This window comes from Melospiza georgiana, chromosome 7, assembly GCF_028018845.1.
Source record: "Melospiza georgiana isolate bMelGeo1 chromosome 7, bMelGeo1.pri, whole genome shotgun sequence".
NCBI classification, from domain to species: Eukaryota; Metazoa; Chordata; class Aves; order Passeriformes; family Passerellidae; genus Melospiza; species Melospiza georgiana.
The window spans coordinates 36,689,332-36,833,510 of record NC_080436.1 but is presented as its reverse complement, the minus strand read 5'-3'; the positions used below and the strand labels follow the sequence as shown (position 1 = coordinate 36,833,510).

At 40.0% G+C, this 144,179-nt stretch overlaps 2 protein-coding genes across 2 annotated transcripts in view; both read right to left on the bottom strand.

Moving 5' to 3' along the window:
• Window positions 1–38,908, bottom strand: part of ARHGAP15 (Rho GTPase activating protein 15) — a 302,799-nt gene extending 263,891 nt beyond the window's left edge. The window contains exons 1-4 of the mRNA XM_058028007.1: window positions 38,729–38,908; window positions 8,777–8,851; window positions 5,636–5,697; window positions 4,197–4,284 (exon numbers count right to left, since the gene is read on the bottom strand). Coding sequence (XP_057883990.1) covers window positions 4,197–4,284; window positions 5,636–5,697; window positions 8,777–8,851; window positions 38,729–38,893 — 390 coding nt within the window. The 5' untranslated portion in view covers window positions 38,894–38,908. The remainder of the gene's footprint in view (window positions 1–4,196; window positions 4,285–5,635; window positions 5,698–8,776; window positions 8,852–38,728) is intronic.
• Window positions 38,909–70,591: 31,683 nt separating this feature from the next.
• Window positions 70,592–128,002, bottom strand: KYNU (kynureninase). Its single transcript, XM_058028131.1, has 14 exons — window positions 127,976–128,002; window positions 123,414–123,603; window positions 118,077–118,197; window positions 111,596–111,678; window positions 105,913–105,974; window positions 104,511–104,582; window positions 102,915–102,989; window positions 101,448–101,594; window positions 95,067–95,165; window positions 94,230–94,303; window positions 77,514–77,566; window positions 75,977–76,062; window positions 72,066–72,296; window positions 70,592–70,916 (listed from the first exon to the last, which is right to left on the bottom strand). Exons 2-14 carry the CDS (start codon window positions 123,580–123,582, stop codon window positions 70,764–70,766), a joined length of 1,425 nt encoding a protein of 474 aa, XP_057884114.1. The 5' UTR covers window positions 123,583–123,603; window positions 127,976–128,002; the 3' UTR covers window positions 70,592–70,763.
• Between the last annotated feature and the right edge of the window lie 16,177 nt (window positions 128,003–144,179).

Sequence of the window (144,179 nt, the reverse complement as noted above, 5' to 3'; positions counted from 1 at the left end):
AGCAGAAGAAAAGTACAAGCATATGCATCTCCCTCTCCAGAAAGGATGGGATGCAGGCTTGCGGTGTGGGAAAGATGAACAGCCTCCTGCTATGTGCAATAATGATTTGAGTCAGTCTCTTTCTCTGGGGGGAATAAATATGAATTGAGCAACCTGGTCTAGTGGAAGGTTTCCCTCCCCACAGCAGGGAAGTGGAACAAAATGATCTTTAGAGTCCCTTCCAACCCAAACTCTGTGACTCTATGAAAACTTATCCTTTGGAGAATTTATCAGTTCTGACCACAATGTGTCTATAAACTCATGAGTATGGCATAAAATGTGAAGCTTCTGATGAAAACTCCATGCTAAATCATTCACAGAATGACCAGGTTGGAAGAGACCTTCAAGGTCATCCAGTCCAACCCAGCCCCAACTGAACCCTGGCACCCAGTGCCACATCCAGGCTTTGTTAAACACACCCAGGGATGGGGACTCCACCACCTCTTCCAGCAGCCATTCCAGAACTTTATCACTCTTTCAATAAAAAAACTTTTTCCTAATATCCAGCATGCATTTCTCTTGGTGCAGCTTGAGGCCGTGTGCTCTGGCTCTGTCAGTTTTGGAGACAGAGCCCAGCCCCAGCTGAGCACAGGCACCTTTCAGGAGCTGTAGAGTGATAAGGTCACCCCTGAGTCTCCTTTTCTCCAGGCTGAGCACTCCCAGCTCCCTTTTCCCACTGAGCCTGAAACCACCCATCACTGTTCTGCTGCACACCTGGGGAGCACCCGCTGAAACCCATCAGAGCTCCAGGAAATGTACAAAAAATGTACATTAATTTGGCCTAAAAATTTCCCTGCTACAGAGCTGGCTTCCCAGGTTATGCAACACCCAGAGACCCTGGGAGAGAGCAAGTTAAGGTGACTGGGAAGCCTGGGCTCTGCACGTCGTCCTTGCTTTGTGCTCTGCAGTCAGAGCAATTATGTTATATCAATGTTGTTGCAGGGGGTTATGCTGTAAATTGATACAAGTGTCTGCTAAGATGAAATCTTCCTAAACATGAATATGGATTTCAGCAGCATTTTCACTCACTAAATTACTTTGCAGATGGGCTAATAACCTGAGGTTAAAATAACCTCTGTTGAATAAACTATCTGAGGGAATAAACTGACTACATTTTCTTGGTCAGAAAGACCAACTGATGATAGAATTAAATGCTGTTAAGGAAGAATGGAGCTGTGATTCATTTAGATCACAGTGTCCTTAATTTAAAATAAAGAGCTAGTCAAATTCCTAAGAATGGTTAAACAAAAAACAAACAAACAAAAGAAAAGTGTAATAAAGCCAGGACCGCAAAAAAAATATCAAGGCAGCAGCAAAAGCTAATGATTTAGCTACATGGGATGCAAACTTGCATTTTCAGTAGTATTTGTAAACAATCTCATTTTCTGAATCTCTCCTCTGTGTGCTTTAATTGCTGTGCTCTATTACTTCCAATAGCTCCAGATTTTGTCACCAACTTCACCAGAAAGCAAAGCAATGGATCCCAGTCCTCTCCATGCAAAGCAACAGCAAAGTTGCCACAGTGAGTCCTGCACTCAGAGTTGTACCCAGGAACAGCAAAACCTTTTCAATAATGCCAGTTCTTTGATTAAAACATTACTAAAGATTTAGACAAATAGAATTTTAGATCACCTCTAAATGCTATTTAGTCCCATTGTCGTGAAAAGAGGTATTAGAGGTGCTCTCATTTCTCTCTCTCCTGCTGCCTTTGTTTTGTGGAATATCATTCCTCTTTTAATGATGCTGTCTTAGTCTAAATTTTTGCTCCAAGTACAGTATTTAATAATTAATAATTAATGAATTAATATCTTTAGAACACAAAGGAACTTTAATCTTTTTGTTAAGTCACATCATTTTCCTGCTAACAATAAAAATGCTTTGTTATATTTCATACTATTGTGGATGAACATAGCTTCTCTTACATTATTTAATTAATGGCTGAGTTACCCTTTTTCCAAAGTAAACAAAACCTAGAAAAATAAAATCAGTGAACAAATGGCTTCTAATGAATCCTCTTTTTTTTTGTATTAGTCCCTTTCCAGTATTAAAATTATATCTGGTTAAGTGGTTTACAAAGGAAATAAGCAGCACTGCATTTACTTTATCAGATGAGATAAGCACGGCAGTTTAGCTTTTTTTGACATGCAAAATTTGAGTTCAGGAAATTGAGTTACAAGATCATGAACACTGACAGCTCCTGTTGTTTTCAAGCTTTACCTAATTTGTTTATTTACTGCTGCATTTAAGTTTTATGCAACAGACAGAAAATGTAACTTTAACAGATTTTTCTCACGTAGTGAACATTGAGTTCATAGCCCCAGTGTTCAAATCTAGCATGGAATAAAACAAAAAAAAACCAACATTTTTTGCCCTCCCCAGAATGAGGAAAAAACAGGTTCAATATGTTTGTGTTCTTCCTAACACAGGAGATTTTATTTCACTGATAAAATGAACATCAGTGGTGACTGAGGCTTCAGGGAAAGGGACTGACCTCTCAGAAGGTCCCGTTTCATAACCCACCATCCCATTTTTAGTTAAATCATTTGAGATCTGGGCCAAAAGCCCCATTCTCCACGCAGGTCTAGTTTAGTATCCAAATCCCTAAAGAGCTAATAGGGATTTTAACGATGTTGAGGAGTCTTGGAGCTCAATCAAGCCTCCTGTGTGTTAAATTTCCACCAGTTCATTTATCTCCTGAAATTTGGGTATGGACTTGCAAAGAGAGGTAAGAGGTAGCAGAGAGAGGTGCAAGACACTTAGTAAATTATAAGAATAGTTCTAATAAGTTCACCTTAGACATTTTTCTTTTTCCTAATAATATAACAGTCAACTTTAAGGAAAACAGGTGATTCTGAAAAAAAAATAAAATAAGCATTTCTTTTTTCATTTGGCTGCAGAGAAGTTGTATTTTCCAGCTGGACTAGCACAAACACGAGCAGAAAGTGCCAGATTTCACCCTTCATGTATTTGCATTGTTTCATATCTTAGTTCTGGGGTTCTTTTTCTACAAAGCCCAAAAAACGCGAGGCATGAAAAGGTGCTCTTCACGGCTGATTTTATGACAGGTGGCATTGATAGATCTAGGATTTCTAGAAGAATGGTCTGCATCACCTGCCACAGGAAAAATAACTTATTGTTTGTGACTCCTGCCACAGAGAGCACCTTTGCGGCCGCCCATCAAGCCGACGAGATTTGGCAGGTTCGACCAGGCCTTGAGAGCCTTTCACAACAGGGCTTTGTCAAACCCGTCCCTTCGCTGCCCACGGTGTCACAGAGCCACCACATTTCCCTTCTGCTGCCCACGCTGAGGTCTGGCTGTGCCCAGCACCGAGGGGACGCCACTGCTCGCGCAGCGGAGCCGCCACGCGTCCCCGCATGGAGATCAGTGGCCTTTCCTTGGGGCACAATAAAAAGGTACTGCAAATTTCACTTTGTAGTAACTACAGGCTACAGAAATTGCATTAGCTGCATTAGATGGAGTCGTAGAAATATTCAGGGAGGTTAGCGGGATATGGTGGATGTCACATTTATACCGCGATAAAAAATCACTTTGCTAACTTATAATGTTTTCTGCTTTGGTAACACCCTATATTAAGGTGCCGCTTATAAATAATTTATTATTATTTATTAATGTATAAACCACTTTATAGGATGGTAGATAACAACTTAAATTCATGTATTAAAGATGCACATGCATGGTTTAATACAATTTACGCCTCACAATATCCTTTGCAACAGATTCTCATCGCATCATCTGTTCAGCATTTATTACTAATGCATTTTATAACATACTTTATAATACATTATTTGAGGAAGTAGCTGCATTTAGTGATCATTTTCATAAATAAGAATAAAGCATTTATAAGTGGCACCTTAATTTAAAGTGTTACCTTCACATTACTGGGTAGTCACTCACCATTTGTCTCACTTTGCAATTACTCTCGAAATGCACCTCTTAATAAAGGACATGCTGTGTCCTATTTCTTCACACACACTACATCTGATTAAGAGTTTATCAAGGCATTTTTCCTTCAGCTGCTTTCAAACCTTTGAAGTCGCCAGCTCAGTCTAAATTTGTCTTCTGTAAACACCAAACTTTTCAACACTGAAATAATAGTTGCCAGGAGACTGAGGATATTGGATGGTTGATTACCTACCAGGTTGGCCATGGCCGGCTGCTTGGACTCTTTGTAGAATTCCATTTTCCGAGCAGTAAGGACAATCCAGGAGGTGGACCAATTTTTCCTTACAAAGAATATTAAAAAAAAAAAAAAAAAACCAAAAAAACAAGGAGAAAGAAAAAAAAAAGAAAAGAAATCTGTGAGGCATTTCAAGCAGGAGGTAAAATCTTAATTATTAAAACATAATACATATTAATATATATATATATGTCAGAAACAAAAATGGTCTAAAGTCAACATTGTCGACAAACTTCCATCAACATTGATGGTATTGCACCACCCTAATTATACCCAAAATGTAACCTATCAAAGCTTGAAGGGCTTCTTTCTCCTCATTCACATTTTGAGGCCCATTTGTGTTTCTTTTTTGCCATGGTGTCAAATGAATACAGTGGGATTATTCACACATGCTCAGAGTTCACAAGAAGAGGACTCTGAAATAGCTGGTGCCCTTCTGGTACCTAATACTTAAAATAAAACTGAGAAGGAAAAATGTTGATCTGACTACACAGAGCTCAGTAACAGGTCTATTTTGAAAGGTCCCCAAATGCTGTCTCCTTTCCCCAAATTAAAAGTTTACATGAGTGCAAGGAAGATAAGAGAAATATCTCAGTAAGGTTTGAGTAACCATTAAATATCAGGAGTTCATGGTACAGCTCTAGAGAACTGACAAACTGCTGGGGCTAGGGAGAAGTGAAAATACACATGGACATGTGAAAGAATGACACTTGATACAGAAAAATATAATATTCAACTCAGAGGAAAATGCTATGATATATGTCATCTATAACAGGTTTCCAACCACTACGTAATCATAAATCTGATCTGATAAAAAGCTATTTTTAGAGCAACAGCTCAAGTTTAACTTTTGAATTCAGGGATCATAACATCTGATATTTACAGGAAAGCTCATAAACCCACTATTGATCTGCCTCACATGGTAAATATAAGTTGCCTATTGGTAAGCACCACTTCAGACCTTCATTATTTTTTCTCTATTTTTTCTTTCCATTTAAAATGAGGTCTTGTATGTGCACAGAGGTGTAAGTGGTCAATCGTACTATGTGCAGATTTAAACAAACTTTCTTATGAGTTGGACAGGCTGGATGAATATGGATTGCCAAGGAACTCAATGGTAATATACCTTGGAATATATCTTAAATCCAGCACCAATTTATACCAAATGACCCCAGTTATGGATAGAATGAGGCATCCAGAGCTTCTCCGGGCAATGTGTGCCAGAGCCTCACCTCCCTCACAGGCAAGAATTTCTTCCTAATATCCCATCTCACCCTGCTCTCTGTCAATTTGAAGCCATTCCCCCTTGTCCTGTCATTCCAGGCCCCTGTCCAAAGTCCCTCTCCAGCTCTCTTGGATCCCCTGATCCAAGGCTCTGTCACACTCCTGTGTTATACCTTAATTTCTTGCCACCATCTGCTATTTTTGCTTTTAGAAGATATCCTTCCTTCGCCACTACCTGCAAGAAAAGAGAAAAGAAGGTCATAACCATATTATTTATTGAGCTGAATAAAACCACTTATTTGTGTGGGAGATCTTACCGCTAATTATTAGTTTATTCAACTACTACCCAAAATTAACCATAATAAAAACACAATAAAGTTTTATTTTACTTTATTTTATTCTGTTTATTTAGAATAAATTTATGTAAGTGTGGGCAAAGTTTCTAGCTAACAATAAAAGAGAATTTTAAATGCATTGCAGGTAAATTATGGTAAAATATCATTTTATATATTCTGTTTCATTACAGCACACTGAGGATTCTATATGGGAATGTGACACTTGATTTTCAGGTTCCAAAACTGTGCTTGAGTTTTGGTGTATTAGAAGCAAGACCTAGGCTTGCTCATTTGTTGTTTTTATTTTTTCATTTCATTTTGTGCTCCTACACCTCTCTGAACACCTTCCTTAAGCCAGACCCCCCCCTTGCAGACCCTTGCCTCTCTGATCAGCTGAAATAACCCATTTTACAGCTGGATAGGGGTTATTCTTGTCTATGTAAATTTATATTTAAAATATAAATTTAAAAGCTAAACCCAAACAAAGCAAGATGACTGTTTTTCAGCCAAACCCAATGACCTTCCATCTCATCAGGTCTCATCAACTAAGGATGTCTCAACTGTGTCAGTAATGGGAAAAAGAAACAAAATTGTGATTAAGAGTGAGTCTGGTTTTGCTTTCAAACACTACTGAGCCAGTGCCCAACTTGGATATTAGAAACTCCACATGGCCTTTGTAGTAAATTGCATCACAAGGCAATTTCATAACAATTCCAATAGAATTTTGCTGTCTGCAAAGCCATTAAATAGCAATAAAACATGCTTTAAGAGGCGATATAAGGATTTTAAAATCAAACAGGTCTGTTATTTTTGACTGTACAAAACAGCATTATTTTAACAGTGTAGTATGTTTCACCTGTTTCACCATTTCCTCAGATTTTGGCTGTGGTTGATATACAACCTGGAATGACACGTATACTGTGCAAATATCAGTTTGTACCTATGGAAAGGCCTGTGGGGCCATGGACAGTGATTTAAGTGACATTCTCAAGCGGGTACAGGAGGATCAGTGTGAGCTTCATCTGTAATTTGTACTTATCTCATGTAAATTCCTGTCATGCATGTCATTACCACAGAAAACCCAGAGAGGAAGTGTGCAGGGATTATCGTGCAGAGTTATGTCACTATTTATCTAGTGATGGATGGGTGAACTAGCAGAGCTAAAATAAGGTTTAATCCCCATCTCCACCTACTTATTCATATTTAACCCCCCTCCTCCCCTTACTTTACATTTTTGTTATTTTTCTTCCCCTTTTAATGCTTCTTTTTTGTGCTATCAAACTTCTGGTCATTGGCCAGGGCCAGAGATGCCAAACATCACATGAGAAAAGTTATTCTTTTTAATATTTCTATCCATCTGGAAACACAAACTGGGAGGACCATTGGCTGGCCATTCAAGCTGTTGACTGCTCCTCTGAATCAGAACCCAAATCTCATGTTTTCAAAGTTTACCAACCACTTTCCCAAACTGCTATCTTAACCAATCCAGGACTAAAGGAAAATATAATTTTTCAACACCAGATCTGAACCACCTTTTTTGTCAATCTTGGGAAGTTAAAAACTGGGTGTGCTTACGGATGAAAATCCTGCTGCTCAGCCATATTTTCCTTATAATTGTCTTCAGCCAGGATATCAAATCCACTAACAAATATTTGGTGTATAAAATATCCTGACTTAAATTACATAGCTCAAATCCACCATTTGCTATAAATTAAATGGCTCAAAACTAAACAGTAAAAAAGCTACAAGAACTGCAGTTAATATGAGCCCTCTCAGCGCTAAGAAAACTCATTTCACACACATTGCTTTAATTGAATTAGTACAGGTGCTGTACTTAAAATTAGCATGGCCTCCTCTAATTGATAACGTGCAGTTTTCTCTGTAATTAATATCAAGGGCATGCATGGAATTATGAAAAACTAACCTAAAGTCAAAGAAAAATATATCTAGAATGACCCCAATATTTTTATAATTTTTATTTGGGGTGCTGCATTCCCCTTGTTTAACATCTGTTAATATCCCCTTTTCTATGCTGCTTTTTTTCAAGAAAACACTTCTAGGACAGCTCAGGATCAACCTGCAATACTTCTGCAAATGGATGATATTGGATTGAAAAGAATTCCAAATATATCCTAATGATACATTCTGTTTCTGTCTCAATAAATATCATCATCTTTTGTTAAGCTGCTGCCCTTCCTGCACCTTTTCAACATGTGAAGGCTGATAAAATGACCCAAAATGCCCTGAAGAATTAGCACAGAAATAGGAAAATGGAATAATTTTGTGGAGTTGTGTTGATTTGTTTTCAAATTGTCTTTAGAAGAATAGTAAGATGAGAGTACATAGTGTAAATATTAGAGTTTCTAAATAAGAAATAAAAAGATTGTCATGGCTAATATTGCTAGAAACTGTAAGGAAACATAATTATCACAGCATCACATACAGGCTTTATAATTTTCTTGAGTAGAATTCAAACCATCTGAACGTACCTAATCCTGAAAAGTTTAAGTAACAGTACTGCCGATACCAAAATTTCTTTAATTAATCTCTATTTGCATATTCATTTTATTTTAGCAGAAAAACATCTGTTTCTCATTCCCCCTAGATTCTTCTAATGTCAAGAATTTATTGTTTTTAATTTCATTATAATATTTCTTATACAAACGAATAATAATATTAAAACACCTTAATAAGAGCAAAGGGAGAACAAAGACTTCATCACATTCCTTTATGCCAAATATTAGCACAGATGAAACCTCAGTCAAGTACGACAGAATTAAGAGCAAAGTCAAGCCATGTAAATGACTTTGCACCTTCTAAAATTATTCTTTTTATTGATTAATCAAAGTCCCTCACGTTCCTTAACATCTTGAGGCATCCAAATCCTCACTTATTCGCTCTTTAGTAAAGCAAGGGCAACATTTACATTATCAATAAACAACCAGAGTGATTTATCAGCTCCACAGAGCAATTCCCTACCGTGGATTCCTGGTTGCTGATGATGTCTGCAATTGTCAAGTTGTGTTGGGAAAGATTTCTTCTGTGACGGTTTATCTGAAAAAGAAGAAGAAGTATTTGCATTCAGACAGGATTCAGACACATGCAGGTAAAGGTGGACCAACACATTTAATTACAGGGCACACACAGTGTGCATTGGGTGGAGATCTGGGGTTTCTTTCTGGTGTTCCTCTGAGCCCTGGGTATTTAAAATGTACTGCTGATATACTCTGGTATAAAAATCTGATATAAATGTGTTTCTTTGTGGAGTCACATTGGCAAATTTACCTTAAAATTAATAAACTGATAATAATAACCTAAATTATGGGGGTTTTTTTCCTCATTAGGAACCTCAAAAATTATTTAACTGCTTAGATGCTCTTAAACCCATTTTAGAGAAACAGGAAAGCTGCTGATTGTAACTTCAAGGCCACAAAAATCAAACTAATGATGAAACCAGAAAACAATTGGGCACAAGCACAAAAAAATCCAGCAAGTTTAAACTGCTTTAAAGGCTGTTTCTAAAGTCTCCACGACTGAAAGGTTACAGCAATATTGGACTCTGACTTGACAATTGCTCCCAAATACTGAGTCCTTGATTTCCTCCAATTCTCCCTTTTCTTTGAGGAACACAATGTAATCAACTGTGACTTAATTCTGAAAAATTATTGCTTTATACCAGAAACTATTAAAACAAAATAAAAGTTACTTCACAAATCAAGCATTTGGCAGAGCATTTTACTTCCTTGAAAATCTGCAACAAAGAACAGATCCCTCAAAAGTGTGTGCAAGTATATGTGCATGTATATATATATACACACACACAAAACTTTTACTGTTTAAATCCAGTATCAATCAAAAAATATATAATTATGAGCTGAGGTCCTGTAAAATTTAGTGATTATTTCCTCTTTTAGCTCAAGTCACAAAGCAAACAGCAAAATATAATCTCAACTAGTTTCCACTGTATTCATCATAATGCATTCTCTTTTCCCCTATTAAAAGAGAGTTAACCAAAAGTCATAATGTATTCTGTTTATATTCAAGTGTCTGAATATAGAAAATGTTCTTAATTAATCCAGAGGGCCAGGCTCAGAAAACAGTTAAACATATTATGATCCCATATTTTTTCTCCACACATTGCTTTCATGTTTATTTGTAAGCACTAAGGTTTTTAAGCCTTGAAATCTATATCCTAGATATTGCTCTACTCTCCTAGTCAGAGCTAATGAGCTTAATGAATTACCAGTTCTAAATTTAATACAAACATTTCAAAGAAAGAGATAAAACATCCTTCACAATTCAAAAGTTTCTCTGACCTATTTATGAAGAATATCACTTAACAATTTCATTAAGGGTGAGTAACAGCTGGTGACATGGCTGTGTCCTAAAGTGTTTTTCTCTCTTAATATTCTGCATCTTAAGCAATCGAGCTTTCATAAGAAATACTTTAGTTAGTGGCAGTCCCTCCTTTGGGGAGAAAAAAAATGTCAGACCACATTTTCTGTATTTTGCAATCTTGTTTTCAGGAGTGTCATGTTCCTGTTTTATTAGCATGTAGGGTAAACAAGAATGATTTGCTGATGCTATTGAGAGAACTTCTAAGATTACAGTCCTTCTATTTAGATTTTGGATGGAGCTTAATATTAATGCAGGCAGAGGCATGTATATAAATTCAAAATAAATTAATTCCATTTATCTTTTTCTTTATCTTTACTGTTAGACAGCTCTGAAGGTTCTATAGTGCCTGAGACATATAGCTAAACTATTCAGGTCTAGATCACAGGAACTCTTTCCAACCCAGATCCCCCCCACATCCCTAATTATTCCTTAACACACAACAGAGCGCACTGCCCAGCTATGGCTTCTCAAATATATTCTCCACTCATCCAAATTAAATAACAAGGCACACCACCACCCCACAGTGCCTGCTTCAGCATTCAGCTGCTCTCCCCAGGAGCCCCACGTGGCTGCTGGGGGCCCTGAGTGCAGTTTTGTGAAGTGTGGAGCACCGAGCCGAGCTCTCGGCCGCGCTCCGGCTCGGCGATCAGAGCATTTGCAAAAGAAACGCTCGCGTTTGATACTCGCTGCAAAAAAGGATTTATCCAGAGCCCTAAATCCATCCGCAACAGAGGGAAGAAATGAGTAAAAAGTCCCATTTTTGTAGGCCTAGTAAATCATTGGGGTGGTATAATTAAAGGACATCATTCAAGACTTCTAGGAAATACGAAGCAACTAAGGAAAATAAAATTCCAGGTGTGGATGGTACTATGTCCTTTAAGAAACCTCTTTGTGTATGCAAAGAAGAAATGTTAGGGAAAACTGCATGAAGGCAAGGAAAAGAGTAAACCTCTTACACAATTATTTAATTGATACTTTGCAAAAAAGGTGTTTCTTTTTGGTAGCCCACTAATGGGCAATCTCATGCAAAGAAAGCCCTGAAGCTCCAAAGTCTGAACATAGTTACAATTATACAATCAAAATCCACAATTATGTAAGCCAAGATCCAGCTCTTCTGGAAAAAGACTCCAAATATTTTGCTCACAAGTGGAATTAATGGAAACTTTAATAAATTTCTTATTGTTTTCTACCAATCTTTTGGTTTAGAAATAGAACTTCAAAGAAAATTAATCAAAACAACTTGAAAGAAAGAAACAGTATCATCACAGGAACTATATTATTTTAGACTGATTTGAAAAAATTCCAGCAGGGCTGATAGAAATTTGGTCTTAAATATATTTTACAAACACCAGTGAATGGGTCAGTTACATCACTTCCCTTAAGATAAATCCAGCTGAAAGTTAAAATGTTCTCAGCAGAACCTGGGTGACGGCAGTCAAGACGGCCATGTTTCAATATACTCACAATTTTCAAAGAAGTACCAAAATATTCAAAGGGAGGTGTAGGCTCTGTTATTTTCATTCTTTCATTCAGCTTTTAATAGATGGACCACAAAGGAGAGAGGTTTAGATTTTTTTTTTCCCTCCATAGCTCCATTTAATTACCCTAATAAACTCAAGGAAAACCTAAATAATATCTGTCACAAGTCCTCTACCTCACCTCCCAGGGCACGATGAAAGGCAGAGATTTAGAGGAGAAGTTCGTGAGATCCCTTTTTGGGAAAGGCAGCTTATCAGCAGTTTTCTGATTTGATGAACATTCTTCAGTCAGCAACAATGTCACCTGCAGCACTAAAAATCCACTCTGCGAGCGCTTCCAAGTCTGTGGGCAAGTCTGGTTTTGTTAAATTCAGCCTGAGCTGCCCCCCCTTCCCTTAGCTAAAGGGGATCCATCTCCTACCAGAGTTATTTCAGCATCCAAGCACTAATCCGTCATCATCCTCCCCACAAAGGCAAAGCCTCCTCTCCGTGTGCCTGGTACCCCGGTGTGAAGGGACAACCATCTGACAGCTGCTGTTTGAGCAGGGAGGTAAAACACAGGAACCTGATGTTTCATTTAATTTCTCCCTGTGTTCCCGTTTGTTCTTTCAATTCTCCCTCTTTTTTCTGGGGATTCATCATGGCTAAGTCAGCACTACTCTCTTCACACAGTGTGGCATTGATTTAAAAAGGATCTTGGAGGATCCATTTGTTTTTTATTTCCCATTACAGGCATATTTCTAACCTAATTCATCTCGTCTACGAGAAGCAGCAGACTTCTTTTTGATTTCCACCAAACCTAACAAAACCAACCAGCATTACTCAAAATGCTGCTCCAGTGCAAAGCACAGACAATTAATTATTTCCTGAAATGTCATTCTGAATTCACTTGTATCCCTAAGTAATTAAGATAATTGTATGACCTTTCTAGGTGGCTTTCAAGATTGTCAAGTAAGTTATTCACCACAGATTATTTATCCACAAACACCACCTACAAGTAGCATGGGAAAAACCATGGTTTTCTCAAACAAGCAGCACCTGGTCCAACAGAGCTCAGCTTTGGATGGGAAACTGGCATCTACCTGCTGTTTTCTCCATCATTTACAGTATTGCTCTGCCAAGGAGATGGTTCTCATGGAGGGTTTGATAGATTTCTACCAAAACCCTTTCAAATGCTGTTCATGCTCTGACCTTTCTTTTCAGGGCTCTAGCTGTTGTTTTGTTTCATCCTGCCGACACTGCAACCATGTATGTGGAGATTCCTTTATAAATAACCAAAAAAAGAGAGAAATCCCCTACTGTTGAGCCCTACTGCTGCCTGATGCTCTGCTCTGGACCCCATCCAGCAAAGCACTCTGCAGTGGCCTTAAGTGTTTTTCTGGATCAGGGCCAGAACACTCCATTCTTTACAGGATCAAACTTACTGGTGGCAGCTTGAAAGTTTTGCAATAAAAGTACAAACTGGTCACATAAACTTTTGCGGAAACCATTCCCTGAACAGAGAAGGAGGGGTGACACCTGATTTAGTGGTGTCTGTGGTCATTTCGCTCCCAGTCACTCCCAAACTGCAGTGACAGCTCATAATCGCTTAGATAAAGGAACTTAACAGAAATGTATTGTAGCATTTCTTAATGGCCACATCCCTTGAAAGACACCTATGGAATGGCAATGGCAAGGAGAATCCTGTAACATTTCACTCACTGCCATGCTCAAAGTGACTTGTCTTCAAGATCCAATCTTAGGCAGTATGGCAGGTCCATCGTTATCTACAGAAATTATTTGGAAAGAGCTGAGCTATGATATGATTTCATGTCAGCTGTGAAAGGCACTGAGGAAATCCCACAGGCCTCCCCACTCAGAGATGCCCCTTTGTCATTTTCAAGGGCATTTAATGACACAAAAATTAGGAAAGCCTTCAAAGTGACAGAGGGCAGGGTTAGATTATAGGTCAGGAAGAAATCCTTCCCTCACCCAAGGATGGTGAGGCCCTGGCACAAGGTGCCCAGAGAAGCTGTGGCTGCCCCATCTCTGCAAGCATCCAAGATGGGGCTTGGCGCAACCCGGGAGAGTGGAAGGTGTCCCTGCCCATGGCAGGGGGTGGCACTGGATGGCATATAAGCCACACATTATTCTATGACTCTATTCATTTCAGTTCAGCAGATAAGGAATTTTTCACCATTTTCAAGAAGCAGAGGATGCCAAGAAACAGCAGTAACTCTCCCATTTTCCCCCACACACTGATGCAGATGCTCCCAGTGCATTTGAGCTGTGCCATCTCTCAGCAGAGGACCCCTTCCAACCCTGGGGAAAGCTCCATGTCCCAGTGGGCTCCCTGTCCACAGCCACTGGCACTCCTGCCTTGCTCTGGAGCCCTCCTAACACCATCCTCCTGAAGATCACATTAGAACCATTGGTTTATGTTTTCTTTTCCCCCTTCCTTGTCTCAAAGAGGTTTCTTCAGGAAAAAAGGTAATGAGACTAAAGGCAGTATAACATGGTATTAGGTCTCCATGCCTTTTTTGCAAGGCTTTCAGGAGAGAGAGACACAAAATACAGTTTCAGTCCCCCACCAGCCCAGATTTGCTCCTCACCCTCCATCCCCAGGCTCCTAAAAACTCATTACTGCGCAGGTGACTGAATGCCTTGCTCAGGAACAGGAACTTGCACGGATGGAGCTTTTGTGTGCTGGCTACAGACCAGATAATCTCTCCATGCATCATTTAATAGGAAAACCACTTCACGGTCCTCACAGGCCTACGTTACATATGACATACCCTCAGCAGAGTCTGCAGCCTGGAATCAGCAGGGGGAAGAGGAAAAGCAGCAAGCAGGGCTGCGCTGCCTTCGCCCTGCGCGCCTCCCTTTGAGCACACTGCCCTCTACACTCAGCTCACTTCTCCAGAGCCTCTGAAAATAATGATAATGGCTTTGCTTCCCTTGACCTCTTGCTCCCTTATAAATCAGAATCCGATAGACCTTTCCCACAGTGCAGGGGTCCTCCTTTGTATCCGAGCCTGTGAAGGTGGGTATTTTTTATCAAGGCAATATAACCACGTGGGCGTGCTGCTCCCTGGCTTCAGGACTCGCTGTAGACAAGCACCACGGTGCCTCTGCTGGGGGAGGATCTCCATTTATCTTCATTCATGAAAGAAGAGCAAAATAATTACTCGGATCCTAGTTTAAATTTCAGCCCAGTGTTAAGATGAGCTCATTCACTGTGATCAGAGGATCATTAATCACAAGTTTGATTACAAAACAGAGCCTGTTTGAAACTATGTCGCCTTCTTTCCCCAAATTATTGGAGGGGTGTTTTAAATTTGAGGTATCCAGTTTGGGCTAATATTTTCAGTCCAAGAATTGGCTTTCCCTGGTACTTTTCTCCATTAATGGCTTGCTGTTTCCCAGGAGCAGATTTTTCCCTAGAGTGGGAGCCCTTTTGTTCCTCTCTAGTCACTCAAATGGCCTTTGAAATTTGTCCAATTGATCCTTGCTTTGAGGGAGTCCCAGCTGATGCAGTTGGCTTCATTTTTAGCATTTTCAGGAGTAGGAGAAGTGCCAAAAGCCGATGTAGAAGAAGAGACAGCTACAAAAGGTTCTTACCACCCATATGTGTTCAAGAAATCCTAGGGCTGCTCTGAATTTGACTGTGGGTCACTCGGATTCGTGTACCTGGGGATCCAACCATCACAAAGGAACCAACAGCTGTGCTGCCTCTAATCCGCAGGATTTCCAGCTGGAAATCAAACTGGAACCCGGTCTCTAAGCTTCAATATGCTTTAATTGCATTAAATAAAATCCTCATCGATTCCAGCAAAGAACATTAAAAGTGGGACTTCTGATATATTTCTATTTTGCCTTTTCTGTTACAGCCTGTAATATGCAACAAAATGCAGCAAGGTACACACTGTGACAGCATTCATCCAGCCATACATAAAAAGGTATATTATGAAATCTAATGTATTGATAAATGTCCTATTCTGATTTTTCTATTCATCACAGAGCCATTACTTTTGGTTCACTCTGATATTTTAATATATTTATCTAAACTATTGCAGCTGATTTGGTAAAATTACAGATGAGTAGTGCAGCAATGGTAGAGAAAATATGGAGTAAAAACAACAGGAATAAAAATGCAATAACCATCAGAGCTTCACTGTTCTTTGCCTCTGACATCTGTGTCTGCAAAACTGCTCTTTGATGTTATGGCTCTAAAAGGTAAAAATCAAAGTTAATACAGACATAGAGTAATGATAGATTATCTTTTCATGTCCCCTCGGGATCTTAGAAAAATAAAGACAATAAATGTGAGAACTCAGCTGTGACAGCAAACTGTGTCAGCAACTATGACCTGAAATTGCACCCCAGAACTGTAGTCTCAGGGTAAAAGGAAAGCAAAAAAAAAATATCATTAAAACTTACTAAGTAAATGTGCAAAAACATCTACAAGAATTGCCTTTACAAAATCACATCCAGCACATACACTACGATGAAAATGCTCTGAAAAGCTCTCTCCTGAAAGGACTGTCTTACAGAAAAGCGTAATTAACATTGATGTCACACTCCTGCAAGTCATCCATTGCTGCTTGCCATATAAATACCCTTGTAGAAAATAATATTAATATTCCTAGACAAATGCTCACTCCTCTCTAGTGGACCCACCCTAGCACATCGCTTTATCCTGCCTACCTAATTCCTTCTCTCAGATTTAAACAAGGCAAAAACTCACCTTATGCTACTGCAGAAGCAATTTTTATTTTTGAAGGTTAATCCAACTCAGCAGGATTTAGGGATGGCACTTTTGCTTGGTCGTAGGCATGTTGGCTCAGGCCAGACAGCTGTTTGGACATTCTCCACTGGGAATCTTGCCCTCAACACCCACAGTTGATGCACATACATGGTCTACTGGCTGCCTACTTCCATGCCCATCTGTTCAGATGGCATGGTGCCCACTCACAAGTTCGCTGGATCCTTGCCCTTAGTGTGTAGATGCCAGGCAATGATGGGCTTAGATGGGCAGCCTGCAAAATACTGAAAGTGATCATTTTTTTCCTCTAGGAAGTCCTTCCTCTGCAATAGCACTGAAGCATGGGCACCACATGCTACCCTACACTTAATAACACCTGTGGACATATATGTGCCAGGAATGGAAAGGGAGGGGGGGACGTGCTTGGGGGGGGGGTGAAATATAAAGTGGAATGATACAAAAAATTTGCAAGGATTCCTGTGTAGGAATAGACTCTCCATTGCCCATGGCAGTGGAGGGACACTCAGGGTAACTGGGAACAAAGTGGCTCAAGCATCAGAGCAGCACAGCCTTGGCCACACTGGCCAGAACACAACCTGGTTTACCCTGATTCCCACTTCTGGTACCCAATTTCCCTTACACCTACCTTGATTACTGCACACCATTCACTATACATTCAAAGTGTATAAAAATCAAAACCAAATCACACCAAAACCAGTGTGATCTAAACCCAGACCTGTCTAAACTTCAACACACATTCCATATACACCACACAGCACAAAATATTCCATGGGAAGCCATGGCACCAGTGAAGGTAGATAGGAAATAAGTAATTTTAACAAAAGTCCATTTTAACTTGCCTCATTGCCCTTTAAAACAGTAACTGAGAAAACTGTACTTGGTAACAAAAGATAATTTCAGATAATTTAGTAGATAAGGAAAGTTTCTCTTTTTTTCCCCCAAGTCCAAAAATCAACCTCATTAGCTATATTAGGACAAAGCAGCAAATTAAATTATTGTTTTCTTCCCTAGTTCAATTAACAGCAAATCAACATACAGCAATAATTTTATTGCTCGAAATAAGCTACTTAAAAAATTAATACTTTGCTTACTATTCCAAAAATATATATTTTATTTACATTTTAATTGAAATTATTTGAACTTTGTGCCTGTAAATCCCAAGGCATCCACAGACCATCCATTCTTTAGTTGTTCTTCATACATTGTGTGGGAGTCTTTAGAAAAGTCAGAGAGACTCTGCTCTTTGATTAGATGAACTAAACCTTTAGAAGAAGGAGGGAGGAGGAAATCAAAGAGTGAGCAGAGAGCATTTCCAGTGTAGTCTTTCAGGAATCCTTCTTCCTACCAACACTGTGGTGACCAAACTATCAGTCTTACAAACATGCATGGCAAAATTAAGAAACTGAATTGCAAATACCCATGAAACACATGGACAAAATTATTGATTAAGTTGATAAAATTATTCCAACAAGTGGTCATTTTTCTCTTTTTTTCTTCCCCTTTCCCCTCTCTGAGTGCACCCCAACAAAACTCCAACAATTTCGGGCGCGTGCGATCAGGCTGGAAAGAGAGATAAATCCACAAGGCTGGATCCGCAGCCTGGCTCAGGGCTCTCGTGGAGTCAGCAGTGTGCTGTGCTTGGAGGCACATTTAAGCTGTGTCTAACTTAGTGTTTACTCTGGGGTGACTGGATTTGAGCGCGCTGTCCCTGCCCCAGAGAACTGCTTGCTGTGCGGAGACATCAGTCTTGCCTTTGAGCATGCTCTGCCGAGCCGCTCATGTGTGGCTGCCTGATCTGTTTGGGTCTGGACATATTGTCAAATCCTCGTGTCCAAGTTCCACGGGAGCGGTGCCGAAAAAGTCCTGGCTCCAGAGTGAAAATCAGATTTATACAGAACGCAAGCCAAAATAGTCGCTATGAACGTCCAGTGACAAAAATCAAAGAATCGGAATAAAAAGTGACTGACTCTCTCTGACTCTCGAGCTCAGTTCAACTTCTTTAATCTGAAGGGAAAAGAAACCACCAAGACCACCTCCTTTCTAGTTTTCAGGCTCTTGATTTCCAGGCAAAGCAGAGGTGAAACGCTGCCTTTTACAATGGAAAGTCCTTTGTTTTCCTCAGTGCAGAAATTCTCACAAAGAACCTTTTTGTGTGACTGAAAGGAGTATCTTCTAACACAGGTCATGGCTGACAACCCCATAGCTAAATCTTATTAAAAACTGTTCAGAGACCAAAATTAGAGACTGTAATACAGAACCACTTGGATACCTGTCAGATTGATAATATCTAGATGACCATCTAACTTGCCACCTGCTCTCCCTTTCCTTTGCACTAATAACCTGAATAAGCTTGTGAATACTTTTTCCCCAGTCCTGTTGGCTCATATTAGTCTTTCATAACATCAAGACCTGCAATCTCTTAAAAGAGTCAGTTTTGCTTATTAGCATTGTTCAGAGGAGCAAATTACAGATTGCAGCACAAGAAAGAATGAAGCAAAGTTTTCAAATAGATTTTTCCCAGGTGCCATTATAAACATTAACACGAAAGAAAGAGTAATCAAGATAATAACTGATCTACTTCAAGTAGCTTTTTAAGCAAATGACTAATTTTGCAAAGGTCAATTAGCAGGATGACTCCTTCCTATTAGATTTGACACCGCAATATTCAGCTAGGAAAAGAATGAAAATATTTTAAAGCCAAACTTTTCTCCCCTCTTCCTTGGAGATTTCTCAGTTTTATATTTAATCACAATCTTGCAGCAAACCAGGTAGGACAGCAGTGATTGCTAGTGCTGCTACCCAGCTCAGGGATTCTCCACTTACAATTTGCCTTCATTTCACACAAAATTAATATCCTAGCATTTTTACCACAACCTGCTGACACAGTAAAACTATGATAATGTAAAGGTTAGGGCTTGGTTGGGGGTTTTTCAAATACCAAAGTTAGTTCTTCAAATTTGTATCAGACTTCGGGATTCATGATGAGATTCTTTGTTATGCTCATTCCAAAAAAATAAAAAATAAAAAAAGTGCAATCTATTTTGTTTTGGCAAAATTAGAACTACAATTGCAAAACTCTATTCTTCATATTGCTTAAGTGCTATTTCATGATTTGACCTTCAGAGACATAGAAAGATTTCAAAAAAATCTATTCCCCAAGTTGGGCCATGTCCTGAAGAGAACACTGGGGACAGGGAATATTCCTGATCCAAGCAAACTGAACCTCCTGGTATTACTCCTGTGCCATCACACTGACAGCAAACCACATAATGCTAACACAGCAGATAAAGAAAGAAAGAAAGAAATGGAATTATCCTGTTTGAAACTTCTGAAGTGTCTAGACAGACCGAAAATTGCCCCTGATTTGATTTTCCTAATTCTGTTCTGATAGGAAAAGTCACCTATTTTTCAATTCAGCAATACAAAGATCATCCACTACCATCCAAGATGTGGGCAGTGTATAAAGGCAGCATTTACCCCAGAGAAATAATTTACCCTATTAAAAACCCCAAAATTACACATCAGTATAATTCATTTAAAAACCCCAAACAGCCAACCAGCAACTCAAGAAAACAAATGAACCAAACATTGTTAGAAGCTTTAGTGGCACACAAAAACAGGACTTAAACTGCATATTTCAGTGCATATGTTGTACATACCACACTCTCAGCAAAGTCACAAATATACATTATGTAATGAAAGGGAAAAGGTTTTGATTTATCACTTCTGTGCTTGGTTTCTTTCTCTTCCAGCCCCAGCTCAACAAAGGCTTTCAAACAGCACCTGCCACCAGATCGCTTTGCTTTTCCACCCCACGACATGGATGAGGAATCAAGATGGCACCACTTATGAAAATGTTTATATAAATATTTTATCCAAACTGTGCTGGACTTAGCATATGCTATTTCTCTCTGATATCTCCCTGGAAGGGACACAGTTCTTGGTTGAAGGCATGAAAACACGATGAATTTACCAATTCTCTTGGTAGTTTCCCACCAGTCTTTTGCAAAATGTGCTGTAATTCTCATTTTATTTTGGGGGGGTTCCAACTTCCTGACATTTCATCTTGTATACCCATTTCCCACTACATTAAAGAACTCTGGTGCCCAATGTTGTCCCATAATGTAGGAAAGAGAGAAATAATTTGCCTTTCAATTTCTTTCAATAATTTAAACATGCAGAGGTCTGTAGGTCCTTCATTGTCAAGAAAATTTTCCTAACCTCACTTTTTTTTTTTCTTTGCCTCTTCCTCACATAATCTTAATTATTTTAGAATCACTATTCTGATTTTCTACTCATCAATGCCACTGAGAGATATGAGCATTTGCCATACCCCTGCTTCATTTTCACTCACAATGGTCAGCTCAAACTTCTTGACCCCAAAACGCCCACAAAAGCTACATTTTACAGCAAAATATCAGAACACAGTTCCTAATTCTGGGCGCAGCAGGGCCTGTTTCTCATATATGCATACTTTTGGATAAATTAAAATGCACTTTCAGACATTAAGCCATCCAGATCACTCTCCACGATTGCCTTTACCCAGACCTATTTGCCACTCCATCAATCTTTGCTTTATTTTCAAATGTTATTAGAACTGTTCTATTTACTTCCATATCATGGATAAAAAGAGTGATTAGTGTCAAGCTTAATACTAGTCCCTGGAGAACAACTCTGAAAATTCACCCAGTTGATGATGATTCCCCAGGGACTACTTTCCAAAACGTGTAAATTAATCAGTTCTTAATCCATTTAATGTGTGCTTCACTGATACAGCACATAACTAATATTTAATCAGAATGTCACGTACTATTAAGTCGAGTGACTTAAAAACTTTCACCGCACAAGTATGGCTCCTTTTCCAACCAGACTTACATCAAAAATTAATCCATTTGGTTGCATTTTTAAAATTTGTTATTTGTTCACTTATTATGATTGACACCAATGATATTCCCATTTTTTAAATGAACCCTGGAACACTTTTCCATTAATTGACCCAATACTCTTATAGGATAATTTCACTGTAAAATTTTCCAAGTCATGCCATTTTCCCTTTCTGAACACTGGCATAATGATTGCCCCTTTTTTAAAACTTTGTAATTTCCATGACAACTAAATATTTGCAATTTAAATGAACAGACACAGACCACCTCAGAAAAATCCACAAGGTTGTAGTAAGACATTTATTTAGGTTTCCTAAATTTTGCCAGATATTGCTAATTTCCACTGAAATTAACATTCAACAGGCTTTCAGTCATTAATAGGACAGAAAGTTCATCATCACTTTCTCATAATCAAGCCATGTGATTTTAGGAAAACACCAAACAAACCACAAATTCAAAACCCCACAAATATTTACTCATTTTTCTGTTCTTTTCTGCATCACTGTAATAAGCCTCATCATCTTAGCAGTGAGCCTGTAACAGCACAGACATAAGCTCTTAAAAATAGAGATAAAACAAGTATGTTGAAATTATTCCTGGGCACAGAGTTCAGAACTTAAAGAATCTGGAAATCTTCAGGACACAGAGAATGCCTCCCTTTAGTACAGCACTGCAGGGCTTGCAGGATTCCCCTCAGGGTACAACATCTGGAGCGAAGTTGGTGGTAGGGAAGGTTTTATACACATTTTAACATTTAGCTGCTTTCCACTGTGTAAAGGACCTGTCTTTGCCTGTAACAAGTGCCATCACAAAAAAACCAGTCAATTAGCCAACACACCTCACTTTGTCACTGTCTAGATTCAGTGACTATAGATTTATAAACTGCTGAATGCGCAGTACACCTGATTGACAGAACAAAACTATCTGGACTCTACTGCAAAATCGACTTCATTATTTAGCATGTGGAAGGTGCCTTTTATACAATCACCTCTTTTTCTGTCAGGAAAGTTGCTAAATCAAAAATGGGATATTTTCTCTCACTTATACAGGTGCACATACAAGCAGGAAGGCAGAAGCAGGCTGGTGCACTGTGACATGCTGATTTTTTAAACACCTTGCAGGTTTAAGCATGTGTGTGGTTACAGTGGAGCATAAGGGAAGATAAATCCACCTAAATTATAATTCCTTCAGTCATTTATTACACATTGCCATAGAAACGAATTCACAAACTATTTTCCATGTGGCTCTAAAAGTATCAAAATTAATCTTAAAATGTTCTACTATCAGTATACAAAGGGCCATTCACTTCCCAGCTCAAATATCCAAAATACTGTAAATGGAGTCTGACCTAAATAAATGCTACTCCAGACCTGAAGATCATCAGATCCATTACACAAAGCCATTCAGGCACAGAGAGAGTGGTGGTTGCAAATGTTCAGATAAATTAGCATAAAGGCACATGTATCTCTAATAGGTTAATAAGTACAACCAGTGGGAAGTGAAAATGGTTGTTTGCCTATAGACTACTGTGAGAGTTCATCATTTATGGGGGAAACACACACAGAAACGTGCAACAGTGATTTTTCTTCCCCCCCACAAAACGCCATTATTTTAACAATTATCAAAAGATTAGGAGGTAGCCAAATGGTTTGGACGGAATTTTCTTGAAATGGTTTGGATCTGCTTTGCAAGGGATATTTTTGTGAGTCCAACACCCCCTGTTTTGTAGGTCACACGGACATCCACAGACGGCCAATACTGAAGGCGCTTGTCCTTCAGCCTTCTGCCTCACCACATGATCGAGCATCCATATACCTTACAACCATACACCCTGTCGAGTGTTATTCTCTTACATATCACAATTTACCTCGCTTCCTCCACTCAAACATGCAACCAAGCTGAGCAACAAGCTGCTTCAGCTGCCATGTCATTTCAGTTTTTACACATCTTCTCTTTTTTATGTGTGCTCTACATCTCCGTGATGTCTCATCTCCCCGTTCCACTGCCATAGGCTACGAGTCAGGAACAAAGCTCAGGCTCAATGTCAAACAGAGTGAAAATGGGAAAATATCATAGAAGGGAAAATTAATGGGCACAAACACAGCTCTGAAACTTCCATCCTTGTGGGCTTTGCTACGTCCCATCATTTCTTGGCAAAATATGAAAGAGAAGGGAGCAATGGTATTTCTACAGGAAATGCCTCAGAAAGATATTTAGCTAAGGAAAATACAAAATGGAAGAGTTATGCTTGCACATTAAAAAGTAAATAATCTTGTAAATGTGCAATGAGACCCTTTAATTTGAAAAAAACCTATTTATTTCCACTCTGCACCATTTTCCTGCTGTCCCTCCTTCCTTGCCTGACCACGGTGGTTTACCGAGGTTCATGTTTCCAAAAATGCCTCAGCAATAAAGAGTCCCAAGTCTGACACACAGGAACAGACCCTGAGGCTGGAATCATGGCTCCTCTGCATGAACTGAGGTCTTGCTCTCATTTCAAACAGGGAAATTTCAAGGTGAAACACACACAAAATCTCTCCTGTCAACAGGTTCGTTAGTTATGTCTTTAAAACAAAATTGGTGCCTTTCAACTTTTCTCATTGTTTTTGTTTTAGTTTTTTTTTTTCTGTAATAAAGAATTTGGGTTTCAGAGAAATTATGATGTTTGCAACCCACATCATAAAAAATCAAAATTAACCACACAACCCCCAAATCCCAGTACTTTAAAAATGGTTGATCCTACCCACATGGATATGGCTAGCAAATTCCATTGTTTGGAATCAAGGTCTTGGAGACCATTAGACATTTGGTGACTGTGAAATCTAATTAATGACCTAAGACTTTTTAAAAAGTAAAAATCCCAGGGTACAATAATGCAAAGGAAAAATGGGATGCTTCAGTTTTATTCTTAAATTGTAGAATTATCTTGCTCCAGGAAATATAGTATTGTTTAGAAACCTCTATCTCTCATCCCCAAATGTGGTTTTTTTGTTTTTTTAATAGCACTCCTCTTTTTGTTAGCAGCCAAAATCAAACACAAGCATAAATGCTAGTATGTCAAATATTAACATTGGTATTTATTTGGATCCAGGTACTTGATTTATCAGCTAAATTATTTATTCAAGAGGTAACACTATACTTCATGTAACCCTATTTCATATTATGTGAATATATTAAACCCTACCTGAATATATTATGTGCAATCCTAATAAACCTTTCCACTTTTCAATTTCAGTCCTTCATTTTTTCACTGTTTGAAACATAGAATTTATTTTTTGTACTAACATGCTAAAACTGAGCTTACTGCAACCTGTATACATACTTTTTAATATCTTTCAGATGAGCAAACCAGAGCAAAAAAATAAAATTTCTTTTCTTTTTGGGTGGGGGGGTGAATTCATTCATGATGCATTTTCAGTCTGTTTATTAAGTAATCATATCTGGGTACAAGTGTCAACACAATTTACGTTTTGAATAATGTGAAGCAGATAACCTCAATTAACAAGTAATTAGAGTCATTTTCCTATTAAGCAGTTTCCCTAATTGTTTTTGAAACCTGGAACTAAAATTGTAATAAATAATAAGCGGCCAAAACATGTCCCTGCATTAGTTTAATCCAGGCTCTTCCAGTGGAGCCTGGGAAAAAAAAGCAGCAGAAATAAGAGCTGATTCCTCATGAAATATTGAGAGAAGGGGGAAATATTTTGTAGCTGTGGACTCTTCATAGAGTACTCTTCTGGTTTTTTTTTGTGTTTTGTTTTTTTAATTGATATTATTTCCTTTCCCTCTCTTTTTTCACCCCCATGATTTCATATATGAACTTTTAATATATGAGATATTTGACTTAATCATTGCTGTGGATTGACTAGAGCTCATCAGGGAAAAGCCATCCCCCAGTGAACACAGAGGGTGTGATCTCAGCTGAACTACATTTACTGTAATACAAACTAATTTGATCCCTTACATTCTACCTTGTCAGCACACCATGCCTCTCTTTATGTAAAATAATAAATATTAATCTGTTTTTCAACACAAATAGAACAATTTGTGTGTTTGCTGCTGTTCATAAAAAACAAAGTCCTTCACATGAATATCAGTCTTTAAATAGATACTTGTCATATCTGAAGTACAATAAATGAGCTAAGAGAACATAAAAATTTCACATATATTTCTCTGCTCACACTGCACGTTCTCATGGAAAACAGCTAGGTTGCACTCTGTCTGCCACATCCAAAAATGGGGGGAAATAATTTTCTAGCTGAAAACAAGAAAAGATCCAGCAGCTGCTCCTCACCCAGAGCCAAAACAAACAAGTGAACTAAAAACTAACAGAAAAGCTACACAAAAAATCCCAGGAAAAAAGAAAAATAAAAGGAAAATCAGAAAGGAAAAGGGAAAAGAGCAAGTGCAATAATATGGGGCTGCCCCATTCCTGGACGTGTCCAAGACCAGGTTGGATGGAGCTCTGAGCAGCCTGGTCTGGTGGAAGGTGTCCCTGCCCATGGCATGGAACTGGATGAGCTTTATGGTCCCTCCCCACCCAAACCATTCCCTGGTTTTATGATTCCATTCTCTTCACCCACAAACTCCAGCCCAAGCCAGAGCCTCCAGACCTGCAGTAATATTTATCACAATTTCAGCTGCTAGGAGATACCACTTCCACCTGAAGGAGAGGAAAGAGATGGAATTCTTACAGGCCATGAAGGAACCGAGCTACTCAAAAAGGCTCTTGGCACATTTCTAACCAGACTTCACCCTCCACCCCACAAACACTTGGCTGTTGGCTTGAAGTCTACAGGAAATTTTGCCAGCCTTGGAAGAGTGCAAGATTTCTATTTACTTCATTTTTTACAAAATTTCAATAAAGCAGCAAATCAAAACCAGACTGCTCAAAATAAAAATTAAAAACCCTAGGAAGACAGCCTGAGAAATTCCAGGAAAAACTGGCAGCTACAGAAGGACATGATCTGTCCAGAAGGAATACAAACATTTAAATAACTTGCTGGAAATTACACTTTGTGAAAAATACCATTGATTCCTTTCAAGTCATTTTATTAAAAGGTCTATTAATGCTTGGCTTGCACTTTGTGGCCATGAGAGATGTTGGAGCAAAGAGCTATCAAAGGTGGCTATCAAAGTTGGGTTTTTTCCATTTAACTTTCTCTAACTATTAAGCTGCTCATTTTGTGGAGACAATCATTAGTGTCTTTAATGTGAAACAAAGCTTCTGGATAAGAGCTGCTAGCTGAAGATCAATATGAAAGATATCATTTCAGTTACAGCTTTAATAACTGTAACAATAGGGAGCCTGGCATTGCAGGCTTTATGCATTAATGTAATTTAGAATCTACCAGGTACAAATCTTATCAAACATTAGCAGTGGCTGCATTGGGATTTTCTAGGTAAGAAAACTGTGGGATAAATGGGAAGTATTTGAAAGGTAAACTTTCATGTAATCAGGCTCATCTGCCGTAAAAACATGAAAGAATTTACATGAAGAAAGTGAAATAAATAAACCAAAACAGAGTCTGGGAAAAGGATGGACATTTTTAAGGAGATAGTGGTTCATGTGCTCAGAGTGCACTAGAATGTCTCTGTTGTTTAAACCACAAAACTGGAATTTCAGCCAAATTCAGTGCAACTAAAGGTTTTATGCAAACCATCATACACAGAAAAACAAACCTACCTGGATGTGCAGCCAGCTGAACCCCAAAACTGATGAGAAACTTTCTTCCCTGGCTGCCAACAAAGCACCAGCACTAAAAACCAGGAGCAGAACCCTTCCTCCAACCACAATTCACAGCTCCACCCAGCAAATTTACATTTCCCACCCCATTTGTTCCCACCCACCTGTTTCCAAATCCCTCTGCTCCCACCTGTTCCATACTTTTCACAATGGGCCCAGTTGCCTCAACCTTTTCCAGATTTTGAGATTTGCATGGTGGTGTCAACTGCTGCATTCTTCTGCAGCAGTTTATCTACAACAACATTATTTCTTTTCCCAGCTCTCCAATTTCTTGATTAAAATAAAATTTAAAAAGCTAAATACAAAACTCTCCCCACATCCAAAGGGGGAAAAATCAGGAGAAAGAAAAGAAAATCAGGCCTGAGAATGTTAAACCACACATTTTGGATCTTCCCTGAAAAGTTATTCCTAAAACCTGATGCAACCAACTGGCAGTTCTTTATAAACAATTTGTTAAACTTGTGTCCAAATGTCTTCAGGTTTTAGTGCTTACAGGTGGCTACTTTAGATTTACACTTTAATTTTGAGAAAGATCTAAACTGGGAACACTGAATTTTCAGTTTATCATTTGCTGATAAAAAATGGAAAGCTCAAAGTTAAAGTAGCCAACTACTGGAAAGAGTTGGCACCTGGCATTTTAATTTTTAAACATTGGGGGGTTTTGTGTAATGAGGTTATAAAGTAAGAGTCTGACTTCAGGACCACAATCAAGAAGAATGAGCTCTTAAGGATGACAGAATCACTGATGGGAAGCTCAGTTGGTCCAAATTCCAGGTTTGGTCCAAATAAATAAACAAAAGTTTGGATGCTTGTCTGGGTTTTCTACCTGCCTTGGGGCTAGAGATGTCATGAGAACAGATTCTCTCATCACAGCTGCAGCACTTCCAGTCCTGGCCATGGATGAAATTTCCAGGAGAACAATCTTTCTTACAGAGCTCTGGGCCAGGGGAGGGAAGGAAGGGAAAATAGGATGGGGATTTCGCAGTCTTTCAAATCTGATTCCAAAACTGAGGTAAGATTCAGAGATGAGAAAGGAAAACACATTTTTTACTCTACTTGGGTCTTGGCTGTAGTCTTCAATGCCACATTCTACTGCAACTGGCAGAGTGTGTGGCAGCTCAGAGAGTCAATAATCACACAAAGAAAGGTGCAACTGCTTCTAAAGTTTGGGCATATTCAGTACTGTCCTAAAATAACAAACATGACAAAGTTGCATTGGTCTATGACATGTAAGTAAAAAAAAAATATTGTTTGTTTTTTTTTTTAATAGGCTGTATATTGAGAAATTAAACCCCTTCTTCCTCTCAAGGTGTTGGGTTCTGGGCCCTTTGAAGGGCGAGGTTCCAATCCAGCTGCGTGTCTATGCAGGCACACCCTCAACTAGAAAATCATGGGTGATAAAGATGTATTTCCATTAAGGCCATGAATCACACCGAACAGGAAATCAAACAGAAAATAAAATATTGCCATGTTAACATGACAGGATCAGATGCTGGAGAAAAAAAATAAAAATAAAGGTTGACTTCAAAGAAAATTTCATGTGATTTAGGGCAGGAGAATTCTGCTGTCAACTATTTGTCTAAGAATAGGCACATTGCCTAACAAGGACACTCTTGTCTGTTTTAAAACCCCTTCTCATTGCATTAAACAACATTTATTAAGCTTGTGCATACACAGTGCAATAGCACATGTATTTAGGGTATGCACAAAGTAATTTGATCCCCATTTCATCTCATTGGTACTGCAAATGTTTCACTGCAGTAATAAAACAGACCAAAAAAAAAAACAAAACAAAAAAAACCCCTGGTTCTTTACCTCTCCTGTCATGTTGCATTGGGTCACTCGGTGCCACATGGTGTGATATCATGTAGCTCAATGCAAGGAGACACATGTCCCTTCTCATTGGAAATTTAAAGAAATGGAGCTTACTTTTCCCCTGTGGGAAGCTATGCAGGTCAGGTGCCCAAGACTAGCTATGGGAAGTTTGATATAATCTCAGTTTCAGTACCTACATATTTCAAATCTGACGGCATTTTTGAAAGGAAATGTGTTAGATGCCACAATTCAGCTGTAACACAGTATTTAATAAAGATAGCGTAAAAGGAATGTAATTCCACAGCTTATGTTCCCTGTCACGGTGTGCACTGACACAGATTTCCAGAGAGACTCCTTTAAACAACACTTTTTAAGCATACTTTTTGAAATGTACAGCACAGAACACAAAGGCCCTCAGAGAAACCTAACGCCGCTGAAAGCACAGGGGTATAGAATCAAGGGAAGAGAACTGATTAATGATGAAGCCAAAATAAGGCTTTTTTGGATGAAAAATAGTGAAACAGTTAAGCACAGAGAATATAGATAAGGAAAATGTACAGGACCCGGGGCCAAGTTCTCCTCTCAGTTACACTAGCATAATTGTGGAATAATTCTGTTTTAATTAATAGAGTTAATATGATGAGAATGGAATTATCTACATAAAGAGCATGATTGAAACATTACGGTTGAACCAGCTTTGAGGCAGCCTCTTTAATGTGTGGAAAAGAAATATACATTCTCCACAGTCCCACTTTACAGGTAGAGAAACAGAAAAAAGTACTAAAAAATCCCTTTGGCAAGCAAACATCCAGGCTGGGACCAGGGAAACATGACAAATTCCAGTCCAGCTCCTTCTCCACTTGGTTGCAATGAATAAATACAACTGAAGGCTATCTTGGAAGCCAAGTGAAATATTATGTGTATAAAATTATCTTGCTAACATCGTGGCATATTGCTGTCTCACTCCTGAATCAAAAAGATTCAACTTTTTAGTGTGTTGGTCTGTTTGGCATCATGATGGCAACTTCAGTGTCATTAATGTGTCTGTATTTGGATGCCATTTCTTACAGGATAAAACAGTCAAAAAGTTAGAAACTTGTGGAGCAGAATCAGCAGAGATTTTATGAAATAAATTTTTCCTAATGGTAAAAACCAGAAAGATATATGGTGTTGACTCTGAAATTATGGTAATACAAAAGCACTGGGATCACTGTAATTTGAATCAGATGTTAAGGTGGAGAAAATAATATTATTTGGAGGGTTGATTCAAGCCTCATGTCCAAGTTTTCTTAGTCTGCTGCACCGCCTTACCAGGACAGCTCAAAGACTACGCTGCAGACTTTTGGAGAAAGCAAGTTTTGAGCTGCAAACTCCTGATTCAACTCCATGATGGTTCTTTGGGTTTTAGCAAGATAAGGTGAAGGAGAAGAACATTCAGAGTTCCTAGAGTTCACCTCATTTCACCATTTTCGCACATTTCTGAGGGAAAGAATGAAGGAGGGTGTCTCTTTCTCCTTTTTCCTTCTAAGTTCCTGTTGGTTCCACAGCCCCAGTTATCAGTGAGAAATGAGAGCCTCTGTGCCTGCACTCTGCTCTTCAGCAAGACATTTCATTTCATATGATGTGGACTAAAACTGGTATTAGCATGAATTTCCACTGCTCTTCTATAGATGACAATAAAATCAATAGTTACTAATCCACAAACTCCCATTTACACCTTGTCTTTCCTGTGTTCTCTGAAGAACTACCAACACTACCATAGAAGATATTTTTTGAGTGTTTCTCTGCCTACTTTCCTATCGGTGTCTCAGTGTTAACAAATGAGAGTGGGGGTGAGAGAGTGGCCAAACATCTTAAAGGGTGATTTCGGGGTTCCTGGTGCTGCCCCAAGCTCTCACAAGGTCCTGCCCTGAGCAGTGACACCCCAAAGCCCCAGATCCTTGACAAGAACCAGCGCTGCCCCCTCATGTCTCCACAGCTCCCGCCAGCATCAGACACTAAAAGGGCTGTTAAGAGATTAAAAGAAAATATGAAACAAAAGAAGTCAAGCATGGGTTTTAGATGGTAAATTAAATAATATTTTCATAACCAAGTGTTCATTATTTCACCCCTCAAGACATACATTACAACAGAGAGAAGTGTCTTATTTGAAAAGAAAAAAAAACTCTTTAATTTTTTTACCCTTTTTTAGATGTCCTATCAGCTTAAAAATAGTTTTATATGTATCTACACCAAGCTTTCTATGAAACTCAAAGGGATTTGTAGACTTTGAGGAATGCATTGATCTCCTCATAAACCACCCAAATTGTAGAAAACTCTATTAATGATAAAGAAAATGTTGGATTTGCTCACTAGATGTTAGGAAAACAACGGGGATGGGGTGGGGGGGGGGTATTCATAAAGAGGAATGCAAAACTTCTTAACAGAGCATTCAGCTAGGAGGGTATTTTAATATTGAACATCCTTCCAAATAATTCAATTTTCAAGTGGCAGATCATGGGAACGCTAGTGTTTTAGAGACAGCTGCTCCTCTAGCTAGCATCTCCCCAGTTTTTAAAGGAAAATATGTATCTAAAAAGGAGAAGGGGAAGGAAAGGGGCGTTTGGCGCGGGGCTGAGGGTCCGCGGCATCAGCTGCTCCAGCTGCCATCCCTGGTGCTGCTCTGCCCCCTGGTGCTGCCGCGGCCGCAGAGCATCCCCCGCCGAGCATCCCCCGCTGTCACTTCTCACTTCTCCGCCAAGTTCAAGGTCAGTGCCTAGCTATTTTCGGCTCATCTCTTCTTGATCCATGCAGAGAAATGACAAGGTAACGTGATTTGGGGTCAGCTGTATTACAGGAACCGTTACATAAACGGAGAAAGTGGAAATCAATCCCGGCTGACAGTGTCTTCGGGATAATCAGCGCTCACTCCATGCCGCTGTCAGCTCTCCTGCATCAAACACCATGTTACTTCTGTCACATCTCCTTAACAAAGCCAGAGTCTCACTTTTGGCAAAGTAAATAAATATTTCACTCGGGCTTGCGTTTAATTCATTGTTTAGAGAACTTTAACACTTTGGACTTGCAAGGAGTCCCCATTTGGAGGAGAAAAGACAGCTTACCCTGTCAGGTCCATTACTGCCTGCAAAGGGCGCTGGCAAAGATACAGTGGACTCTTATGAAACACCCCATTCCTCGTGTTTTGTGCTTGGTTCCTTTGAGCAGACGATTGTCCTCCAAATCTCCGTCACCGAGCGGACCTCGCCTCCCCAAAGTGCTCCACCTAACCCACGGTCACCCCATCCCCGTCACAGCCCTTTCCCCCTAACGTCCTAGGACACCTCCCCTCAATTTGTCCGATTATTATTGCTCGATGTGAACCATTTCCTGCCCTGAGCAGACATCTTCCCCCAGCGCGGAATTATGAACATATCATTTCACAAGATGCGGGCGCGTTAGCCGCGTCTCGGTGGCGGCACATGGTGCGGCGGCGTGGGGGGAGAGCAGCCCCTCCATCCCACCCACCTTGTGCTCCCATGGAACCGCCGAGCCCGCCGAGGAACAATTTGCCATAATATTAGTTGTCAGTAAATTCAACGACGGAGCTCCTAAAGCTATAAAATGGATTAGAAGCAATTTAAAAAAGAATTAACAAACTAGAGTAAGAGTATACTGTCAACAAACAAATGCTTCATCATAGCACTGTAATTTGGAATTTTAATTACCCCTCTGCTTCTGTAACAAAACAATGTCTGAACTGGCAGCCATTTGAATCTCTCACAGGTCATTGAGCATTCTAGTTAATTACTCTATGAATAGCCTGTTTTTCTCCCCTCTGGAAACACGTTTCTAATGGCAGTCAAGGTCTGACAAATGTGTCATCTACATAATTAGCTAGGAAGCAACACAAAACATTAAACATGCTTTGTGCCGACAACTATCAAAACATTTCATTTGTTGTCAATTATTCATTACTTTGTAGGTTCTGAAGGGGTTGTTATTATGAAAATAAGTCCAGATGCTAACAAGGTTAGAGTTTTTTATTCAAATTAGTAATCAGAGGACTAACTTTAAAAAATGTGTCTTGTGTACGTTTATGGCAGCGTTCAATCAGCACTAAATTATAAACGAATTTAGCTAAGTTCAAGTGAAAATAGCCATGGCAGAGCACATACACTAATTTGTGGAGTTGCAGCTCTCTTTGAAGTTTTAGGATCTAAGCTGAAGTAGCAAACTTTCAGAACCTTTGGCAAGACTAATTTGTGCTTGGTAAATAGAGTAAAGATTTTCACAGCGTGAGATAATGTAAGATTGCAAAAAAAAAAAAAAAAAAAAAAAAAAAGGAAAAAAATGGAGGTTTTTGAACCTTTTTTCTACCCTTCTGTCACACTGAGTAAAAGTCAAAATCAGCAATTCTGACCCCTATAATATCTTGTCTGAACTTCGGTTTGGCTTAACAAGGAAGCCAAACCAGTTACATTCACCACTCCCTTAATAGAGCTGAAATGAATTTATCCTTGCTTTCAAGAAGAAATAGGTGCTGGTTATTTCCTTTCTCTATGATCTCATTATGATGCTGCCTGTCAAGCTACACAGCTGAAATTGTACAGTGAAACTGTGGGGAGGAGAAATAAATGGGGAGTTGAACAATAAAATTAACTTCTTCCTTTTTAGCCAGGATTATTTCAGCTGAAGCGCTATGATGTAAATATACAATAAAGAACAACTTCTCACAGGGCATATTTAAGAAAATATAAATGAAAAAAAATATTATTCACAAAAGCAGGAGGTTTGTTTTGGACATTAAAACACACCTGCACACAAAATATTGGTCCTGTAAAAGAGTTGGGAGGCAAACCTGAGAAAAATCACTTATTAAAGGTAAGCTGAGCCCTAAAATAGGCTCATGCATTAATATTCCACATTCAGCTTTTAAGTCAGAGGACTTTATGGTATGGGGAACATACATGAGCTCAGAGGGGCACATTGTGCAGGCTGAGGGCCTCTGCCCAGGGCCAGAGCAGCTCCTCAGGTAGGGAAAAAGGGACACGGGCTCTGAAATGGGTGAAAAACTGGAGCCAAGGGCTGAAGGAGGCAGTCTGTGAGCACCACGCTCAGCAGAGAGCAGATCTGCGTTTCCAAAGCACAAAACCAGTCTGAGCACAGTAAGGGGACATATGACACACTTCATTTCTCGTTTTCCTGCCCTGGGAAGGAGAATGACTAACGTTACTAAACAGACTCGTTTTCTTTTAGCAATATTCATGCTCAGGAAGTGAAACTGGACTGTGTTTGTGGACACACGGCTTTCACACCTGCCCTGAAATACTCGGTGCAAATAAGGTATAGGCTTGCTTTTATTAACAATTACCACCCTTGCCATGGGAAGCTCATATTTTTTCCTGTATCTGTCCCTGTGCTATTACATGATTTGTGTACACCTTGAAGGGAACACAGCATTTTTCTTTTATTGAGACAAATGTGGCTGCATCTGTAACAGACCAGTGTACGACGACAAAATTTGCAGAGAATAAACCCTGGGCAGTCTCTATTAGATCACAGTAAAGAGAATATTTTTTCAAAACTACATCAGGACAAGGTTTTTTGCTTTTAGAAATATTTTGTCAAGATTTTCTATTTCCTCCAAGAAAAAAAGTAAACTGGGGGAAGAAAAAAAAAGAGCTATCCTCAAAAACTTTCCCTAAATCAACTACACTATAAAAGAAGCTCTGATGATCTTGCAGAGATTGAAATAATCCCTTTTTGAGCTAAAACTACCCATAGCAATGAAACTGAAAATACTCTAAAAGGGGGCTGGAGACTGTCTTGCAATTAACATTAAACAGATAACATATTTACGAGGAAGTCAAAATATTTTGGAAGCCGATAATCCTGTAAGCCTTAACGTGGTATAAAAACAACAAATAAATGCAAAGTGTTACTGTTACACATGCCTGCCTGATCAATGGTTTTCACATATTGATCTATAAATGGAGTTGACAGTCTGTGTTGGCTGCACATTTTCCAAGCAGCTCTATTTTTGTACAAAACCAATACGGGCAATTACCTTTGTTTGAGATGCCAAGTCTTATCAATTCAATGTGATTTAGTGTCATTTTAATTAAATATCAGGATCTACTTCAGGACAATCTATACAAACAAAGCCTCAAACTTGACTATAAGCTTGATTTGAAGTAAACATGTACAAGCCCTGCAATTTCAAAATATGGCTCAAAAACTCTGCTAAACAGAAGGTTTATATTTTTAGCAAATTTATTTCTGTCTTTTTGGCTAGCCATAACTTTGGCAAGTGTTCTATGATCACAGGAGTAAGAAACAAAAGAAGATTGCTTCCCATTTCTCTGATAATGTATTAGGGAGATAAATAAACCTTCCAGTTTGTTTAACCTAATCAGAGAAAGCCCTAATACATTAACATTTTGGAATGTCTAAATAGGTTCTAATTCTTAATATAGGCACCAATAAAAAAGACATTTCATTGTTTGAAGTTGTTCTGAATGAAGCAAAATGCACTTCCCTGGGGTTTAACAGATGAAAATAGCAAATATTCATTTACATTGCTAGTTCAGACAATACCATTAAGCCCAGAAAGAGCCCTCACTTGCCACAGCCTGTGTCCAGCTTCGTGATTTGTGCTCTTCAGACTCTACATTAATATCAATTTCAACCTTTGCACAAAGCTCAGGCATTTCCATTGAAATAAATAACATAAACCCCCAGTAAGATCTTGCTTGTTTCGCTCCTGCCTCCCCCATTTGCATCTGCACCGCTATAAAATGCACACGTGCATGTGGCCCTGCTGATGTATGATGCACATCCTTCCCTGTCACCCTACAGGAAATAATCTGTTCACCTTCAAAAGTGTAGCCCCAGGTGTGTTCAGAAGCACCACAGCACATGCTTCAGACTGCAGCAAATCCCTCAGAGAAAATCAGGCATTCTTCTCCTCCATAAATCACCACTCATCTCTCTACCGTTGTGCCTGGCTTACGCCCTTTATTGTCCAGAGTGGGCATTTCCTCTTTCCAAATAACTTTTAGAAATCTATATTTCTATTGATTGCTCAAAATGTGCCAGAGGCTGATTGCCTTAATCCACTAAAGTCAGTAGGTTTTGCATAAGTTGAGTAAAAAGGATTTGACCCATTTATTAATAGAACAGAGTGTATTGCACACACCAAGCATGGACAGCAAAAGGGTGGAGTGGAATCCTTTATTCTGCTGCTTCCAGTTTTCCAAAAGAAAAATCTCTGCAATCATATGACAAAAAATACTCAGTCAATGTAAAATAGAAAATAAACATAATCAATGGATGCCTCATGGATTATATCCATCATCAAAACAGAGGCAGACCGTGAAAACAGAAAATTTCCAAGCAGAAAGATGAGGATAAATCCTTTTTTTCTTCAAGCACAAAATAATTAGCTTTGATTAATATTCTGGTAATATGTGTCTTTTAGCAGGGATTTGTGTGCCTCCAAATGCAGAAGTGAAGACTGTGCAGAAAATTGCAACGGGAGGAGAGACTTGATTTTTTAAAAAATATTATTAAATTTATATAAATACATATATGTGCCTGTGTCAGCTGGACACAGCTTTTTCAAGACACTTGGAAGGACAGGAGATATTGCCCTGCATTACTTTCCCCCAAATCCTTCCCAAGTCACATGCCCAGATATGTCAGCACACGGCTGATACTCACAATTGCTATTTCACTGCTCCTTTAACTCGCTGCGTTTCAAGCCCACAGTTGAAAGCATTTGGATCCTTGGGAATTTTTGCTTTTACTTTGGGCGTTAGCAAACAACTTTAAGAGGCTTATTTAAGTAAATACGCCCAAACACTTTCAGCCTGTCAATATCTAGTCAGAAAATTCTGCATGGCAAAAAGAGATGAAAAGAATTGAAACAGAAAGGAAATTAGTAGCATGGCAAGCTTTCAATCTATTATGTCGGAGCCAAGTTTGCTTGGTAAAATGACATATACTCGGTAAAATTCCGCTTTTATGTAATTAGCTGCTAAACAAATGCAACACAAAGCAACTTTCCAGCTCCCAGCCAATGAACATATATTGCACCTGGTGTGGTTGTTGGGATACAGCAGTGAATATTTATGTCTAATTTAACTTTTTAGAGCCCTTGCTCTGTAACAGTCCAGCATACTATCCCCCAAACTAAAGTTATGTAACAAGGTAATATCAACAATGAGAAACTGCATGATAAAATCCTGCCCAAAAGTGAAAAATGCTAATTTTGTCTCATTTAGCAGCTGGATACAGAAATGCTCATTAGTTTTAAGAGGGTTAATCCTTTTAACTTTTGCATATTGATATGCCAATTATGCCTAATTGTACAAGAGGCATCAGTCAAGGTAATAGTGCATAAACACATGAAAGTTATTAAGTACATCCCAACATGTAATAAAGTAGGTGTTAATTGGTAGCTGAGTTCTGCAGGCTATTGAGGTGGATAATTCATTGAGAGATGGATCACTTGTAATTTCTCTACATAATTCCTTTTGCAGTCTCATGCTGTGATGTTTTCATGCTTGTCAAAAACAACTGCAGCCTAGTGCCTTTTGTTAAACACAGCCAATAAAATGTTAGGCACCATTAAATATACTTAACTTTTAAACTTTTTCAAAGGTACAGTTCTTCCTGGTGTTACATTACAGTATTCCCAGTGAATTATTATAAGCAGTGCTCCAAGTTTTTGGTGGAGGAGCACTGCAAGTCAGATAAAAGGAGGAAACATATGCAGTGTGTCTGAGGCAAAGAATATAATTTAAATAAATGGTAAATTAGTATCTTATCAGCTGCTAAGATCTAAACAGATTTTTCACTGTAGAAATATAAGGAGAAATGAGTTAAGTTACACCAGAGAAATTTATCACTAGAATAACATATTTCTAAATAAGTCTAAATTCTGAGGTTTAATTTTGAGTAAAAAGGAAATACTGAAGGTCTTGTGGCTTTCCTCCATTTAATAAGTTTGTCAAAAAGCTGAATATTTTATAGGAATCCATTACATCAACAGCAAAAAATTATGGTTGGCATAGTTGTGAGAAGTGGCTGAGATCTGGGACTCTGTCCCCAGCTAGCAGAGTTTTCCCCCTCATTTGCATTCTCTGAGAACAAAATGGATCTGGAGTCCAAAAAAGTGGCTAACATTGCATAAATAATTTTGTAACATCATATGGCCTCAGCTGCAAGTTGCCACCATTATGGAAGAAAATTAACCAGGGGAGACTCATACCAATCAGTTTGCTTAGCAGCTCACAAGGAGTACAGGGGCAGGGATGCAACTGGCAATAGAGTTCATCACTAACTATTTAATTAAAAAAAAAATGCTAATGGATAAAAGAACAACTCAACTCCTTTGACTCTGTTTACTACTGAAATAACAGCATACGTTCAGTGTCTGATTTTTGTACAATTCATTCAGTCTTAGAGCAAGACTTTTTTTGTTACAAAGTTGTTTGCGGAGTTTGAATTTTCCATTTGTTTTCTTCTGTCTCCTTTTGAAGTTTGCCTTTTGAGAAACTGTGATATGTATCTGAAACTGGAAGTGCTATTCTCTGCTTACTTAAGCCTTACTTAAGTGCTGTTAAAACTGAGAGTTGAAATGCTGAGTAGATGTTATGATCATGGCCACCAAAGCCAAATTCTGTATTTCATGAAGGAAAATTGTTATTCCAATGCCTAGAGGTACTCCTAAAAATGTATTAGTGACTTGAAATCCCTCCTTTCAAAGGATGATAATGGAACAAGTGTCTTAACAAGCATAAAATAAATCTGTAGATTTTTAAAAAACGTAGAGTCAGAAAATATTAGGAGTGTTTTACTTACGGGCTCGGCGACTTTCACATTCTCAGAGAGAATCATAGATTTGCTTTGGCTCAGCCTGTCGTGGTGAGTGTTGGAATTTTTGATCCTCATTTGAACAGCCCCTGTGCTATGGTGGGAAGGATTAGGCTTTTCAGAGCCTGTATCAGAAGTTGAAGACCTTTCCATGGTTGCTGGGTTGACCTGAAGAATGCGAAATAAGAGCATTAATCTAGGGACTCCTCATACAAAAACGTATCAATGCCAGGTCTGTGTCACTGCAGTCAGGAGAAGAAGCTGAGTAGTCTTGCTGGCAAGATCTTGATCATCTTTGAACACCAGGATAACTATCAGATGTGTCAGCCGGCAGTTTTATTATTGTCCTTATCACCCTTATCCCATCCAAACTGCCTTGGAAGAGTTAGTTTATGTAAAAGATTATCCTTATCTCAAAAGCCATTCTCCTCCATGGTGTAATCTCCCTGCAAGCCTCTGCCACGTCCAGCTGGCAGCCACTCCACTTTGTCTTTGGCCCTGCTCACACGACGCATTTTAAATCTTGCAAAGGGAAAGGACAGGCTGTGAAGCCAATTAACATATCTTACCTCCACAGTCCCACACGGGCCAGCCACAAGTGCATCTCAGGGCCACACTGAAACCCTGCAGTGTCCTGCAGCTGATAAAATAGCCCTTAATTTTCAAAATCCTACCAGCAGCATGGATGAGATTTTTCTTTCTCTGTCCATTTTTAAAATCTGAAATTGAGAAATGGCTGAGCTCTCAAACCCTTGGATGGGGAGTGGACCTAGAGTGATCACAGTGCTGCTGTTCAACCTCCCATTTTAGTGTTAGAACAACTCAACTAACTCCCTTCTAGCTATTCAAAACATTTTTTGGAGGCAGAAGTTGCTTTATATTTCCTGTGGAAAACACCAAGGCAGCGATGTACAACACTTGCTCTGTTTTCCTCCCCCCTTGCTCACCCTCGTAGTACTACATGTAGCTCGTGGGTGCAGCAATCTACTGAGAGTCACAAAAAACTGGCTCTTTATATTGCTGTGTAACCACACGAGAAAATGTGTAAGGAAGAGACACTACACAAGCTGGAAAAAGCTGGTTTCCCAACTATGGAGCCAGGGAAATGGAAATCCATTTAAGTGCAGTTATAGTATAAACTGTAGAAGAATCAGCGTTTTCCAAACGGGTTGGAGAGCATGGCTATTTCTAGCAACATCCTGGCAACTTCTGAAGGCTCTGAAAGATTAAATTCCTTGATTTCAAGAAAGCCCATTATTGTGAAGATGTCAGAGCAGAGAACACATTGTCCAGGTGTGAAGGTGGGAGGGGGAGATGGGGAGCTCTGCTGCACATCTCTGGGCAGGATCACAGTCTGGGCAGGTGGGAGGACACAGCTCCCACAGCTTCAGCCTCTCAGCATCGATAAAACCAATTCTCACAGGAAATTGCCCTAAATGTAGAGGATGATGACAACAGGTCATGCAGTCAGAATGGCTGAGGGTGGAAGAGACCTTGATAGGTCATCTGGGCCAACCTGATCAAGTAGGAGCACCTAGAAGTGATTGGTCCACATCCAGAAGGCTTTTCATGGAACCCCAGATTTTTGGGGAGATTGGATTACATATTTTCAACTCCCCTGGCATGGGCTGGGACCTTCAGGGGAATTTCTATGCATTCGTGATAGCACTCTCGGCAAGAGAAAGGAGTAAGTGCTTTAATATTAGCCCATTACTCACTCAACATGATAGAAACACTGAATTTAATAAAATTAAAATTAAAAAACAGATTAAAATTAAAAAACAGACTAAAATTAAAATTAAAATTAAAATTAAGAAAACAATGAATTTAATCAAAATTTAAAAATCCATACCAAAAACAAAGCTAGTGCCCATTGGCTGTTTCCTGCATTGACTCAGTTACTCAAGGATCCCCAGAGAAGTTGAATCTCAGGTTACAGAAATTAGATTAAAGCTGTTCCATGTCACTTAGGAGCATGCCTGCCTATGACTGCTGCAGAGCTGGTGTATTGCACTTGGGAGAAGTCTTTCCATGAATCTTTGGTGGGCAGCACTGTGTGTTCTCCCTCCCCAAGACACTTCTCACCACCCTTCAGAGCAGTCAGCACCCAAATCCGTGTCACAGGGATACTTTGCCATTTTGGCAGTAAGGACTGCAGCAGCTCCAAGCAGGAAATTATTTTTTCTCTCCTCCTAAACTTGGAGAGTCAAACCATTTTGTATTTCATGTTGGTATCAAATCAAAATTGCTTCTCAACAGATTTTCAGTAGGCTCCAGGCTGGAGAGCGGATCAGACTCGAGAGACGAGAGCAGTGCTGGCTCTGTCACGGATCCAATGTTTGGCTGGAGCACATTGCTCAGATTTTCTTCTGAAATCTCCCACCTATAAAGCTCTGACATATCCCTCCTCGGGAGCATTATGAGTTTTAATTAGGTAGTCTCTGCCTGGTGTTGTCAGTACACGACGTGCCATAAGAAAGTTCAATAGTGTGACGAAGTCATGCCCTGGATCACAAGTAGGAGCACTGTAAATGGCAGAGCTGTGAAGACTTCTGAAACTCTTGGTTCTAATCTCATTGAACCTTGCTTAATTTTCCTGAAATTTGAGCTAATTTGCATACATCAGACTATTACAAGGAGGCTTTCCAAGATACTAAAATTACAGGAACTACTATAACAGCAAACAACAACAAAAGCCAAAATGGGGCATTTCCACCATCAGATTTGTCTTAGTGTAAAACACAGTGAGATCCTGCAGAATATGAAGGAGGTCTGCATAACATGGAAGAAAGGTACAAAATTTTTGCCCTTAGGGTTTTCAGGTAGGAATCCTTTGCTGTCCAAGCTCCAGGCAGGCTCCTGACAGCGTTACCAGCCCTACGTGCCAGTAGATGGCACCCTGAATATGAGCTCCACAAATGCAACAGCACCACATTTGCATTTGCAAAGAGGATTTGGTAATCCTCACACTCTGCCCTGCCTCTATTGTTTGTTTGCTTATTTTTGTTCTAACTTTTTTTTTTTTTAAATAACAGAGGGGCAGACCATCAGGAAACAGATAAAATATTGTCAGAAAACATAAAAAGGATCCTATCTTCTGCATTTATGAGTTGGTGCTTCCAAATTGTTATTAGAAGCATCAGGGCCAAGTTTGGACCTGTTTTGCAGGGGAATTTGTTTCACTTCCTGTGGAAGGCAGAGCTGCCAAGCCCCATGCAACTGCTTGTGTGGCACTCCACGTCCATTATATAATTATCTAATTTGCCTTTTGGCAAACAGTTAGCATCTGGATATAAATTTCAGTTTTGAAACCTCCTATGGTTGATTTGCTAGAGAAAGGCATTAAACCAAGACAGAATTTCCCCTCCTCTCCACCTTGCTGTTTGGACGTAGAGTAAAGGGGCAGGATTAGCTTTGAGACGCTAACCTAAGAGAAGGGAAACAAGGGTACACACTCAAAATTCCTCTCGGAAATACCTAGTTTGGGGTGCTGTGGAACAGAAGAGGCAGGTTGGAAAAGGGTGAGGAATAGTCAGGGGCAAGAAAAATCCTTGACGTGAGGATGGATATGGATGGATGGATGGATGGATGGATGGATGGATGGATGGATGGATGGATGGATGGATGCATGGATGGATGGATGGATGGATGGATGATGCAGAAATTAAAGGCTGATTCATAGAGTGGGGAAATGAGGTTACAGTAGGTATGGTATGAGGAAGGAGAAATTTAATTTCTGCAAAGTGAGTGAATCACTTACTTATGGGGTAAGAAACACCACTGAGCTGAAGGAACATAATCCCCTTTTTGGCTGTGGCAGCAAAACCAATTCAGTCCTACACACCCAGTCACTTTCAGAGATATTTCAGGAGGCCAGGAGCCTTCTTTGAAGGAAAAAGTGGTTCATCCTTTAATAAAATTTGCAGCCTCAGTGGGCCAGCTCCTGCAAAGACTTTTCCCACAGATGGGTCCATGTGTTTGCAGTGCTCCAGGAGGATGTAAGTCTGCTCCAGCAAGTAGCATAGCAACCTCGTAGTGCAGCAGATTGAGTTAAGCCAGAGCTCAGGCACCAGCTACAGGGGAGAGCTGGCTGGTAAACATTCAAGTGGCATTTGACAGTTCCTAAAGAGTTTAAAACTCCAATTTCTAAATGTACAGCTGACTTTCAAACACATGGTGTGGAAATAATGAGGGTTGTAGAGGTGAAAAACAGAAAGGTTATTGCTGATGCAAATCCACAGGCAGAAAAGCCATCCCACTTCTGAGAATCCAGCCCAGGTTTAGAGAATTGTACAGCAAATGGTGAAGATCAGATCTCCTCCTTACCCACAAAGTGTTGGGAATTGCCAAAACTATTCACCAGAAGATTTTCTGTAATGTTTAATTTAAAAGTAGAGCTTTCACAGAATCATGATGTTTGATAACAGTGAAAATATGTCAATTATTTTGGTTTGATGGGAAAAAATTATTATCTGTCTTTTTGAAAAGAGAAAGGAGATGACAAAGCAAAGAAAAATGAAAGCAACTCCTTCTGTTACTACTTAGAGTTTCTATCAAAAAAGCAAAAATGCACTTTTTAGCTTTTTGAAAAAATGAAATAGCGAATTGCTCTTATCCCTACCATTCTTACATCTTCTGTACCTGAACTATGGTTTCTGTCTCAGAATGACAGTCTGTAAGTACTGCCCTCCTACAGCACCTCATGGACCTAGAATGAGCTTCATATTGAATTTATCAGTATTATAATCCATTTTGCACATGCTGCTTTGTCCAAACAGTGATCCTAAAATGAGTGAACTGATTGGCATTAGCCAAGAACTTAATTTCCTGAGTTTTGCTGCAGTACTGGTAAAGTCAGTATGCAGATTTTCTACAAAGCAGAGAATTAATTCTTCAAGGAACAAGAAGATAGCAGTATTTCCAAAATTTGGCTTGAGCTATGCTACATTTCCTGCAGGTACACACAGTAGAAGGCAGAATGCAAATGTTAATAATCAGCATCTTGTACAAGTTGTGGCTGCCCCATCTCTGGCAGTGTCCAAGGCCAGGTTGGATGGGGCTTGGAGCAACCTGGGACAGTGGAAGGTGTCCCTGCCCATGGCAGATGGTTGGAACAAAATGGTCTTTAAAGTCTCTTCCAACACACATCATTCTAGGTTTCTATGATTAAACAGTGGTAACATGCACTCTTCTCCAAAAAAGGGGGAAAAAACCCAACTATTTAATAGCACTCATATTTGTTATCTATTATATTTTTCAGTATTTCTAAATAAGCTTATAAGCTTTTAATTTCTCCCACGTTTTCTCCTTATGACTTGCACCACTGTCAAGTCAGAAGCTTAATGAGCACGAAAGTTCTCGACACAGCAGAGTGCAAACACTGCAAAATTGAGGAGCATCTTGTTGCATTGACTAATTTAGGTACTTTGCTCAAGAACACGTAGTACTTGAGGAGCATGGACAAAACCCAATGCAACAATATCACACAAGGATAAAAATCAGCACTAGGTTCACCCTCACAGCAGACCTGTGAGCCTGCAAAACCGCAAAAATGGAAGCAGAAGTTGCAGTTAACAACTGAAATAAACAAGAGAACGCCAGACACGGGGTGAGTTGGAGCACTCCTGTTTAGGAGAATGTGTCAGTGTGTCTGTGAAAGTGCTTATCACCAAAATCAACACACCCATGTACATAGTGCTGCTGTTAGGCTCTGCCTTGGCTACACTGCAGAGGCACAGATCAGGGCAGCAAGTGCTTCAACACACACAGTGATGGAAAATAAAGGTGCACAAATGAAAAAAAAAAAAAGCCTACATGTAAAGAGAGAGGACAGCCAGTAAATTGCTCCATAATTTGTTGGGTTTTTAAAATTATTCCTATCTGCACTTTGCTGTGTCTATTTTATTTCAGCCATGCCCACGGTGCTGCTCTCGGCGCTGACACATCACACCCCTGTGCCCAGGGCAGGGACACGGGCAGGAAAGGCTGCTGAGGGATGGGTGCAGTGTCCTGGGCTGGTGCCCAGCAGTGTCCTGAAGCCAGTTTATCTGAGTACTGGAAAGCAGAGAAACCCATTGGGCTGAAAATACAAAGCAGATATAGCCTTCCTATGCATTTTCATTTGCAAAAATAGTATCAGGTACTTAGGAAGCAGGATTGATATCTTATCAATCATCACTCCTACATTTAATCAAAGCACGAGATCTGTTATGACTCAAAATCACCACTGCCTGGTTCTTTACTCCACTTTTGTCTCCTTATATCACATAGACAATAAACCAGAATTTAGTGCCAGCTTCAGCCTGCTGTAAAATGTTAAGTGTCCTAAACTCAGCAGCTCAGTTTCCCTTATCACCCAAAACTGCAATCTCCTCTCTAAGTTAATCCGCCCTACAAAAACCATGTTCATCAACATTAATTATCACACCTTCTTTTAACTTTTTACCCTGTTGCAGCCATATTAGAGTTTTGCTGGTGTCTCAAAACAGACAACACACAGCAAGGATCATGGAGCTCCTCTAAAAGCTGGATTTCTAATTTCTCTTTTCTAGTCCAGTACTTGTGGACTTTCTGCAAATAAAAGCAGAAATGGCCCACTCCAATTTATATATACAGTCACTCATCTCTCTGCTGTGGTCAAAGAGAAGAGCAAATCATCTTTTATGCTTTGTTTGGAGCCATATCTCACTGTCCAGCATTTCTCTGTCACCATGTGTGGCATAAGCTGCCTGAACCATTATTCACAATTTTTTATGCTCTGAGGTATATCATTCAGTCTCTATGAAGGATGCCCCTAAAGGCAAATTTCTCCACACAGCTTGACCCAAATCATAGAATCAGAGAATAATTGAGCTTGGAAAATGCCTGCAACATCATCTGTTGACAGGTCCATCACTAAACCATGTCCTGAAGCATCACATATCCATGTTTTTGAACACTTCTGGGCACTGTGATTCCACCACTTTCCTAGGCAGCCTGTTCCAATGCTTGATCACCCTTTTAGTGAAGAAATTTTCCCTAAAATCCAATATAAACCTCCACTGACAAAACTTGAAGCCATTTCCTCTTGTCCTATCACTTAGCAGGCCATCTAAGTAGTAACTCAATACAAGAGTAAAGTATTAAACAAATCTTTAGGCTGAAAAACCTTTGTGAGATTATCTGCGAGATTTTAACGTGATCCTTGGCGTGATGACAATTTCAACCTCACTGATTTATTCTCTTATATTAAGAGAGGGCTACATTTTACAACTCTTGGTCAGCAACTATGTAATTCTCACAACAGAAATCTCATGTACCAACCTAATATCCAGTAGGAGCAAAATGTGTTTTCATATAACATAATTTCTTTCTGGTTTGTGCAATAGAGAAAAGGTGGTTCCAGGCAGGTCTTACAGGTCTGATTGTGATTTTGAGCTGAGGCTGGTGGAATTACAGCTGAGCAACAGCAACATTAAGCACCCCTGAGGAGGGGAGACAAATAATTCACTGCATGATGGATCAGGCAAGGAAATGCACTTTGTAACAAGAGGGAAGGGCACAGACTTGCCCCATTGTACAGAAGCAATGGTTTTGTTTACTTTTGGGTCTAAGAACATAAAGTTTGGTTTTCTGATGACTCAGTTCCTAAGAATTAAAATATTGGAGCGTGGTAATTCATTTTTCATTCCTGAGGGTTTTCCACACATATTAGGGATATGTTATTCTCTACTTACAGCAGGTCACAGACCCACATAAATACAGTTTGCACCCCACAACACTTTACAGACTTGTACATTGGTGCTTCAGTATTCCCTGTCCAGTGGCAGACGGGCTAAAACTATGAGTGGCTTATTGATGTGAAGATTGACTGCGGCCTTTTTCTGTTTTTTTTCAACAAGTAATAGCACACTACAAAAAAAAAAAAAAAAAAAGTAATTACAAAAGGCTTATATCAAGTCCCACTTTCTAGCAAGTGGCAGGAAAATATCTTATCCAAATATATTCAATGGAAATATTGTTAATCTTTACAAATTTTTTGCTTGATTTTTCTCCAGGATTGAATGGAGAGAAACACAAAGAGAGAAAATCTGTGTGCCTCTTCTGGACTGGCAATGGTTATCAATGAAGGGCCTAAAGACCTCCTTTGTGTTATTCAGGAATTTCATAGATGATAACCCCAGAGTCTGTCCCCTTCTATAGATGTACATTCTAACCCTTCCATACAAGGGTTTTTAAACCCTTAAAAAGAGCAGGAAAACAAAGAAAAACAGGGAAAATCTGCTTGGTCTCTATAGGGCAGAGACCTGCTCCCTCTGGAAATGCTTTCCAATCTGGCTGGAAATGTTCTGAGAATCAGGAAGAGAGGAGAATGGGACAGTTACTATTCCAAAGCTGTGTGGACACAATGACAAACCCTTCACATCCACATGTTATGACTCCAGATCCAACAACTCTAATCCTGTTTAGCTCCATGACCTGCTCTCTGCAGGTCTTCCCTGCTTAAATAAAACTTGCTTGGAAATGTCACTGAGATATTATTGAAAACATCAAAACCACATTAAATAGTGTAAGAGAAAGTCATCAAGTGATTTCATATGGTCATGGCTCCTCTTGCATCACTTAGTTTCCTAATTATGATACATGGGAAAGTCTCAGCAAAGGTAGCAGTTGTTTCAAAAGTTCTTCTGTCCCAATATATCATATGGGATAGCATAATGGAGTCTATTTTCACCATTCCCATGTCAATTCACTATCTCAGCTCCCAGTGGAGCCTGAAGCTAAAAGTATCCTTTGTGTACAGTTTGGCCTGCATATGTTCTGGGAACAGTTGTCCATAGTAGAAATTCAGTTGAATATGTAAAAGAACATGCCTGAGGAAAAAAAAAAAAAGCTACTTCTAGGTCTTCCTGCTGGCAGCACCTTTCATTTCTTTCTGGATTGCTTCTGATCCAGGACACCTGCCTCTATTTTCTGTGCTGTGCAAGCTAGACTACTGTGACTGTGTTCACAGGGGTCCCAGGATGAGGGAAGAGATGAGGATCTGACTCCATGTTTCAGAAGGCTTGATTCATTATTTTATGATATGTATTATATTAAATCTATACTAAAAGAATAGAAGAAAAGATTTCATCAGAAGGCTGGCTCAGAATAGAAAAAGAGAGAATGATAACAAAGGTTCCTGTCTCAGACAGTCTGAGCCAGCTGACTGTGATTGGCCATTGATTAGAAACAACCACATGAGACCAATCACAGATGCACCTGTTGCATTCCACAACAGCAGATAACCATTGTTTACATTTTGTTCCTGAGGCTTCTCAGCTTCTCAGGAGGAAAAATCCTAAGGAAAGGATTTTTCATAAAAGATGTCTGTGACAGTCTACAATCCTTCTGATGGAGAATATTGGTTCTATAAATTAACTATTAAAAGCCAATCTGTGAGTATCACAGCACTTCCAAGGCTTCCAGTGGCCCTGAACAGCAGGACTGGAATGGTTTGGACATTTGACCAATGGCATTAAGTAATCTACAGCAGCATAAAATTTAGTGACAATTTATAATTCATGCATTTAATTGGTTTAACACTAAATATGACCTAATAAGTGCTAGAGGAGAATGCTTGCTTATTCCTGACCTGTCCTATCATAAGGAGAACAAAATTTCCTTCTACCTCCTTCCTTTATTCTAAGGTTTTATTTACTGCAGATAAGTTCAGAGTAGAGCCATGGCTTTGCAAACACCTCAAGACTGACCAGTCTAAACTCATTTCACACCTGCACCTGATGCTTGTTCATGGCAACTTTTTAGTTTAAAGCTGTCTAATTCAGAATTTAAAAAAAAAAAAAAATCAATGTTTTCTCTAGGAAGATCACATAAGAATCACAAATTTTCCCCGGTGCTTGAAAGAAATCTGTTCCTATAGCCTAAATGTTCAGAAAAGTGTTGTTACTTTTAATGTTGCCAGATCTGGAGTGATGAGATACTATGGGAAAGGTTATTCTTGCAGTATTTACAGATACAAGCAGAAGCAGAAGTGACAGAAATTTCAAAGTAAGGCTGCTTGAAATACTTCCAGCTCAATTTTGCAGAACTTCTCCTCACAGAGATTTGGATATTCATCCAAGCTTTCCATGCTTACCTGAACTAGACATGTGGTGATGGTAATTTTGGAACAGCCCAAAGTCTCTGGAGAAGTCGAAGAGTTTGTACCACAAGACAAACTGATGTATTAGAAAAATATTTTTTAAACACCTGCAAGCTTGCTGCAAATAGCCAAAGAAACAAACTTCCTGTGAGTTCTAAATTTCAGAGCTTTGCCACCTGAGATTTTTGGCTTAATTTGACAGGGGCGGGACTGTCCCGAGGCCTGCTTGGGTAGGGTGTGACAGCCCTTTGTGCCCTCCCCACAGCTCCACTGGATGATTCATTGGGAGGAAGCATTTCACCTTCACCACTGAGTGAAATTACACACAAATTTTATCTCACTCTACCTCTAAATCACTTGGGCACTGCTGAACACGTGGAGCAGTTGTAAGTCATGGCTCACTGTCACAGACATCTTTTATGAAAAATCCTTTCCTTAGGATTTTTCCTCCTGAGAAGCTGATAGGCCTCAGGAACAAAATGCAAACAATGGTTATCTGCTGCTGTGGGATGCAACAGGTGCATCTGTGATTGCTCTCATGTGGTTGTTTCTAATTAATGGCCAATCACAGTCAGCTGGCTTGGACTCTCTGTCCGAGACAGAAGCTTTTATTATCTTTCTTGATGATTCTATTCTTAGCTTAGCCAGCCTTCTGATGAAACCTTTTCTTCTATTATTTTAGTATAGTTTTAATGTAATATATATAATAAAATAATAAATCAAGCCTTCTGAAACATGGAGTCAGATCCTCATCTCTTCCCTCATCCTGAGACCCCTGTGGACACGGTCACACCTCACTTTGCCCTCCAGCCCTCAGGTCCTGCAGCAGCACCATCCCCTTCACCAGACAAAATGCCTTCTTGAGTTCTGTAAAGCCTTTGGTGAAGCAGCAGCAGCAGTTTTAACCTCTTGGAGTATCTGAGAGCTCCTCAGCTTAGCAGCTTCAATGCACATTTGCTATGTCCTAATCCTTTTTGCAGTTCCATATACCCATCATCCCACAGAAGACATCTGTCAAACTAAGATACTGAGATTTTGAATATCAAGGCCTTTAAATCTTCTCAGACTTTAAAAATAAATTAAAAAATGAAATTATTTCTCTTTTTATTTAAAACTTACAATATTTTTTTTTTGTCTGACCCTGCCTGCCTCAATAGTTCTAAGAGAGGAGGCTTGTCCTTTACCAGGCAGAGAGATGCCCTCCCTCCCACTCCCCCGTGATGTTTGACTTCCTGTGCTGTGTACATGAAGCAGTGCCTCCCACCCTCTCCCCATCTCCCTATACCATCTATATCTGCAGCAGTTTCTGCGCTGTGATCCTGCAGCTGTTCCCTTGCTTCTTCTCACTGCTCCCACTTCCCATCTGAGGGAGGGAAAAAAAAAATCCTCCAGACACTTTTAATCTGTTCCCACACTCCGAGCCCACGTTCGGAGCAGAGCTCCTGGTGCTGCACTTCCAGAGAGGCTGCTGTGAAATGCAGCAGAGACGGCACCTACAGCTCTGGGAGAAAACTTGTGAGCTGCGGCAGGAACCAGGAGGGGAAATTCTTTGTGGTTTGCTTTGAGCAAGCCCCTCTTCTGCATTTCGTGGGGCCCCCAGTTTGCTTTCTTGTGCAGCAGGAGTGTGTGCCCCAGCAGGCAGCAAAGAGGAGACAAAGGCCCTTGTTCTGTGTGATAACATCTGATAGCACATTGTGCAGCTGAGGTGGCTGCACAGGGAAATACCAAGGGTGCTGAGCTCTCAAAAAAGTCAGTTTCACAGACTCATGTAATGGTTTGTGTAGCAAAGGACCTTAAAAATCATCTATTTCCATGATTGCTTTGATGACACAAGTAGTTTGAGCATATGTTCTGTTAATTATATTTAATTATTTTTTTTTTTTTGCTGCAAATGAAATTCTTTAGCAAGTTTCAGACAAAAGACTTCTGAACTAGTTAATGTTTCCTTCACACAAAATAATAGTTTTAAGCAATTAAACTGTTGGCCTGAAAAGACAAACTCTGTCATTTTAGTTTTCTTTAAATTCTGATCCTCAGGAGAACCTAAACACCACTTTCACAACTGTCTGAATATAGATGACCTCATCTACTGTGAGCATGACTGACTGATTTTCCAAAAAAGACACCCTTAGGTAGGAAAGAAAAGGGGACCAGAAAACTTTATCTCACTGAGGTGGTTCCGAGTGATTCCAGGAAATCTTGTACACATTTTCTGCAGGCCAGGAGGCTGCAGCCACCTGTGTCCCAGCACAGATGTGCCCCACACAGCCACAGTGAATGCCAATGGCAGCAGGAGCACAGCAGAGCCACCTGCAAGCACCAGCACTCACAGTGAGACAGGCACAGCCATTCATCCGTCCCCAGCACTGCTCAGGGCAAAAATGCTCAATGACTGTTACATTTTCCACTGGGTTTATGAGGTAGCATCCTCAAACCCCTTTTTGGATGGAATAACTGCACTCAAATGAATTTTTCAGTCCTGTGCACCTGAATTAAAATGTCCTTATACTGCATCAACATTGTTCCCTAAATACCTGAATTTTGGTGCAGGGCACAACTCCAATAAGAAATACCTTCATTTAACTTCTTTCATTCTTTTATTCCATACAATTTTCACTCCACATCTCAATAGATTCCCTCTTTTCAGCTACCCCCACTCTGAGAAAGGTTTAACAAAACACCCAAACTTCAGAAGAAAATGAAAACGAGAAAGGAAGTTGTCAAATTCAAACTCTGTGCAGCAATTCTGAATGTCTCAGGTGTCTGTGACTGCAACCTACTCAAGCAGGAGCTAATGCTGGACTGTGCAAAGGAAATTCAAGAATGGGTTGAAGACATCATTCCCTGTGAGGTTCTGCTGAAGCTCAGGGCACTCCTTGACTTTTCCAGGGTTTAGGATTAGTGAAGGAGGAGGAACTGACATGATTTCCCTTGGCCTGATTCTGCTTTCTTGGCACTCCAAGAGCAGATGGATTTATGGTGGACGGATTAATGCTAAATGGCTTAATTCTAAATCTAAAAATCATCACAAGAATTTGATTTCTCGCTACTATACTTTGTTGGCTTTTTTTTTTCCCAATAAATTAACCAAGAATGCAATGTACTGCTGATAATGGAAGCAATAATCTCTCTGGATCAAACCTCAGCACTACTCAGCCCAACACACAAATGGCAGCACGTGCCAGAACTCTGAGACATGGCAAGGCTGATGTGACACCCTCCCAGGTGAAAAATACTGATTAATTCATAGCAAAACTATTTGATGGAAATGCATTTTTTGAGAGAGAAACGCATTTTTGAGGGGGCTTGTGTTGGTGTTTGCTGTGGGTGTCCATGGTGTGGCCATGGGCCCTCGTGTGATGTGTCTGGGTTTGGTTCTGAGTCCCATCTGCAGCAGAGATACCAAAAAGCAGAGAGGAGACCCACCAGCCATGGAGGGCACAGAGCCCTCTCAGAACCCCAGAGCTTCGACTGCTCTCACAAAACATCTCTGTCATTTCCTTCCTCACCCCAAAAGGAAGAGTTTGTAACATCCTGAGCAGCAAATAAACAAGTTCAGGTGCCAGGGCAGTGTCCTGCCCAAGAGCACTTTCGGTAACTGCTATCTGATTCAGCACCAAATACAGAAGAGGTTTTGCTCAGGGTGTGGCAGAAAAAGAAATCCAAAACAAAGAACAAGCACCTATTCACAGCATGTCTCTTAGCTCCAAGCCATGTTCACTTCTGTTTTCCCTTCCTCCTCATCTCAGGTTGCAGGTGCACTGAAAACTGATGGATGCTTTGTAGAAGGAATCATAAGTCCCTTTAGGTTCATCTGCTGTGCCTGCTTAGTGTATCAGGCATAAGGGTTGGGAGAAATATTCATGAAAACCACAATAGAAACCCACAATACCCAGCTAAACTGCAGGTGAATGCTTTAATATGCTGTCAATCTTCAATGGCAGGAAGAGTTACATGGATCTTAAACAACCTACCACAACCATAGCACCATCAAACTCAGTGAATTTATTGAAGAAATGCTCCAGTAAACACCTGAATTAATGCAACACACACAGTAGCTTAGCGGGTAATTTGGAGAATATAAATATCTATTTAAACCTCTGTTACCTTTCCTACTTAATTCTGAAAACATTTTTTTCTCATAAGTAAGTTGAGTGAAAATATAGAAAAATTAAGATAAAAAGGTCAAAATTTTTCGGCATATATGAATTTTGGTTCCTAGTTTCTGCAAACAGGATTTATTTTACGTGTGCCAGATGTCAACAATTTCAGATTACTTTAATATAAACCAATAATGCCCTGAAAATCTTCTCCAGCATGGCCTGGCTGCTTCCACTGACAGCTCTTGCACGGGCTAGATTTGCCCCATTGTCAGTTTGAAACATCTGAACATCTGTGCCCAGAAAATTATTTCCTAACCTTTTTAATGAAAATCCAAGTGTTTTCCTTTTGCTCCTGTCTCAGCCAGCCTGGAAGCTTGCAACCCAGGGAGCTTCAAGTTGTGTCAAAGATGATGCAAGACTGTGACACTCACTGTTTAGGTAAAAAATAGCTCTGCATTGAGGAAGTCCCAGTGTAAATGAGGAGCTAGAAGGGCTTGTTTTGTAGTGAGTCTCCAAAACAACCTTTTTATAGTAATTCTCAAAGCAGAGAGGACTGACAGAGGCATGCTGAGGGCGTGAAGGCACCATCCCAACACCCAGCACAGCAAGGAAACCATCCCTGTCCTTCAGGGGATGCTGAGGGTGAAATTCAGATTCACTGCTTGAAGCAGACCCACCTTAAGGGAAGGTTTCTGAGCAGGTAACGCCAAAACCTCCTCGCCCAGCCCAGGACCCCGAATTCTGAAGGCAGCAAGGCATTCAGCCCACCCTGACCCCCAGAGGTCATGGCACCAGTTTGATGGTGACAAAACCCACCACAGAATGGAAGAGGGGCAGTTTTGGGCAGGTTGTGTAGCCAGGTGGGGAAATCTGCTGCAGTGCTCTGAATGGCACTTGAACTACCGTGGAAAATCTGGGCCAAAATTGTATCCAATCTGCCTTCTTCCAGATTTATATTAGCCAAAAAAAAATGAAATCAGGAAAACAATCTGCATATAACGGGATCCATCAGCACCAATTTCTGCCTTTGTGGCACTGAGAAACAGGTTTCATGCATCCATGTGGAGCTCTTAGGAGCTAAGTGGAATGTAGAGACTTTGGCTGGAGCTCAGGTGATGCTTTATTTGGTTTTTAAAAGAGATCAGCCCAAACAGCACCAATAAAGAATTAAGACACATTCTGTAGAACTGCTGTGTTTTGGGTTAAAAGTTAGGAACACACTTAAGTACATCAAGAGATGGTTTTTAGCCCCACACAGGCTTTAACAGCTCATTAAATGGTTAACAGCTCATTAAATGGTTAACAACTCACCCTGATTGAACAGCACAGAGCTATCTAACAAAAAAAAAAAACCAAGAAAAATAAGCAAGTATCAGAATTACACAGAGTGAGCAGTAAAAAACACTAAGACTCTGCCTATAGGCCACTATCCTGGATGTGATTGAGTAAAACACACCCCAATACAGCAGTTTCATGGCTCAAAGCCTGGTGGGAGAGACCCAAGCTTTGGGCAGCACAGCCAAAGCCATTCTCACTGCAGCACTGGAGCTCACAAAAGGAAATCCATCCCACTGCATGGGATGCTGCCTCTTGAACCCTGTCCTGAAGCTCAGTGCTGCAAAGGAATTATTTATGGGACCAGAAACAGACAGAGAAACCCAAACCAGAGCTGTTGGAATTCTCCAGCACCATGTTGGAGGTTGTAGAGTTTTGCCACCAGGAGGAAAATTCAAGCATGCCTCTGTCACCATTTTATTTTCTGTTTCCTGTTCCACTCCAGGTAGGGAGGAACATACCCAAGGCCAGGTTACAGCCCCCTTGGCACTGCCATGAGTGTCATGCACTCTAACTTGGTTGCAAGAAGATGGAGAATCTCTTCCAAACCAGGATATCTTTGTGTCAAGGCAAAAAGAAGTTTCTAAAACAAATGCTGTCAAAAACCCAACATTTTTTGTTTTGCTTTGGTTTTTTTTTTTTGTAATTCAATAATAGTGTATAGCAGGAGCTTTAAAATACAGAGTGCTTCTGCTGTTCACTCTCTTTGGGAAAGGAAATGAACAAATGTACATCACAGATGCAATTGGATGGAGAGGTAAACTGATCAAGACACACTGCTTTAAAATGAATTTGGACACAAAGAGGTAAGTTGCAGAGAAAAGGAGAAAATAAAGACATAAAACTCTGAGAATTCAAGCTACTTCACCAAATCTCACAGCTCTTTGGAAAATGCATTTTAAATTACTCTAAGAGTCTGCAGCAGAAACATAAAAATCACGACAAACACAGCCCAGGAAGAGAACATATTCTTTTTATACAATTTCCCTGTCTGTGCTGATTTGTGTATGCAGGCAGGACAGCTTTTTTTTTTTTTTTTCTCCAAAAAGTACAGAAAATATGAAATGTGATCTTCCAACATTACACTAAAATCTGTCTCCAATTAGCATGCACAATTCCAAAATGAGCTCTGAGCCACGTGTGATATCTTTCAACTCTTGACCCATATTTCCAAAAAAACCCCAAGTTGCCTGTGTGGAGAAGGCAATCAGTCACAAACAGGAGCACAAGCCACAAAGATTGCACAAGCTATGTGCTACTGGGATAAAAAACCTTCAGCACAAAACAAGCCTTGCTAATTCTGGCTCTCCTTTATGCGGCCCACAATCAAAGTGCTTTATTGTGTTATTTGAGCATCTTCCTGAATTACTATTTCTTTGCAAAGCTTTGCAGGCCAAAAAGTTGTTTGCCTACCAACAGCAATGCAAAGGTGTCTTTGCTGAGGGAAAACTTTGAGGTCAGGACATACAACCCTTTTCTGAAGGGTTTTTCATCTGAAGGATGAATTGGTCTGGGATTAAACAGCCCATGCAGGAAACACACAGCCACGACATCTCCACTGAACAGCTCCATCATCAACTGCCCATAGAGAAACCCAGGATATTTTATGTAAAATGTCCTTTATGCCCCATGTTCTTTTCCTACCTGACAAATAATAGAGTGGTATCAAACTTCTTGATATTGAGTAGGGCAAGAAATCCCTCTATCAACATCTTCAGGCTCTAGAAATACCAAAACAACTACATACCACCCCTTAGCACTGACTTTTTCAGTATCCATGGCTCCTGATCACATCCCTCATGGTCACCAGCACAGGAGCCAGGTAATCAAACCATGCTAAACTGCACTCAGGAAGTGCAAATGCTGGGAAAAGTGATCTAATCTCATTTCCCAGCCAGTGACGCAAACTTTTCTACATTTTTGGGGAGAGCTAGGTAGTTCCAGCCAGGATATGAGAAGGAGTTAGTGGTTTGGGGTACTAGACAAGGTCAGGTAATATTGCCTCTTGCACAGAATGCAACAGATTTGCTAAACTCTGAGCACTGATTGAAAACATCATTTCACATCTGTATCCTCTACACTTTTCTCATTGCTTTCAAATCCACAAAGGCATGTAGAAATAAAGCAGTTGTGCAATTAAACCAACCTGATTCGAGTGCCTACGAAACGCTCCTAGCTATGATTATTTTAAAAAAATCTCAGCAACAGGTTTCCCAAAGTGCACTGAGATGGATCAGAGGCTCCTTACCTGCAGCCTCAGGGACGTTGTCATCTCATCTCAAGCCGCCATCAACGAGCAACAGCTTTGACTATTTCAAAAGAACGGAAAAGATCGAGGTCACATGTCGAGAGACAGCCCTTGAGTTAGTCCTACAGCCCGTACTGGGTGAAAAATAGCAGGGAAAAAGTAAAGTAAAACCACTTCCTGCAAGAGCAGAAGTGCACCATCTCACCCGTGAGTGCCTTACATCTAGAGGTTAGGGTAAAATTCTTCTGGATTGGAGGAAAAAAAAAAGATGGTTTGAAGTATGAAAATAAAGTCAAGCGGTTTCTCTGTGAAAAGTGCAGCAAACAGGGAAGGTTAGCTTTTGCAAAAGGTAAAGATGAGGTTTAAAGGGAAATGCTGAAAGGAATTACGATTCTAAGCCTTAACACAACTTCCCTTTTCTTGCCTTCAATGAAACCCTTTGAGTACTGAAATAAATAGCTTGCAACAAATCTGCTTTGCTATTTTGAAAAATAGCTTTAGTAAGCAGGACACTTACTGTACTGTTAGTTAGATTAATAAAGTAGCAAATTCTGGACAATCAGAGACTTTGCTTCTAAAAAAAGCCCTGGCAGAGGTCAGGCAGGCAAACACTTCTGTTTGTTTGGTTTTCTGCTTTAAGACTTCTCCACGGAGCTGCCCATGGAGAAGCAGGGGCACATACAGCTGCTGCCCTGCGTCACTTCCCGCAGCATCCCACACCCCCATGGTCCCTCCCAGGCAGGGGAACCCAGAGCAGCACCAGATCCAGGCACAGCTCTGGGCCTCTGGGAACGCCCCTTCCTTGTAAATGCCTCCATCAGCATCTGCCACGTGTTGGTTTTTGTGGGTTTTTTTTCTTTCAGCAAGGAGCAATCATATATTTCTGGTATTTCTAGGTCATGCTGCGAACTGGAGCGGTGGGGATTCCCATGCAGGGCAGTGTGACCATGGTCACAGGGGTCCCAGGATGAGGGAAGACATGAGGATCTGACTCCATGTTTCAGAAGGCTTGATTTATTACTTTATGATATATATTATATTAAAACTATACTAAAATAATAGAAGAAAAGGCTTCATCAGAAGGCTGGCTAAGCTAAGAACAGAAAAAGAAAGAATGATAACAAAGGCTTGTGGCTCTGACAGAGAGCCTGGGCTAGCTGGGCTGTGATTGGCCATTAATTAGAAACAACCACATGAGACCAATCACAGATGCACCTGTTGCATTCCACAGCAGCAGATAATCATTGTTTACACTTTGTTCCTGAGGCCAGTGATTATGTAGCTTATGTAGCTTTTATTATTATTATTATTATTCTTTTAGTAACTTCTAAAAGATCCATTTCAAGGCCAAAGATGCAGTTATGCCAAAGGGCACACAAAGCCAGAACCAAGACTCTCCTTGTTTCCAAATGCAGCCTATGTATGCCAAGAGGCAGCACACAAGGACAAGCAGGAGAGGGAGCTGAACAGCTCAACAGCTGCTCTTCACTGTTCCTCATTTCTTTGGAGGCCGTGCATTTCAGGGAGGTATCTTGAAATTGAACTTTTGCAATAAAAATGTGAATGATGTCTCTGAATCGTGATGAGGGGTTCCTCCCAGGTTTGAGGAGGTGAGAGAGCAGTACAGTATTTTTTGTAAACTAACCATTTCTAGTAACCATTTCAGCAGCACTAATTAACTGCTAACTCTTTTAAAAGCAGTATATATACTATATATATATATACTATATATATATATATAGATATATTCTATCTATCTATCTATCTATCTATCTATCTATCTATCTATCTATCTATCTATCTATCTATCTATCTATCTACCTATCTATCTATCTGCCTATCTATCTATCTCTCTACCAACTGATTTTGTCATATTAAATAAATTTTAATTAAAACATCTATTGTAGCAGTGGGTCTCAAATTTTCCTCAAATAAAATCCCTGAAAGCATTTTTGCAGTCACAAAGTGTTTGTGAGCGGTGTGGACAATAGAACTTAACCACTAAAATATGAAAAGCCATGATCAAACCTGTAAAATGCTGCAGCAGAAGGTGCCCACGTTACCTGGTGCAAACCCTAGATGACTGGGGACATGACATTTTCCATGAAAACATCTTTCACCGCACACCTAACATTTCACTCGAGTCGCAGACTGCGTCTGAGCTCCTTCACATCCATTTGACAGTATGTCAGCAGTGACAAAATTCTATAAAAGGGTGGCAGCTTTGCATACAGCTCAAACTTATGCAGCACAAGCTTCCTGTGTGATCTCTGAAAGGCTGAAAATACTTTAGATGTGCAAAAAAAAAAAAAAAAAGAAAAAAAAAGAAAAAAAAAAGCCGGTTTAACGAAATCTAAGCGCTCGTTTAATCTAAGTAAAACTAAGCAGGAAACAGAATCTGCACAGACACTACCTGGAGCAGATTGCTGTGCAATAGGTTGGCCCCTGTGTTTGCTGTGCAAGTTGGAGCATCATTTCTGAGGCGCTGATTTCTTGTCCCTGTCTCAGTGGCTGATGGCGTCACTGCCTCTGAGACGTGTCACCAGGCTGGGGAGCATCCAGATTGCCTCATCTCATACCTAGAGAATCAAAGCTAAAAAAGCTGTCTTAAAAAAATCACTGTTGGCTGGAGGTGCTGAATGCCCAGCAAATGCCATAAATTCTGTTATAATAAATTCAAGAGGTATCATGAGCTTCCTCAGGTGCATAAGCAGATATTCCAAGACATTCTGGACCAGCAGTCTCCTGAGGGGGAAAGAAAACTTGACTTTTTCTGTTGTTTTTGCCTAGTTCAGCCTTTACTCCCTGTTGTGATGACTGGCAGGCAGCCTGGTGTCTGGCTTGTAGAGCAGATACCCAGCAGCAAAACTAATTCAGTGCTTAAATCAAGCCATAACAGACAATACAAACCTGACAGCACACAGGCACAGGCTGGAAGGACAGTGGTGCATCCACTGCCTTGCTGCAGAAGAAAATAATTTTTCATTAATAAAAATGCCTAAAGCGCCAAAACTTTTTAATTCACTGGGAAAAACCCCAGGAAGCCAGAAGAGTCAGTGATGACCATGGAATCATGGACTGGTTTGGTTTGGAAGGGCCCTTAAAGATCATCCAGTTCCAACCTCTTGCCATGGGCAGGGATACCTTCCACTAAACCAGGTTGCTCCAAGCCCCATCCAACCTGGTCTTGGACAGTTAAAAAATAATGATTTTTTTTCCCCCACGTGTTTCACCAGGGAAATGTAATTTTTTCACAATTTTAGAACATTTCAAAATGAGCAAATATAGGGGTTTTTTTTCTGCATGGCCAGTAACTCATATTCTTGCTCATAGTAATCATTTTCTCAGAATGCTGATGTCCATTCAGCAGCCATTATTTTTTTATTTTTTTTTTGTCACAAGAGCCTTGAATATTTAATCTCAGCAAAAATGTTTCTGGAAGCTCATTCTGATGTGTCAAGAAGTCCATGCTTGTGGCTGTGTAACAACTCAACAGCTCATAGCCCAAGTGAGCATCACCCTCTAAAATCACCTGTTTGGGCAGTAAATACTCATTGTGCAGGAGCCTGAATGTAATAAATTTATAGAAATAAATATATATAAATAAATATAAATATATAGAAATAGCTGAATTCACACAACTCTCTCAACCACAATGTGAATTATAAACATTCTGCTACCAACTTCCAAACCCTTTTACTCTGAGCTGCATTTTTCCCCCCAAACAATCCATTTCCCTTAGCACATTCTTCAAAGTGCAAGAGATGTTTTAACAAAGTGGTCACAGGTGGTGGGGAATAGATCTTTAGAGATTCTCCAGCACTTTTATGTTGGCTCTATGGAAGGAACATATGTGCTGTGACTTGAGGTCTAAAACCCAGAACATTCACATTTCAGCAGAAAAATGATCTCACATTAAATCACTTAATAGTTGAGCCACTGAAGTTTGGACAACAGATAGACTGTAGAAAGCAGCAGAGAAGTTTAGGATAGAGCTCTCTGAACATTTACTCCTAATAAACTTCATTTTGCCTTAAAATGATGTCTGGATGTAGGAATATTCATAGCTGAGAAAATAACATATATTTTTTTTTATTTAACCTAATTATTCTTCAAGCTTAGTTATTGCTATATTTCATTGTTAAAGAAAAAAAAATAGGGCACTAAAGTTAACAAAAAACTACTGGGTAAGAAAGTTCTATAAAAATCCAAAATAGTATTTTTCTCTCTCTTTCCCAGGTGTTTTTACAGATCTTGCCATTTATTTTAAAAGCCAGCCTTGCCTAGGGCTATATTTAATAACTTAGAAAAGCCACTCCAATCCATTGTATAGCCATACTGTACTAAAAAAAGAGACAAAACCCCAGCATATGTTGATGCATTATGTAAAGACTTTCCTTGACAGGATTTAGTTACATGCAAGCTTGAAATGCAGTGTAAATGTATTTTCTGGAGTGCTAAAAGTACTACAATACCAAACTGCCAAAAAAGGTGGTTTTACACACTTCATCACACAATAAGGAACCTTAAAAGAAAAGAGTTGTGCTCTCAGGGAGGCAATATCTTGATCTATGAGCCCGTGATCAAGTCAGAGCTACAAAAACAATGTTTTTGTCAATGTTTTTGTGGTGAAGGAAGAGTCTGGAAGGAATATGTCAGTCCTTAGCACAAAAATGATGCTCAGCCAGTGTTGCTTCTACCTCTGTTAAAGGAGTTTGAGTTAGTTGGTGAATAGTTTCCAGTGGAGAAAGTCCCAAATCCTGTAAAATCCCATGCTAAGGAGGAACAGAGAACAAAGATAAGATGGTCTGAGATGTTTTCTCCTTCTGCTTCAGCCTTTGAGGAAAATCAGTCTCATGTCTACAGGATCGAAGTCCCCATTCACAATAAATAAATAAACAAAGCAAAAGCAAGCAGCCAGAAAAGCTATTCACAAAAAACAATGTGTGCCCATCAAATCTAGTGGAAATAGGAACTGCTGAAGTATTCTCCTGTCTCTTGCTCTATCCAAGTGGCAGCTCTGCTCTCAGCCATGCTGCCATCCCAGAGCACATGAGAACTGTCCAGGCACTGGTGCCAGGAAAAAGAAAACAACAAATGCAAGGGAGAGTCAGTTGCAGGATGTCAAACTCCTCTGCAGACAGATGAATGTCCTCTCTCGTGTCCAGAAGCTTTCAGGGGAGACTGTGCTGCTTGGAATGGACTGGGAAGCATCAAATAAATCAGTTTATCAAAGACTTGAAGCAGTTAGTTGAATTAATTAATTCCGTATGTCAGTTCCAATCCCTTCCTGTGATTTTATTTGCTCATGTAACATACAGATCCTTGTAGTTTGTGTGCATGGCTCTACCCCTTTGCCCTTTTCCTCAGCTCCCTCCTTCTGGCAGGCAATTGCTGTATTCTCACAGGATCTGGGAGATGTCAGGAAATCAGGTTATTGGTGAATGGGGGTATCCAGATCTGAGGAAGAAAAAAGAAAAAAAAAAAAACAGAAAATAAGAAGGGCACATTCAGAGCAACTCATAGCCACCAAGCTGAGCATTAGATATGTTTGGCTGTTTGCACTTCTTGGAAGGCTTAGTCACAGCAGCCACCTACAGAAAATAAGAATGTCCTTACTCAGAGCATTTCAACATGTCCGTGGAAATAGAGTGAATTTCAGCTTGCTCCAAGCACACAAAAATAGAAAACTGATAGCCCTCATTCTATAGCTCTTGAGCTTGTTCCAGTTTTTCAGTTCCTTTTAATTCTATAGTCTGTGGTCTCTCAACTCAGAGACTTCCTTTTCCCTTGTTTCTCAAGGCCGTGTTGTCCTCTTTGCTCTGGCCCATACCTGTAATATTGGGTTTTTGGAACACTTTATATTTTGTTAATCTGCCAAGACTGATATAAACTGTCCTAAATCAGGTACCCAGCGCTGTCTTACCCTGAGATGCAGTCACCTCCTTAGGTTTTCATGGAAGAATCACCTCCAGGCTACAGCAGAAGGAGCCTGGAGCTATGTTTTGCAACATCTCCACTTTTGCATGAGGTGTGTGTGTGGGGGATGTTTAGCAAAATTATTGCAATGCTAATTTCTTCTCAGCCAGAATTGGACCTTCTGAGCTGTGAGAAATGTTCATCCAGACCCATTTTTTCCATAAGTCCAGGCAAACCCTGAGACAGGACAAAGTGTATCATCAGCAGTTCCAAAGAACAGTGATATTTAGAGCTAGGTAATACTTTTAGAAGTATTTAGGATGTAGGAAAGAGTGAGAGAAGGAGTTTCTGCTGCAGCCTCTAGGTTTTTATAAAAGCTTAATTAATTAAAAACCCATCAGTCCACCTCCCCACCTGTGTTATCAACTCACCTTTATTTCAAGCTCCAGTTACTGGGACCCTCCTAAATCTTCTGAGCAAAAAAACCCATTAAACATTAGGCCTGTTGGGAAAAAAATACTCTCCATGAGGCTTTTTAATCCTGGTTTATTCTTCCCTTGTAACAGGGTCTGCAAAACCAACTTGCACTCATTACTTATTTCTTCACAGAGCCAAGAGTTCTTTTTGATAACCTTTAACAGCGACAGTCGAAGGAGGCACCAGCCCCTCTCCCCCTGTGCATAAGCTTGCAAATCTAAAATAGGGCCTTAATGAAAAGAAATTTAAATATTACAACTCCACAGTATATGTCATTATGATATATTGAATGCAAAGCAGCTGTTCCTGACAGATTTGGCATATAACAGGGGTAAAGTAATTTTACACAAATCATTATGTTCATTATTTTAAATTAATAGATTAAAATTAGTCAGCGATGTTTTGTAAGGCCATCTTACCCGCAGAGCCCTTTATCCTTAAATTCTAAGAGGGTTTTTTTTTTGTTTCTCCTCAATATTCTGTACAGAGAGGACATAAATGCCCTGATCACTTGCAGCATAAGCCCCTAAATTCATGGCTCTTGAGCCTTTTCCAATATAAGCATCTGAAGAAAAGGTACTTAAGGGAAATAGAAAATGACATCATTTTTTTCCTGATCTTTTGAAGAATGATTTTTTTTTTCCCCATCCTACAGGAACAGATTCTGGACTAATTTTTCCTACCAAAGGCTTTAAAGTCTAAAATTCATCAAACATCATGTCCTCAGAGACAATGTCATCCAAGTTCAAAGGATCTACAGCCCAGCAAAGCTGATGTCTTATTTCAGAGCTAACGCCTTTGTTTTCACTGAATGTTTGATTTCATCAAATTAAACCATGTCTTACACTTCCCATAAATGTGGAAAAAAAAGAATTAAAGACAGAACCAACTGATTCTCTGGAGAAGAACATACATATACATACACATACATGTACATATAATGTGGGATATCATATATCCCATTCATTTGGGATGTTTTTCTAATATTTTTTGGGATAGACCTGTTATATATATCAGATTTTTCATATGCTTTTGAAGAGACTTTGAATTGAAAATAGTAGCCTTCCAAGACATTTGTTTTAATGATCATCATTATAATTAAGAGCATGCTTTTCATAACTAAGTATAAAAAGAATTTTTTTCAAGTCAAGTCTGGGTCTGATTACTGATGGAAAAATTTCAAGATCTTTTGTTGAGAAGCATTTCAATATTCATTCAGAAAAATGTCAGAAGATCAGACTTCAACAAAGAACTTTGGTGATTCATACTTCTTCTGGTATTTTATCACTTCAGCTTTAATATCCAGTTAAAGAGAGAAAGTTTGAATAAAATAAGAATACTAATGAAAATCAAGCAGTCATAAGCTACATCATCTTCCACAGAACTTGGGATATTTCAAAAATTGACACGTAGCTTTATCCTTCATCCACATCTGATACAAAGCAATGCAGGATCTTTCATTTAGTAGATACATTTGAAAAGTTGAGGATAACCTCTCAAAATTCAGTGTACTTGTCACTGCTGTATTAATGTAGAAGAAATTTATCTTTTCTAATCCAAATTCTTTCAAAATCAAATAAAACTTAAATGTTGTAATGGGGTTTATAAAGTCATTAAATTAATCTGGTACTGTGCTGTATTGAAACTGGAAGTCAAACAAAAATCAGGGAAATCGTTGAGTGGTGGACTTGGCAGCAGCAGGTCTAAGGTTGGACTCAGTGACCTTAAAGTATTTCCAATATAATTGACTCTATGATTCTATAATAAGTGGGATTTTCACATCAGTTTAAAAATAAGAAAAAAGCCCCACACTTTCAGGGTCAATGAAGAGAACTCAGAAGCAGGTGAATATGTTCTTTCACTCACAATTCTTCTAAATGAGAACTTCACGGTTTTTCTCTTTAAGTAGAAGCAGTACAGAAAAGTCCAGAAGCATCTTTAAAAAGGAAAGTTCATGGATTACCCAGTTGTGAGGTGTTTTCCACAGAAGAAGGCAAGAATTGGCAGCATCTATTGCCTCATGGCCACAATGGTTTAAATTACATACCACACAAAACAACATCTGAGCATTTTGCACAAACCTTCAGCTAAGATGTTGCGACTGCTTCCATGTCTTGTCTGAAGAATGAATATTTCTGAATATTGCCTTTAATCTCCCAGGTGAAAATTAAAATAACACACTCATTAAGAAGAAACAGGGTGTTGTGTGCTTGACACACCTTGGTGAATAAAACAGAAAATACAGGCAAAATAATTACAAGCATGTTCCTGCTGGCATTCATTGATGACATTTAGAAACCCCCAGTCCTTAATGCCTTGTGCTCAGGTATCAAAGGGAACTTTGCAGATGTTCCATCCCAAGTACCTTTGGAGCAGCCACCCCACCCCAGGCTTTCAAAACTGAGGCACCAGGAACGTCCTTGGAGTAGAAAAGTTACAGGTTGAACTCAAGAGGTTGGATTTGGCCCCAGCTGCCAAAATTATGTGGCAACCCCCACCCCAGCACACTTCATGCATATCTTCAAATTCCTGCCTTGCTCAGGGATGGTACAACTGCCACTCACTTTTATTTCAGATGAAGGGGTCTCGGCGCTGTTTGCCCCCACGCTCATTTCAGAAGCCTGGATAAATCTTCCCCCACGTGGGAATCATTTTGAACATATTGAATAATGATTTTTCTATGTCTCTGCCACTTTGATGTAGCCTCTGAGGAGGAAGAACTATCCTGGATAGACCATTTGGTCATGTTTTAACAATTTGAGGATCACTTCAAAATTCGTCAGTAAAATGTAAGGTAAAAAAAAAAATAAAAAAGAACACCAGAATTAAGTTCAGTTGATGAGGTCCCACCCCCCGAAATTATAATGTAGAAACTTTTTGAACATATACTTTAAATTCACAATTCGTTTCTAATCTTAAAGCTGTATTTTATCATTTGATTAATTGCTTAAAACTGTACACAAAGATAAAGGGAACTTTGAAATTCATACCTTGGAGTATTAACATGTACTCAGGACTAGATGTAAAATGTCAGAGAGAAGAAAGATCTAATGAACTCTTTATTGGTGAAATACAGTATTGCAGCTGCCCAGAATTTTAAAAGGTTTGTAGCCAGCTCCAAAGCCAAATAACTACAGAAGTTTACTTACAGTAGGACTCTCATTCAGCATTTCCAATCTCTTCTTCCAGGGTTCTTTTAACATTAATAAAATGTCCAGAGAAAATATAATAAAAGAAAAAAAGTGCAACCGCAGAAGAATTTTTCTGTCTAGAAAATTACACTACCATAAGTTTTCCTTTTCCCTGATGTCTTCTCTGCCATAATAATGGTTTCAGGATTTAAATCCTTTGCTGCTATTGTGACTTCAAAGCCTTAAAACTGCAATTGAATGAAGTAGTTCATCTGTCATTATTCAAATATGAAGCAATTATGATGAAATAAAGATAGAATTCCATTGAGAAATACCCCAATCAATTCTCACTTATATTTAACTAGAAACATAAAACGATGCTTAGAAGAGTAAGTTTAGGAAATAAAAACTCGGGATATAAAAAGTATGAATTACTGATCTATAACTTACTCATTTCTGAATAAGCTGTCTAAATATATTTCACAAATATTGACAAAAGTTTAAGCTTACGATGCAAAACTCTCTCTCAGCTGGTCTCAGAGAGTGAGCAGCTTTTCAGAAATATATTTGCACCAGCTTCAGGGCCCAGGGGTTCAGATGGGAACCTGCAGAGGTTTTGGGGGGTCTCTGGGCAGGTCAGCTCCCTGTGAAGTGTATTTTATACACACTTTTTATAGGAAATAACACACCTACCTCACCATGGCTTCAGTATAACAGTGAACATGGCAGTGTGAGTGGTTGGACTCTATGATCTTGGAGTTCTTTTAAAACCTCAGCAATTCTGTGACTCAGGGAAAGGTATTAAAATAAAATATTGATGTGGCTGCTTTGATGTCGACACATCCTGTCAGGCCCCTCTGTGGATTTAGCCCTAAAATGTTTCTTTTCACTTTTTGATCCCAGCCAAAGCCCATTCCTACCCCAAAGGCTGGAATTTCACAGGGAATTCCCAGTGTACCCAGTACTGTTTGGGAATATCTAACACAGGTTAAAATGTTAATTATTTTGGTTTAGTATCTTCCATCATTTCTTGCATCTTTTTTACTTCGTCCACCAATGTATAATAATTTGCTGGTAAAATGAAATCAAGGTGGGTTCTGTCACTGTCAGACAAGGAATTTTTGGGATTTAAGCTCTTCAAAGGAGTCACATCCTTCCCACTCTCTGTAATGCCACAAGCTCAGATGAAAACATTATTATTTCATGCCCTTTCCTTCCCTCAGACTATATTGTTCTTTTGGAAGACAAAGGCATCCTTTGCTGCTTGTGAAGGGAGACTTTGCCTTGGCTTTGGTGTTCCCATGGCAGAACAGGGTTAAAAATGCACAGATGGATCCCATAGTATTTCTTCCTCATATTTTCAATAGTTGCAGTGAGCTTAAGAGTTCTGTGCATTTTTAAATGTTGTTTATGGTGCTGAAAAAGATCACACACAACCAGGGATCTGCATACTCACATTTGCCTTCATTTTGTAGGTATTTTCTCCCTCTACCTGGGTATCAATTTTCTGTCATCTACAGATCCTCATGTCCTGCAGTTCAATTTGAAAAATGTAATTTCTTCAGACAATCCAAGAATGAAGTGTTATCACAATTAGAAAGCCGTGGTACTTAGTATTGAATTTTAAATCAGAGATGTAACTAGCAAGAAGCATTCGGGGTATACACAATTAATTATTTCACACATAATTGTTCCTGATATTACTCTAACTGTGATAACTTAAAGCATTTGAAAAAGCAGACTGCAATATTCTCCTTCTTTTTTTTTTTTTTTTCACAGAAGCTCTTTCCCTTGATATTCTTTTGCTAAATAATATGTAAAATACTGACACCTAATGTTAACTTCTAGTATTATTCATTTTGCAAAACTTATACTTCAGGTAGGGAAAGACCATGTGAAACTGATGCTTATGCTGCAATTTTGTTTCAGTAAAATGAGTAAACTGCAATATAGGCTTCCCTCACTTTTTGGAAATAATTTTCTGAATTTATTTATATATATATATATATGCCTATAAATGCAAGGAGCTTTCAGTTTTATTATCACAAGTCACAAGTAAAAAAGAGATAATAATTCAAAATAGTTGAAATAAGTGAGTTTTGATGCACTGTATTTAATTAAATCTATCAAATGGAACACAAATACATATCTGTAAAGTCAATATTTGTACCTGTAGCCTGAAATCATACTAAAAGACAAAATGTTATCAAATATTTTTTATTATTCTGTTAGTCTTTGAAAACTGAACTGCATATATTCAGTACTTACCTACTATGTGATTCACTTTCCTCTGAAACACAAGAAGTTATTTTCACAGTGTGAATCAAAGGCAGATCTCAAACTTCTCAAAAATCAGTTTATCTCCCCAGAACTGCTAAGACAGCTTGTCCAGACCTGAGGTCTAGATGCTGTTCAGAAAGAGATTTGGGGATTCTTAGTCCATTGGGGTTTGAGCTGATATTAGAATAAGGTATTTTACAATATTATCTACATCCATATCTGAATTTAATTTGCCTAACTGTATAGGGAAGATGGAAGAGTGAGCTGGCATTTGCACACAAGTGCTGCAAAGGCACTGACACTGAGTTCAACCCCTTTTCAACACTGTGGACCTGCACATTTTTATATTCAGTGCTTTTTGCATCAACTGTCACTTTATGGAAAATGGCCCTTCTCTGAGATCAGTTAAAGTAGCTGAGCTGCAGGTGCAGGACAAAAATAACCCCTCAAAAACACAAATACCTGGGCTGCAGCATGATCCAGCTCAGCTGAACCGAGGAGAAATTACGTCAGTGCAATCAAAACCTCTTGAGTGAGACAAAGCTTTCCAACTGATTAAAACTCCTGTGCTATTCTTTAGAACAATATTCTGGTTAAAGGAGCTCTTCTTTCTCTTCACAAGCACTAAAAATACCAACAGATGCTTTCCCCTGCTTTCTTTCAGCTTTCCCCTGCATATTACAACCAATAAAATAGGCATCAGTGCAGCAAGGGGTTTAGCACTACACATCTTTGGGGAATTTTAGAGAACAGGTTGGTGCTGTGAAGGCCCTTGGGTTTCCTTATGTTGCAGGAGATGCTCTAAGGGTGTGAAAGTTTCAACCAGCAAAAGTAAGTGTGAGCAAAACTCAGTTTCTCTAGAGACTAGAGATCTAGAGAACCCCTCAGTCTCCCCTGAATCCTTCACTTCACTTGGTGAGTAGAATACTTACCAAGTGAATTACCAAGTAGAATTCACCAAGAATTACCAAGTAGAATTCTCTAGAGATTTTTGAATTACCAAGTCGAATTCTCTAGAGACTAGAGATCTAGAGAACACCTTACTGTCCCCAGAATCCTTCCTAACTCTTGAAGTAGAATAAAAAGTACCAGAGAATGAGAGCAGTTTGGGTTGGAATGGACCTTTTAAAGGGTCCCCTTGCCATGGCAGGGACACCCAGGCTGCTCAGAGCCCCGTCCAGCCTGGCCTTGAATGTTTCCAGGGATGCACCCACCACCTCTCTGTTCCAGTGTAAAAAAATGCTGTCTTATCTCTATCCTTAATCCACCCTCCTCCAGTTTAAAACCATCCCCCTTGTTCCACCACACCAGTTTGTCCCTGTCTTTATTATAGGCTCCCTTCACATATTCCAAGCACTACTGGATGTAATTTTGTGAGTGTTTCATACCAAAAATGAGACACATTGAACATCATCAGAGAGGAAGTTTCAGCTGATTCTTGGAAAACGCCGCATGAATAGCTGCAGACTTTAGGGCTTAATTGCCAATTATGCCTAGGTGTTATTTATGCCTTAAAACAACTTTGGATAAAGAGTTGCTGAAATGTAAGCAGTTTCTCTACGCTGCTCTTGCCTGCCTGGTGCAAATCTCTGTAAAAATTCGGGCCACACGGTGAGCTAACAATGAGATGTTTTGCTGCTGCTTAAAGAGCTCAGGGTTCATTTTGCCTAATCCCAACTAAGCCTCACTAAAGCTGCAGGGAGTGCTCCTACAGCCCTTCACGCTCCCTTACACGGGTCTACAACTCCACTCAGCTTCCTCCAGCTCCTCCTCTCCAACAGGACTACCTAGAAAAGATAAAATGGTTTGTTTTGGACAACTGTATCACACCAAAGAAGGTATCTGCAATGGAAATTCGTTCTTCAATTAAATCATTCATTCAAGCAAAATTTCAAAATATTTGGCCCTTTGAAAAACTCGGTGTGCAGCAGTCAGGAGTTTTGAAACAATTGTTCAACTTTTACTTTTCAAATATACCCTGTGCTTTAAATAGAATTACTAAATTAAAAATGTAAATTGGACTGTATCTTTTAACAGTTGGTGATTTGTCTATTTTCCACATTTTATTATGCATAATTTTTATAATAAAGAAGGGATTTTTTTTCATCCCTGTTCTAGTTGATAGCAATTTTTCCATGCTTCTCAAGGCTAATGTAATAAAACTATATAAAATGTTTAAGAAGAGCCCCATTAAAATATACAAAGCATACTAATTCATGAAGTCAAAGTCAAAGCAGAGTTGAAATATGAGCTTTAATAAAACTATGTCTGTTGTAAATAACTATTCAAGCACAGTCATTTTTTTGCAAATTGCACGGGATATAGCTCGGTCTACTCGAAGCAAAGAATCACTCAGCAGGATAAATGCATCTTAGTCAGAAATAGATTAAAAGGTACAGCTGAGCCATCAATAAGAACCAGATAGCACAGTATTATTTGCTGTTTGTTTTGAAGATGTAATTGCAGATCCCAGGATTTCAATAAATCTGTGCACATCAAGGAAGGAATTGTAGAGAGGAACTGGGGCAATGCGAAGAGCGTTTGGTTCCCGCATGTCACACTGCAAAACAGAGAGGGAACTTTCAGTAAATTCAGGTCACTTCTTGTCTATCTGTCAGGCTCTATTTTTTAAATGCCACAACTTGTCTTCAAGGAAGAATGACTGGACTGACAAGGAAGCACATGTAAAACCTTTGGGATGTTTAAGGAGCTACAGTGAGGAGCATGATTGTGAAAAATTTAGTAAGAAGAGTAGTTTAGCCTAAAAAATTATGCACACCTCAGGATGGGCAGGACTTCAGCAGTGCCATTGAGGGCTCCAAACCAACTATGTAGCCCCAAAATTCACTTTAATGCCTGTAGCAACCCAGAGTTGAAGAGGCACAGAGGTGACAAAAAAAAGAGCACAAAACCCCCCATTCCAGTGTGTGAGTGTCTTGTTCTAAAGATACAAGTAATGGTGAGGCATTGCAGTATTTTTTCTTCCCCTCACTGTGATTTGAACATGTTCCTGAATATAATAATCTCTTATATTTGAAAAATATCACTGCATTGCAAAGACAAGCCAACAGTGTGAGGCCCCATGCCCTGCTAAAAGCAGGAGTTCCTGGAATTCCCTGGCAGCACCAAGGCAGCAGCATACATAACCTAAAAGAGGTGCCCTTGGGGAGACAGGTGACCAGCAGAAATAAAACTGATATCTCATTTATATGGCATTATGCTATCAACCTCACCTCCCAGCACATCTAAATCACCCAATGCACGGCCTTAAATTTCACTTTTATTCTTTTGGAGCAGTGCTCGATGGTAACTGCGCCATTACAAGGAGGTGGCTCCTTTTTCTGAGTGCTAAAACACATCTCACAGGGAAATGGCAGCTTTTCCATTGCTCCATCTCTATGTCTCACAAAGCTTCATGTAAATCTGTTGTGCCTCCCATCCTAATGCACCCATGATACAGCTCTAACTCCAGCAGTGACTCCAGAACTACTGGAAATAGGTCAATAGTGAAAGGGCAATACAGCAACAAATAATACAACAAATAATTTATAAAATAACTCTATGTATTGACTGCTTGCACAAGTAAAAATTGAAATTGTAAGAAATCATCATCAGTCCTAGTGGGTTTTTGCCTTATATGACACTACATTTGAATAAAAGCAAATTAATAGTTTGTTACTTGTAAAGAAGATGAGTTTGATTTACTTACAGCCACTCCTCTCTTCTCCAGCTCGTTAAACACAGATTTGATTGGAAGGGAAAACGATAGAGTGAGCTGGCATCCTCTCTCCTCAATCTGAGATGGTGTGAGTATTCTTACAAAGGGCTTCTCTGGATTTGTTTTGTCCTCACTGTAGTAATGCTTTATCAGGTATTCCAGGTAACCAGTGAGTAGAACAGATTTCCTCCTCAATGCTTTCATTGTAGTTTGGCTAAAAACCTGTGATGATTTGGAATCATGAGAATGAGAATGTGTTGCTGGAGAAAATGAAAAGGAAATAAAGATTTCTCTATACATTATCACTGGAATCAAGGGGTAACGCCAGAGAGACATTTCACATAAACATGCCAGCATTGGGCTTTGGAAAACACAGGATATGTTATGCTTTAGATAATGACAGATATTTGTACCTACTGTTTAGAAGTTTCATAAGCATCTGTGTCAGCAGAAATAACCTGCACACAAAGCCAGTTTGCTCAGAGAGCATTCCTCTGCATGTCTAAAGAGAATCTATAAATCCTCCATAGGTGCAACAGTGCAGAATGAAACTCAAAATCACATGAAAGTCTTCCCTGGCATGTGCCTTTAATACCCACCTTCCCACTCTCTACAGCTCCCTGAAAGGAGGGTGTAGCCAGGTGGGGTTTGGTCTCCTCTCCCAGGAAACAACTGATGGGAAATGAGGGAGCAGCCTCAAGTGGCACCAGGAGAGGCTTAGTTTGGATATTAGGAAGAATTTCTTAACCAAAAGGTTGGTCAAGCCCTGGGACAGGCTGTCCATGGTAGGAATCACTGTCCCTGGAAGTGTTCCAAACCACGGAGGTGTGGCACTTGAGGACCTGGTTTGGTGGTGAGGCTGGCAGTGCTGCTTTAATGGTTGTACACAATGATCTTGGAGGTCTTTTCCAAACTGAATTATTCTAATTACAAAATTCAAGAGCCAAGACTGAAGCATCATGACTGGTGTAGAAATTCTTGTCTGTGAAAGCACAAAATGTGTACTAAAATTGACTTCATATACATGTATACAAAAATTGACTTTTGAGTTAAAGTCCTGTGCAGGCTCGCTCTCTCTAGTCCACATGAAGAAAAAAAACAAAAACCCAAATTCACTGAATTCTTTTTCAATAGCTCTGTGCTCCTGCACAGCTACAAGAACCAGTGAGTTTCAGGCCCTCAAAATATCATGAGATATGCAAAAAATGACTGCTTGAAAACGACAGTGCTGTTTGGCCACACAAACAAGACCAATGTGTTAGTGGAGTTTGGGAGCAGAAGGTGAGACAGCTTCTGCTTTTGCACTGGAAAGGCTTCATCACAGGGAATGATGGAAATGCAACCCCAGAAACAATTTAGCCCTGCCTTCCTCAAACCTCCCTTTCCTTCTCCCCACGGAATTAGCTGCAGGGGAAAATGACAAGGATACAAACATGAAAGTCCCCAACAGCCACTTCAAATCACACCCTGGCACGCCAGTGCTTGTGGACAGCTCTCTGTTCACAGACTGCAGCTGCAAATCAGAGGCAAGGCAGTGCCCTGGATGAAAATCCATGATCTTCACTCTCAAGAAATCACTGTTCCACACTAGAGAAGTAACAATTTTAAGATTACTTTTATCATAACCTGGAAAAGCATAAAGAGAGGAACCTGACGAATCCTACTCAAAATACACCAAATTCCAGCAACGCCCGGAAATCATTGTTTTGTAGAACATCCCAAATCCCACTCCCTGATGCTATCACAGCCACTAGATGCTGCACAAAACCAAGAACCCCTGCATTTTGTGCTCGTGAAATGGAATGTGGATGCTGTAAGACAGACTTTGCAAGGGAATAAATGTGACAGGGACCAGAGCCACCAGCAGTCAGCAGGTCAACAAAAATCTAGAGGTGCTTCCCTGTCCACCCAGGCAGGCAGAGCCGACACAGGACTGTTCAGTGCATCACTAGAGGGAAAACAGACCTGCCTCCTGTTCCTCCAGGATTTGCAGGAGTATGAGGGATGGATCTCCTTAGGCTGCATGCAAAAATCTGCTTCCACAGGGTTTATGCAAGGAATACTTGGTCTCCTGGGTGAAATTTTTTGAAAAAGGTCTTTAAAATGTGTCTGTAGAGCGCTCCCCTTTTTTCCATAAAAGGCAGCAGCCAGTGCCATAACAGTCACTTTAAGCATTATTGAGGAATAACATCCATTAACACTTGCAGTTTTCATTGTTTCCATTGGAAACACTGCCTTCTGCTTAATGTGTCCCAGTGAAGGTGGCATGCAATTTCACCAGCCATCTCTTGCCAGACATGAAAACTACTTTGTTTCCCACTGTATCAGAGCAATTAGCACTGGGAAATCCTGGCTGTGCCAAAAGGTAATGTGGGCAGGGGAAGGGGAGGCAGTGGAAACTGCTCAGCCCTCATTGTTCCAGGCTCCCTGCAGTGGGCTAAATGACACCAGCCCACACAAACCCGAGCACTCACAATCTGGGTCATGGCAGAACAGCTTTCAGCTTCTCTCCAAGGTCACATAAAGTTTAAAACAATATAGTGGATGTTTAAGGACTAAAAACAAAAAACAAAAAAAATAAAAATTGTCAGGCGGAACAAGAAGCATGGCTGTGCCCTTTGCAGTCCTTCAGTGTTGCATGTATGATGGAGGGATCATAACTGGCAATTTTCTGACTTTGTTTGCTTAAGATACTGTTTCTTCAGTAAATACAGAAGAGGGATATGGACCCTGCTCTTTGTTCCAGCATCAGATCAGCCATTCCACTAGAATTAATGGAATCCTAACCAGAAATAAATTTCTGCCATTTGTGCTGGCGGCAAAACCTTGCTACCCAAGGCTGCCTTGAAAACCAGCTTAAGGATGATTTTATAGTAGAATATATTGCATACAGCAGGTAAATCTCAGTAACACCTTTTTGAGCCACAGAGACTGAGAGTCCTGATTTTAGAGGTTAACCATACTTCAAGGAAATGCTGAAACATCTTGAAGTGAAACACAGGTGTTTGGGGAACAGCTCCATGCCCTCAAACAGGGGTGGGCTGTGCTCTCCAAAGCAGATCAGAGGGTTTCAGCACATGGATCACACCTTCAGAGGAGGAATTAGCTCTGTATGGCAGCACTGCCCTTCCCACAGCCACAGGGTCAGTGATTCACACAGAGATAGGTCAGAGATGGGGCTCTGCTCCTTTGACCACCAGAAAACTATTCAAGGAAAGAAAAGACAACTTGGAGCTATGCCACACTCATGGATTCCCCTTTTAGGAAACATTTGCTGATAGTTTCTGTCTCTTCTGCTTGTAACCAAAGGCAGAACAGGTTCCTTGAGCCACTGGATCAGCTGATCAAGGACAGGCAGGACACCTAATTTTCTTTCATAAAGGATATAAATCTGGTTTACTGGTAGAAAATATAAAGCAGCAGCTCTGAGTGCATCTTTTCAGACTTACATGATTCCTTTGCAGGAAGATGCTGAGCACAATCCTTCCCATGAGTAGTACTGAGACTGTTGGACTTGGTGACCTCAGAGATCTCTCCCAACTTTAATTATTCTGTGATTTTGAGCCCTGAATATTTCTATGGGATAAAGGTGCTGGTTGTACTGAGCTCCCAAAAGCAGAGACAAACACATTTCCAGAGTTCAGGTTTGGAGGTGCAAACCTCAAATACTGTTGGTCCAACTCCAGCAGAGTTTGTGAGAGACATGGGGAGATGAGCAGATTCATTAAAGACCTTGGTCTCTCAGGGCTGTGGGGTTATTTTGTTTGCTTTTCATTAGTTCTCCCCTTCCATGTTCAAATATTTCACAGTTTTCTTAAAAGGGAGACAGCAATAACACACGTAGCATTCATTAAACATTTTTATACTCTTAAATTCAGGCTCAAAGTAAAGCAATTACTTACCTCTAAACTGGCATGCAGAGCACAGACCAGTAAAATTGGAGGATTTGATAACCGGAATCCATTAATTCCTTCACTTAGTTGTAATTCTGGAAAATGAATAACTTATATTAGTGTTTTTGATTTCTTCATTTTCATGGATTGGACCTTATCTTGAAGTCTGTCCTCACACAGTAAAATATTTCCCTAATGTGGCCCGTAGGAATCGGTCATTAAAAGGAAATAGTAATCTATTCCCAGCTCATACTTTCAACTTCGAGAGAAGCCCAATTTTATCCAGCAGAAGACCTCATTAGCAGCTTCATGGGAACCAGAGGACTGCAATTAATTTGTTTAAATGGTGTGTGCTAAAACCACCTTTACACTTGAATGTCTTTTAAGGCTGGCACGAGGCAGAGGAATTCCAAGTCAGCAGAGGCGCGCTCGCGCGGAGCAAGGAATCACGTTCCTTCACTTTATTGAGCTGATGAGACACATGGGAGGCTGCATATGCAGCTAAGTGTAGCTTCAGGCCAAGGAGAGGAGCTGCCTAGACTTTGGGCTGTGAAATTTCACAAAATCTATTTAATAAATCTACAAAAGCCTCGCTGTAAGTTCCGTGTCACCGTTGATATTTCACGCTCCAGCACCGGAGCGGGAGGGCGCGGCGGAGGAAACGCTTTTCACGCACAGCAGACTGGCTAATTTTATAATGCCCAACTTCTCCCCTGTAAACTGCTCATGGAAATGAATAAACAACGTTTTTTTTCTTCTTCTAGCAGTATTTCAAGGCAATTTGTGTCTCCTGCTGGCTTTCCACAGTGCCACTCTCTTGCATTTGGTCTGAAAACAAAGAGCAGACTGAGGCTATTAGAGAGGTGCTCTCCAGCCAAAGCCACATCAACAGGCGCTGCCACAGAAAATTAAAAATATATTAAAAACAAAACAACCAATCAAACCAAAGAGCTCCTTTCTCATCCTGATCCCTCAGGATATTCTCTCTGCCATAGCTTAATCTGGAGCTGAATAGTCTAGCTGCCAGATTTGGAAAGGAGTTCTCATTTTGTATTGGGACAATAAACAATATTTCAGAGCAGGTTTGTCTTACAACCCATCCCTCCCTAGTGCAGGAAATTTGGAGATGCTGAAACATTAGTGGGATTTCATGACTTTTGCCAGGTTGCCTTACCTGAATTTTTATAATTTCTCATTAATTCCTGTAGAACTAATCCTGAAGAAAAATATTACCCCAGTGACTGACAGCAGATCCTCATTCCTCAGAGACTTATGAATTTAATTCACTGAGATACTTTGAAAGTTTTATCCATATTCTATATCTGCTTTTTGAAGGTATTTCAGCAAAATGTCTAAGAGCAGACAGTCAAACCCTTATGCCCACACACAAATTTATTCCAACATTTATTTTGTTAACTCCACTGCCTTACATATTGAGGATGAGGAAATGCAAAGTTCTGTCCTTCCTCCTCAAACTGCTACAGAAGTGAAGCTAGTTATATAAATAAATCAAATGAGGTAAAATTGAGAGTGTATAAATACATACTGTTTTCCATGAGGAATCTTGTTTTGAATTCATGGCCCCACCAGCCAATTAGCCTAAGATTTTTAAAGAAAATAAATTAATAGACATCTTAATATCTTTCAATTTAGCTTTGAGTATTAAGAATTATATAAGATTGAGCAATATATACATTTCCAATAATACATTTTATTTCTAACAATAGTATAAAAATGAAATAAATTCTATGAAGAGTTAGCACTAAAAACTTAACATTGCCATTTGAAAATTTCTCTTTTACTGCAAATAATAAAACACATCACATCTTTCAATTAACTATTGATTTTAACAATATTCATTTTTTCTGAATTCACTTCACAAAACAAAAAATAGTACAGAAATATTTCTAGTGGTTCCAAGGCATTAAATTCAAAACATTCTCCCCTGCTCTTATACTTTAATGAATATTGAAAGCTAAAATGAGCTATAAAATCTGACTTAGTTTCACCAAGAAAAGGACTTTTTGATGAGCAACAAGCAAACAAGACCTTGGAAGGAGGATTGTGTGGGCCTTGCCATGTCCTTACTGTGAGATCAGTGCAAATTCTGCATACACTTTTGTTTTCCTGAACTAAACTTATTCTTCAAAAAACTTTCTTCAAAATAAAACTCAAAGCAATTTAATGCTATATTCCCTTTTGTAAGATCATCTCCTGAAAAAAAATCCATACAATTATTTAAAAAAAAATATGTTTTAGCTTGGACATTAAAATGAAATTACATTATTAACTCATGTTTAATGGAAAATATCTTTGAGGGCGTTGCTACAAGCAGTTTTCTAAAGCAGCTGGATGCACTGGATCACCTACTGCCAGGGCACTGCAGATAAAGCCAATATTGCAAAATCAGGGACTTTTTCCCCCACCTCCCTTGGGTTCTCCACTTCTTACCTCAGTACACAGAGATATCAGTGATTAATAATGCCAGTCCTACTTGAGATTCCCCTGTATCAATGCTTTTACAATAGAAAGAAGTCCCCATCACAGACTCCTTCATGAACTTCTCAGCTCTCCTGACCTGGACATGTTGGACACCATTTCTGACAAGGTTTTGCTCATTTTTCCCTATACCAGATAGTAAAATTTTAGGAACAAAGCCTGGCAAAACTTGTAATGATAAATAACTCTATATGCAAAGGTCACAGTAGATCAGCCTTCCTGGAAGCAAACAGGGAAAAGGAAGTCATGGCCCCTCCCTAAAGGAGCATTTTGCAGTTTGCCTAAGAGAGCTGAGCTCTGCAGAATTAAGACCACATTTGAGTTAGAAACTTGTTATATGAATACTGCAGAGTGTAAAATAAAGTAGTTCGTATTTCTGTATAACAACACAGGTTTTATGTTTACTTCTGTGAGCTGCATCTAAACAGAGGCTCTACAGAAAAGGATGTTTTTTTCTTTATTGCTGCATGATGTTTTTATTATTCTGAGACCCATGAAAATTAATAGTGCAATATACATCCATTTTAAATGAGATATTACATTGCCAAAATGAGTACACCCCAAAAAAATACAACTGAGCCTCTGCCCAAGCGACTGTGTTACTGATGCTTTGAATCATAAAAGATGTTTCAGTTATTTTATAGGAACTCTATAATACATAGATAACATTGTACTGAAAACCCTGAATATTGCATGTTCCTGCAACAATCTGCTGATATCAATGTCTACACACATTCTATGAATTTCAAAGGTTTGAAGCAGAAAATAAATTCAAAAGGAAATAAAACATCTGGACAAATAGTCTGTGAGAAGGAGAAAACAATATTATGTTCTAGTTGGACCACATCCAGACAGGAAAGACAAAATACAGATCAATCAGACCATTATCCAGATCAGGACTGATGAAAAGCCCCCTGGTTGCACTTCAAATGCTCAAAACTCACTAATTCTGAAGTTGGCTTCAACCCAGATCTCAGCTGCAGCACCACGGAGGCAACTTGGAAAGTGAAATTTCAAAACTTTTCCAAAATGACAGAATGAAGGATTTTTTTTAAAAGACAGTTTTAGCTGTCTTGCCCTTTCCTACCATAATCTGACAATTTGCTTTTCCTCTTTTTTATTTTTTCTCTTTTGGCTGTTCTAGAACTTCAGAGGTGTCACTGCAGGATGTGCACTTTGAGGCAGCTCTGGTCCTACACTCTCATTGATCTAATGGTCCATATGGATGTCATGTTATTTGACATTTAAGTTGACAGGCTTCAAAGCGTGGAAATTAACAAAATCTTCACAAATTAGAGCGATTTGCTGTTTACAATTTTCTGTGAAAATTTTGAAATGAAGGTTGCCACCGCTATGCCAAATTTCAACCTGTTGTGATGGGAGAGAGCTAAGGTGTTAAACCCCAAACATAACGCTTTATAAATGCTCACTAAAAATAATAGGCAATAAAACTGCACATTAACTTGCTGCAGTAAAATTTCTTATTAAAGAGTTGTTACTCTGCATGCAAAGCAAGCATTTTGAACTGCAGTCGTCATTTCAACTGTTCCTGCCTCAAAAACAAAGGCACCAAGGTCTAAATAGATTCTGAATTCCAAACCATAACTTTTGGCAAAACAAAGAAAGTGGAAGGATCTGAAAAGCAATATATGATGTGCTTGTGATTAAAAACACCTTAAACATGTTAGCAATGGGACTGTCAAGTTACACGATTCCCATGGCAGATAAAATCCATTGTGGGAAGTGTGTTAAAATCAGCTTCTAAGGAGATAAAGGTCTCATTTAGCAAATGTTCCACTACAAATTAAAAAATGCAAATTTATCCAAACTGAGCCCCTGTTTAACACATCACTAATCAAAATTGTTATCTCAGTGATAGATAGGTTTTGGTTGCAGCACCCTGCTGCCAGTCCCAGATAGCCCCAGCAGCCTCCCAAGGCTGGTCAGCAGAGATGCTCCTGGAACCCCTCCACAGAGAACATTTCTCCACCCTGGAGCAAAAGCATATTTGAAATACATTGAAAAATCATGTCTAAAAAGAGAGTAAATTAGTGCCAAACTAGCTGTGTCTTTTTCTGCAAGGTGAACGTGTTCTTACAAGCCCACTTCTGTTAGAAAATAACCTTTTAAATGGATTGTTCCATTCTGTGCCTCAAATAAAACCATTGCCATCAGAGAATGCCTTGGCATTCTCAGAGAAGGCACCTTGAAAAGCATCTCTTTCGAATCCCTGCCATGGAGAGGGACACCTTCCACTGGACCAGGTTGCTGAAGGACCCATCCAACCTTGTCTAGGTCCTCACAGCTTGATAACACTGAGACCTTCCCAGGGAATTCTGCCACTCCCAGTCTTTGCACAGAATTTTTACACGTGCCACATAATGTTTAAATATTGCTGAAAGATTTTCAAATACCTTTTTTTTTTTTTTTTTACTCCAAAATGTTCTCTTCTTTTACAAATCAATGAACAAAGGTTTGCTAGGCTGGAAAATTACTACAGAAAGGAAGAGTATCCTCTTATTTAGTCATATTCTCTTTAAGGACATTTACAGAATGGAAAAATCCCTCCAATAAGTATTTTTATTTAGCTCATTTTCCTCCTTCATAACTGTCTGCATTAGACTGAAGCACTGGTTGTTCATAACTTGAGTCATCTCATTTGTAGTTGTATTAATGATGCAGGAGTGTAGGATATAATGATGTATGTGCAGTGTAAACATCAAAGAAGATCCAGTTAAAGAACACAGAAAAAATACAAAAAAAATTCCTCTGACCTTTGCTTTGGCATTACAGATGATCATGCTACTCATTTATAATTTACAGCCTGGAGCAACACGGGTCTCATTTCCCTTCTCAGCAAGAAAAAGAGACAGAAACTCTTGAGTAGTGACACAGAAAACAGGGAAATGCCATTAATGTGGCCCAGCTTTTACAGTCCAGGGCAATGTGTTGAAGTATCCTGTCATTATATTGTGCGAGATAATCATTTCACTTCCAGAGGAAGGCAAGTTGAAAAGCTAGAGGAATACAGTGTGAAATTTGTAATACTTGATTTTACATCTTCCAGCTTCCCTGGGCATGGAGCAGTTCGTTTCCTCTCCCTTATCAAGTCACAAAGCGAGCTGGAAATTTCAAAGCCATTATTTAGATTATATTAGGAGCATATACCAGCAAAGCATGCTATGTTTATGAAAGGATGGATTAAGCCAAATCATAAACAGGCAGTTTGGGGCCAGGCTGTGTCCACAAAGGAGCTGATGTAACTGCTGGGTGGCAGCTGAGCTCTTCATTCACACATTGCTTTAATTTTGCAAAAGCATCCAGGTGTTGGCAAAGATTTGTTTGATTTTTTTCATGCTACTGTTCCAGCCATGAGAAAGAATCAGCTCTGAGGAGTTAATGAGACTTGTCACTGCTCCCAAAGTTCATTACACAGAGCCAGGCAGATCTTATGCCATATCTGCAAAGGCAGGGAAAAAATGAAAGGGGCAAAAACAATCATTAAGTTCAGTTTCTTGCAGTCCTATATGTTAATGGCACAGCTGCTGGTTGAGGAGCACATCCATGTCTCAAAACACCCTGAAAACCTAAGATGGGCAAGCAACAGACACTGTGACACATGTTTAGAAGAAAGAGGTTAATTGTGACTTAAATATCACTCTCTTAGCAGGAAATATGTGACAAAAACAACCATGAGGCCCCTAGAAATTGAAATGCAAAAGGACATAGAGAGCCTGGAGGCTGGAGCCAGCCTGGAGCCTGGAACAATCCACATCTGACCATGCTGGACCATCATCCTTCTGCCCAGGAAAACATGGTGGTACCACACCCAAAGCCCAAGCTTTCATATTTCAAATTCCAGGATTAAAAAACCCAAACCAAACCAACAAATAGTGCAATCAGCTCCTCAACCTCCAAAACATTTCTAAACATGCTTAAAATCCATATATGAATCTCCAACTCAACTGAAAGGTTATTTCCATATTCTGAGGAACATTCCTCCAGTTTCCCTGGCTCCATGTAATGCAATACAGATAGAAAATGTACCCAGGGCTCAGGATCTCAGCAGGAGCATCTCTTAATTCTGCTGCACTCAAAGGTCAAACCAGAAAACCAAACTCACAGAAACAGTTCTCTCACCCCCTCAAATCTACCTTGCTGTCACCCAGATCTGCAAACTGAAGAACCCCTGAGCACCGACCTGGTCCCCAGGCTCAACAGCTGGGCTCAACTCTTTGCATTCTACTCTGCATTAATTTTACTGCAGCTTTCTAATTGCATTTTTTATATGTTTTAATTTAATTTCTATGGCATTAATTTTATTGCAAGCACATGAGCATGATTGTGTTTCTTTGGATTCAATGCCAAAACTCAGAATAAATAGAATGACACATACACACACCAACTAAGAAAACAGAAAAACCTGCTCGTTGCTGTACATGGCATTTTTTTGGCTCACTGGCTGGAGTTTGAGAAGGAGTTTCAATTTTCTTTCCTATCACAGACTTGTCTGATCACTGATGAGTCATTTGGTCTCTCCATGCCTCAAGCCCTCATCTCCAGGAATTCTGCTCAGGACTGCTCTAACTCTGAAGTGAGGGATGAGAATGTATTTGTTAAAATGTACTCACATATTTAACAATGAGGACCATGCAAGGATGAAGGAAAAGATTTATGTGGAGCATCTTATGCAGGATTTTTTAATATGCAGATAAGAAAAGGGCATTTGGACGTAAAGCTGATGTCACTTGTTTTTTTCCCCTCCTGTCAGCCTTTCCCCAAATATCACCTCACCCTCCACAGTTGTTGCCAATTTAGGTTTCTATTCATTTCAGAATTGAATCTTTTTCTTTATCTAGATCACTTAACTGGCATTTCTGATAAGGTTTAAAAAAAATATTTAAAAATCAATATTTCTGTTGCTTAATTCCACATGGTATTTTACATCTCTGCTGAAACAAAACAAACCCAAGTGGATGGACAATGTTATTCCATTCCACCCCACCCTCTCCATACTGAGCACCCCAGCAGAGTCCTGCTCTCACCCAGAGCTTCCCTGCTGACAGCTCACTGAGAGGGAGAAAAGACATTTCAAATGATGTTTGAGATGATGAGGGGTCTGTTTAATCAAAACAAAGAATAATGGAAAAATAACTCCTGTTTTCATCACTGAAATCAAGAATTCAACGATTTTAACCCCCTTGTGAGGGTGAAAATCTTCCCATACTGAGAAGCTGTCAGTTCTGGAGTATCCCCACACTATATATCTATAAGGGCTAGGATTTGCACGGGGGATTAAGGGACTTATAGCAGCTACCCTGTTAGACTTCAGCAATATTTCCAACCTAACTCTCACAGTCTCCTTCAGAAAACCTTGCCAAGATTGCCAGAAGCTATATTTAAAGCCTTTTTTTTTTTTCTTCCTTTATATCTTTTTAGCTATCCTTTATCCCAAATGGTAAGCTTGGACTTGTTTCATTATTCTCTTCTGTGCAGTGCCTGTTAATTTTAAGTAGGATCTGTTGTTAGGATTTGAAAAGCTTTTGAAGCCCAGGTAATTATTAGCCTCAGACTTCTGTAGTTTAGGACTTGCTCACACTCTGCTGCTTTCCTTACCCTTTTCAACTCATTACAAATGTTTCCTAATTATTAAGCATATGTGACTTGTGAGCGGCGCCATATATTATTAATGGCCCAGTCTCTTAGAACTCAGTGGAAAAAAATCAAAACTCCTTATGAAAAGTTGCTTCTGTGAAAGTAGTAACTTTTCATATTTAATATCAATGAGGCTTTACTTTGTCAAAGGACCAAAGTAATGTGATTGTATTAGAGGCTAATAGCATGACATTTTTCTTCTGTTAAGAGGCTTGCACTTTCAGTACCATCTAAAGGGAGACAATTTTTCTCCTCTATTTTGAGGCTTGTCTTGCTTAAAAAATAGCCAAACTCACTTTCTGCCTAGCAGCAAGTTTTAACAGCAAAGACCCAAATCCAGAAAAAAGAGTCTCATAATTTTAACAATGACACTTAACTATGCAACTGCAATGGATGGAATTAAGAAACTTTTAGATTTGAGTGATCACCCTCTTTCCAAAAGTAGCTGGGCAGCTCTCAGCTCCCCGAGCTTTGCTGTTCTTTGGGGTGAGTGATTTAACAAAACTGTTGCCACAATCAGGGAGGCTCTTGGGTGAAAAACCTGGGCTGTTTGGTCAGTGGAGTACAAGGTGATTTGCAGCTCGTGGCTACTGGGAGACAGAGGGTGCACACACTCTTCCTGAATTGATTTTTACCTTGTTAGTGTTTTAGGCTCGACGCAAGTGGGAATACACCAATTTCAACACGTCCATCCATATCACCCCTCCAGGTCAAAACAAAAGGAGATTGAGTTCAGTCTTGTAGCAGGAAACAAGTTGCTGTGGCCAGGGCACGAGGAAGAGGAATGGCTGCAGTGCTGCCAATCCAATCAGGGCCCTTTGCAGCCTCACAGAGCTCCCCACCAAACCTCGGAGGCGCTTGCGACAAGGGACGGTAATTTCATTCGCCATGATTAGGCAAAGGAAAGGTATGATCCAACAGCAGACAAAATGGGGGCCTAAATTAAATCCCAGGAGAAGATTTCACAAAAAACAAACCCCCTAAGGCTAATGAAGTTGAATTAAAAACTGTTAAATCAGCTTACGAACAACTATTATCACAAAGTGCTCATATAACACTTTCACTGGCCAAATATCAGATATATGAAAAGGGGGAATACAGCCAACAGTATGTTCACACATTTAGTAAGGGGAAATTGAATATTCTGCCTAACACCAGAAATTAAAAATCAAGCAGGGAGCCAATTTACTCATGGAGATATTAATAAAGTTCTCAGTGATTTTTATAAAGTACTAAATAGCTCTCAATTATTTTATGGTGGTAAAAAAAAGCATGTTATATTCTTTAGGAATTCCATACATTTTTTTCTAGGCTGTTTCAAACAGATTAAATTAAACAAGTGAAAGCAACAGTCCCTCCTAGAGCTACTTTTAAATGTGAATTCTGACTTAAAGGAGACTTAGATAGTTTTGATTACTATGATGTGTTTACTGAACTATACAGTCTCTGCAATCCCTTGAATAAATCTTTCAGGGGAGGATATCTAGATAGATTTCTAAAAAATAAATATATCTGACTGAAATACAATATACATTTTTTAAGATTTGGGAAGTCTTTCTTGTTTCTGAATAGACTAATCACAATATTAATGCAAGACCTTTATCATACCAGAATCCTTATTAGCTAAAATGCAAGTTATCACCTCTGCTCTTTGCCTGAAACAAGAAACAATCCACATCAGATGAGATTTTTTTTTAATGACAGTGGCTAGAACTAATTGAATTCATAGTTTCAACTGCTAGCAAATTTGCCACAGAATCCAGTAGTTGTGTTACAAAACCTTTACTAAGTGATACTGAAGGAGGAAAACTCAGATGAAGTTTTTCAGCTGAAATCTAAGACATTAAATAATTAAAGGAAAACAGAAATGTGCATCTTTCATAGTTATTTGAAAGAGTTTCTCTTCAAAAAGATAAAATTTCATCCATCACTAGAAAACTAGAACAATGTGACTTAGGCACCTTTTTTTATTGGGCTGCCATTGCCCAAATTTTCAGTAGCAGGTACATTTAAGAGTCTTAAATTTATGTTATTTATTTATATGGGGTCTAAATCCATTTTGACATGAGGTCGAATGTAAGTATGTGATGTTTGACATGAGGTCCAGAGCTCCAGGCTCTTCTCACTAAACAGGTGAGAAGCATCAAATAAGGACTTTTCTATGGACTTATTATCCTGTCAGAAAATAACTGTACCTGCAACTCTGACCTTCAACACGCACTGACAAAATCTCCCTGCACTGGCTCACAATGGGTTGCTCAAAACTCATCTCAGAAAACTCTCAGTGAAAACAGAGGGATGCTGAAAAACTAGATTTCAGTAGGAAACTATTCAATTTTTGCTCAATAATCTGTACACAGCGAAGGAAAATACTAAATAATTCTTCATGTTGAGCAGCTGTTTTTCATGGCATGGGGCAGAAAGAACCTAACATTTTCCCAAAACTGCTGCACTGGTGTGATGAGATCAGTGAATTGATGTCATGCTGACTGAGAAATAAGAGAAAGGAAAGGGAAAGGGAAGATTCTGTGTTTCTCCCAGCATCTCACTAGAAACTCGTCTGCAGACACTTGAGTGAGCTCCCTACAGCTGGAGCTGCCCTGCAGTTTCCACACAGTGGAAGGCAGCAAGAGGGAGCTGCCAGCAAGCACTGAAAATTACTGCAGTGAAAAATGAGGAGTAGTCACTGTGACAGTAAAAATTGACCAGCAGCGACAAAGAGGTGCGAAAATAAGTATTTCACAAATGGAAAGTGAGAGGCAGGATGGCTTACAGCGAGTGGGCAAGAATAGACAATGTATGTCATGAAGGCCTCTAGGAAGCTCCTGATTCAAAGACATGTGGAGATGGGTAAGAAATAAAAGGCAGCAGGCTGTGGATGTCTTTTGCTGGACTTTAAGATAAAATAGATTTGTTTAAGGGAAACAAAAGAAAAATATGAAGGTTTCTGACCTGGTAAGACCTTATCTTAGTTCAGTATTGGAAAGAAGTTTTAACCAGGAGAAAGAGGGAATATGAGGATTAGAAACCCCATGAACAACAGGAAACAAATAAGCACAAGTGTTAAACCAAGCAAAAAAAAAAAAAAAGAAAAAAAAAGAAAGAAAAACCATTTCATAATGCATCCATGCACAAATCCAGAATGCCAGCTTAGCAAAAGGTAACAAGACTGAATTATTTCCTTAACCTGAGCAATGGCCCTTGAAAATGCTTGTGGTTTGAGTCAGGTGCTGGCTGGGACATGAATCCCAACAGGAGCTGTATGAGTGACTCCAGAGCTGCAGCTAAAGGCAGAAAGGTGCTCAGCCAGGGCAGGGACACAGACAGCTCTGGGAGACATCCCAAGCACAAAACCCCATCAGAACACGTAGCTGAGAGTTACAGGAGCATGCTCCAGGGGACAGAAATGGAGAGAAAACTGGTGACTGCTAATGGCACAAAAGCATAAAGGCTCTTGCTGGTGCTTTCAGCTTAGAGCAATTTGAAGCCATACCATGACCTCAAAGCACATTCTGTAGGGAGAAATTAGACATATTTTCCCATTGTGGTCTAATGAACCAATACAAAAGCAGGAGCAAATCTCATTTTTAAAGGGCATGTGCAGACTCCAGGTTTAACTGAGAATCTTAGGAGAAAAGCTTCATACAAAGTTGCAAAATTTCTGAAGTAGAAAAAGTGAAAAATGATCAAACACCTAAAGTAAGTCAACATCTAGTAGGAAATCCCAGATGCAAAATTGCATTAGTTCCAGCACATTTCTGCACAGAGGTAAGTGAGCTCTTAGCGGAAACAGCAGAAGATTTACTAGAGGTTTTTATCATTAGAAATAAACTCTTGCCTCCCTAATGTAGAAGGATTCTGTGAGGTGGCTACAGAAACACACAGATGAATGGATAAGAAAATAACTAACTCCTCTTTTTGTGACTTGCTAAAAAAGCAGGCAAAGAAGGTTTTCTTTCCGTTTTCTTAGAAAATGTGTAGCACCAGTACCAATGTTGCATTTCTATAAATTAATTCAGCAGGAAGGAAGCTTGTTGCTTTGTCTTATTGGGAAAAATCAAGACACAGCAGAGTGCTTTCAAACCTGCCTGCCTGGAAGTGGAGAACTGAGGCACACAGAGCAGGCAGATAACAACACACGGCCTTTGAAATGCAAGGGAAAATCACAGCAACCATCCAGACTCCAAGGAGAGCCCCAGGATCCCTTCCTTGCTAGTTAACAGGATGCAAGAGTCGCCCCCAGGCTACATTCACCTTTCCATCAGGCTAAGCCGGTTGGTTCCTTTCATGTGTTTGAGCAGTTGTGTCTTACACCATCCACGAGAAAGCTCCAGGCACTGCAGATGGGAAAGCAAATGTGGAAGGAACAGAGCCACCTCCTTCTCATTCCCGAGGCTGGGAGGGGGACAGGACCACGGCACAGCACATGAAGTGATGTCCCTTCAGTGTGATCCAGGAGGAAAAATGCATGGGAGTGCACTCAGGGAATGAGAACAGCACATTTCTTCCTCACTCACCCCACAGGTGATGTGAAGTTCACACACGACACCTTTACAATCACCTTAAAATCCAACCAGGGCAAAGGTGACGAAACAAAGAGGAAGACCTTCAGCAAGGAAAGAACAAGAACATTTATAATGAGAAAAGAGGTGAGATTGCTTGAAGATGCAGCTTAATTACAAGGGAAGGATTTGAAGGAAGAGAGAGAGAAAATGCTTGACAGAGAACAAGGAGACAATCATGGGAGCCGCATAAAAGGAGCCGAAGAAAAAGAATGGGAATAGATGATGTGAGTGCACATTAACCTCTCGTTTTTTCTCCCAGAGACTCACTCCAAAGTTAAAAAATGCTCTTGGATATTTGCCATGCAGTTGGTGAATCCGAGAACACACCCCTGCAGGCCCATCATGGGTGTAGATTGGCCTAATAAATCACTTGTCCCAAGACAATGCAATTAAGCCTAATTAGCCGATAGCTTTATTCCTAAACAGTCTCTTCCCAAGGGAGGTTTTAACTTTTGGTTTCTAAATTAGCTCAAGGAGCTAAATTGCTCTCATCTCCTTGGCAAAGCAACAGTTCATTTCTACCTTAGCACAGGATACTTCATGCACTCAGGGGACACGTGCTCGCTGCAGGAGTGGTTTATTTACATTAACCCACAGTCTGAGTCCAGCAGGAGCAGGGAGAACCCTTCTGGAAACAGCAGCATGTTCACTGCCATCTGTCACCACTGACTTGCCCACCTGGCTGCACTCAGCACAGCTTCCCTACGAGTCTCTGTGCTGCTTCTCCTCCTGTGCACCTTGACCAGGACAAGGTGCTCTGTTCTGATAAAGCTTCCAGTAGTTCTGAGGAGAAAAATTAAATAGGCCAGTGAGAAATGGACCATCTTGGCCTATTATTTGAGTAAAGCCTGAGTAGAAGACTCAGTCTGAGTGAAGAAATTCCTTCCTGTGAGGATGGAAAGGCCCTGACTCAGGGTGCCCAGAGAAGATGTGGAAATGTCCAAGGCCAGTTTGGATAGGGCTTGGAGCACCCTGGGACAGTGGAAGGTGTCCCTGCCATGGCAGGGGGTGGAATGAGATGAGCTTTAAGGTCCTTCCCAACCAAAATCATTCTATAATCCCATGATTCATAGAAGCATTCTAAAGATCAGCATTAGTTCTTTCCAGTACAGTAAAACAACCTTCCAAATCCTTTTATGACTGTCCTTTGCTTCCAACTCACGTTCCTCCAGAGTTACATTATTTTCAGCAGTCTTGCAGAAGATTCAGCTCTTTATTTTGGGGATTATGTGACTCTAATTCAAAAAAGAAGACTAATGTGATATGTCCTCATAAATCAAGAAAATGAGCAAAGGAAAACTCAGTGGGAGCTACCAGTCCTAGAAGGTGTAGAGCAACCTCTTGCATAACAGTTACTGGAGAGAGAAGCTTTGCACTGGAGCAGGATGGGGATCCAGAGCACCTGGGGAAAATGGGAAGGGGAAAGTATAAGGAGCTGGAGTAGCATATTTCTATTTATCTGACACCAGGGTTAGAGTTCACATACCAAAAAAAGCTGTGCAGGTCTCTATAAAGAAGTAGCAGGAAGCTATTTGTGCTCTGGCATTTTCATTGGCATCAAAATACCAAAAGGGGAAGTGGTATAAGAAAAAGAGCTGATATCTCACCTCTGCCTGTGAAGAAATTGCCTGAAGGTGCCTTTTGTTCCTCAAAGGTAATATGAAATCGTTACCTTTTTGCTTCTTGCTCTTTTAAACTTTTTTTTTTTTTTTTGGGACAATCTTTGGACATCAACTGCTTCCTGCACATGCAGCATTTCTCCACATCACAGAAACTTTTCACTTTTAAACATCACCTGCTGCTAGTGGTGTGGGCAAAAGTCTTGATAAATCCCTTCATTTTAAACACTGTACAGTTTTCATTTATTTAATCCTCTGCAAGGGTTTATCTATTATTTTCCTGACTGCTTTACATACATTTATTTCTCTTTCATCTGTTTAAATTGTGCCTTACTTAGTTTAGTGTCTCAAGGCTCTGCAAATTTGACTCTTCCTGTCCCTTTCACCCTCTGGCAGCAGAGCTGAGCCTGTTGCCCATCTACAGCTGCAAATACCCTGCTGGAAACACCTGACTCAAGCATCTTCTACCCCAGTTGCTCACAAACATTCACATTTCATTGCATCTAAATTGCTTGGGAATTCAAGTTATCATTTTTGTAAACTGAGAATATAAAAATGTTGATACTCTATATAAGAATATAAGAATATATATTATTATATAATAATATATATTTATATATATTCTTATATATATATATAAATTTCAAAACCTGAAATTTTTCTGGAGCTCAAACAGCTAGACAAGCAAAATTTCAGTATCAGTAGGTCATTTCAGTGCTCTCTATGTGTTGGAAACTTCCCCTCTGCAACACTTACATGGAAACCTGGTGGCACAGGCTCAGCCTGATGGTTTCAGTAGTATTTCATAGCTCTGCTCTCTCCTGATCCTTTTTTCTTTTTATTTGAAACCTTCCCATAAAGAAATCACTCTCACACAATTAGCCAGGAATATATTGCATTGAGATATATAGAGCAGGTATTAAAAAAGCTATTTGAGTATTAAGAGAGACTTCAAAGGAGGTGAGATCATGCGAGAATGGGGATAGATCAGACCCATATATATCAGATTGATGCAGTTTTGCTGCTCTAAGGACAAAGATGGGGACTAGCAAAGCCCTACCCACATGCTTGGGTGGAGATGTTAATTGGGCTGGTTACAGCATGTCACTTTTAGACCCATGGCCCCTGCAGTGAATTAGAGAACCACCCCGAGCTAAACCAAGGAGTTTGCAGGACTGCAGGGTGGTGTTTGGAGTGACACAAAACAACAGCAGGACATGGGAGACTCTATCACCCTCAGCTTCCACCCGATCTAAAGATCAAGCCCTGCCCTCAGACATAAACCCTTTCCCCAGATACTGAATTCCCAACTTTATAACTCTGGTGGGAAGCTTGCACTTCCATGAAGAAGAGTGGGACTGGTTTGCCTTCTGTCTGCTGGGACATGCCAAGGTATTATTGATTTACTCCAGGTCTGGGTTGTGGAGGTTTGCAGTGGGGCAGCCCCAAAGCAGAAAACAGCTCTGGTGTGGCGTCATGAAGTGATGGTAAGGGTATTAAATGCTTGAAATACTTTTACAATTCTATCCCAAGTTGCATTTTAAAAGAAAGCTGCAAATAAATGTTTTGTTGTTGGAGGGAGCAGCTGGAGAGGAACAAACCCAGTTTCCTAAACTGGGCATAAGACAAAGCATACTCACAAAAATAGGAGAAGTTAAACCAAAATAAATTCATTCCTTTGGAGATGTGCAGTGGGTTTGGGGAGTTTAAAAGTGAAATTTTGTACCGAGCTGTTTTATTTTCAGTAAGTCCTTTTTGCCCCAGCCTCAGACAGTAAAAGACAAATGTTCTGCCTCCCTGAATTACAGTCAGGACACACATTTTCCCACTAACACACAATAGATTATTTCCATATTAAAATAACTACCTAGTCGATAACTTGCAGGAAATATGAAAGATGAGATGAATCAGAAAAAATTTATATAGGTGAGTAAAAAGTGACTCTTCTAAAACCAGCCATGAGTTAGAGCAGTATTTCAGACAGTATTACACGACAAAAGGGTGTCAGCTGGATTGGAATTTAATTCCCTGCTCGTGAGTGGGCTGAGGTGCAAAGAAACAAGTGGTTGGTGCCTCTGCTCTTGACTGAAGTTGTGTGGCCACTGGGTGTCATCCTTGGTTCAGATGACAGCCAGAATCTCTGCAGCTACAGCGCACAGCCTGCAACTTCCCGAGCAGTTAAATTCCATTCTATTTGATTGTACAACATACAGCAAACTGCTCTGCATTTAAATCAGCTGTACAATTGAATACTTTGACATAGACAAATTCTCCTTTGTCTCAGTGCCTTATTTGGAGACCAGAAATGGCTGGTTGCTGCAGGAAAGAAAGAAAAGTAATGCAATGGGGGCATAGGAACTACAAACAATTTGATGAGTGATTATCAAATCTCGGGAAATATGAAATAACTATGATTAAATAATGCAGAGGGTCGATGCAGGAAGTTTGGAATTATATCTGTAATTTGTCCCCAGGCTGGAAAAGCCTATTCCATATAGGCAATTTCATTTAAGATATTCAGTATCCAGATTCAGTGCACAAATTAATGACTATGTATGAAGGAGTTGGTTCAGGGAAAACTAATCTAAACTCTTACCTAAAATACCAAGCTGGTACCCTCAGAAAAGTTCCAAAGTGTCATTAAGGAGGAAGAAAGATTGAAGGTCCTTGATATTTAATTCATTCCACCTATAGCTATTCTGTAATTTTTCACATTTTTTCCACTGTTCAGCATCTTCCCAGTTCCCCACACCAGGATCCGTGGGAGTCACAAAACCAGGTGTGGCCATGGGAGCAATGCCTGCACCTCGCAACAGGGGAGCAGGAAAAAACCTTTCCAGAAGAAATATCCAGATCTCCAATAAGTTTTGCCCGTGCTCACATATAAGGTCGGAATCAGCTCACAACAGGTCATATGTCATCCTAATGAGTTTTCTGTTATGGGTGACTGAAAAGAACTTATCAGCGTTATTTTGTTATCTCCTGGGAGTCTAGACAGTCTGAAACCAGCACACAGTGCAGCAAAGCTGCTTATTATAATATTATTTGTCTCTGGAACCTGATTTAGTTTGCGTTCTTCAAGCTAAAATGAAAGGAAGTGCCAGCAATTTCTCCAAGCATTACAGCCAGAAATGTTTACATTTATCAGTGCATTAAAAGTATTTACCCCACTGTTCTTAATATACAGAATATAACCATAAAATGCCTTAAATAACAGGTATTTTTGTTAATGCAGCTAACCTCAGCTGATAGCTCAGCTTTCCATGGATTATACAGTCTTTCAGAAGAGATCTCCATGTAATACTTCCTAGCTTTACCAGTGGATATAATTTTAATGAAAACATGCCACTACTAAAGAGCTATTAGGCACAGTGTTGAAACTGTCTTTGATTTTGTTCACCAACCAAAGACTTCAATGGTTATTTAAAATCCATTTTTAAAGGCAGATGTTAAATATTCTCTTTATATTAAGCAGCCTCATAGACATGATTTAGGATGCTTTATTTTAATATTACCAACACTCTCTTTTATGGTTCTATGTAGTTAAGAACTGATAGCAGATTCAAAGGAGGAAATGGATTTGAGATGTGAGCATGTGCATTAGCAATTTCAAAATTTACTAAACTTAGTGTAAAGCAACTCATCTGAAGTAACAAAATCAGACAACCAAATTGTCTAAACTTTTACTAGTCTTTACATTGAAGCAATAAATCAGTAACAAATATTAGCCCAATGAGTTTGTATTGAAATTAAAATTTTCTTCTGTTTCTATAAATATATATATAGATTCACATGCCCATATTCTATGGCTACAAATCAACACAATTTGACTTTCAGATCTCAATTCTGAAAGGAAAGGTTGTTTCCCATTTAAACTTTACAGAACCTTTTATTTGGAAATCCATTATTAGGAAAAATACTTACGCTGGTTTAATGCTCTTGGAATGCTTTTCATGAATGTAGGCACCAGCAAGGCCTCCTGCTCCAGAATTTAAATACTGCAAAGAATAAATCAACACGTACATGTCGTGCTCATTATCTGTAAAGTATCACTTTCCTTTCCTCACCCTGATCTATAAAACAAACCAATTTTAACATATCGAGTGGTTTCTAGATGGAGGTCTTAGCATTTGTCATAAAGCGCTGATGGAGGTAAAAGCAGATATATTTTTCAGATTAGTTTTAAAAGTATCTCTCTTGGCTTACATATGGTATTTGAAGTCTAAGAGGCCAGAAAATTGAAGTACATCTGAAACAGTTCCATATGTATTTGCTATATATATATAATATATATAGCAAAGTCATCAAACAATTCATCTGACTATGTCTGACGAGTCTTAATCTCACTAGGAGTCAGAGGAACTAAAGATACATTGCTCTGTGATGTGAAATTATTAAAGTTTAGACAAGAATATTCTATTGTCTGGGGACCACTTCATAAAATATTATAGCTGTGAGGCCTTCTTGGTGTAAGAAATAAGAGAAGAGCCCCTGATCCCATGTCCACAGGGCAGATGTTTAACCACCACGAGTATCCACTTCACATCCACAAGACCGTGTAGGTCATTGCCACTTTTTGGAATCACTCATAACAAAGGGCCCAATAAAGTCAGTGTCCATCTCTTTGTTGTGGTGAATTCAGAGATTCAGCCAAGTCTTGTTCAGCTGTTCAGGTGCAGCTCTTATTCACCCGACCTGTGTGCTGACCCATGAGATGAGTGACATTATGGAAAACAGTCTCCAGCAATGAATCTGTTTTACCTTGTAGGAGCACCAGCAGGCAAAATCTACTCCCCAGTCATGCAAATGAAGCTCCACATTCCCAACAGCATGAGCCAGGTCGAATCCAACAAGGCATCCCTGCAGGAAAGAGATGATTACCGGGTTACTTATTAAGATAATCATCACTGTGATTATTTTGAAAATAGCTCCTTCAGAGCTTAACTTGCTCTCAATATCTAGACTACCTAGAGAATTTTACAGAAGCAGATAGTGACAGGATAAGTGTGAATGGATTTAAACTCAAAAAGGAGAGATTTAGGTTAGATGGTAGGAGGAAATATTTTTCTGTGAGGGTGGTGAGACACTGGAACAAGTTACTCAGAGAAAGTGTGGCTGGCCCATTCCTGGGAGTGTTCAAGGCCAGGTTGGATGGGGCTTGGAGCAGCCTGGGATAGTGGAAACTGTCCCTGCCCATGGCAGGGGGTTGGGAAAGGCCAATCCTTAAGGTCCCTTCCAACCCAAACCCTTCTATGATTAATCTATCAAGTCCCATCTGTTCTTAGTGATTACTAGAAACAAGTTTTCTATGCCACAGATACACGTAGAAATCACTAATTTTTCTGTGATTTGTCTTCAAGGATGCTTGGATAGGGTTTAGATTTCTGAGGTTTTGTTTGTGCGGGGAACTGGAAACATTTGAAAAAAGTATTGAAAACAAATGCATAAATACAAACACTTCCTGTATGGCACAACAAACCCCAGGCAGAGACAAAGCAGTAATGGTCATAATGATGCCAGTTACCCATGAACAATTACATTCCAATATATATTCATGCCCAAGGTGTCCCCGCTACTTAAACAAGGAGGACCTTGTTCTTTGGGGGATCCAAATGGATGAGATAGCAGCTTATGCAATGCCTTGATCTTTAAGAAATTTTATACTTGTCCTTAAAAGGAAGGAATCTGCTATTTCTCTGTTAAAAATCTTGTATTTGCCATAAGCACAATTTACACAGGACACTGAGAAAAAAGGGGGAAACCCAATATCTAAGGAGAGATTTCTAGATCTAAAAGTATGAGTTTTACACATGAAATAACCACTGGATGGCAGCATTTTTAAACTAAAAAGTTATTCAAAGCTTTGCTATTTATTTAGGAGCAGAGAAATAAAACTGCTTTTTGTGCCTGGACTACAAATTAAATGCTATTTTACATTTTGCTTTTAAAACACAAACAGCTTGCTTGCAAGCAGCAGGGTAGGAATAAGAGTGAAAGCACATGCTTCAGAAAAATCAATGTCCAATAATAAAACAAAGAGTTTTTTTAAGAATCTCCTGCTGTTTCTTGCATGGAGGGAGTTTTAGCTAAATTATTTAAGCAGTACTTTGGTATATTTAATCTTCTGTATAAACTAGATAACAATTTGTACAGAGCAGCATTTTAAGATGTGACATGTTAATTCTAATGGAGATATTTGTGAAGTTATCAGCTTGAAAAATTACTCCAAACCGATGGGAAGAAAACTCACTGCCACAGACTTTGAGTGATCTAAATGTTGGAACTAGAGTCCCAATAAATAGCCATGGTGGCTTGATTTCACAGGGACACAGAGATCTGAGTTAAGAGAAATCAACTTAAATGGTGAAGCTAATGCAGAGAGGCTGGGACATGCTGAATTCCAATGGGAATGCTCTCATCCAGGGATAAAATGGCTTTGGATCAGAGAAAAAAGCTTCAGCAAACTCAAGCCAATTGCCAATGAATAGGGAGATTCTCGTAGGGTTTTAAGGCATTAACTTCAAAACTTCAGTTGACTAGATTTAAACCTTAACAGGTACATACATCCCACACAAACTTTTGGAAGCAATTCTATGACAGATGCACAGGTTTCAGTGGAAACCCGGAATAACAGATGAGAGTCTTGCAGAATGCATGTGTCTGTCTGTACATTATCAAAATTGAAACAAAGAAAAACAAAAAAAAAAGGAATTTGCTCATAAAGAAAAAGCATGTAAGAAATTTAATTCTATAAATCATATGCCAAAACCAGTTGTCTTTTCCCTGTCAGTACGCCGTATACTCTATAAAAATAATGTTCAAACACATAATATTGAATAATGAAACTCCAGTAGATGGGAGGTAGGAGGAGATAGCTTGGGACAGTTGGATGCCCTCACAGTAATGAGGCTCCATAACCACATCCACATGTGTGACCTTGACATGGACAAACATTCTTGGGCACTGACAGTGGCTGCAACAGATTGAACAGATTGAAGCTTGAACAAAAAGGGAGGTCATTGACATAGCACCCATGGGCCATCCTCCTGAACTCCTTTAGCTGCTCCTCACCCTTTGAAACTGGTTGGCAGCTCCTGCTGGGCAGTGTTTAACAATAGTGAGGCACGGGAGGTTCGGGTTCGGTGCTGGCAGGGTTCCTGCATCGTCTCAGAAACGCCCACTCGCACCAGTTTGTTCGAGTCGTCATCTGCAAGATGGGGTGTGCTGGTTCGCTTTCCCAGGGAGGTGTCTGGCACTTGAGTCACACAAACAGCAAATGTTTAGCCACACAGATTGCGGGGAAAAAGTAAAACAAACTGAAGCAGCTCTCCCTGCACAAGCCACGCCGAACCAGGACTGCGTGGGAACGGCGCTTCCCCAGACTGGGGGGAAAACAGAGCTCTCCATCTGCTCCGGGCAAAGGAGAGGACATGTGCACTCCCCTGCCTCTTCTGTTTCATTCTAACATCTAAAAGTCATTTCTGCCAAGTGTCTGGGTAGCTGCTGATAACCAGCAGGTAACAACTCAGCATGGACAATGACATTTGGAGAGAGGGAGAGAAATGACAGCTTCGCGCCAGCAAAGCTGGGACATTTAGAAAGAGAGACAGGAAAAGAAATGAAGATGAAGGATCTTAAAGCTCTTCCTACTGGGACTCAAGAGATTAAAATATTTTACATAACAGTTCAGAGTCAGTTGAAAGTACGATATAAGTTATGAAATTAAAATTGTATTTGAAAGGTAGAGTCTCCTAAAAGTCAGACATTTCTTCACTTGTAGAAGAATAAAACAACTCAGCCTCCTCCATCCTCTAGAGCAAGCTTGAAAGTACGAAACAAGGAAAACTGTTACATCCTCCCCAGCCTGCTGATGAGCCTCTTGCACAATACGTAGTAATTTCGATTTATCTGAGAGACCTTAGATGGAAAAATAGCCTGAGGTAATTTTTCAAGCTTAATTTAGTTCATTTAATATTTAATGACTTAATGAAGCTGTCTATGTGCAGAGCTTTCACTCCGGGAGGAATCTTAATGTACGCAGAGAACTTAGGAAATTGGCTTAAAAAATGTAAAAGGAAATCAGTAACTTAATTCATAAATGATTGACCTCAAGAATCATAGGACATTTTCCAGGCCTCCAGAGCTCACAGCTCAAATCTCCAGCCAAGCCCTGATAGGGCACAACACTGTGGGACTTTATTTCAACAGTACATTAAAAGAATTATTAAGACCATCTGTGTAAGACTTTTCTCTCTGACATACTGGCTGACAAGTGATTTTTTTTTTCCCTCTCTTCTTCTCAAATAGCATTTTCACCTTGTATTTTCCCCTTCTGACTCGTTTGCTTGTCAGTTCTCCCCAACCTATTTTCTGTTCAGGAGTGCAGGGTCATTCATCCCTGGGAAGGAGAGCCTCACATTTTTGCTACAAACGTGACTTTTCTGTCTTATCGGCTTATAAAAGAACTTTCAGCCTATCTGTGACAATATGTTGACTAGAAGACAATTCTGGATTCATCAGGTCCAGAAGCTCTTGAAGGAGATATGGTAAGTCCAATTAAAGCCATGTATAGATACATAGACAGTAATAACTCTGCTTCAGCAGTTGTTTTTGTTTTCCTCTTACCCAACCACAGCTCCTAACCCTAGCTCTGGCTGGGGAAAAGAGGAGAGGAGCCAATTCTTTTGAAACCCCACATTTCAGGCATTTTGATAACCAGAAGCCTTGTGTCCAAGATAAGCAGCAGGGAGCAGAAATGCTTCTTACCAACAGAAACCCTTCATGAATCAACGGTTTTGTGGCTGCTCATGTAAATATTTGTCATAGACAGACATTGAAGTGTGGCGTAACAGTTTCTTACATGGAGGGGTTGTATAAACATATAAACATCACTTAACCTGTGGGCAGAATCTGTAAGGACACTGAGCTGAGTGTATCTGACAGGAGGGAAATAAAAACACGGCTGGCTCATGCTTTTCAAGCCTTAAGGGTACTCAAACAGTTCTTCAGGTTGAATTAATTTTGCTTTTTCAGTATACTAATGATATTTTACTTCATTAATCTACCTGGATCTCAATCCTGCACACTCGAACCACTAGAAATTCAATTTGATGGGGGTTTTTTTTCTCTCTTTTGAAAAATCTGTGGAAGAAGAGATTCATGTCTACATTATATCACTTCTAACAGGCATTCAAATGGAAACAGGCCTTTGACATCTACCTGTTCCTGCTGGAATGCTGAATTGCTGTCACAAATTGCTCTGCCCTTCAGGAACATAATACAGTCTCTGGGTAAAGTGTGTGGTGGTTTTGTGTGCATCCCTGTGGAAGCCTATGGGGTTAATATTATTATTATTATTAACACCTGGGTTAATATTATTATTATTATTTGCACTGCCTTGCAGAAATTTTAATCTTTCTCCACCAAGTCCTGGTTATCTCCTCAGATTTTATAAACATCAAATCCATTTTCCCTCTATGTAATAAGCTGTGAGTGACTACTCTCTCCCAGAACACCACTTTGGGGCAGTTTAGAGCTATCAGTGAAACTGCATCTCTTCCACATATCCAAGTCTGCAGCCCACAGTCCAGAGAGCATCTTTGGAGAGGCGATAAAGCAGTGGGTTTTTTCCCAGGTTGTTCATCTTTATGGAAGGAAGGAAAGAAGATTTCTCTCTCTCTTTCTCAGACACCTTTCAGACACATCACGGAGCGGCTTTCTGGGAAGCAGCACTGGAGACGTGTAGGTGTTGGCAGCTCTGCTGCCACCAGGAGAGAGGGAGAGCAGAGCAGTGGGTGGCACCATCCTGTTAATAACCTGTCTTCCCTTTCTAGCATTCCAGCACGGTGGAATTGGGATTTTTTTTGTGGTCAGCAAAGTGCTGGCAGGCACTCCAGGAAGGCACCATGAGGGTGTTGCTTTTGGAGCTCCTGCCCAAACCCACTTCCCCTGCAGCTGACTCCCCACATTTCTATTCACCCTGTCAGAAGTTGGTTTTGTTTTTTGCTGTTTCTAATGCTGGGTTTTAGCACCAGGTGCTGCTCTGTGAGAACATTCCCTTCTTACATCCCACGGGCCCTGCACCAGCTCTCACACCTGCTCTGCTCTCCCAGGGGGGACTTTTCCATCTCTTGCCATCAGCATAACTTACGCCCTGACGTCCAGAAAAAATTCCACTGCCAAACCTACAGCTACACAAGATGTATAGTGTCCTGTGAGGTAGGAACCTCTCCAGAGAGTTAAACCATTAAATATAAAGAGTTAGCTGGTTTGCCAAAAACCCAGTGATACCAAATAAGTTTACCCTTCAGTGGTTTAATCTTGTATGAGACAAGCTGCATCCAGTAAAAGGCTGCCAGCATGGAAAGTCTGGTGACCTCCTGTTGATAAGACGACTTAATTAAAAATTATTTCTCCTGTATTCCTAAGGCAATTGAGATGGTTAAAGAGTTTTACAGCTGTGTCCACAGAACACACTGCCTGCAAGCTCTGAAGGCTGAGTCATCACTAAAATACACTCATCTTGTGATGCTGATGTGCTCCACATTGTGCCTGTCTCCAGAAAACTCATCAGTGGAGTCTGAGCACTGCTGGCTCCAAGGGGATCTCACCCCCCTGCTCAGGGGGGCCAAAATCTGCCATAACACAGCTACAGGAAAGGAGGAAAATCATAAAAGTCTCATGTTGAAAAAGTTCAGGAAAAGCTCAGAAATCTCACACAAACTAACTTTCAAAGACAGGTGAGAGCTGTGATTGCCTCCTCCTCCTCCTTCACTGAGGCTCATGGTATTCTACCCTTCAAGAAAAGCCATGTCAAAGTTAATAGTCATGAATTACCTTTTCCAAATAGTTTAACATTCATCTGCCTGAAAGATTGCTCCCACAGGACTATTTCTTCATGCAGCACACAGTCCCCAAAGGTCTGGGCACAGAGTGCTCTACATTTTACCAGAGACCTACAAATTTCTGTGTTTTGTTCCACAAAAAAAAAAAAAAAAAAAAAAAAAAAAAAAACCAAAAACCAAAAACAACAACAAAAAGCATAAAAACAAACAAACAAAAAAAGAAACCCAGAACAACTGATTTCACAGAGAAAACTGATCTAAAATTAGTATAAAAAGGACACATCTGGAGCACTCCTACCTTTTTTTGGCCAGCCCTTGTTATTCTAGGGATGTCAAACAGCTGTCCTGTGTAGTACTGCACCCCACTGAACAGAATGACAGCAATAGAGTCCCCTTCCTTCTCAATTACAGACAGGATATCTTCAGTCCTCAAGGTCTCCTCCCCCTAAAACAAAATTAAGGGACACATTTTACATCAACTCTGGCAGTAATGACATTGCCATTCTTTATTTCATAATTTATATTTTCCCATGAAAGGAGATCAAAAGCAAACCTTTGTCTTGGTAATGATATATGAAGGTAGTGCTGTGAAGTAGCCAACGAGCAAGTAACCTCAAAAAAATAATCATTAGCAAGTGAATCTTGGAGGTGCTTGTTATAAAATGTCTATTCACTTCATGCTCTAACATGCTTCATACCCTTTAGTATTTCTGACAGTTTTAATTTACAGTCAAAAATTCCTGGTGCAGACAGAATATTGAATGATTTTTAAGTGGCATCTGAAAATTTGTGACACCCACAAGATTTGAAAGTTGTCTATCAGCTTCACTCTTTACTTTTCTGATAAACTTGGTATCCCACAGGAAGCTATTATAAACCTGCCATATTCATATTTCAAAAACAATGTCTCACATCATCAAAAGTACAAAAATCCCCAAACCTGTGGTCATTAAATATAGAAGAATTTCAACCACAAGAAAAAAAAAAATCAACCTCATTTTTGATTCTTTACAGGAAAATTACTGCCCCATCCTCCTCCTGTCTTCCTAGCAAGGGATCTTGTAAAACATACCACCACCTAGGGATCAATTAGGCAGTGAAAACCTAGAATTAAATTAGACTTGTTACTGAAAAAAGCTTGGGCAAGATGGTTGAATTGCAAGGGACTGTTATTATCTCAACAATCTCTGCAAATCTATCAAGCGTTCAGGAGTGGGCTCTTTACTCACAAGATGACTCAGATTTCAGAAGCAAAAGGTCACCCTGGGTTTATAGTGAGGTGACAAAGTTCTTAATGCTGCAGAAGTGAAGCGAGGCAGCATTTCAAATTAATCTGAATTGCATATTACTGAGAGCAGACCTTTCCCTCAGCCCGTGCTGATGCAGACACAGTGCTGCTCGTGCTATGGCAATCTCTTACCTCAGGACATTCAAAGGACACTGGGAATTCTCAATGAGTCAAAAGCATATTTTGCAGGTGACTCAGGATTCTGCCAGTTTTTTTAGAAACAGGAAAAATAGAGAGAATGGTTTTTTTGTTGTTTTTGTTGTTCTTCTGGGAAAGTTAACTATTGAATCAGCAATTATAAAATGGGGTCTAATGTCAAAAATATGCATGGAAAGACATCTGTTTATGATTCATAAAGTTTAACCATATTTTAATGCACAGAGTGCAACTTCTACGCTAGAATATTTGAGAATATTCACATGAAAGGTGTTTCTGCCCTTGGGGGCAGCCAGCAGAAGTGGCAGGTTCCTCACCAACCTGCCGTGGCTGCAGCAGGACCATGCTTCTCTCCACATCCAGCCCGTGCAGTCGGAGCTGGGACTCCATGGCATACTGGAAGAGAATTCCATGCAGAAAGCATTAACTCATGAATAAACAACTACAAATACGTGATAAATAAATGCATGGTAAACAACTACAAGGAAAAAAAAGGACAAACACATCAGAAATTCAGAAAGCTGTTCAGATGCCTTGCCTTTCACTAAAAGTAATGCTTGAAAGCGTAATCCAACTCTGCTGAGAAATTCACAGATTTCCTTTGGATTAAAAAAGATCTGAATTTAATTCACGATAGAATTAACTTAATTCCTTTGCAAGGACAAAGTCTAAGCCTGAATCCCACAGCATAAATCCATGCAGCAGAATGAGGGTGGAGATCGGGCCCTTAGCAACCCATCCAGTGGTGGCATCCCTGCCCATGGCAGGGAGATGGGAACATGATCTTGAAGCCCTTTCCAACCTACACCATTCCATGGTTCTGTGGTGTGATGGATGCTCTTCACCAGAGGCCAAAAAGCCAAGCCTGCAGGGATAACAGCCAAGGAGGACTGAGCAGCCCTTCTCCAGGAGCCCTGGGTACCCACATGCCCTGCTGCCAACACAAACGAGGTTTGGCCAGCACAGACATCCTGCCCTGTGACATTCTCACCTCTTCTATTTGCTGCACAGCTGGAGGGAAATAAAAGCTTTAAACTCTCAAGCTATTTAAAAAAAAACTATCTGCCAATTTTATTGATAAATAATGGTCCTGGAGATCAAATAACAACCATCAAATAACAGTATAAAAGAGTTTAAAATTTCACGACAGGAACTGAAGCAATGACAGTTGCAGAAATTATTACCGAAGTGCCATAGAAATTTAAGAGGATGGAGTGTAAATGTACAAGTGTATGTGGAACAAATGTGGGATTAATCTGAACATTACTTAGAATAAAAGCAATTTGAGGTGTATACATCTGTGCCAGCATCTTCATTACAAATAAACCTGTTAGTAGCTCGAGTCACTTTTATTGCACCTCAGAGATCAAATTTGTTATCAATTTCCAGGAGTTTACGGTGCTGATGATAAAGTAGCAGTGCCCCACAAACCCAAAGATTAATTTGCTCGAAGCTCTGATGCACAGGCTATTGTCTCTTATTTTATAGCAGACAAATTATGTTTGAACTAGTAATCTAAAGTGCTAAGAACAAACATTTCCATCTCTGTCTGGGGATATATAAGTGTTAATGTTGTGAGTTTGTATTGATTTGGTTCCATAACGTAAAACAGCAACAAGAATTAATAAAACATTTACAACTTTAGTTGATTTAGGCCAGTAGTTTGCTAGATGTCTTTAAAAAGACTAATAAATCAATGCACCCATTCATTCTATTCCTCATGCAACACTTCTTATTCGAACAAAAGGAATAAAGCTACGATCTGTAAAGTATGCTGAGCTCAAAAGTTTCTGACAGATTTTTTTATTGTAATCTTACTTGGACAAGATGAGCTAATAAATATTCAAATCCTACTACTGATATTCTTTGGAAAAATATGATTAATAATACAAATATGGTGAAATATTAATTTCTTACATGGTCAGATGGAAAGGCTCTTGCTTCTAGAAGAATTTTATAGCGTCTTGTAGTAGGCTTAAAGAAAGATAGCTGTTAAGGGGAAAAAAAAGAAAGAAATATTGAAATTTATCTAAGCAGAGATGAGAAAGATGCTCCCAGCATATAACTTAATAAAGACTGCTTTACTGTCATGCAGACCTACAGAGAATCCCCCAGAAATTACAAATATTTCTTTGTCCATATAACATTTATCAAAGTAGGAAAGTGTTATAATACTGTATTTCACATATCCATAACAAAGCCACCAAAACCCAGCAGTGAAAACTTGCACTTACAGGAATCAATGGCAAAGCTTTGACTGCAGCCAGGCAAGCTGGGATTTCACCCAGCTCCATCCAGCAATCAAAAGCAGCAGCTGAAGAGTAGCAGGCAGTGAAAAAGAATTAGATTTACATCTCTTGATGTAAACTTGAGTTATGGAATCATCCCTTACTCCAAAACAAGGCTGACCAAAGACCTGATCTCAGCACCTGCAGGTGGGTGATCTTTTCTTCTCAGGTCCTGGCAAGCTGGGCTGGCCACTGTGCCAGGAGGAAAATGAAGACTTACAAGCCCTCCTGCTCAATTTACCTTGGGTTACACAACCCTCTGCATGGTCTGTGTACTCCAAAAATTCACATTTAATTTGGGGCAGAGAAGCCTCCTGTACCAAGCCCCACCCTGCTCCATGTTCATTAATTTTAAAAGGTCCAGAGGAGCAGATCCAAGTGATAAACCTTGTTGTGAGAACCACACAAAGCAAGCTTCACATCTACACTCAAGCCAAATCTTTGGAACCAAATCTTTGGAAATATTGGAGAAGCAGAGAAAGGCTCTATGCAGCCACGGGGACACCTGAGCATGAATAAGACACATTTATGGTCGCTATGCCATGCAAGTCAAAAATGCACATTTTAGGCACTTATAAAATAACATAATTCTAAGTGTCATCTCTTGTATGCAGCTGCATTTTAACCTTGACTGATATTACAGCTTTGTCTTGCTCACAAGTTTGCTGAGCTCCTGTTTCCTTAACTTTGAAATTTGGCGTGGAATTGAAATTTGAGAAGCTACTTGTAAATGTTGCTTAAATAATAAGATTTCCTCTGGCAACTGACATACAACACACGTGAGAACAGCTGAAACTTCCCCTCCAGAGTCCTTGAAAATATTTCTTTGTCCAGCTTTCCTGCTTAGTATTGAGTCAGGCCGGGTCTTGCACATACATTATTCAAGATACAACTCCCAAGGCTTAAAAACTTAATCTGTCACCCAGTGCTGTCTCTGTGAGGTCCTCAGAAAACACTTTGCTTATACACACACAAAGAAAGGAGAAAAATACTTGTCAACACAAGATCAAATATTCATCATGAAGACATACCATCAGAAGGTGCAAGTTAACAGTCAGCCCATTCATTAAGGCTATTTCTTGTCTTTTGGCCCCTGAAAAATTAAAAAGATAAAACGTTTGAAAAATGGTTGGAGTTTTTCTTTAAAATTTCAGAGAAATAGAACAGAGAGCAGAGAACAGTAGTGAGAAAGCAAAAGCATGAATTCAGTCAATGTCTCTCCAAAGCCTGGAAAGGAAACAAATGTTTGAGGTGTCATCAGAGTGAAATAAAAAGATTTCTTGTCTGACTCTACGCTGCACTGGCAGGAAAATATTTATTTTTTCAGGTCAGACACAGGAAACAAAAAAAAACCCAACTAAATCTTTCCATTTCCCAGCAAACCACCAGTGGATTTATTATCCTGAATACCTCAGACAAGTGAGGTCACAAAGACTGTATGTAAAGCAAGACTTGAAGACTTATTTTTGTCAGAAGTTCATATGTAACACAAGTGAGAAAACATATTGAGATAATCATCTGTTGTAAGTGGTTACTGTAATGTCGAGATAAATCTCATCCCTAATTAAAAAAATGAAATGAGCAAAATTGACCTATTGGATATAACAGAACATTACTAATGTATAAGCTTCACAAGAAGCCATACTCACATTGCTCCAATGAGGATAATAACAGATGCCTTTGGACTACAGCTAATCACAGGCAGAGCTAATTAGTAGCAACTAATTGTTGTGAGCAAGTATTTAGTAACAAATTCTCCACCATTTGTCAAGCCCTGGTGAAAGGTTTTAGGTAGGAAGGGGAATTGTGTGTTGGGCAACACCAAGATATGGAGAAAATCAATTCCTGTTTCCTTCTGGTATGCTTGGTGTCTGTTGTTGGAAAGGAGAAATTCATTCTTGAGACAAATCAATGCTTTGAGAGTCTTCTTCAGATGGGAGATGTGTTCATGCACCTTGTCCTGATCCTCACTCAGCCACAGAATCACCAAATGTGGAGAGAGGTTGCAGAGAGGGAGGGATGAAGGGAAATGTGAGCAGGCAGGGAGGGCAACAGCCACTTTTGGAATCAATAAAGAGGAAGGAAAAGCTGATTTGGGGATGTAAAAGGGTAAAGGGAGCCACAAGAAAAAGAAAGCTGAACCCTGAATTTCTCCTGTCCCTGCCTTATGCTGCCACCATATCCTAAACAATTTAAATTCACAATGTGATTGCTTTGTCAGTGTAAAAAAAAAGATATAACCATGGGTTCAACTCAATACAGGCAAATAGAGCCAAAGAACATGGAAATCTACAATTATAATTAATTCATACATTCCTCCCAAGCAGGCCTCAGCTTCTGCCAGCCCAGGAAAAGCCAAGCTCCATTCTCATTGAGGTGTTCAAGGACATTTCCACTTGTTGAAATCTCCGGGTTTTGGACAGAAGGATTAGGAAAACAGGTGTCAGTGACTGGGAACGATCACTCCAGGGGATGAGCCACACAAAAATGAATAAGCTCCCTCCTCCTTCAGACACCAGGAACATCATCAAGTTTGTGGGAATAAATATAAAAAAGAACTTTCTTCATAGGAATAAATAAGCTTTTTTCTTCACTTAAACTCCTCTCCTTTGCTTTCTTTTCTTCCCTCTGATAGCATTGCATCTTAAGGCTTCTTGCTGCTGGAAGAGGTCACCTTGGGGTTGTTCTATTGCAGATCCAGGAGACAGCTAGAGAGTGATTGCAGCTCAAAACAGTATTATTTGCAGTCTTAATATTTCTATGGAACTCTTGAGGCTGAAAAAAGGGACAGGATCAAGAAATGGTATTGTTCTTATTTGTCCCTCTGCTCCTTCTGTGAAATCTGTGGCTTTCACAGCAAATTCTGCACAAGCAAACCTCTGCCTGCTGTACTGATTCTGTATAAAACAAATGGTTAATCTGTAAGATCACTTTTAGCTGCATGTTAGCATCCCAAATTAAATATGACACTACATTTGTCATGTAAGTCTTGGTCTTCCGTAAATTATATATTTATTAAAAGCCTTCCATTATTGAATTTCATGCCCACAAAACAAACCTCATCCATGTCATTGGAAAACTGTTATCCTTTATAACCTGCACTGCATTTCAGAAAACAACCTTTCCATGATCCAATTAACCTATTACAATATTCAAAGACCCAGCACACGGGAGACAAAATTATGTTTGCCTTCCTTATTTCCTAACTTTATACCATATCTCCAGGACAGGCTAAAACCTGTATGTTCTGCATGATAAATCTCCTCTTTAATAAAAGGAAGCAGCGTTTGCAAAGTACAACTTCAGAGACAATTATGATTGCGTTAGGCAGACACTGCCATCCTTCTCCTCTCTGACTGCCAGGGAAGTCTGATCCTCGCTGGGGTAAGTAAAAAGCATTTTGTAAAATGATTGGAAAAAAGGCTAAGAGCCCCAATTTTGAAAACATTTTGGTTATTTCAAATAATCCTTATCACTCAAAGTCACTCCAAATCTGCTCAGCGTTCAGTCTTCCCTCAACAGAGACCTGCCCGAACCCATCGTGGAGCAGCAGCCACACAGTTAATCTTGTTCCATCAGAAGGTGATCCTGCCAAGGTTGTAATGTTTTAATAAAGTCTGGTAGGAGAGGCAGAGATTGCCTTCACTGCCTCCTGCCACTTGGTGTGAGCACAGGAAAAAAGCTTTGGCCTCCACTGACCTTGACTCTTCATTTCACAACGTATTTACTACTGTAACTTTCATTGAACAAGAAAATGTGACTGCCTTTAATAAGCAAGGTGCTCGTGCACTATAAACCATTAACCAGACAAAGGTGTTTTACAGTCCTTGGTCCATTCCTGAATAAGTTTTAGTTGCTACTGCTTAGGGTGAGAAGTGACAGTTCTTCCTCCTCCTCCTCCTCCTCCTCCAAAGCACTTTCAATACTGAATAAAAAACAGAGTAAAATTCTGTTATTGTTCTTACATTCCAGTCAATAAGAAAGTAAATTCAGAATTCATTCAGCTACGTACTCGTATATAATCAATATTATTCGTTATTGGGAAACAGTACTTAAGCATAAATTGGGAGGGCTGGAACTTTAAGATCCCTTCTAACCTAAATCACTTCATGAATCTGTGGAATACTACATTGAAAACATTTTAACACAGTTTTTTTCCCCTCCATTTATCCTTTTAGCCTCTTCACCATTGCCTACAATTTTAAAAGTTGGAATTTTCTATCATACATCCATTATTAGGGAAATACTAATTCATCTGCATTCTAAGAATCACTCACCTGTGTCCTGAAAAAGGGCCATGAGGATATTTTCTAAACAAAACCCTGCACACAAATGTAAGGGCCAGATGTGAACCTAGACCACACTTTACAATTTAATCAAACAAAGCCCCAAAAATTCTGGAGAACAGAATCCAAACCATGCTTTTTGTCTTTGAGAAAGACAACAGGAAGCACTTCACAGGAAATAATTTGAAAAACAAAACAAAATATTAGGTCGGTGGTAGGGTGACTTCATTCATAACTTTTAATTGAAAATTTTAGAATATTTGTTTACCATGAAGAAGATTGTGGTTAAGGCGTGGGGATGTAAAAGCATTGGTGTCACATGGAACTTGGTAAATAAAAGAAGAGTAAGGAGATGGATGAGCAATTAGATGAAATTTAAGCAAAGCTCTCATTTCCATCACATTACACCTACAGTGCATCTTGCAGTTAAATTAATATTAAAATAGAGACTTAGTTGGCAGCCTCTACAAGACAGATGGATGAGGGTAAAAGGGTCCCAGCCTCGTTCTCTGCTTTCTGCAGTGACTCTTAACCCACAGCTGAGGCCAGGAGGACCTGGCAGGGGCAGTGGCAGCAGGTCAGGGCTCAGCCTGCCTCTGGGCTCCACATTCTGCAAACAAAGCACAGGCAAACAGCCACAGAGGTGATGCAGAGAAAGATGATAGCTCAGAAGCTTCCAGCCGTCCTTTGGGGAATCCTGGCTGTCTCTCTCTCCTGGCTATGTGAAGAACATCAGTGGTCATACCTTGAATTACTAATTGGGGTCCCTGAGAATATGATATAAGAGAGAGAGAGAAATTCTTATCTGCTGCTTAGTTAAATTCAAGGCTTCCAGCTGAAAATTCCAAGGCACCTTTCCGCATCTTCCTAGTTGTACCCTGCCAGAACAAGAATATCCACTGGCCAAGGGAGATGGGTCATACTGGAGAAACCCCTAAATCTGCTGTGTTCAGCATTTCAACACCCTCCCCTCCCTTTATATTTCCACAATTTTATGTCCTATGATGCTGAACAGATGAGGGTGCTGAGCTTGCCCTTGAATGTAATGAAAGCAAGAGAAGTAACTTCTTAACCCCCTGAGCAGCACCAGGTACAACAATAGCAACTTACAAAATCAGAACCCCCAATCTGCATTTTGAGATTTTTATTTCATTCTGCAGATGGGATTTTTCTACATAGCTCAGTGATGCCCAGTGTAACCACACTCATATTTATGTTATCTCAGAGTTTACATCATGGATAGACCAACTACAACAATAATTTATTGCATTTGTTCTGCTCCAATAATAACACCCACTATTTTAGCTATTTGGAAACTTCATAAAGAATTCAGAGAGGGATTTTATTTATAAGTTTATAAATAAACTTGTCATGAAACATTCTTTAATGTCTCTGCTCCCAATTGTTCCAATCCTATTTGCTTTTCTTGAAGGAGAAAACCCATAATTTTCTCATTGAACACTTGTCTGCAGTTGGAGGAGAAATTACGATACAATATCTAGAATGCAGCAGGTCAACATCAGGGCAATATTTTTCCTTAGTGATGGCACAAATGAATGCCTGATAATTCAGTTCTGATAGTCACTACTGAGAGTTGCCTTCGACACCTTCATTGAAATATGAGCCAGATCTCCCCAAAACCCACTAACCTAGATAAAAGATGTCTGCGACATGACAACAGCTGGAAGGGTTGGGGAGGAAAAGACCTTGCCAAGATAATTTCTCTTCCCCCTTTAGAGACAACTCTGAAGCAAATCCCAGTGAAAGATTATTTCAGCAACTACATGGAATAAGAAGGGATGGAGGAGATTTGCATTCCCACTCAGCTGATTGCTTTCATGGCACATTCCCCAGGAGGAGTCTCCAGGGCTCCTCAAACTCTGCAATAACCAGAGGCACTTCCTGCCCAAGTCCTGCAGCACTGCAGCTCCTCAAGGGGGACAGCAGGGTCATGGGAACTCATCAATAGCAGGTCCTGTCCCAACTGTCTGCTCCATTGCCATAAGCAGCTCTCAAAGATGAGTCTGGATTTAGTGGCAGGGAAAAGAGGAAAACCAGAAAATGTCTAGATAGAAGTAATTTATCAAAGGGGAAAGTTCATCATTTCACTTCTGGAAGAGTAACTGAGACTCTGCAATACCAAGTGCCCTTTAAAAGGGCTTCACGTGTTAGTCTAAGTGGTTTATGATGCTTCAAAAAAACCTTTGCTGCAATTAGCTTCCTGATATGCACATCACACACATTCATCCCCGAAAACACTCACAGCCTTAAAATTAAATGTTAGCCCATGCACAAGAAAACCTGCTTTCAAACATAAGAATAAAAAGAACTAAATTCTGTCTACAAAATTTCAAGTTTTTGAGCCTTAAAAGAAACTAGATTTGTTTTTATTCCTGGAGAAAGGTTTTGCCCTGCATGTCACACCTACCAACCAGCTCAGCCATCATGTCCAGGAGGCACTCGTCTGCCAAAGCCCACGGGCGCTTGCCATTGAAATGGCCATGGACACCTCTGAAAAGGAATGGAAAAATGATGAAAATATGTGGTATTCTATTTGGATCAGTCCTAAGAATCAGATCTGATTTGGACACTCCGCATTTGGAGGATGAGAGTTGCCTAAACTGAGCACAACACTTTTCTCATACCCTTAAACCTCAGAGCAAAGGCAATTTATTGGCTTATGACAGGATTTCAGTTGCTTGAAAATTATTTATTTTGGCCCACAAAATTCCTCTAGAAATTCATCAGTAAAGATGATGTTTTTTTCACAAGCCCCCTGGCTACATGGGCTCTGGAAAACTCTGGGGACAGGAAAGCTGGAACAGGGAATCCCAGTATGGGATGGCACCTGCTAAGCCAGGCAGAGCTCATCCCACAGACTTCCCCAACCTGCATTTCTGGCTGGGTATTAGATGGTGCAGAGGATGATAGATTCCTGTCTGGGAGCAAGGCAGTATTTGAGTCTTTCTGTCAGAAACAATTTCCATCCTACTGCATCTCCTGTCTGAGCTCACTCTTCTGCACAAACCAGAGGGTTCTTCATGCAGGGGCAGGTGCTTCCCTGCATCAACAGAGCTGCTTGCTAATTCTTGTTGCTTCTCTTCTCCCTGAAAAACTGTTCTAGGTCTCAGTGGTTTTGGGTTGACAAAAGATCTTTTAAAACTTTGTGTTTCAAACTGCTCCTGTCTGCAGGGGATCATATGGTCACCTTAAGCTCAAGCGTTCTGCTACTCTGAAGTGACAGATGTATAAATTCAGTTCTGGATTAAGTACTCTGAACTAAATTTTCCTTCAATTGTGACAGAGAAGAAAACTTCTAAGTTTTCTTATATATCTGCCATGCATATATAAATAAAAAGTTGCCTATTTTCTTAAACATGCAGGGTGTAGAGTACAGATTTAAATGCAAATGGAGGCAGATTGAGAAAAGTAATAATGGTGCTAATCCAGGGAAGCATTGCTCTGGGCTCCCATCTCACACTGGATGATTTTCATATTTCTGAGCACCACGGGGTACTTGTGGAGTTGGAAACACCAGGCTGCATGAGGCTGAGTATAAAGCTGTTTCGAAATAAGGACAAAGCCAGTAGGAAGCTGGGTAGAGAGCAGAAGAAGCCCTAAAAGCTTTGATGTAAGAAAAAAGGAAAAAAAAAAAAAGGTAGGGAACCTTTTAAAGAAGAACTGTCCCACAACGTTCACTCACAATCACAGGAGGACAGCTGGCAGATAAAGACATGAGAAAGGAGGAGGCATGAGACACTACCCCATCCTCAAGGCTATTTAAATGATTGGTTTTCCATATCCAACTCATAGTTTTCCTTCTCAGGTAGAATTTCAGTCTCTTGCAAAAATTACCTGAGCATTTTACAGTCAGACCCTTTTTGATTGACTTGGGTCTAACTCACGCCTCATAGGGATATTTCCAAAAAATTACAATCCTAAAAAATAGGAGAGCTAACACTTTTAAAAAACTCAGTTGTATTAACCATTTTGAGCCTCTCATCCTTACAAAATCCCATTTAATTTTGGGCTAGATTAGGTCGACAGTGGAAGGAGTGAATATCTCTTACAGATAAAATACCACCCCCATGCTCAACAAGTCCAATCCCACATAGACAAGGAGGACCCTGCTTCTCAGTTTGGATGAGGTCCTGGTAAAGCAGCTGACTCTTTCCTCCATTTTACAATTGCTCTCTGATGAGTCCTCCACGGCAGAGAGCAGGCAGTGTGAAATAACCCTCATTTAAAAGAGCATTTCTTAAATGAGGAATAAAGGCAGTAGGTAGGAGAATATGCTGTGAGGGGCAGGAGTAGTGCTAAAATTTCCTCCCTTCTATCAGCCCACAATGCAGCTGCATTCCCTGAAGACAGGGGGTATATGTTTCACAAACAGCAAGACATTTATTGGTAATTTCCTGTCTTATTCTTAACTGTAATAGAGTGATCAAGGGACTTTAGGATTATAAAGACTGTTAAAATAAAACCCCCAAAGATTTTCAGTAGCTCCCAGCCTGAGGGATTCTGTATTTCTGAAAGAGGATAGCAAATATAATAAGATGGGAAAAATAAGTCCTAACTACCTATGGGATTCTCTTTCATTAGCTTTCCCTGATTTTATAGCCATTAGTGTCATCCTAATGGGAATTTACTAATGAAAGTTCTCTCTATCAGCACACAGGACTATCAAAATTTCAGAATAAATTTCCAAGTTATCAGGAAAACAGTTGTGTGATTTTGGTCATGAGAATGTTTTATTTTGAGAAGAAAACATGGACATTTAACCATATTGAAAGAAGGGAGAGGCAGCATTTATTATTATTCTTATTATTATTATTATGGCACAGCTTACAGCTTGCCTCCCTCTTGATGGCCAATATAAATGCCAAGAGACAAAAATTATTGCCTCTAAAATGGTAGTTAAAAGCATATTCTTGGACCCTTTTTTTTTATTTTAATCACATGAAACTCTGTAGACTTTGCTGATGGCACAATACATCCTATTACATTTAGGTTGTAAAATTCTATGCTGTGCCTCAGAGAATTTATATCTCTGTATATTATGCCACCCCTCTCTCAGCTCTGGTAGGCACTGGGGGTAATAATCTTTAAGGACACAAGTGCAGTGCTCCTGGCATTCCCCTCATACATGGAGAGCCTTTTCCTCCCACTGCACCCCAGGTAGCAAAAGAGATTTAAATTGAGGTATCCAAATTAATGAATACAAAACTTCACCCATCAAATCACAGAGCATCAGATAAACAGATATTTCTTCAACTTCTATGAGAGTTTCTCATTGTGCAAATTAATTTTTAGTCGGTTACCATTTTATTTTCAGTTTGGCAGGAAATCACAACTCCACGTTTTATTCGCTGAGGTCTGGTTGATTTAAAGCTTGCTAGGGGAGCTAGAAACACATTTTTTGAGATGATCCCAGGGTTTCAAAGGCGGTGAGAAAAGGAATTTAAATTAATTGCCATCTTCAGGAATCTTCTGCGCTCATCCAAATCTTAGTCAAGTGCAAATTTCCTTCTTGCTTCTTTGCCAAAAATGATGCAAGGTATTTAATGAGCCAGTACAGACTCTTAAGTTGGACCAAGGTTTCAAGCAAAGAAACAGCCAAAAAAAGGGAAGACATATCAAAAGAAAAAGAACTGTGTGGACCAGCAGATCAAAGACAAAACTAAAAATTCCAGGGCATTAAAAGAGGAATTTGCAGCTCTACCACACAGAGAAGAAAGGTGAAAGGCAGAGTCCTGAGAATGGCAGGAGAGGTGGGGATGTCCAACAGGGTTTGGCCAAGCTGCACTCCTGTTTGCAGCCTTCTCATGTCTTGCAGGATTAGTTCAGCACACAGATCCAAAGATACTTTCTGACTTGTTGAAAATAGTCTTTGCCTACTGCAAGTGTTATATTATAAAGCCTTCCTCAAACTGGGAGGTTGTCAATATCCTATGTCCATATCAGCCTCTTGCCACACCACTTCAACGCTTAGAAACATATATATGTTTTATTTCTAGCCTCAATTTATTAATTCCTTGTTCATATTTACTATGCCAACATGCTTTTCATAGAAGTGGTTCCTTCCCTCCCCTACACTGATACATCCACAGAGAACAATCATTTTCCCTTTCAGTCTTAATTTTGCTCAACAGCTCCAGTCCTCAAGACTTGTGTGCAGCAGGTTCCCCACTCCCCAGTCACCCTGCCAGCCCTTCACAGGAGCACAACTGGCTACAGCAGGCTCCCTTCTGCTTTAATTGTTCCACTTTAATGAGTTATGCAGACGGGAGACATTGCCTGCTGCAGTGAGTATGCTCACACACAGTAATGATTCTATAAAATATTTTAATTACTTAACCGGTTCTGGCAGGGCAGAGGGGGAAACAAGGCACTGCAAAGCATCTCTTGGCCTTCCTCCAACCAAAAAAGTCCCCTGAAGTTTGGGCTTTTAAAACATTGGGTTATTGGCTACTCTAGGCTAAACATGAGGGAACAACTCTTCATCCCTTTTCACCCCTTATTCAATAAATCTTGGATTTAGCTGAACCCACCAGTCAGAGCAGAGGTGAGGGAAAGGGACTAGGCACTGAGAGGAAGCACAACAAGAGAGAGGCATTTCCATGCTTTTCTCTCCCAGCTGTTTGCCTGATGAGCTACCATCACTACTTGGAGATGAAGCTACAGCTCCCCTGCCCTTGACCAGCACTGGGTAATCTTCCTTTTCACTCTTGCCCTTAACTACGAGCAGTGAAAGCCATTTAAATAGACTCACAGCTCTTTGAGAGGGGTCCCAAGACACAACAAACACAAAATGCAATAAACCAATTTATAAGAAAGCCAGAATCTATACCATTGCTGACTTGATGGATGTTCCTCATTTGCATGCCATTTCCTAGATTCTTGCTGCTTATTTATCTAAGCCAGAGCCACTACATCCCACAGTGCTGACACAACAGCCATTGAACAGCCTTCAGCTGGGAGCAGCTACCACCTTAGAAAGGGTTTTGCTAAGCTGCCCTTGGTGACTGGAATAAAAGCACTCATTTCTGTACCTTCAGCCACCTATTCCTTTGCATTCCATTCACCACCTTCTCTAAGCATACACTGCTCCCCTCAAAATCAGTTTGCTCCTACCCTGGCTGTCTCAGTTGCTTTAGGTTCAGGATTTTATTCTGTTTCTTTGTTGATCTTAATTTGAGGGGTTTTTCCTAGTTGGTACTTTGGGGTTTTTTTGGTTTTGATTTGTTTTGAAACTTTCTCATTTATTCTGGGTGAGGTTTTTGAGGCCAAGCCGTGTTTTTGGCAAACAACCTTTCTGGTTGTGCTCCCTCTCTTGAAGTGGCTTGAAATCAATGTTCAGCCATTTTTCCCTCCTAGACACAGATCCTGAAGGCACTTTTGATCTGAAGGAACACTCTGCCTACCTTTTTTCTTCCAGGTTTTTACAGTCACTGAGGAAAAACTCATCTTTCACTGCAGCAAAGACAAACACAAGAATAGAAGTGAGGCAGTGAAAAGATACAGTGGAGGAGCTGAAATACGTTTGCAGTCCCAGTGCATCACTCTAAGAATGTTATCTGACTTCTGCTTTTTGAAGGAGCTCAGCTGTTTCCCTGACAAAGTGGGATAACAGCACAGAAATGGACAGGGTTGCAATTTTTTCAAATGACTGGAGAAACTGCATTGCTGTGCTGCCTGAATAACCAGAAGGAACGAGCTCTTCCCAAAGTCCCACTCATTCTCAGCCTCCTCACCTATAAGAATACAGGTGAAAAATAGGAATCAATAAACCATATAGATGAGCTCCCAGCATTCATGCATTTACAAGTGGAAGAGCAGCTACAGATTTCTCACATTTGCATTGAGAAGCCTCCATCTCGACCGCTCCTGCTGAAACAAGGCTGCCCACTTAGCAGAATTCATTTTTCCTCTTCTGCCTCTCCATATTTCCTCTGCTCTCTCACCATGAAATCACATCTGTTCCACTCATATCCCGCACCCTATAAAAGAGTTCATCTCTCACCCAGCTCACTCACTCATCTGGATGTTATTTTCCTTTCCCACCTTCAGTTCCCTGTTTTTTACTCATCATTTTCCTTACTCATCCCTGCTCCAGCTGCTCAGGCAGGTGCAGGAGATCTCAAAGCACAGACTCTTAATGGAACAGAACATAATATTAAAAAAACCTAAATAAAGAGTAAAAAAAGCTTTTTCTTTCCCTCATGTATATTAAAAGGTTCCCCATTTGTTATGATGACGGTGTCCCTTTCCTGCAATGTGTCCTTCTTTTATCCTGTCTCTTTTACATCAGGTTGATTTAGCAAAGCTTGTTGTAATTCACACTCAGCTCCTTACTGAGAAGACAGGAATGTTTCTTTCTAAATAAAATTAACTTGTCAGGCAGAGACCTGGTTTAAGAGGAGCCAAAAACCTGCCAGCATGGCAGCAGCATCACCTGCATTCGGTGCTGTTTCAAGGGGAACTGCTCATTGCAAGGCCTGCAGGGTGAATCACGCAGCTAAAAACATTAATTAGAAAATCACAGGGCCTGGAACCCCACCACATTCACCAACAGCAGCAACCAAATAGGTTTGTGTGCTTTGTAGGGACACCTTATAAACACTTCAGGGTGGGGAGGGTTAAACTGCACAGGTCCTCCAGGTGAGCTGAGCAGAGCCACACACACAGCACAGCTATCACACCTGAAAGGGTCTATTTGCCTGTTTTACTGCTCCTGCCTTTAAAAGAGATATAAACAGCACTAGGGAAACACTGAACATGTTTTACTCCTGGCCTGCAGCACTTTTAATGCACTCTGCTGCAGCTCAAGCAGTTCCAATGAGGATTCCAAAATAAAGAGCTCCTCTGAAGCACAGGTCAGCATCTGGCACACCCCACAGGGTACTCACGTCCGAGCCCACTTGTCCAGTTCTTCATCCAAGTAAGTTCTAACTTTTCTTGGCTGGAGCCCAAGAGAATTCCCAATAAAGTACACACAGCTCTCCTCTCCATTCACCAGGGTCAGGTCAGCTGTGGAGGGAAACCAGAGAAACAAAAATGCACGTGGGACTGAGCACTGGAGGGTCACCACAGTATGTGTGGTGTGACCGTGATCACAGGGATCTCAGGCTGAGGGAAGAGATGTGGATGTGACTCCATGTTTCAGAATGCTTGATTTATTATTTTATGATATATATTACAGTAAAACTATACTAAAAGAATAGAAGAAAGGATTTCATCAGAAGGCTGGCTAAGAATAGAATAGAAAAAGAAGGAATGATAACAAAGGCTTGCGGCTCAGACTCTCTATCTGAGCCAGCTGACTGTGATTGGCCATTAATTAGAAACAACCACATGAGCCCAATCCCAGATGCACCTGTTGCATTCCACAGCAGCAGATAATCATTGTTTACATTTTGTTCCTGAGGCCTCTCAGCTCCTCAGGATGAAAAATCCTAAGGAAAGCATTTTTCATAAAAGATGTCTGTGACGACCGCTCTGAGTGATGAAGCTACTGGAATCATCCATTTCACAGAAGTTAGGACTAGGTAAATCTGTGTTTTTCATGTAAGTTGTCCCTGCACAATTAAATCTCTATTCAGAAAACATGTAATTGTTGAGGAGAATATTTTAAAGCAGTCTTAAAAGTTTTTGTCTTGTCAGCAAATACTGTGGGCTGCACTTCATGTCATCATCTGAGGAGAAGGAGGAAATCTATGTTGACAAACCCTTTCAATGATTAGGAGAAAAGCAAGGCAGTAGAAATTTATAAATAATAGCTCTAGTGAGGTTCTGAACAATCTAATTACCCTGTGTCATCATCTATCAATCCTAACACAGCCTTCTTCTGTTATTTCTCATGTTAGAGATTCTTGAAGGGACAAGTGATGGTGACCTTCTAGAAGTGGTAATTTGCATTTGTCTATACCTATACTTACAATACCCCTGAAAGCTAATATCACATATAATTTTGATAAATATAATTGATATCCCTCCAAATAAGGATCAAATGAATGAGCATGTTAAGATACATGATAAAAATGAACTATAGGATTGCAATGCAATTTGTGAAAATTTTGTAAGGCCTGTAGATAAACAGCCTGGAAAAGGTTTCTTACTAACAATTGCAATAGCAATTACCAATTTCGTTGAACTTCCCCAGAAACACATTTTTCAGGAGTATAGACAACCTGGGTAATTTCTTAATTAAAGTTTTAGAGGCTTTTAAAAAGCATAAGTCAGAGAGCAATCTCAGCCTAATCTGTTTTGCAGATACTCTGTTTTTCATCTCCATTGTAATATGAATGAAAACAGAGAGGCATCAATATCATCCATGCCCCCAAATTGATTCTATTAAAAGTTCTTTTCCTACCAAGAAACACAATAACACTGTCCCCCTGGGCTCGGAGAGAAGGATCCTTGCTCAAGAATCTGGAGCTCCATCTCACCAATACTCTCCAAGCACTAAAACAGGTGAGGAATTACCAGCAAGGCAGATTTTCTTGCACCACAGTCCTTTCTAAATAAAAACACCTCTGTTCACCTTGGAGAGGCAGGACCTTGCCTTTTTGATGAAGTTATTTTAACATCTTCATTCCTGTTCCTTCGATTTTCTTTTTTTGTTGTGTTATCAGCTCTAAACCTGGGTGAACTTTTTTTTTCCTTTTGACAAAAAGCTCTTTACTTCCCCCTCTCTGGCATCACTAAAATATTCATTTTAGACCATTGCTGCTCATTTTTTTCACCATCTTTTTAATTTCTCCTTATCCGCACCTCCTCATGCTCCAACAACTCTACATTCACTGTGATATTCTTTTTTCCTAGCACTTGTCTTTCCCCAAATTACATTTATTTTTCACGGTATAGGCCCTTTTAATTTCTGTGGTTGATTTGAAATACATATTGAAATATTCTAACAGGAAATAAACACAACTGAGGAAATAAAAGCAAAGAAAAAAAGAAATATTGAAATGCGTTCTTAGAGTAGCCTGGATCAAAAAATACATTGGCATTAAGATTAATTAAATATATTATATATTCACACACCTACTCAGATTCCTGCAAACTGGTCAAATCTAATCATATACATTACTTTGCATACTAATTATACCCATTCATCTACATTAAAGATGCACTTCTATACCTTTTAAACCTAAAAGGAAAAGCAAATTTATTGTCAGAAATATTCAGTCCAAACAAAAGGGAAAAATGTAATGGGTTCATTAATGAGAAAGGAAGGACCAAACCTGCTTATACCTGTCTGAGCTCTGTCCTAAGCTGAAAGATAAAAGATCTCTTCTTTCACATCTGCCTGTACCCCCCCACCAGCCCTCCAAAAAGCCAGATTTTTGTGGTTAACCACTACTTTTAACCATTTCTTCTGGAAATACAGCTCAGCACTTTCACTCTGGGGCATCTTTTTATTCCCAAGAAACCCAAATGATGCCTTACTCCTTTAGCAGGTGACCAAGCAGGAGCCATAGCCTAAATCAGATGGGTGATTTTGTGCCCAGCCCATTTCTACCTCCTCCCTGGGGTAAAAGAAGAGAGGTTAAAGAGACTTTGTTGTCAGCTTGGAGAAAAGCAACAGGATCCAAACATTTCCCTAAATCTTCTTGTATCATCTTTTCCTCATTTGCTCACCTGAGCTTTGCCTCTCATGCTTGCACATAAAACCCCCCAGATTTGCAGGGAGTTAGGCTGCTACTAGTTTCCTCTTGATGGATCCAGCAAATAAACAGCCCTGACAGTTTATAACTTGATAACTAAATTAAACTATTCTAATGACTTCCTAAATATTTTCCTGTACGTCATCTCACTGTTGTCTCCTATGGATGTTCTCATCTGCTTCTTGTAAGGTTTCATTTTAAAGCCTCATTGTAATGCTTTATGTAAATATATAAAGAGTATTTGATGGCTAATATCTGGAATGACATTTATCTTCAGGAATGTGTTATCTGGCATCCGCTCCTGGGCACAGATAAATGTCATGGCAGATCTGTCTCTCTGCTATAGTCACACAATGTAAATATATATATATATTTACACCCCTGCTGCTCTTCAGCAGGGAAGCTGTTCCCGATGACAGCTGAAGCACAGAAAAGAAGGATAGGAAGAAAAGGGGAGGGAAAAAACCCTCAATTTAGGAACACCAGAATGATGGGATCTCTGTGCTTTTCAGCTGGTACTACTACTTTGTACATTGTTTATCTTCGCTAAAACAAATCTATCCACAGTCTGGGTACTAAATATTATTGTAACTGCAGGATGAAAACCCCACAGCAGCAGTCTTTGGGTGTAAATACTGTGGTAATTGAAAATCAAATAATAGCGGACATTGAAGGGAAGAAACCCAAACTGTCACATGAGTATCAAAACCTCTACCTACTTCTCAGCAGAGTCTTTATTCTGAAGCTGCTACAACACTACACTGAAAAGTGACCTTTGATGTCCTGGAGAGATATTTGACATTCTGCAAAGATCCAGCTGCTCCTGCTTGGGCTGGATTCCAGCAGCACCACTGCCATGGGAACTGTGTTCCAGCATCTCTCCAGCTTTAGTGGCACATCTTGCAGCACCATGGTGGCAGCTGAAGGAGCTTTGAGTCATAGTCAAATATTCAAGCAAATAGAGGGGTTTTAGAAAACTCTCTTAAGTGACCAGGGTAAAAAAAAATGAAAAAGAAAAATTACAGGGGCATGGAGGAAGCACATAGTTTAAATATCTGCAAAGTGTTCAGTCCTGCTCTGAATAATAGAAACAGCACAACTCAAGTATTTAAATGTAAGGAGAGATAAGCCAATACCACCAGAACACAGAGAACTGAGATTTATCATTCCTGTGTCCCAAGGGCAGGAGCAGACTGCATTCCCAACACTCATCATTGCTCAGCAGGAAGGTACTGAGGACAGACTTTTTTAAAAGATGTCCAGCAATTCAGACTGTTGACACCATTTTCTATCATAGTCCCTTACTGGACACACTTTGGTGAATGCACCTGTAATTTCTCATTTACCATCAGTAATGTCCTTTCAGAAAAAGAAAATCTGCAGAAAATTCTGTCTGCATTCATTGGAAAATGAAAAAAAAATGCAAGGAAGTTCTATCATATTTTTCCTTTGATTTTCAATAGGTACATTTAGCCAAGGCAGGAAAGGAGGAGAGTGACTGTGCCTGTGTGTGTTCACCATCTAAGGAAATAATCTGCCATTTCCCCAGTGTGCAGCAACCAGGGCCTGCAGAGCCAGCACAGCTTTTGCTCTCCAGGTAACTGAGACAAAAACAAACCCAGACAGAGCTTGGGAAGGAGGAGGAGAGACCAGGACCCTGCTGCCTCTGTAGGTGGCTGCTCCCACCAGGTTTCCCTGCACGAATTTGTCTAGACATGGTGGCTATTGCAGGTACCCAAAAAAAGTTGGAGCTGGGTTTTAGTTTTGATGGTCTGGGAGTATTGACCCCAAGCAAATGCTTCCCTCTAAGCCTGCCACCCCCTTTTCCACCCCTCCTGCCTCCACACCAAGCTCTCCCCATGCCCAGACATGCCACAGGCTCCTCAAAGCAACCTGTGGAGCAGGAAAGAAGGAGAAAAGTGTCCAGAACAATTTCACATAGCTTCACTGAAGTCAGGTGCTGTCTATTTTTAGGCAATTCATGAGGAAAGTGGAAAATATCTTCAAATAAAAGGCTTCATTATGAATTATTTGCTCAGATCAATTATTTGTTCTGAGGCACAGTCTTCCATTTGGCCTCAGTGAGAAAATAGCTCCACCACCAGCAATAAGACATAAATGTTCACATAATATATATACTGCCTCTTTCATTAACTAAAATAATTGTAACCAGACAGATAATTCCAAGCTGAATCACACCAAGGAAGCAACTGCTCTGAACTACCCAAGCGAGGCTGCTGTTTCCAGCCATTAGACAGAAAAGCTCCTGCCTATAATTTTCAATCAGTCACTACATTGTTCAAAGCTGCTGACTGACAGCATAAGCACCACATAAGTACTGTATCCTCACATTTGATTCAGGATGGAAACGAGAACATAGAGCTTTTGGTGCTAGAATAAGCTGGATGGATTGATTTAGCAACAGCGGGGACATTCTGTGCTCAGATATGACTACAATTGCTCAATTATCTCATAAGTGACGATGATTTCCAAAGACTCGTGACAAACACAGGCTGAAGATGTGAAGCCCAGCCCCTTCCCCCTCCCTCTCCCCTCAACAGCAATTATAACTCTCACTTGGAGGCAGATCCTTGACTTTGGGGACGTAGAAACATTCCCGAAGATGCTTTAACTCATCTTTTTCATCTAAGTGGAGAGCAAGCTTTTTGTCAGTGGGTCTGCATCCGAGCTGCAAGGCAGTTTGTTCCAAAATGCTTGCTGGGAGCACAGGAGAAGATGGATCCATTTTCAGGTCATTCAATTCCACCTGAAAATCAGAAATGGCAGTTTAGCTTCTGCAGTTTGCATAGTCACGAGTGGCTGATAAGCAGCCACTAAAGCTGCACCATTCAAGACCCAGACTTACTTGATTTAAAGCTTTTAAAAAGTGAAGTGTCTGAATAGAATAGTAAACCTGATCAAATATTTCCAAGGCAACATATTGCTGTAACCCCCAAAGGCTTTTTTCTTTCACTTCTCTAGATACAAAGCTCTTCCCTTTTTAAACTTTATCAGCCTCTTCTAAGTGTTCCCACCAGACTGACAGCAGCTCCAAATGCTGGAGTGTCACTCACAGTCTGGAGACGTCAAAGCCAGAGGCAGCATTATTGTTTCTGCAGCCTGAGCTCCTAAGAATAGCAGGTGCACAGATACATTGAAGTTGTTTCCACATTTTCCCCTTTCAGTATTTTTTGCCTCAAAAATTGGAGGAGGTGTTTGTACTTGGCCATGCTCATGTGCAAGGGCAGAGCAGGCAGGATGCAGGTGTCAGGCAAACACAGCTTTCAAAATCAGGGCCTTGAATGAATATTTCCTTTCAGCTACACCAAATATCCTGCTGGTTTAGATCTGTTTCCCCCAGGATAGGAGAGAAGCCCAAGTGAAATCAGAAATATGACAGACCACAAATTCTAAGAGAATGCCCAAAACTAACTGCAAAATTTACAAGCTCGTTGATCTTGATATGAAAACAGTCCTGCAAGTGTAATGCTCAGAGACACCACTGTGCTCCAGACAGCACCGGTGCACTTGGCTTTAGGATTGGCAGAGAAGGTTTGCCGCACGTTCTCCTCACTTTAGGGCAAGACTTCCCTGCTGTGTTTGTGGCAGCAGGCAGCCAAGAGGCTCAGTGAGGAGCTTGGTGGCTGCCCCAGTTTAGGGAAATGTGCAGTTACACCGCACAACATTCTCTGCCTTTTTAACATCCCCAAGACTCTGGGTGCAAAGGAACCCCCGAGGGGATAGGCTGAAATAGGATAGATTAGCACACAACAAGGAACACAGAGCCACTAGAGAATATCACTTTTTCTCTCTGTTTGAGAAAGAAAACTCTTTAAGCACATATCTTCCATAAGCTCTCATTTCTTAAAGCCAAAATATCCTACATGTAGCTATCAGAAACAAGCTGTGGATAGAACAACAGATGACTATTGAGAAGAGCTTTGTCAACACATATGGGAAGGACAACGGTTGGTATTTAAATATAAACTCCCCAAACAGCTCAGCCTCCTTAGTGCTAATTAACCCAAACCTGTTTATACTCTGGCCAAATGGCCAGCATGATGCTACTTACCTGCTTTAATCTGCTCTCATTTGGTTTTATTATTATTATTATTATTTTATTATTATATGACCGATATCTTACACAGTAACAATTTTTCTCCTCCCACCAGCATGCAGAGTTAAAATAAAATAAAAAAATAGCAGAAGAATTCTTTAAAACAACAGTTTGCATTTAGCTAATGTTCACCCTCCCCTGGGATTTATTGGAGACATCCTATTTTTGTGCTGTCTCCACACAGGTTGTTCACACCTCCTCATTGTCGACAAATTTATCATTCCCACTCATTCACCCTAAGCATCATTTAGCTGGGGAAAAGAAAAATAAAATGGCAAAAATGTTTGGGGGGAAAAAAAAAGATAGCATTTTGGTTTTCAGAGGGCTTTTCAAGGTTCCTAGGAGGCAGAGGGCTGCACCCAGACTGGGAATTGGGTGAGATGCTCAAGTGGCCCCAACTCCCAAAGAGCTGCCACCCACTGGAAGCCCTGAGGAAGGTGTGCAAGGCTCCCTGAGCCCCAGGGAGCTGCTCCTCAGCTCCTCCACAGCTGATCCAAGGCCCTGCTCCCTGCTGGATGTCAGTCACAGGTGTGCCTTTCTGCAGGTCAGCACCTTCTGCACCTGGTTTGGCACACACCAGGGAGGATGGCTTAGGGATCTCTATTTCCTCCAGAGGTTGTGAACCAACAAGAAAAGCAAGTTATGGTCACAGACACCATGGCCATCACTAATACAGTCACCTCATTATACACATAGAGTAACTCAAGTTTCACTTCTCCAAATTATAGGATTAATGAGAGCTTATTTCCACGCAATACTTAGATCAGCACTTGGAAAGCAGAACTAGGTTTTGTTTCCAAGGCTTGTTTATTTGATTTATAACCCCAGCATGGATGTCCCAATCCCATTATCAAAGCATGTCCAGCACATACATAATAAAGATAGAGCCCTTTGTTTTTAATAATGAGCACTTAATGCAAATTATGTAAAAAAACCCTTAGATGAGGGATTGAAACCCATGTCTCCCTGACTGTCTCCTTCTAGGTAAAATAATTGCAAGTGCAGTATTTTCTGTAAAATCTTCTTCCCACTCAAGTTAATGCCTGGATTTTCATTTTTCTTTTTCTTAAATTTTCCTCCCTGGTGACATACCTCCTGGAGGTAAGGAGCCTTTTCAGCTCTCTAAACAGATCAATCTTGAGTTAAGAATATTTGCTCAGTGATGCTCAGCCCCCATGGTCCCTAGGAAGTATTGCCATCACCTCTGTCTTCTTCTGAAAACAGCCTAAAGGGGGTTTGGGAGCCTCCAGTGTTCATCTCCTGGGACCACTGAGGTAATTGCCCTGAAATTTGTAATCAGGAGGTGGATGATAAGGGTGCTTGAAGGACTGTTTGGTATTATAACCCCATTTTTCTCATCCAGCCTGTGGATTCCCTGCTCTACACCACATGAACACAGCACAGCTTCCTATTATTTAGGAATACCTATGATTTATCTCATCAGTCTCCATTTCATTTTTTTTTTAGCAAGGACACCCAGTTATTGCAGTGGATTTGTGGCCATCATCTCCCAGGTCATCCACTGACCCACCTGGCAAGCAGACGGGTTTTGGTTCCATTTGAGGCCTGACCCAAACCTTACTGAAATCAATAAATGTCTCTATTACAGACAGCAATTCTTGGATCAGGCTCTTGGTTCCCTTTCATTGCAGCATCTGATCAATGATTTACATTTATTGTGACTCTTATTGATATTACATTTTTGACAACAAATATAATATTAAATACAGAGATCTAGAAGTTAAAAAAGATTAAGTGCTCAGGGGTATCTGATTTAATACAAACATTATGAAATAAGATAAAACGACTAAAATAAAATCAATCAAAATCCTGTTGGGGAATGAAATCCCAGAGATCCAATTCTGAGACCAGCATAAGAAAGTACTTTTGCCCTTTCAGTGGGAATTTGGCTTCAAAGAGGAATCCCAGAATTGCTTGGGTTTGGCTTTTCCCATTCCCCTTAACTCTGACTGGCATTACTGTATTTTTTTTTTTTTGTTTGTTTGTTTTCAGAATAGAGTCCTGTGCAACTCTTTTACAATAATTCAGGAGTCATTTGTTGTTTTCTACATATAGAGCAAACACATTTGTATAAGAACAGCACACTTTATCTCCTTATATCTGAAAACAATATTCAGTAACATCTCCAAACTAAAATTCAGGCCCATCAGAGGAAAAGGCATTTCCCTCTTTGATAAGCATAGGTCCTTACCAGAATTTTTTTTTTCATACAGCTTAGAGAAAAAAAGAATCTTTTAAGAGAAACAATTTGTCCCCACTACCTACTCCAAGAAAAGTCATTCAGGTGTTTTCATATAATCCCAGAATGGTTTGGGTTGGAAGAGATTTTAAAGGCCACTTTGTTCCAATACCTGCCATGGGCAGAGACACCTTCCACTAGACCAGGTTTTCTTCTCTCTTTCCTTGAAAATTTATTACAATTTTTAAATTAACAGATGATAAGTCAGTATTTTTTACTTTTTTCTTCATTCTTTGTTCTTTTGCTCTTCCACAGGACTTACTTGTACTACACTCTCATTCAATATAAAAACTCAACTATGACTGTAGGCATTTTTTCATAATCAGAAAGATCACATGCAACTTATATTAAAAAAAAAAGTCATTTTTCCATAATTTATCAACCCCTATCAAACATTGGCCTCTACTACTTATTTCCCATTTTAAAGCTATGAAAGACAATGGATGAGAATTTGTCAGGCACAAGTGACACGAATATCTGGATGATTATTTCATTTTTGTCCTTTATGCATAATTTATTGACTAAATAATAAAAAAAAAGTGAATATTAGCAAGTCATCTTATCAAACCTCCTCAGGAAGGTCCATTAGGCTTAATTATAAAATGATAATTTGTCCTGGTTTAGATTCGCTTGTATCTTTATGGATCTCCCTTCTGTCTTGATGTCTTTGTATAAAAAAGGAGAGAAAAAAAGAAAAAAGTGAAGTTCCCTTAACCCTCCCCTTAAAAACATTTTCTTTACATATTCCAAGATGTTACTCACAGTCTTCCTACCCAGCACAGTGCTGACAGGCACACAGTGAATCCCTACTTTACGCTGTATCCTGAAGGGAAAAGGGTTTATCATGGAAATGTCCTGCCCTCCGTGCCCTCCAATAGCTGCTCTCCAGATTGCTAAACACAGCTCAGCCCACAGACCTTTGATATGGTGGGGCTGCTGTCCCAAGGCACCCTCTGGGGAGGAAAACTGGGGGTGTGCACATGTGTGAGTGGGGAAGTTTGCTGTCAAAATACACCCACTGAAAGCACCAATAGCGCCGTAATTGAGGCTGGTTCAGAAAACAAACAGAAGAGGAACTCCAGAACTGTAAGGGCTGATTCTCTTCCCGTCCTTGCACCAAAGGAATTGCTTTGCTTGAGAAGGATTGTGCAGAAGGAAGTTTCTAAAACAGCACAGCCCAAAGCAGCATGCAGCCTAGATTACTTCAGGTTAAATACACTTCAGTGCATTTGTTTAAATTACGGAACCAGAGAGAAAGAAAAATCTAAATATTCATAACATCCCCAACAACAGACACGCAGCAGCAACTACCACTGTATAATTAAATAAGTTACACAGCGCAGTGTCACAGCTGCAGCAAGGGAATGTGACAGAGAGGAATTATAATAAACTCAGTTACTTTGAGTAATTTAGGCACTTTTTGACCTTCATGTCAAGAAGCGCTACGGTACTAAAAGCAATTTTACATAGAAAACTCATCTTTTCTGCTCTAGAGTGAAACCACGTTACCCTGTGGTCGGCAGCCCTTCCTGGGAGGGGTGATGAAACTCCTGAGCAAATACTCATTGCTGCATGGAGAAACAGCACAGTCACGTGCCTGGCTCCCCAGACTCTGACCCCACCACCACATGATCTCCGAGTTAACCAAAAACCAGGTGAATAGATAATTATTTCTCCTATTATTATCTTTTCCTTCATCACCATGGTGAAATTTAAAGCTCTGATTAAATTAAGAAGGCACTCCTCTTCCATATGGGCTAGGAAAATAAACACAGCTGTAATGAAAGTGGATTTAGACCAAACTCTTTTACTTTCATGAAGGAGACAATCAATAGCAGAACAGCAAGAAGCCAGTAGTGTTTGCAATCACATGGCAGAGGGAGTGGTGGGAATTTACACAGAATGCAGATTTGCCAGAGGGGAAAACAGAAGAAGAATTGAAGGTGAAATCAGGAATGAATAGAGTTGATATCTCTCTATAAACATTATCTCAAACCAGCCACGTGTTTGCTCAATCCCCTCCATTCAAATTTGTGTGGCACCCATTCCTACACGCAGCTAGAACACAGGAATGTGGGACAAGAAAAAATGTTTCCATCCAGCCTCTGTAAAGCTTCAGAGAAGGGTTAAAAAAAAAAGAAGAAAAAAAAAAAAAAAAAAAAAAAAGAAAAACCACCAAAATAAATAGCGGAACTGTGAGGAGAGATATAGGGGCAGGAGGGTCAGAGTTGTGGACTAACAATGTAATTCAGAGATACATCACCATCCTGGACTTCTGTGTGCCCAGACCCCTGCAGTAATGCTTGTTTATTATCTGGATTTCCATTTTCAGTAAGCACCAACAGACGTGACACTCTTGAACTGTAACATTTCATCTTCTTTGCTAGAAAAAAGCCCAACAAAACAAGCACACAGAGCACTTAATATTGACCCAAAATAGAGCTGACCTCTATCCATCAGTTCCTGGAGTATCATTGCCCTCTTTTGCACTATCAAATTACTTTTTCTGGGGCTTCTCACTAACTCAGCTTAGTGACTCCACCAGCAAGACAACGGGACTGCTCCTCAAGAAACTTTATCCTGCCCGGAGTCTGGTCTGGGAAAGAAGCAGGAGATTGGGGCACTTCAGTTACTGAAGCAAAAGGGATCCAAAGTCAAATACAGCCCAAAACAGTATTTATTTCTTGTTTGGCTGGCCATTTAGGTCAAACCAAGCTGAAGTACACTGCAATTTTTCAATTTGCCTTTGGAAATAAAACTGCACAAACAGTGGAGTGAAAATTTTCCCACTGCATTTCCCTTTGAATGAGCATCCTGCATTTTAACCTTGATTGTGGATGGTGGCAGGAAAGCAGCTGTGCTGGCAAAGGCCATATGCTTGCAGACTTTTATGAGAATTGGAATATTGACCCCTTCTTCCCATCTATTCTTCTCAACCCTTCTGCTGGAATGAAAGAAAAACAGAGACAAAATCCTTTGCCCTTAAATTCAAGGATCAAACATATAGCCTGGATACATTTTTTTTTTTTTAGCTGCAGAAGAAGTAAAATGGTCTGGGGTTTTTCTGAATTTTTTTCTTGGTGTTTCTTTTGTGTGTGTGTGTGTTTTTTTCTTTTTTTTCTTTGTGCTGCAGCTGCTGTAAGTTACAGCATGACCAATGTACAAGGGAGTGAGCCACATGAGATGGCCAAAGTCCCAGCAGGCACAGGTCTGTGAGGCAGAGAATGTGACCGAGGGCAGCTCAGCCCTCGCCCTCTCAAAGGAGCTGCTAGGAGCACGATGGGAAGGCAGGGACATCTGACAGTTTAGAGAAGGAAAAAGAAGAATAAAAGGAGCTCTGTGTGTCTGTAACTAAGGGCTGTGTGGGGTACTTGGGGCAGAGAAGGGATTGAGGGGTGGGCAGAAAAGCGCATTTCCCAAACCAGCAGCTTCCTTGCCTCATAACCACACTGAGCCACCCCAATTCCAGCCACATCCTTGGGTGTGCTGAGATTTCTTCATCTCAGCCTCCCCCCAGTTATTTGCTGTGCCCTTCCCAGACTGACCAGAGACCACTCCAGCCTTGTCCCTTGACTAGAAGGATCTGTGTGAGCTTTTCCAGTGGAGCACCAGTAAAAGTTGTAACAAATTAATTTAACAAAACATGTGCCTTCTTCTGAAGGCCTGTGATGACAAAAAATAACCAAGGGCACCCTAAAGCAAGCTCAGCCCATGCCAGATGGGATGCCTGGACACTGGGTCCATCAGGCCATGAAAGCTTTCCTTGGCACTGCTAGCCCTGAGCCTTCTTGCTGTCAAGAGGATAAAATGATCGAGCAAACAAAGGAGGATTCTCTCTAACAGGAATAGGCAGGTCTTACCCACACGGAGACGGCCTGGAAGACCCTCAGGCAGGAAAACTGTGGTTCTTACAGTCGGGAAAGGAGCAGCAAAGCAGTGACTGTCCAAGCAGCACACACTGCACCTGCAGCACAGCTCTGCTCAGGCACAGATGCTCAGAAAAGCCAGGGCTGTCTGTATTTACAGGGCAAGCCCCACAGCTATTTTTTAAAGCATGCCATCTGCACCTTGTGATGGCACGATGCATTTCACCTCAGGCTTCACAGCAATCCCTCAGCAAACAACAGCATAAAACCTTTGGTCTCCTCCCTGCTGAGCTTGCTATAACAACTTTCTTATCACTTTTGTTTTCTCTCCACTCCGTCAACAGCCCTGCTCTGCCCAAAGCTCCTCTGTTACCTCGGGTCACATTTAAACCCTGTGTGATAAGGATGCCCTACACCTGCACCTCACTTAACAGGTTCTCCTCCCTCCTCCTCAGCCCCAGCTGAGTTGCTTTTTCCCTCTGAAGTTATTTGAAGGGAACATGGATAGTTGACCTTTTTGCAGGAGTGGATTGCTCTGGCTGTCTGATTTTAACTTTTGGTCTTCTGATTAAGACTAAAAAACCCATGCTCATTCCATTAAACTTTACTTTATAGAGACTTCACTCCCTATAATGATGATCCAGTGTTTATTTTTTTATTTATTTATGAAGCAGTCATTAGTAGCACCTGCTAAATAATTAATTGCCCTTTGAGTAGCCAAAATGAGCTCCTGAAACCTTTCTCCTTGTCTGAATGGATTTTCCCTATTTTCTTTTCAGTCAGGCTTTTAGGCACATCTTATCTAAATAGATATGGGTTTTTTCCTATTATGTGACCTGCTCCTAGTATTGTTTTTCTTCAGGCTCTGTATTAGTAATAATTTCCATTTCTTTCTGAGTCATTAAACATAATATTTGTCCTTTAAAATCTATTCTCAAAGAAGGGCGTCTGTGGAAAAAAAAAAGGAAAAAAAATCACAGGAATAAGAAATTATTTACTTTTCTGCAGTACCATTTTAGGAGAACTATTGCACTTCTGCACTGATAATAGTGATACCCAGAGAGGGACAATAAGGGAATGAGAGTCTAGTGATTTTCATGTAAAGGAAACAAGAGCAGTAACTCCCCATGACTCTGATAACTCCATGGTAGCTGCAGCAGCAGGAGAACACATTTTGAATAGATGAAATTTCCTTGTGTCTCTCCACGTTGGCTGCTACTAATACAAGATGACTGTAGCTTGGGTGCCCTTACCTGCAGTTCCAGGCTGGATGCACACAAACATTGTTTTTTTTAAATCCTCTTGCTATAAGGAATGGGTTCACTGTTGTTGATCTTTATGTTTTGCAAAGAATAAAAGATTTCCCTCACCTCTGGTCAAATATTTCATGTCAATGCTTGCTCTGGATAAGGACAAGAAAGGACATTTTGAGTGGTTTTTATCAAAGGCAGGGACAGGAGGGGGGATATGCCTGTCCCCTCCTGAAGGAGCAGTAATGTGATGGCCAAAGGGGCATTTGAGAGACTGAAAGAAAAATGGGGAATGTGGGTTCCTTTTCTCAAGGCAGCTGCTTGCTATGTGTTATAAAATCCTAAAACTCAAACTGAGCACCTTGGGGATGGATTTCCAGCCAACCTCCTGACTGCTCTTTCTGCAAGGTGTTTCTTCCAAAGGTGTTGCTTCCAAAGGTGTTTCTGTATCAGATGTAGCATCCTTCTACCTAGCCACGTTTTTCTCATCCCTCAAATTACCAGCTGTATGTCCAGAACTCACAGAACAACACCACCACCAACTTCTCCATCTTCTTGTGGCACATTTCCTGCCTGTGGTCACAGAGCTTCTGAGAAAAGGGAAATCAGACACCAGCTACGAGCCAGATGCAATGGGATAACAACAACACCTCACTGAAAGGCTTCCCACAACACCAGAACTTTCCTTTTGTCCTAAACATTTGTGCAGCGCGTCTTTTATGATGCTCTTCACACCACTGCAGGCTGACAAATAGCTGAGGACATGAACTGAGCTGAGGCAGACAAACGATCCTGGTGCCTTTCCCTTCCTTCCCTTGTTTGCAGCTCCATAAAAGTGAATGCACTTCACACTTTTCACTCTTGTTTTTAAGCTCTTGCAGCGGTTACCACCTGGAACAAGGCTCAGGGAGGGGGGGAAGGAAGAAAAGACAGGACAGAAAATAGCAAGCTGAGCTTGTACTACAGGAAAGGAAAAGGAAAAGGAAAAGGAAAAGGAAAAGGAAAAGAAAAGGAAAAGGAAATCCAAAGGTCACACAGAGAACAGTACAGGTTAATGAAGCATCACATGGATCTGGACCCTCTAAAAGCTGGAATTGCAAGGCTGGGCTCTGCCTGATTTAAACAGCATGCTACTGTTCTGGATGGCCTGGAATGAGCAGAGGAACCAACAGCACATAAAGGATGGTGACAAAGTGGTGTGTGACACCTGAGGGAGGCCAGCAGTGGCTTAGGAAGGGGATATATCATACATATCCTGTGATAAGAAACTCATTCTGCAGCTTTCTCTCTGAGAGGGTTTAACAGCACACACAGAAACTGCAACATTCTCCTTGGCAAAGCTGAACATGCTGGAAAACTCTCTAATGCCAAATAACATGTGAAAAGCAACAAGCTTTAAGGCCACGAGGGCGCAGCAGGGCTCTTGCAAGGGGCCAGAGGTGAGCAGAAAACCTCGAGCTTTATTCACAAAGCCGGCAGGCTGCGGGGGAACACAGCAGTACCAAACTCTGTCCAGGAGAACAAGCAGGTTCTGTGCTGCTCCGAGGAGGTTTTTGCTATCCACACACCCACTCCTCCTTCCCCCAGCCCCAGAGCCCAAGCTCCCAGCCCTCCCTGAGCACAGGCTTTATCTTTGCTTGATTCACCAATAAACTGATTAGGCAGCAGATCAGACCACAGACCGGCCAAGGTTTAAACAAAGCTTTAGCCAACATTTAACTCCATATTGATATTTATAATCCCCAAATAACCCTTTGTTTGCCCCCTCCCTGGTTGCAGGTGGTGACTCAGCAGGCACAGGGCTCCATTAATATTCCCAGAGCGTTTCCTTTCCACTGGCTGTCTCCCTTGTGCTGTGATCAGACCTATCAGGATGTGGTGAATTGCTCTGAGGAAGGTTACAGGTCTCCATAGGGACTGCTCATGATCTTTGAAAAATGCATTCCCCTCTAGCAAGCTATAAATGCTTACGAGAGTTGCTAAAGATCACTCAAAATAGATTATTGAACACTTTGATGCTGCACTCTCATTTTGTGTTATCATATACTTAAAGTATATTAAAAGATTCCCTAAATGCCAAGCGCATTTGCCTGGAAGAGATTTGTGTTTTCCAAAGCCAGAAGAAAATATCTTTGTATCATTCCAGGATATGTAATGCTTTTTTCTGCTATCCTGCAGAATGGATTATAAGTGTTTGACAGTACTTTTTTTATTTTTTCTTCCCCTTCTTTTTTTCCCTTCCCCCAGAACCACTGACTGTTGTGATAGACTTTAGTTAACTTCTTTGAATTGTTTTTTGCCTCGCTAACAGTCTGCAGTCAAAATGAAAAATAAGAACCTTCTGGATCCTGCCTTGATAAGGTCAGGCTGTAGAATTTTTCTTTCCAGCAATTTAGCCAGGCTCTCTCCTTGCAGAATACATTTACTTGGTAATAAACATCTCCAGACAGCCAGGCTGTACAGACTGGAAACAATTAAGCCAAAATTGGGGAAAGCAGCACATGAATAAGTATTTCACTTTTCAATGAAATTAGACTGAAAATTTCAGGAGCAAAGAAAGCAACAACATTTTCAAATTGTATTAATTAGACAGATTTGTAAAAACCTGTGCTCATGCAAGTACCTTATGCATATTTTAATATAAAACTATGGAGAAAATGTGCTGGATAATCACAAACCTTTGGTGCTGTCCTACTGTGGTCAAGCACCAGACACACACATACATTTAGGGAACATAATTCAATATCTAGTAGGAACAACAATGAAGTTGAGCTATATTCCTTTGGCTCTACAAAAGGAACTCTGCAAAGCAACAGGTTAAAAGGCTTTGTCTAACTAAAGCAGAATAAGATTAAAATGCAGTTTGTTCCAGAAATGAATTAACAGTTTATGAAAAGCCTCATCTCTCAGGTAAACAATGAAATAAATGTTTGGATGTCCCAACTTGTTAGTGATCAAGTAAAATTCCCTTGTAACAACGTAGAGCTGTTCTACCATCACAAACACTTCACCAGATCCTAAATTCCACAGTTTTCAATTTTTGCATAAAGGCACTTATAGCAAATCCACCACCTGTTTGCATGCAATAAGAGAACAAAAAGCATCTGTTCTGTTCTTTTTAATTAGTTTATCCTCCTACACCTCCTCTGTCCAACATCCTCAAATAGTTTATATGTAAATTCTTAAATAATTTAGAACTGAAAAATTGCACATCATGTTTGTAACATCATTTGGTGTGATTTTCTCAAGAGTCTCAAAACTGGCACAAAACTAAACTTGGTTTTAGAAAGAACTTTTTTTTTTTTCCCAGTTTGGAAAGTTCACAGCATTTTCCAGAGGAATTAATGAACATTGCTAATAGCTTGATCCAAGTTATAAGGCATTAGGAGGACACAAGCAGGAGGAAAGGCAATATATAACCTTTAGATGAGACAATTAGAGATCAATTATTAGAGCCAGAGAAGAGCATTTGAAAGCAGCTTCTTCATTAATCAAAGATTATCTCAAATTAGAATGTTTAATTATTTGCCACAGTTCCTTGTATTTTCTTGTGCACCAAAAAAAAAAAAAAAAAGCAAGGGCTTTTTGAAAGCTCCTAGGTTTTGAGCATTCAATTTTAACATGATTTTAAACGTAAAATACAAAATATTTTTAAAAAATAGGTAACAGTGAAGTTGCATGACTCAGGAGATTACACTGAAGATGCACAACTGGTTATTTTTATATGCTAAATCTATTGGGTTCATTTCTTAATCTATTTGGATGTCCAGATACCTGAAAAAATTATTTTAATACAAACAGCAATAAAGGGTAAGATGGGAGCATCCCATGCACTGTAGTGACCAGGGTTTGATGTTAGATTTAGATTGAATTTGTAGATGGCTGAGTTTAGATTCTCAAACAATTGAGCACATCCAAAACCTCGAGTGGGAGGCAGCATCACCAACACAGGAAGGGTGATCAGAGCAGCTGGAGGGCAGAAAATGCTGGGCAATGCTCCAAATGGGAGCTGCCCTCTGACGGTGTTCACAGGGGTCTGAGGATGAGGGAAGAGATGAGGGTCTGACTCCATGTTTCAGAAGGCTGATTTATTATTTTATGATATATATTATATTAAAACTATACTAAAAGAATATAAGAAAGGATTTAATCAGAAGGCTGGATAAGAATAGAAAAAGGAGAGAATGATAACAAAGGCTTGTGGCTCAGACAGAGTCCGAGCCAGCTGACTCTGATTGGCCATTAATTAGAAACAACCACATGAGAGCAATCACAGATGCACCTGTTGCATTCCACAGCAGCAGATAATCATTGTTTACATTTTGTTCCTGAGGCCTTTCAGCTTCTCAGGAGAAAAAATCGTAAGGAAATGATTTTTCATAAAACATCATGGCTACACTGCAGAACCTGCTGGAGGCTGGGTCAGGTTTACCTTCTGTCCTGGGGGACTTTATGGGGCTCAGTGTATCCTCATTTGTCTGTTTAGCTCAGCAATAAGTTTTGCAACTTTAAGATTGGTTCTGAGAGCAAAGTGGAAGAGAAGAAGCAGCAGTTTGTTTGCAGAAGCTGCACTCACTCCTCCACACTCCTGCTCCTGGACCGTGTTTTCTGTGGATGGACAGACAGCAGGACAGAGCTCTCCTTTGCTTTTAGTTAGTTTTCAGCTTGCTGAGGCAGAGAAGTTCCCTGGACTGTGATTTTTCTTTTCCTTGGAGCTGTTTAAACCTGCTCTGGACTGAGGAGCCCTGGCAGCTCACACCTGCGGCCCAGCAGGCCGGGCCTGGGCCACGCCATGTCCTGATAAGAGCCTGAGAGAGCTGAGCTACAGCCCACCAAGGGGACTTTCTGATTTGTCCTGTCTTTTAGAACAGCAAGAGGTTTTATTATTTGATATTGTTCATTTTTTGTGCTGGCGATGCTTTGCCTGTTAAATAAACATTTTTCCAGTTTTCTCCAAGGAAATCTTTTCCCGAACCGGTTAGGGGAGAGGCCGCTTGAATCTGCTTTTTAGAGAAACCCCTTTGGAGGTTCTCTCCCAAATTTGCCCTAAACCAGGACACCTTCCCTGGCCTGGTGGTCATCACTGACTAAATTAGCACTGGCTTTTTTACGTCCTGACAGCTGAGATGGGAGCTGGGAGGACTTACAAATAGTACAGTATATTCCTCTGCAGGCGATACATCTACAGAGCAGGAAAGGCCTTTTGCAAACAGGGATTTTGGACTAACACGGGGCAAAGAGAGCTTTTCAAAGACCCCTCTGCGGCCCAGACAGGTGTTCAGTGTCACTCAGCAGGAACAACAACTGCTACTCATCATCAGAAGGGCTGGAGCAGGGCAGGTCCCTGCTGAAACATCCCTAAAGCCTCCTATCTCCATGGACACTCTCCAGCCACCCCAGGGCTCTGACGGGATGCCATCTGCTGGCTGCTCCTGAGGGACAGAGCGGTCAGCCTGTGCCTGCCACCCTCACCATCCATCTCCTGGGAGGGAGAGGCCTGCCTGGTGACCACAGCACCAGCTGGCCACCACCTGATTCCTGCTCATGGATCTCCTCAGGAACTGTGGCCCAGCACAGTGCCTCAGCAGTTATTCTTTAGTGAGAGCCAGACACAGATGTAGATCCAGGCTGTGGGCCCAAGCTGTTCCCTTTATGAGATAATTTTCTTACCAAGACATTTTTTCCTCTTGGCCAACCCCACAAGGCCACCATAAAGCTATTTTATGTCTTTGTTCCTTCGTAAGGTGTATCCTGAACTTGGATACAGATACTTTCTTCTCCTGGATGATATTCTCTCCTTGTAAGGCCCCATCCTTTGTTGACCAACTTAGGATGACCCCAGGCACGCCCAGAGTCATTCAAACTAGGTGTTTAGAATCATTGAATCATTTAGGTTGAAAAGACCTTAAGATCATAGCGTCCAGCAGTTCCCCCAGCAATGCCAAGTCTACCATTAACCCCTGTCCCCAGGTGCCACAACCACACACTTAACACCTCCAGACATGGTGACACAGGCACTGCCCTGAGCAGCCTGTTCTAGTGTTTGATAGCCCTTTCAGGGAAGAAATGTTCCCTAAAATCCAATATAAATCTTCCTGGTGCAACTCGAGGCTGTTCCCCCTCCTCCTGTCCCTGTTCCCTGGGAGCAGACCCTGTCCCCTCCTGGCAGGGAGTTTTGCAGAGCCACAAGCTCCCCCCAGAGCCTCCTTTTCTCCAGGCTGAGCCCCTTTCCCAGCTCCCTCCAATCCACCTCCAGAAGATGATGCTCTCCATGCAGTCACAACATCTTTTGCACAAGAGGTAGTGGAAGATACTCTTTGCTAAAACATGGAAAAACAAAAGCCTCTTTCGTTGCTCCCCTAGTTTTTGCCCCAGAAATTATTGTTATTCTACAATCTTACTTGAATGAAGCAAAGGCAAAATGTGCTTCCTACTGGCATAAGCTGAAGAAGTTTATACCAGACAGAGATTTTGAGAGACAGAGCCCATAAAAATGGTTTACTGACATATGTGCTCAGGCTGCACATCTCTGGCAGAAAGCAAGTCTCAGTTGACCTTGGAGGAAAGAGTTTACAACAATGTTCCACCAAGGACTCATCCATGTGTGTGTTTCCACCAGCTTTACCTGTCTGTGAGCTCTCCACCATACTTCTCCCATATAACTGTTGAAAAAATGAGGCCATGAAGTCACATTCAGTTGCAGAACTAAGTTTAAGATAAAATTTTTGCAACAAGGTGCATCTTTTCATTTTGAAAAGCTCAGATCCTAAAGGATCCCAATATCTCCCTAAAGCCTCTGTGAGCTTTGAGAAAAAAATAAAAGACAAAGATTGCATTAATAAAAGACACTGAAGCTCTGGTCAAGATTTCAAGTTGTCCCACTCTGGTATATATATTAACCTATGTTTGAAAATAAAATACTTGGCTGGTGCAATCCTCAATGCATTTCACATTTAAGAAAAATAAAAAGAAGAAAGAAAAAAAAAAGAAGAAAACAAAACCAAAGTAAAAACAAAAAGACCAAAAAAACTGCTGTTCAGCTATTTGAAAACTGGCTGCATGCATGTTGAGGAATGTCTACAGTATATCAGGCTTAACCCAAAAATGTCCTCAGATATTCCTCTACACTCCATTACAAAAGCCTGAAAACAGAGTTTATTACAGCTTTACTAAAGACAGCTCCATAATTTTGATTTCTCAGGGGTTATTGTGAAAACACATCCCTGCACAGTATCCCTAACTCTTATTAATCAATACCCAATCTTGTTCTGTATCACACAGAATTATTACTATTTTCAAGCTTCTCAAAGCAGAGCTAAGATGCAGCATCTGCCAGGTAAGAGCCAGTCCTGCCAGCCAAGCTCTCAGCCTCACCACAGGCTTTTTCTACAGTTCCTCTAGTGCAAAAGATCTATAAATACCACCAATAAAAGCTCTTTCCTGTCTTCCCAGTGTAAGTCTTAGGGATTTCACTGCTGGAGTAATACCCTGCCTCCTCCAGAAGGTTATTTTTATGGGAAAAAAAAAAATATATATATATAGAGCTAAAAAACCTCAATGCCACAGCAAGCACTACTCATGAAATCAGTCAGAAATCACTGAGAGCTGCAGTGATACCATTCATGATTGTGCTGAGGGTGGAGTGGCTGCTCAGCACAGCTACAAACCCAGGAGATATTGCCCTGCAGAGGGACAGGTTCCCATCAGGAAGCAACAGTGACCCCATGCACAAAGATATTGAGTCATGGGGTCCATAGGATAATAAATTCTGAATTAAAATCCTACTAATAAGTAAGGAAATTATATTCTGGGGAGATATTAATGGTGGAAACAGCCCATGTATATGTGCATACAAATGGAATTTTATATTTAAATATGAATGTTTTAACACCAACTCAGTAATGAAGGGAATTTTGATTTTAAATGTCTGCTATGAGATGCTGGAACAATTAACAGTGTGTTGTGAAAATAACATTCCTTATCCTCTCTTTCTCCTGACTAAAGAAGGACAAATGTGAATAGCAGAGAACACACACACCTGCATAGGAACATTTTCTAATTATTCACGTGGCTGTAAATGATCCCTGGCATCTCAGAGCATGATGAAAACTGAAGATAAACAGTACATGCCACTGGGAAAAAAGTGCAAATTCTTCCCTGTTTCCCTTGAAATGAAACTTTTGGCCTTGATATGGCAAAGAAATAAAATTGTACACACAGTTTTATGAAGGTTTAAGGTCTCCTCTTGTGTTGGCCACATACTTCTAGCACTTCTCTCATGCCAACACCAATTATCAAGTTGTTTAAAAATTGTTTAAAAATTTATTTCCTACCTTTTTTCTAAAATTTAATCTACCTTAGCTTTCAGCTTATTATCCAGCTGTCTAGAAGGTCACTCAAAAGTTGGACTGCTGGCTTACATGGATGTTTGCACAGATAGAAGAGGGGTGAAGGGATGAAAAATTCAGTGCTAACTTAGACCTTTCAATCTAATTGCAAACCAGAAATTGCTGATTTACCCTCACCTGAGGTAACAGAGGTGCCCATAGTACACAAGGACCCCTGCAATCTCTCATGGTGTGTTTGCACCCATTAACTGCAGTGGAAAACCACACAATATCATAAAACAAATTGGTTCTGTCTGCAAATGGAGAGACAAACTTGTTAGAGAAGATGGAAATCTCTGCATTTCACTCAGAAACAAGCTTCACAGCTTAGCCATAAATACCCAGAAATCTTGCTTTCTAGTAGAACTGTGATACAAGTTAATATATTTTGTTTCTAGATGGCACATGGAGAAGTAGAAAATCCGATGTGTCCCCATGGCAAACCTACAGCTGGAAGTTGCAATTGTTATTTTTTATACAGTTTACCTGCACAGGAATCAAGCTCAATCTAGTGCCAGCTGAGAATTAACTCAGTCCCAATGTTTATTACTACAGCACACAAAACAAATTATTTCCTATCTGTATTGCCATAAAATTATGGTATATAGTTTTGAGGTGGCAATGCTAAATAAATATTTATGAATTTCTTAGAATAGTGATTTTGAATAATAGTTATTTCACAATTTGCTTTGATTAATTTGCTGATGGAAACATTATACATTTTTCCTATTACTTCTGTTTTAATGGAAGAATATCTTTATTGTCCTATTCTATTTCAAATAATTACGTTATACCGAGATAGCTTTAACAATTCACAAACCATTCAGAAAAAAAGCCCAAAATGAATGCAGTTATTAAAGTGACATTAAGTGCTTTAATAATAATTTTTGGTCAGGGCAGATGTGTTATAAATAAATTCCAATGCTGTATTAACCTTAAATTAAAAAAACAGAAAAATCGCAGTCAGCAAGAAAATTGGATATCTTACCAAACTTTGCTTTGCAACTTCTGAGTTCCCTGAGAGGATTTTACTGGAAGTGATACTTAACCTTTAGATGTCGTGATCCTGGAATGGCCAGGTGTACACTGCTACAGCCAGGCCAATTATCTTCAATTAAGCAATAAATGTGCAAGGCTTGTTCAGTGCCAATAGAAATTCCTCAGATTTATACCACACCTTCAGAAATACACTAAGAGTTAAAAAACAGAATCACCTTCCAGTAAGATCTTAATGAAACTCATCTTTATGTAACTGCACCATTTAATACTTTTAATTTGGATTTATTTTTTTTTGAGTTTTACAGCAGCCTTAAAGACTAAAACTGCTTGGCTGTCCTAATTTGGAATAAAAAGCATATTGCTCTAGTGCCTTACAGGACTGTCTTAACTACCCACCATGGATATTTCTTCTAGACAATGACCATATAAAAGATGAACATGTTGAGTGTGTTCATTGTAAAACACCAAATTTCTTGGAAGAATTCGTTTTTTTGGAATTTACTCCAAAAGATTGCAATCACCCACCCTGCAGGAACACCAGAAATATATCTGCAGCTTATTCACATGGTACTTTGGGGGTTGCTATTGAAGAGGAAGAAGAAACAGAGAAACGTGCTGAGAGGTTTTTTAAGATGCAGCAAAAATGTTACTTAACTTTCTCAGAAGTAACATATTCTGCTCAGGTGATTTTAGAGACCAAAAGGCATTAATTGCAAAGGTATAAAACAGGGGCTATATGGGCCACCCTGGTGTTGTCAGGACACAAAAGAAAACACCCAACAGGTGGGAGGAAAGTGAGATACAGTGCTCTCACTGATTTTAACGGGGTGTTTATGGGCCACTTCTATCACACTTTGCTTTATAACACAATCCCAGAGTGCACAGAATTTTGAGATTCCCAGAAATGCTGTTGTGTTTTCACTGACCCAAAAAATATCAGAGAATTTTAGTGTGTAGTGAGAGGAAGCAATACAGGAAAAATAAACCACAAAAGATTTGACAAAAAGCTGTGTGGCATTTACTATCATCTGATGTGCCTTTTAAACACACTTATTCTCTCATTCCTCCAACATGTGTTTCCAAAAGTGAGTCTTGCAAATAGCAGTGAAATCAAAGATCATACTAACCATGTCTTTTCCTTACTAACTGGTGAGATAAATCACTTTTTACATCATTTTTTTTTTGTCCATAGCCACTTTTATTTACATTTCTTTATAAAATTGCAGGACCAGGTCAGTCCTTCTTTATATAATATCACCACTAAACCACTGATCCATAAAAACCAGGCAAAACCATGATGCAGAGGACAACCCACAGCTCCAGCTCATCTCTGGGATTCACACAGCCACACTCAGAGCAAATAACTCAGATTTTTATATTTCCAGGGCCAATGCAATAGGTTGAGTCTCAGCAACCACTATGGTCTGCCAAACTTGCAGGAGACAAGGTTAAAAAATCCAAAATATTTAATTCGACTTCTGCATGCGGATCCTCTGTTGGTACATGAAGTGTTTTCTGTATTTCATATTGCTCTCTGTGTGTGAAATTAAGTGCACGTAGACTGGCACTGAGAAATTTGGGCTTAATCACACTCAAAACAGGCAGAAAACATTCCCAAGCTGCAGCCAGCTGGGCAAGGGATAACACAGATTGCTGAATGGAGCCCCCAGCCACATTTCCCTGCCCTCCATCTCACTGACACAAGGGAACTCACTGGCTTAGCATTAACCAGAAAAATAGAAAACAACTGCACCAGCTGCCAGGCAGCCTCAGAGGAAACACCTCATTATTTACTGCAGAGAGGAATTCTTTATTTTATCCTTAAATATTTTCATATTTTCAATTTTCATATTTTAGGATTTATTCTTTACAATTTGTTAAATAAATCTGCAAGCTTTTAGGTATTTCCTGTTCCACATTTAAAAACCCTCTGCTGACAGGACTATATTTTGCTGCAAGTTTCCAAATGCAGCATATTCATGGGTGTCTATTATGACCATGCCACAAAATGAGGTTTTAACACAACCTTAAAAGAGCCTCTTTGTCGATTGGGTTCTCCACTTCTCCCCAGTTTGGGTGGTGACTGTGAGAGACTCACACTCTTCTCAGAGGAAACTTTCTGTGGAGTTCCAAAAGCAGCTATTGAACAGCTCTAATAACCACACTCCTCTCAGAGTCTCCAAATCCTTCCAGCAATGTCTTTGCCTGGCACTCAGTAGTGATAAAAAGGATTTCACTAAAAATATCAGCCTCCTCCTCCCCCCTGTTACCTTCTCCGGCTGTGAATTTAAAAATTCAGTCACTGCTGAGGTGATGGAAACATGGGCCTTCACTTGTGAATGAAGGGAATGGAGGTGCTTCCTTGAGCATAATTTAAAATCAATCACAAGGGCTACAAAGGAATCCATTTCTCAGGTTTGGTCTTCTTTGGCTCTACCCAAATTAATTTCCCAGAATATTTTCT

Excerpts from the sequence above, each read along its gene's own strand:
- KYNU (XM_058028131.1), bottom strand. The coding sequence starts at position 123,582 with ATGGATCCATCTTCTCCTGTGCTCCCAGCAAGCATTTTGGAACAAACT. Across the intron at positions 118,198-123,413 it reads AGTCAAGGATCTGCCTCCAA|CTGACCTGACCCTGGTGAAT; the intron begins GTGAGAGTTATA and ends TTCCCTCCACAG. Across the intron at positions 77,567-94,229 it reads TCCAAGAGCATTAAACCAGC|GCTAATTGGCTGGTGGGGCC; the intron begins GTAAGTATTTTT and ends TAAAAATCTTAG.